The 143,281-nt window shown below is 34.6% G+C and overlaps 11 protein-coding genes across 18 annotated transcripts in view; 9 read left to right on the forward strand and 2 right to left on the reverse strand.

The window, feature by feature from the left end:
* The first annotated feature begins 10,293 nt into the window (after positions 1-10,293).
* On the forward strand, positions 10,294-11,331 carry LOC142635577 (uncharacterized). Its single transcript, XM_075809712.1, has 3 exons — positions 10,294-10,591; positions 10,811-10,950; positions 11,041-11,331. The coding sequence occupies exons 1-3, from the start codon at positions 10,294-10,296 to the stop codon at positions 11,329-11,331; spliced, it is 729 nt and encodes a 242-aa protein (XP_075665827.1).
* A 15,193-nt stretch (positions 11,332-26,524) lies between these two features.
* LOC142633858 (beta-amyrin synthase-like) lies at positions 26,525-38,919 on the forward strand. Of its 3 annotated transcripts, XM_075808108.1 has the most exons (18): positions 26,525-26,704; positions 26,876-27,105; positions 32,029-32,214; positions 32,352-32,441; positions 32,624-32,821; positions 32,967-33,051; positions 33,499-33,665; positions 33,770-33,961; positions 34,050-34,163; positions 34,448-34,567; positions 34,656-34,778; positions 34,871-34,969; positions 35,482-35,538; positions 36,038-36,228; positions 36,326-36,503; positions 38,034-38,114; positions 38,201-38,284; positions 38,654-38,919. In XM_075808108.1, exons 2-18 carry the CDS (start codon positions 26,905-26,907, stop codon positions 38,774-38,776), a joined length of 2,289 nt encoding a protein of 762 aa, XP_075664223.1. In that variant the 5' UTR covers positions 26,525-26,704; positions 26,876-26,904; the 3' UTR covers positions 38,777-38,919. The 3 variants fall into 3 exon arrangements, with proteins under 3 accessions (XP_075664223.1, XP_075664225.1, XP_075664226.1); XM_075808110.1 differs by lacking the exon at positions 35,482-35,538; XM_075808111.1 differs by lacking the exon at positions 32,624-32,821.
* A 26,617-nt stretch (positions 38,920-65,536) lies between these two features.
* Positions 65,537-72,146, forward strand: LOC142634458 (protein ENDOSPERM DEFECTIVE 1). The gene is made up of 6 exons (XM_075808747.1): positions 65,537-66,801; positions 68,300-68,419; positions 70,489-70,602; positions 70,719-70,808; positions 71,228-71,335; positions 71,763-72,146. Exons 1-6 carry the CDS (start codon positions 65,716-65,718, stop codon positions 71,841-71,843), a joined length of 1,599 nt encoding a protein of 532 aa, XP_075664862.1. The 5' UTR covers positions 65,537-65,715; the 3' UTR covers positions 71,844-72,146.
* Positions 72,147-75,515: 3,369 nt separating this feature from the next.
* Positions 75,516-80,555, forward strand: LOC142636484 (uncharacterized). The gene is made up of 3 exons (XM_075810721.1): positions 75,516-75,817; positions 75,907-76,222; positions 79,619-80,555. Exons 1-3 carry the CDS (start codon positions 75,630-75,632, stop codon positions 80,381-80,383), a joined length of 1,269 nt encoding a protein of 422 aa, XP_075666836.1. The 5' UTR covers positions 75,516-75,629; the 3' UTR covers positions 80,384-80,555.
* A 5,220-nt stretch (positions 80,556-85,775) lies between these two features.
* LOC142634431 (aspartyl protease family protein At5g10770-like) lies at positions 85,776-87,433 on the forward strand. The gene is made up of 2 exons (XM_075808721.1): positions 85,776-85,845; positions 86,094-87,433. The coding sequence occupies exons 1-2, from the start codon at positions 85,776-85,778 to the stop codon at positions 87,431-87,433; spliced, it is 1,410 nt and encodes a 469-aa protein (XP_075664836.1).
* Positions 87,434-88,470: 1,037 nt separating this feature from the next.
* On the forward strand, positions 88,471-91,131 carry LOC142634092 (uncharacterized). Its single transcript, XM_075808369.1, has 2 exons — positions 88,471-88,755; positions 89,796-91,131. Exon 2 carries the CDS (start codon positions 89,812-89,814, stop codon positions 90,964-90,966), a length of 1,155 nt encoding a protein of 384 aa, XP_075664484.1. The 5' UTR covers positions 88,471-88,755; positions 89,796-89,811; the 3' UTR covers positions 90,967-91,131.
* A 10,439-nt stretch (positions 91,132-101,570) lies between these two features.
* Positions 101,571-107,045, forward strand: LOC142634049 (uncharacterized protein At3g52155, chloroplastic). 2 transcript variants are annotated; one of them, XM_075808317.1, is made up of 5 exons: positions 101,571-102,141; positions 102,622-102,721; positions 102,852-103,031; positions 104,151-104,268; positions 106,497-106,847. In XM_075808317.1, the coding sequence occupies exons 1-5, from the start codon at positions 101,811-101,813 to the stop codon at positions 106,563-106,565; spliced, it is 798 nt and encodes a 265-aa protein (XP_075664432.1). In that variant the 5' UTR covers positions 101,571-101,810; the 3' UTR covers positions 106,566-106,847. The 2 variants fall into 2 exon arrangements, with proteins under 2 accessions (XP_075664432.1, XP_075664434.1); XM_075808319.1 differs by lacking the exon at positions 106,497-106,847 and adding an exon at positions 106,880-107,045 and having other exon boundaries at positions 101,682-102,141.
* Positions 107,046-113,761: 6,716 nt separating this feature from the next.
* On the forward strand, positions 113,762-122,256 carry LOC142636512 (uncharacterized). Of its 2 annotated transcripts, XM_075810764.1 has the most exons (15): positions 113,762-114,145; positions 114,479-114,566; positions 114,698-114,913; positions 115,270-115,351; positions 115,477-115,580; positions 115,827-115,953; positions 116,029-116,123; positions 116,379-116,502; positions 118,141-118,221; positions 118,437-118,535; positions 118,625-118,810; positions 119,788-119,925; positions 120,027-120,083; positions 120,343-120,480; positions 121,588-122,256. In XM_075810764.1, exons 3-15 carry the CDS (start codon positions 114,852-114,854, stop codon positions 121,786-121,788), a joined length of 1,494 nt encoding a protein of 497 aa, XP_075666879.1. In that variant the 5' UTR covers positions 113,762-114,145; positions 114,479-114,566; positions 114,698-114,851; the 3' UTR covers positions 121,789-122,256. The 2 variants fall into 2 exon arrangements, with proteins under 2 accessions (XP_075666879.1, XP_075666880.1); XM_075810765.1 differs by having other exon boundaries at positions 113,930-114,145; positions 114,479-114,913.
* Positions 122,257-123,946: 1,690 nt separating this feature from the next.
* On the reverse strand, positions 123,947-129,956 carry LOC142636413 (myb family transcription factor PHL7). Of its 3 annotated transcripts, none has more exons than XM_075810629.1 (7): positions 129,619-129,956; positions 126,604-126,831; positions 125,792-125,868; positions 125,583-125,625; positions 125,413-125,470; positions 125,060-125,129; positions 123,947-124,764 (listed from the first exon to the last, which is right to left on the reverse strand). In XM_075810629.1, the coding sequence occupies exons 2-7, from the start codon at positions 126,818-126,820 to the stop codon at positions 124,258-124,260; spliced, it is 972 nt and encodes a 323-aa protein (XP_075666744.1). In that variant the 5' UTR covers positions 126,821-126,831; positions 129,619-129,956; the 3' UTR covers positions 123,947-124,257. The 3 variants fall into 3 exon arrangements, with proteins under 3 accessions (XP_075666744.1, XP_075666745.1, XP_075666746.1); XM_075810630.1 differs by having other exon boundaries at positions 126,604-126,853; XM_075810631.1 differs by having other exon boundaries at positions 125,413-125,461; positions 129,619-129,948.
* A 3,131-nt stretch (positions 129,957-133,087) lies between these two features.
* Positions 133,088-137,903, reverse strand: LOC142636415 (protein PHR1-LIKE 2-like). Its single transcript, XM_075810632.1, has 6 exons — positions 137,433-137,903; positions 135,196-135,272; positions 135,007-135,061; positions 134,297-134,372; positions 134,140-134,209; positions 133,088-133,852 (listed from the first exon to the last, which is right to left on the reverse strand). The coding sequence occupies exons 1-6, from the start codon at positions 137,632-137,634 to the stop codon at positions 133,391-133,393; spliced, it is 942 nt and encodes a 313-aa protein (XP_075666747.1). The 5' UTR covers positions 137,635-137,903; the 3' UTR covers positions 133,088-133,390.
* A 4,827-nt stretch (positions 137,904-142,730) lies between these two features.
* LOC142636183 (snRNA-activating protein complex subunit) overlaps positions 142,731-143,281 on the forward strand; it is a 5,618-nt gene continuing 5,067 nt past the window's right edge. For both annotated transcript variants that reach the window (XM_075810302.1, XM_075810303.1), the window contains exons 1-3: positions 142,731-142,946; positions 143,052-143,110; positions 143,191-143,257. In XM_075810302.1, coding sequence (XP_075666417.1) covers positions 142,800-142,946; positions 143,052-143,110; positions 143,191-143,257 — 273 coding nt within the window. In that variant the 5' untranslated portion in view covers positions 142,731-142,799. The remainder of the gene's footprint in view (positions 142,947-143,051; positions 143,111-143,190; positions 143,258-143,281) is intronic.

The following is a 143,281-nucleotide window of genomic DNA, read 5'->3' on the forward strand; positions in this document are numbered from 1 at the left end:
CCAGAAGCAAAAAAACCACACTCACACGCATACTCTTTTTTGCTCATCAATGATGTCGAAGAAGATGTAACAGTAAAACAGTTTTTAAATTAATGATAACTGACTGATTTTATATGTGTGAAAATATGCACTTTTTAAATTTCTAGAAATTAAATATTTGTTGAAAAATAACTCCTATTACTTTTTTACCAGAAATTCCAATTTATTTTAACGCAATATAGGGAGCATTTTTAATTGGTGATTAAATTCAATAAGGAGTTCAATATATATTAATCCTAAATTCCCAATTAATATTTTTGTCCCTCGTATTTTATTTCAAGCTACAATTAAAAAAAATAGAAATTTATTATGCAACTAGGTTAATTAAAAATTACATGTTTGTGAGTTTATAAAGTTTTTGTATCTCTAATGAATAAGTTTTATCTTATAAGAATTTCATAAGGGAAAATAAAATGTCTCTCCTATTTTAATCTTTTGATTACATGAAAAATTATCTTCCAATTTTGTCAAAAATGGCATATCAAAATAAAGTTGTCAAAAAATGAGGTTTCAAAATAAAACATACTATTAAATTACCCCACCCAAACTATCGAATTATTATTATTATTATTATTATTATTATTATTATTATTATTATTATTATTATTATTATTATTATTGTATGAACTTTGGATACTTATGTTCATTTGCTATTGGGTGGTGGGCTTAGATAGAAAGTTAAACAATCGGTAACTTATATTTGAATAATAAGAACAGAATACAAAAATATCAAAACTAAATTAAAATAAAGAAAACCATGATAAACATAAAGTTGAGATCGTAAATTGATAGGGAATGTTTTCACCATTCAAAAAAAAAATTCTAACACCCTAGAGTTTTAGGTCACCAAAAGCATCATGAGCTCACCAAAAGAGTCTTTGATCGCCAAAAGCAATGTCAGTCACAAAAGGAGTGTGGCACAACTCGCCACACTCCACCCTGACGATCGTCATGTATCAAGGGGTCGTCAGATACCTTCCCTCACACCACACCACACGCTCCACCCTGACGGTTGTCATTTATCAATGGGTTGTCAGGTACATAGGGGTTGTCAAGTGCCTTCCCTGACACCACGCCACACACTCTGCCCTAATAGTAGTCACATATCAATGAGTCATCAAGTACACAGGGGTTTTTAGGTGCCTTCCCTGATACCACGCGACACACTTTGCCCTAACGGTCGTCATGTATCAATGGGTCGTCAGGTACATTGGGGTCGTCAGGTACCTTTCCTGACACCACGCAACACTCATCAAGTACCTTCCTTGACACCACGCGACACGCTCCACCCTGATGGTCGTCACGTATCAAAAGGTCATCATGTACCTTCCCTAACACAACGCAACACACTCTGCCCTGACAGTCGTCATGTATCATGGGGTCATCAAGTACTCTACTCAAGGATATTTCAACTAGGAGAATTTTCTAACTCCTTTTGCCTGTCGGGTTGGCAATGCCCTTCGGGTTCCTTCAACAATTCAGGCTTGAATCACCCTTCGGGCCAAATATACCCTTTGGGATCAATATATCCATCGAGAGAAATATACTCTTCAGGATCAATACACTTGTTGGGAAAAATATACCCTTCAGGATCAATATAACCTTTGGGATTAATACACCTGTTAAGACAAATATACCCTTCAGGATCAATATACTCCCTTTGGGATCAATACACCCCTCGAGACAAATATACCCTTTGGGATCAATACACCCATCGAGACAAATATACCCTTCGGGAACAATACACCCATGGGCCAAAATACCCTTAGGGATCAATATACCCATCAAGGACAAATATAACTTTCAGGATTAATACACCTGTCGGGACAAATATACCTTCGAGATCAATATACTTGTCAGGCCAAATACACCCTTCGAGATCAATACACCCGTCGGGAAGAATATACCCTTCCAATGGGACGCATAGACCAAGAACCTGTTGGGATGAGTTCCCTATTCAAAGTTCTCAACATCCCAACGTTCAATAATCCACTCCTCTCGAACACATGTTGAGCATCTCATGCATGTGCCCAACGGGTGATTTATGCTTCCTCCCTTATTCGCATACCAACGGATGAAGAATCATCCCAATGGATGAGGAGGCATGCTGATGGTTAAGCTACTAGGTCCCACAAGCCTTTACGTATTCTCCACCCACGTGTCCCTACATGAAAATAACTTGCACATCACATCCAAAGATCCTACTACACGTTCATATCTTTCTTATATGGGAAGAGACGCCCTAAGATTTTAGAGCTTTAACTCTGATTTTCTCTACGAGGAAAGCCCATACAATCAAGGGATCTTGGTCAGCTCTACACCACTATTTAAGCACCAAACCTCCTCCTCTTTAGGGTACATGCAATTTCCTAGCTCTTACACTTTTGAGTTATTGGAGATTTTTTTGTCACTGACTTAATCTTCAGAGGATCTTTAGCTGGCACCCCATTAGTGCTCTATGTAGGTTCTTCATCTTCTTTGTTCTTCAGGTACCTAATTCGACACATGTGTGAACAATCAACTCACCGAAGATTTTATGCATCATCATAAATTTTTTTCAAAAGAAAAAGACAATTTTAGGAACCCGTTGCAATGGCGTATATCAACAAAATTATTAAATGCAAATAAATAATAATAGCCATTTCAACTCAATTTCTTTGGGTGTAATAGTAAACTGCTGACTACATATATTAAAAGGCACCCGTTTTAGCTATAATTGTTTGGGTTTTTATCTCACTGATTGAGTTCAACTATATGAAAATGTAAGCATAAAACTTTCAAGTTGATGTTAATTCTTCTGAGCAAGTCAAATTTATTTCAATATGCACAATTAGATGTAATTGATTCGGATATGCTTTGGTGGTAGGGGGTATAACTAAGACATTTCATCGAACATTTTTGGGATGATTGAACTTTATAAACTGAAAATTACCCCATCTCAAACTCATGCACAGAACCTCGTTTGGCTTGCAATTAAGAGGTCAACAAAAAGTCAAATGTTTTTGGATTTATATCATATAGAGAATATAGATAGATTATCTTATTTAGTAAGGTTTAAGATTTTGCAAAAGAATAGTCCCATTCCTTCCTCTTTCTATAAGAAGGCTAGTTGTCCACAAATTCAAACATTCTAGCTTAACCTTGTATTTACATCGTTTGTTTATAAGCTTGATAATTTTGTAATCCATCATGTATATTATAATAGTTCTATTTTGAATGATTCTTTTTATTTCTTTTGAAATCGACAAAGTTACAAAGATTATTTTATGGTTAAGATGTATTTTAAAAAAATTTAAAGATATATGTCGTGATAATTAATGGTTACTGATTTTATATGTGTGTGTGTGTGTGTAAAAACACGCACTTTTGTATTTCTGGTGATTAAATATTTGTTGGAAAATAACTCGCTTTTTTACTAGTACTCAATATATATATAACTGAAACCTCTGAAACTCTCACAATTTTTCACGTTATCACTATTTTTCTTTTTCTTTTTATTTTAGATTCTTTTTATTTTAGGTTTTATATCTTATATATTTATTATTTCTCTTCAAAGTGTAATTATCTTATCAAGTGTTACAAAGTTTAGTTTAAGTAAAACTCTATTAGATATATGTTTCAAGAGCTTGAAAATTCTACTTCAACTAAAATTATGTAACACAAATTTCAACAAATTTACACCTCATTAATAGTTTTAAAAAACCTTTAGGGTTTCTTCCTTTCTTGCATAAGAACCCTATACGGCACCAACACAAACATAAAGCCTGATTTTTTTTTTCTCTCATACAAACCTCCCTTTACAGCACCAACACAAATATTAAACCTCATTAGTATCTTTGCATCCCACTCCTCGGTGAAGGTTGATTTTCCACTCCCTCTTTGTTTCTTGGAATTATTTGTTTAGTATTTCTTGGAATTGATATATAGATTGCTTTTCTTTTCTTTTTTTTTTTGATGAGAATTGCACTTGCAGGAGTGTTCCTATATAGGGTTTTTTTTGTGGTTTTTAGATTGGTGGCAATCAACAAAGAGAGAGAGAGCAAACTAAGTTAAAGAGTAGCATTGTGACTACTCATATTCAACAGTTGGGAACGTTTTATCCAACAAAGCCTAAACATTAGGTTTAGTAGGTTTATTTATTGTATTTTATCCAATACAAATTTCGCACCTGATCTTTTTATTGTTGAACTTTATAATTTAAAATTTAAAAACAAGAAGCATGAAGCAAGAAGATGAACTTCCTAAATTTGGTGGTGACTCACTACTTCTGTTTATGAAATCAATCTTTTGTGTTCATTATGTTGTAGGAAATCATGATTAAAAGTGAACACGTTTATCATCTAAATTTAAAATATTTTATTCCATTTTGTAGAATTCAATATGTGTGTTTGACAGATTGAATTAATCTTAATTAAGTTTTCAATATATTTTCATTATCCTCTCATTATATCAATTTCAAATTTTAATCATGTTTTGACAAATCAAGGAGGTGATACTAAATTCCAATATTGTCACCATATTTATAATCAACTTATTGGTGTTTGCTTTTATGAATAATCATTGATCAGTTATTATTTGTACTATATTGGATGTTTTAAACTAATACTAATTATTTCTACTAGACATTATATTAAATTGTATATTTTTAGAATGACTGAATTATCTTGATTTTCTTTTGTTTTGATATTTGGGTCTCTTTATTTCCTTTCAATTTCTATTTTGTTGGTCCTAACATCTAATTGAAATGTTTGATTTAGCCAAAGGCAATAACAAACTCCAACCAATTCTTTGCTATTTTAAAAGTTTCACTTAATTAGTGGCTAATCGACAAAGAATGAGAAAAACACTGTAGGAAGGTACAAAAACAACATAAGACTACAAGAGAGCTTGGTGGGCTTCAACTTCTAGAGTTTCTACCTCTCTATCGAGGTAAATTGATGTTATTTAGGAATGAAATATCATTTAAGTTATTGAAAGAATAATCATTTTTATTTTTTATTTTGACATCAAAATCAATATAAATTTTACACATTTATGTTAAATAATTGAACGGGTTAGCGACTAGTTCCTATTAATTTTAAAGCAATATAGGGAGGGCCTTTAACTAGTGATTAGTTTCAATAAGGCATTCAATATATATTAATCCCAAATTCCCAATTAATCCCAAATAAGACATTCTATTAAATTACCCTAATCCAAACAATTAAATTATTATTATTATTATTATTATTATTATTATTATTATTATTCAAAAAGGCACACAATCTCTATGTTTTAAAAACCGGACCGGACCGGCCGGTCCGACCGGTTCAACCGGAAAATTCGGTGCAGTCCGGTCCGATTATATGTCTCAAAACCGGTCAAAAACCGGAAATTTTGAAAAAAATGGTTTTATTCCCGGTTCGGTTTTTAAAACCATGCACAATCTTGAGAGGAAAGAACAAAAAATAAAACAAAATAGCTAGAATTTAACAGAGTAAAAGTTACAGAATTGAATTGAGTTTCAAGTAAAGTTAGTGTATATATATGTATATGTATATGTATATGTTTATGATTATGATTATGATTATGAATTATTTATTTAAATATTTTATCAAAAAGTAAGTTTAATTTATCTCTATCTTATTTTGTATATAAATGTAAAACTAGATAATTATGAGATTTATAAATTGATATTTTTTTTTATTGTTTTTGTATATGATATATTAAATATAAATTTAAAAATTATGGAATTTATTATTCTTTTTATATAAAGCTATTAAATATATTTTTATGTTTTTTATGTTTGTGTTTGTTTATTGAACTATCTATTTTATCAATTAATTGAGACTTTAAATATAGAACAGAAATTTAAGTCCAATTGATATATATATATATATATATATATATATATATATATATATATATATTAATTATTGACATGTAAAATTGTGAGCACGTTAAAGCTTATGTGACAAATTTTTTAAGATCAACCAAAAATCAATTATTTTTTATTTTACATATTTATATTATAGATTATAAATTATATTAGCTTATATATAAATTTTTTTATACAAAATGCATTATTTACAATTTGTTAACTTGCCCACAGATCACAATATTCAAATTGTTCTAATAATTTGTTGCAATAAAGTCTACGCTGAAATTCTCCATCAAACTATGGACAACTTTGATAATAATTGGTAATATAATCTGGGTTGTGCATAATAATTCCAACTAATTGCTAATATAATAAGAATCTCTAAGGTCCGCAGGCAAGTTAACAAATAATAAGCAATGCATTTCTACAAGGTGATGTAGAAGAAAGTTTTTTTTTTTTTTTTTTCCTTTTTTGATAGGAAGAAAGTTATATTTTTGAATTCCTTAGTACATATAATCTTGGAATCTAGTTGTCTAGTGGTAATATCGCTTGAATATGGAATTACATAGATCCCTTGTCATTCTTTATTTTTCATAATGGCACTGAATAAAGTTAAAAGGTTAACTGACTAAATTGAACGAAATTAAACTTACAAAATAGAATTAAATTTTTGACAAAGTTAGTGGGTGTAATTTTAATTTAGCCTATAAAAAAAAAAATTTAATGTGTATATATATGAATATGTATATGTATATGTTTATGTTTATGGATTTTTTACTAAATATTGTATCGAAAAAAAATGGTTCTGTTCTTTTTTTTGACAGATATAATTTCAACCTATAACACCTACCAAATAATGATTGTTTTTTAATATCAAGCCAAGACACCAATCGGTTTTGGCGTAAGCGTGATTTAGGATTTTTTTTTTTTTTTAATACAAGATAGAATTTCTACTCTAGCCTAATCTAAGTATATATGTGTGTGAAGCTCCCTTCTAAAGACTTGAACCCCGGCCCTTGCCCCCCACACCTTACAAACACTTATACTTGTGGAGTGACCATCGCACCAAGGGTGTGCGGTAGTGATTTAGGATTTTAAATGATAAATGAAAAGTAAACATGATATGTTGAAATTGATTAAGCATCTTAAAAAAAATTATTGAAAAATAAAATTTCATTGAGCACATATATTAGTTCAATTGTATGTTAAGTTTTTCTTTATGAGGAATCTTGAAGTTGAGGAATTTTGAATTTGGGACATTCAAAATTGTATGATTGTGAAAGGGATATGTCTTTCCCTCAAAATTCGGTTGTGGGGAATTTTTGAAAATCCTAACTTTGGGCCATAGTTGAAAAGAAATTTTGTATTTTGGACCTAATTTTGAAATTTTTGGTATTTTAGAAAACTTTGGATTTTCAGGCTAGAAAATAAAATTCAAGAGACTTCTTCATTTATGAATGATTTTGCGCTTTCAAGCCTTAATTTGAAAAGGACTTATCACTTGAAGAAGGTTCTTGGAATTTTGGGGCCAATCTTTAAAGTAATAAATTATTTGAAAAAGTTCTTTGGGCTCTTAGGCCCAAGGTTTTGATTTTTTTTTTTTTTTGGTGAAAACTTTTCAGGTCTTGGAGTTCAGTATTTAAATGATTTAAACCAAGATTTGATTGTTTGAAAAAACTTTGGGCCTTAAGGTCCAAGAATTAATGTTTCTTGAAAAATGGTTTGTTTTGAAGCTACGCATTGGGCTTAAAATTTTGTTTGATTGTTAGTTTTGAGGGTTGGCTTTGATTGGAGTGCTTATCCTCGAATGTGTTCTTAAATGTGCAGGAATTTTTGTTCACACAAAATTTTTGTATTTGCCATGGGTCTTGCGCTTGAGGATAGAACAAATGGGCGAATGCCCCTAGTGTGAATGTGCTTGAAAACAGACAAGTGAATGTTCCTATGGTTTCATGATGTTTTGTGACTTTTGATTATGGTTGTCAAATCTTTTGAATGATTAGAAAGTCAAATATTTTAATTTTGAGTCTATATTATTCCTAACCTAAGGTGATGTGCATGATTAGGACTAAACCTTTGACAAGCTGCCTATGTACCTCTTTTAGGGGAGGATCACGTCCAAAACTAGTTCGAATGAATAAGGAAAACTTATGACTTAATTCATAGAGCACATGACTTATGACTTAATACATGACTTAATTTATAAAGCGCATGTTGAATTAATTAACCAATTATCTTGAGCCTTGTGGGCCAACGGGATTAGAGCTAGCCTTCTATAAATATATAATTGTAATTCAACGTTAGATATCATTGTAGAATAAACTAGTTGGTTGCTTACTACATTTCCTCTCTCTCTCTCTCTCTCTCTCTCTCTCTCTCTCTCTCTCTCTATGTAGAGTGACTACCTCGAATTAAGTCAATTTTCCTACAATTCCCCCCATCTCCATTAGGAACCACTAGGTTTCTGACATAATATTTTCATATGAGAAAAGAAAAGGTTACTCATATTTCAATATTGTTATTATATGAAAAATTCTCTTCCAACTTTGTCAAAAAATGGCATATCAAAACAAAGTTGTCAAAACGAGGTTTCAAAATAAAACATACTATTAAATTACCCCACCCCAAACTATCAAATTATTATTATTATTATTATTATTATTATTATTATTATTATTATTATTATTATTATTATTATTATTATTATAATAAAAAAAGGACAGTTGAGCTGCTTGTGTTTAGCAAAACGACAGTAACAAGCTTTAAAACGGTAGAGGCTAAAGTTTGGATAGATAAATTTACGCTTCTATCCTTAAAAGCTAGAAATTTGAAGAGTTAAAGAGCATGGGTTGTTTGGTATTTTGGCTCTTGGCTCTATCTTATCTCTTGTTTGACTTTTTGTCAGCCTAATTCCTTTGTTGATAAACACAAACACGGGACACTCCCATCACGAGAGAGAGAGAGAGAGAGGTTCTGTGTTGGCCCGATCCGAACTGCTCGTTTGATCTCCTAATAAAATTTACTGTAGTTAAATTCAAATGGGTGGGATACTACAATGCAATCGCATATGTGGATATGGACATATTCAATCACAAAGGTAGAAAATTTATAATAAGTAGAAAGGGTCTTATTAATGGGTGCTCTTAGAACAATTCTTAAATTTTGGGCAATTTTTGACACAATGTTTATAAGAAATATAAAAAACTATCAAACTAGTTAATTTCTTTTTCTTTTCTTTTTTTGGCCCCATAAAAAGTTTTTAAAATATTTCCTAAATCAATGCACTAAAAGTATCTATTAACTTTTCCCAAAAAATGATGGAAAACCAACTAAGTGGCTATCTTTTTAGGATTAAAAAAACTTGATAACTCTCATTTAAGTAAAAATTTGAAAAAAAAAATAACTTGACAACAAAACAAAATAACGTGAGAGCTTTTCCTATTTAAATTTAACCTTTTTTCTTTGGTTTTTTAGGCATTGAAATTTTTGTTATGGATGTGTATGTTAGGATTACTTTTATAATGCTTCTGTACCTACTGTTATTGTATTAGGTGTTGTATGTTGGTTGTATTAGTACCTATTGTTGTTGTATTGGGTGTTGTATAGTGGTTGTATTAGTTGGGTGTGTTAGTAGATTTAACTATGATTAATAGGTAGTTAGTTAGGCTGAGGTGGTTAGTTGGTTAAGGTACAGAGTGGAAGCAGTTGTGGGGTAGAACAAGGCATTCAATCTTGTATAAAAGGCTAAAGGCTCATGAATAACAACAAGCCAATTGTTACCAAGTCAATATCTTTCTAATTCTCTAATTCCCTTTCTCATTCCCATTCTGTCCTCCAACCCAGCTACCCCTAACTACAACTACCCATAATTTCCTGACAAAGTAGTCCACGACCCTTGCAATTGGTATTAGAGCAGGCTTTCCTTGGCATCCATTGCAAAGACTCGTGCTTCTGCTGCAACCAACAAGGTTATTGCTTCACTTTGGAATACCACTAATCATCACACAAAGGAGTTACAAGAGATGAGAACCATTCAATAGATCCATACGAGAACGTTGAATGAAATGAGTCAACAGTTGACTACAATCTTGCAGAAATTGAGTTCTTTAGACCAGGGTGGATCACTCCAATCTTAGAGAATTGGGGAAAATCACAAACTTAATTTTGCAATGTTGCCTATGTCTCGGCCCATGAAGTTGGAATTTCCCAAATTTTCTGGTGAAGAACCTACGAGTTTGATGTATAAGGCTAATCAGTACTTCAGATACTATAATACCCCTATTGGAGAGAAATTAATGCTTGCTTCATTTCATATGGAGGGAGAAGCACTGATTTGGTTCCAAGAAAGCGAAGAAACTGGGGTGTTTTGTGACTAGGAGTCTTTGGTTCAAGCTATGCAAGTGAGGTTTGGCACAACTGCATATGATGATCCTATGGAAATGTTAACCAAGTGGGGGCAAACATCTTCTGTGGCAATGTATAAAGCTCAATTTGAGGTCTTGTCAAATAGGATCAAAGGGTTATCTCCAACACACAAGTTGAGTTGTTTTCTCGGTGGTTTGAAGGATGAGATAAGGCTCCCTGTTCGTATGCTCAATCCTCAATCATTAAATGAAGCCTTTGGACTGTCCAAGATTGAAGAAGAATACAATTGGAGCTGTAAGAAGTCTTCTAAGGTTCAGATGGAACAAGGTAAGCCGTCAATACTTGGTCCACCCAAAGCTCTTCCTTTGATAGATAGCAAGACTAATAAATTGCCAATTAAAAGAATATCACCTACTCAAATGGAAGAAAGGAAGAAAAAATGATTATGTTATAATTGTGATGGGAAATGGGATCTTGGACATAAGTGCAAAAATGCCATGTTGTTTCTTCTTGACTGTGTGGAGTGTGTGCCTAATGATAGTTTAGGAATAAGAATTGCTAAATTGGAAGAGGGGGGTGAGAATTCTGTTGTTGATTGTTCTTTGAATGGTCAAGAGGGCAGTGTTGAAGAAGCTGGAATCACCCTTTATGCTCTAAGTGGTACTCCTACTTCTGGTACCATGAGGGTGATGGGAAGGATTAAGCATAGATCCTTGGTGATTTTGATAGACTCAAGTAGCACACATAATTTTGTGGATACTTCACTGTTCTCTTAGTTGCACATTCCTGTGGACACTTCTCAAGTTTTGGAAGTGAAGTTGGCTAATGGTGATGTGCTTAGGACTCAAGGGTTGTGTGAGGCAGTTTCTCTTTGTGTTCAAAGGCATCAATTTTTGGTTCAGTTATATGTATTGCCTATGGGAGGGTGCGATCTAGTATTAGGGACCCAATGGTTAAGTACTCTTGGAGTCATTCAATGGGACTTCAAGCTACAGACTATGTGTTTTTCTTATGGACAAAATTTTGTGCTCTTGCATGGGTTGAGGGAAGCAAGTTCTCACATTTAAGAAGGCAACCATTTCTTGAAGGCACCTATGAATAAGGGACTGGTCTTACAAATTGCATGTCCTACTACTGCTTATTCTACAGATTAGGTTGTCCAAGTTCCTGCTCAGGTTGTTGATCTGCTGCTAGAGTTTGAGTCTATTTTTGCTACTCCTTAGGTTTACCTCCCATCAAGGGGCATGAACACCAAATACAGCTTAAGGAGGGCGTTCAAGCAATCTGCCAAAGACCTTACAAGTACCCTTTTTATCAAAAAGATGAAATTGAGAAAATAGTTCAAGAGTTGTTATCTGTTGGTTCAATTAGGCATAGTTTTAGTCCTTTTTCTTCACCTATTCTCTTGGTAAGGAAGGCTGATAGGTCTTGGAGATGTGCATTGACTATAGGGCATTGAATCATGATACTATTAAGGAGAAGTATCCAATCCTTGTCATTGATGAGTTGTTGGATGAGTTGGATGGGGCTTGTGTGTTTTCTAAATTGGATTTGAGGTCTGGTTACCATCAAATTAGAATGAAAGAAGAGGATATTCCCAAAACTGCTTTTAGAACACATGAGGGCCATTATGAGTTCTTGGTGATGCCCTTTGGCTTAACTAATGCTCCCTCTACTTTTCAATCATTAATGAATGACATCTTCAAGCCCTTCTTAAGGAAGTTTGTCCTTATGTTTTTTGATGACATATTGGTGTATAGTAAATCCTTGTTTGATCATCTTGGTCATCTCAGATTAGTCTTGGAGACCTTGGCCAAACACCAGCTATTTGCTAAGAAATCCAAATGTATGTTTGCTTATGGGGAGGTGAAGTACTTAGGTCACCTTATTTCTAGTGAGGGAGTGAGAACTGGCCCAAAAAAGACTGCCGCTATGTAGCAATGGCCTGTCCCTAGAGATGTTAAAGCTTTGAGGGGTTTCCTAGGTCTCACTGGGTACTATAAGAAGTTTGTTTGAAAGACTATGATCAAATTGTTACACGGCTGCACCCTTGACTGCTCTATTGAAGAAGGATTCCTTTGTTTGGACTCTAGAAGCTGCCACTGCATTTCAGAGACTTAAGGAGGCTATCTCAGGTGTATTGGCTTTGCCCAATTTTACAAAGCCTTTCACTGTGGAGTGTGATGCTTCTGGTGTAGGCTTAGGGGCTGTCCTAATGCAAGATCATAGGCCTATTGCCTTTCATAGTCAAGCCCTGAAAGGTAATAAGCTATCACTTTCTACCTATGAGAAGGAATTACTAACTCTAGTGGTGGTAGTTAAGAAGTGGAGAATCTATTTGTTAGGGAGACCATTTGTTATTAAAACAGACCATCAAAGTTTAAAATACCTCTTAGAGCAGAGGGTGGGCACACCAGCATAACCAAGGAGCTTGGTTATGCTTTCATTGTGGAGTACAAGCAAGGTAAAGAAAATGTGGTGGCGGATGCACTCTCCAGAAGGTCAGGTGATGAATTTACTGCTTCTTTCCAATCTGATTTCCTTGTTTCTATTCCAAGTGTATCATCTATTTCTAGTGTTTCACATACTTCAGAAGGAACCCTATGCATTATATAATTTCCTACTCCATCATGGCTGTCTGATCTTAAGTTAAGCTATGCTTCTGATCCTAAGATTCAGTCTATTATGCAGGCTATTTGGTCAAGTTCTTATGCTCCTCCTGGGTTTACCTCTTGTAATGGGTTGCTCTTTTATAAATGAAAACTGTATTTGGGTGAGTCTAATGGTGATTTGAAGTTTGTGGTCTTGCAGCAAGTGCATGACAGCCCCTTAGGGAGCCATTTCGATTACCTCAAAACATTGCAGAGGCTTCAGAGGGATTTTTACTGGTCTGGATTGAGGCAAGACTTAAAGCGATATGTGAAAGAGTGTGATGTTTGCCAGAAGCTTAAACATGAGACTTGCTTTCCAGTTGGGCTACTGCAACCCCTGCCTATTCCAGAAAAACCATGGTTAGATGTGAGCATGGATTTTGTGGAAAGCCTGCCCAAGTCTCATATGCAGTCTATGGTGTTGGTGGTAGTGGACAGGCTTACCAAGTATACACATTTTATGGCTCTCTCTCATCCTTACATTACTGCCAAGGTGGGTAATGTCTACTTACAATCTATGTTCAAATTGCATGGTATGCCCTCCACCATTGTTAGTGATAGAGATCCTGTTTTCACTTCTCATTTTTGAAGGGAATTGATGAGATTGCAAGGGGTAACCTTGAATATGTCTTTTGCTTACCACCCTCAGTCTGATGGCCAAACTGAGGTGGTCAATAAGAGCCTAGAACACTACCTAAAAGCTTTTGCAACTGACAAGCCTACTACCTGGGTTGAGCAGTTGCCCTTGGCAAAGTTTTGGTTTAACACCAATTTCCATTTTACTGCTAAGATGACACCCTTTGAGGCTCTGTATGGTTACCCTCCTCATCGGGTTCTTGATTATGTAGCTGGTACTACAAGGGTTAGGGCAGTGGACTTGTTACTTAAGGGCAGACAACAGCTTTTGTCCTTGCTTAAGCAGAATCTGCTTGCTGCTCAAGAGAGGATGAGATGGTTTGCAAACAAAAAAAGGGTGGAAAGGGTCTTTGTAGTGGGGGATTGGGTGTATCTAAGGTTGCAGCCATATAAACAGTCATCAGTGCACCATTAGAAACTTGGAAAGCTAGCTTCATGGTACTATGGGCCATTTCAAGTCATCCAAAAGATTGGAGAGGTGTCATATAAATTGGACTTGCCTTCTGGCTCCCTCATTCATCCTGTGTTTCATGTGTCTTGTCTCAAGGCTAAGTTGGGAGATAAGGTGGTTCCTAGGCCTACACTACTTGCTGTGAATGCAAATTTAGTGCTTACCCCTGAACCTATGCTGATCTTAGACAGACAATCTATTCAGTTAAGAAGTAGGACTGTGACTCGGGTTCTAGTACAGTGGCAAGGGGAGTGCAAGGAAGATGCTACTTGGGAAATCCTATATGATTTGCAGGCCAAATCTCCTCACCTTGTGGGCAAGGTGCTCTAAAGGAGGGGGTATTGTTAGGATTACTTTTATAATGCTTTTGTACCTACTGTTATTGCATTGGGTGTTGTATGTTGGTTGTATTAGGTGTTGTATAGTGGTTTTATTACTTGGGTGTGTTAGTAGGTTTAACTATGAATAATAGGTAGTTCGTTAGGCTGAGGTGGTTAGTTGGTTAGGGTACAGAGTGGAGGCAGTTTTGGGGTAGAACAGGGCATTCAATCTTGTATAAAGGGCTAAAGGCTCATGAATAACAACAAGCCAATTGTTACCAAGTCAATATCTTTCTAATTCTCTAATTCCCTTTCTCATTTCCATTCTTTCTCTATTTTGGAGGCAGAGCTGTCCTCGAACTCAGCTACCCCCAACTACAACTACCCATAATTTCATTACAATGTAGTCCACGACCCTTGTAGTGTACTTAGTGACTACATTATAGGACTAAGTGGCTACCTTTTATGATTAAAAAGAAAATAAGGCATTTCTCATTAAAAAAAAATTGACAACAAAACAAAATAATTGTGAGCACCTTTCCTTTTTTTTTTTTTTTTTTTTTGCTTTTTTATCCATTTGAAAATTTGTTATGGATGTGTACTTAGGGGTTATATTATAGGACTAAGTGGCTACCTTCTAGGATTTTTTTTTTAATTAAAAATGACAAAATCTAAATGGTCACCATCCAAAAAAAAAAAAAATTACTCCTCAACAAATTTATGCATATTTTCACCTACAGACTAAAAACTAAATTTAACCCACTGTTTACGACCTTAGTGCCAATGTTTAAAAAACATGTAATTAAAAGCATAACCTGCAAAGCTTTTTTTTGGTTTTTGCTTCATGATCACGGAATTCAAGTTTTCACTTGAACTTCCGAATCTACCAAATAATAATTGATTTTTGAACATTGTGACTAAATAGCCATGAGATAAGAATGCATCTATACCCAAGTTAGTATTCTTTGGTTTTATTTTAAATATTAGTATCTCCAAAAATCACAACAGTCCTTAAGATTACAAAGCTACAGACAATTTGATTACTCTAAATATATTTTATGTATATAGTTGAAAATACTTAATTCATAAGAGCCTTTTTAGATCTCACTGAAAACCATTCATTAAATTTATCACAACCACAAAGAATGCACGGGGAGAGATAAAAAGTTTGAGATATAAGTGCCACCATCCAAACTCAACAAAGATTGTACCTGCTACTCATGATTCCTCACACGCACCCAAACCTTCTTAGAAAGGGAAATAACAAAGTCAAATGCAAGCTATCTAAGAAATACTAGCCTCCATGCACGCTCTGAGGCTCTTCTATTTTTTTTTTTTTTTTTGATAAATCTTAATAATTTGCATCCATTATAATTTTAGATTTTTACATTTTTCAATCACAAAAAATCCTAGGGGTATTGAAAAAAATTATTTCAACCACAAACGCATCCCATCACACCCTTAGTTTTTTTTATGATTAGAAAATGTAGTAATCTCAAATCTATATATAGATATATATAATAATAGGTAAAGCAAAGAGAAAATTCAATTAAATTTCAAATTGAAATTCAATTAGAGTTTAGTTTTGCTCCATATGTCTCATCTAATCTAAATTTTATAATTTTGTGCCAAGTGAGTTAATTTAGTGTAAAAATTGAATTTCAATTAGAATTTAATTTTGCGCAACATGTCTCATCTAATCTAAATTTTTAAATTTTTATGCCAAATTAGTTAATTTAGTGTAGAAAATGAGGAGTCCAATATAATAAATCATAAAAAAACCATAATCATATAACTAAAAAAATTCAAATTTATAAGTCATCTATATATATATATATATAGGTGTCATAGATTATGATAACCTAACCTATGGAGATATCTCTAGCACCATTCGAAGTGAAGGAATGAAGATGTGCAGAGATCTCAAAATTCAAAGCCAAGTTAACAAGAACAAAGCCAAGTACGAAATGGGACATTTTTGTACACAGTATGGCTTACCCTCAGTCAAACCTTCCAAGAGGAAATCTAAGCACAGAAGAAAGGAATCCTCTGAGAAACCCCATAGGAAGAAAATAGCCAAGTATTATAGAAAACAGAAGTACAAGACTGATGATTTCTATAAGAAAGGAAAGTCCAAGGAATCCATTCCACAAGCATCAGACAAATGCTACAATTGTGGAAAGAAAGGTCATTCCAAAAGCGAGTGTAAAGCTAAGGCCAAATCTCTTATCAATACCCTCATTAGTGACCAATCCAATAAGCATGAGATCTTTAAGTTGCTAGAACTTGACCACTCTGATAGTGAGTCATTCAGTAGTGCTAGTGACCGTGAACTCAAAGAAATCTATAGGTCATCCTCTGAACCCTCTAGAACCAGTACCTTTAGTGGCCCGGATGAACCCACACCATGCAAGGATGGTTGTTGTGGGAACAAAACCATCAATGTCCTCAACAAGCAAGAAGAGCTCCTTCTAGACCTTATAAAGGCAATAGAAGATCTAGTCATTAAAGCTCAGAAGCTTACCCAATTCCATCAGACCTTAGTAAAGGAAATCAGTAAACCTGAACTAAGGATCCAGCAACCAAAGGTAGATTTAGAGAAAATCAACAATAGGTTTACCCCATCCAAGAAGGAAGTTACGATCAACAACCTTCAGAAAGAAAATAAGGAGACCAAGTCAGAAGTCAGAACCCTAAAGCAAGAACTAACCATTCTCAGGGTTGATTATGATCTCCTTAATCGAAGAGTCCAACAGTTGGAAAACACTGCTCATCAAGACAATGAGGAAGGTCCCTCATTTCAAAACCCTTCTGATGATGAAGCTAATGAAATAGTTAACCCTACAGCTGACCTTATCCAAGAGCCATCCAGAGAATTGTTCTTAGATACCATCAGTAGGATTAACTTCCACAAATGGCATTCCAAAGTCAGGATTGTCATTAACAAAGATTTTGAATTCGAGGTCATAGCCTTAATTGATTCAGGTGCTGATCTTAACTGCATTCAAGAAGGAATCATTCCCTCCAAGTACTTCAAGAAGTCTACGGAACAATTGACATCCGCAAGTGGTGGAAGAATGCAAATTGAATTCAATCTCCCTCGAGCCGAGGTTTGCCAAGATGGCATATCCTTCAAGACAAAATTTGTCCTTGTTAAAAACATTACAAATAGGGTCATCCTAGGAAACCCTTTCTTATGTTTGTTATACCCTTTCACTTCACCACAAACAATGAAGGAATCACAACCTATCCCTTTGGTCAGTCAGTTAAGTTTGAGTTCATTAGGAGCCCCGAACCTTGGGAGGTTAGCACCCTCCAGAATGGTGCATCTTCATTCCTTCACTTCGAATGGTGCTAGAGATGTCTCCATAGGTTAGGTTATCATAATCTATGACACCTAAGGGGCTACAAAGGGTTTCCTTGACTTTCTGGCCAAAGAGTGTTGGTAATCCATCAATGAACTTCTCCTTCCAAAACGGAGAGTTACAATCACTCTTATGCATGACACGGGTAATAAAAACATCTTCATACCACCGGTAGTCTCCTAAAGTTTTACATCTAAGGTTATTTAGCTGCTCGTAAATCCTAGATGTGATGTTGCTAGGTTTTCCTATGAAGTGTTTCATGATTGTATAGATCAGGGTGTTGACACCATCAGGAACTCCTCTATCAACATTATCAAAGATGGGGGTTCCTTCCTCATCTTTTTGCACTGCATGCTTGATGTCTTCTTTAGACATTTCAGTTAGGCAGTTGTTCCACCAATGCAGGAGTTTTCCTGTGAATCCTAAAACCATCATTTCTATGACTTCCTTATCTATATATATATATATATATATATATTAATAGGTAATAACTTAGAGAAAGTTGGATTAGAATTTGAAATTATAATCCAATTTTACACGTGTCTAAATTTATGTGGGGACTACACTATAATTATCTAATTAAGTGTGTGCCATGTGTCTACTTAAGTTTTTTAATATTTGTATCAAGTGAGTTAATGAGTGCAAAATACTAAGAATCTAATATTAATGAACTATATTAAAAAAAAACAATTACATATACTCAATAAAAATCACCACATATTTCTCAAAAAATAAATAAAATAAAAATCACCACACGTTCTATCTTATTAAAAATTAGAGAAAAAAATGATCATATTAAATTTAGGTAAGAATTTTAACATGTCACTAATTATATTTACTTTTAAAAAATAATTTAACTAATTATCTATATTTTATGATAAAACTTGTGTTTAATTTTAAATGTATCATACGTATGCATTCATGCATGTGTTTCATGTTTTTTTTTTAATAATAATAATTTGACTAATTATTTATATTTATAAAATAAAAATTGTTTAATTTTAAATACATCCATGCGTTTGCATGGAGTTAAATGCTAGTTATAATTTGTTAGACATATGTGGTTCACTTGTTAAGAACATATGTCATTCTTTTATATAATTGGCTAATCCTTTGACAAAACGCACTTTGCTTGTATTTAGGTAGATCTAGGATGTTTTTAATACTTCAAGAAATAAGATTTCAAGATCAAGTGTTAAAGCCATGCAAGTCTGTCCAAGATTTAAGCTGAAGAAGTGCATGTCATTAAAGCTCGACAGCTAACATCTATCGAGCTTAAGAAGTTGTTCCAGCCCTGTGGCTCAACAGCTGCTCGACAGCTTCTCGACACCTGCTATCTGTTGAGGTTTAAAAAAAACAGAATTTCAAATCTGTTTTGATTCCAATCCGTGGATATGTCTTTGGGCCTTCTTTTCTCATAACCCTAGACATATAAAAGGATTATTTTAAGGGCCGTATTTGGTGACACAGCTGAGAGCGCAAGTTGCAAAAGTTATTTGTGACTGAAGATAAAATTTTTCCTAATTCATCTTTATTGTGAAGAAGCTACTGTGTTTGTGCACCGTAGGGTTTTGTAACCAAGCATCTTCTTGATCTTCATCGTATGGATGAACTAAAGAACTTTGCAGCCAATATCTTTCTCAAGTTGGTGATTAAAGTCGCGTACTGGGATCCACGTAATTGGTTAGTCACGTACTGGGAGCCGTGCATCAAAAGGAGAGATTGTCACTACAAAACAAGTCCAATTGGGTATTGGGGTAAGGGTTCAACTGTAGGTTGGTAGAAGGTATTAGGATTCCTTTACTTGTAACCGCTTGTTTTGATAATAGTGGATTCTCGGAAGTGGTGACCTTAAAATCACCCGGTGGAATTTTTGCCTTAGAGGTTTTTCTCATTTGTAAACAAATTACCGTATCAATTTATTTTTCACTGCACTTTAGTTTATTGGTGATTTGTTTGTACTACCACGCAGTTGCATGTTAAATTGGTTAATTAATTATACTTGGCTAATTAATAAATTAAACCATTACAAGAGGTCAATACATTTTTGGCCTATCATAATTAATGGATTCAAATTATCAACTTGTACCCCAAAAATAGAAGAGCCTCTAAGCACCCTTTTAATTGGTTTAATCACAAGTCACAACTTTTAATTGTTAGCCAATTGTTAAAAAAAAACATGTTTCATTTCATATTCATCTAACTTATAAATCATAGAATGTATGATAGGTGATTTGAGAATATATATTGTAGATTCCATATTTTTAGGCTGTCAAAATGTGATCAAATATAATCCATTTATAGTGTTTTTAGTGAGTTTTGAGTGTCTTAATGGTGCATTTTATAGTCCAAGACAAAGACCCAAGTTCAACTCAAGAAAAAATCAAGTTCAACGCAAGAAAAATAAAGTTTCTATAATTTCGATTGTAAGCTTGACAACTAGTTCAACCTACTGAGATTCGCAGATCTGCAAAAATCTAAAATGCTGAAAAGCCTATAACTTGCTTGTTTCAAACCCAATTCATGATTTGTTTATTGCACAATTTAAAGGACATCATATATAAGCCATCCCTAAAGAGGATTTTCAGAGAGAGAAATCACCATTTGTGCTGCTAGGCTTTGTGTAACTAAGTTTCTCTCAATTTCACTATACTAGAGACATTCAAAGTAGATTTGAGCCTCCACCTATTCAACCTGTGAGAGTTCAAGAGCATATAGAAAAATCAATATGATGTTACTGTTGCCCTAGTGCAGATCTTGTATGAAGCCATAGAGCAATCCATTCTACAACAGTTTGTACGCAATCAGTTAACCACCGCTACTAATTAAAATCTTTGAGTGGAGATCTTAGAATCACGAACACGTTAGTTTGTGTGCAGCAGTCCATAATAAAAGAGTTCATAGATTTGAAACTAATTGTATTAACAACAATAAATACTACATGAGGTAGCAATATAGATTTAAGGTTAAGTATATTGTACAACTTCAACTCTATTAGTTAATATGTTGCCTTGAGAATTGTTCAGGTTAAATTCTTCTCAGATTTTTAACTATAAAACAATAGTTCTATTGGTTTTCCAAAAGTCATTATTTATGGTGTCTATCTGATCTGTGCTTGTTTGATATGTTACTCAATTTAATCAAGTGCATAATTAATTAATAATTTGGTTATAAGTTAATGAATTTGTGACAACCGAGGCCTAAAACTCAAACATATATTCATACACACTTTTCTTTTCTTTTTATTTTTTGAGAAACCAGACCCAAAAGCTTGCTAGATTGATAAAAAACAGAGATTACAAAACATCACAAGATACAAGAGGAGCTATGTCGTCAGGGACGAATTCAATCCAGACCTGAAGCTCTTTGCCAGACTTAGAATTTCTGGCAAGATTCAGTTAATGCATATGTATAAGATTCATACACACGTATTGCATATGTATAAGATTCATACACACGTATTGCATATGTATAAGATTCAGTTAATCATTCACCCACGAATTTGTATGGCTCCGCTAGTACGTATGTATGTATGTAGTACGTACAACACAAAAAGTCAAAAAGATGCGTGATTCGTCACTACATATCTCGATGACGGAAAATCTCCTTGAATTGTACATGTGTGCCATGTGGTAAGCTGTTTGTCTTTCATATCACCAATTTGTTGTCTGGGGATCTGGACTTGCTTATGTATCTGTTGTAAAGCTCATAGGCGAATCACGCAAAAGATCTGATTTTTCAGTGTCATAAAATCATGCATCTCTGTGTAGATTATAAGAAAGCGAATCACGCAAAAGATCTGACTCATTAGATTATAAGAATGGAAAAGTTCTTTTTTGACCAGCTTATTTAAGTTGTATAAGAAAGCGAATCACGCAAAAGATCTGACTCATTAGATTATAAGAAAATGGAAAAGTTCTTTTTTGACCAGCTTATTTAAGTTGAAAATTCTGTATTAAGGTTACGTTTGGGATTCGTTTATTTTATTAAAATTGAAAATATTTTTTTGAAAATATTATAGATAAAGGTAAAAGTTAGTTGAAATAGTACACTGAGGTCTATAAATAATATTAAAAAGTACAATGGACTTATGAATAGTATCAAAAATATGCTGAATTGTAAAATAAACAGACTTTTTAAACTAGAGCCAAACACACACTAAAAGTACTGTAAATAAATCTAAAAGTTGGATAAAATAGTACAGTGATACTCATGAATAGTATCAAAAAGTGACATAAGACCTATAAATAGTAACAAAAATAAGCTGAATAGTAACAAAACTAAGTTAAATAGTAACAAAAATATGCTAAATAGTAAAATAAGTTGTCTAATATAAGCTATTCCAAACGCAACCTAATAAGTCCAGCACCACACTAAGTGTCTGTTTAGCATGATTAATTTTGCCAACTTATTTTACTATTTAGCTTATTTTTTCTACTATTTATGAGTCTCACTGTACTTTTTGATACTATTCATAAGTCTCACTATACTATTTCAACTAAATTTTACTTTTATTTACAGTACTTTCAACAAATAGTTTTCAATTTTTACAAAATAAGTGAATCCCAAATAGATTCTAATTTTCACAACTTTACCATAACTTGTTATGTGGCGACTTGTAAGCGGTGAAATCATGGACTTACATAAATTCACCGTTTTATTTCCCCTATTTAGTAGTGGCAAAGTTGTGAAAATTGGTACAGTGCAAGACTTACTCTAAATAAAATAAAAAATAAAAAAATCTGACTCATGGAAAACGTTGGCGTTTTTGAAGGGTATTTTCATTTAAAAAAAAAAAAAAGGATTTTGGTTTATTGTTAGTGAAATTGCCAATTTATGGATATTTTAACGTGATGTTTTCTAAAGCGGGCATCATTGTTAGTAATATACCATATTAATGGTATGTTTGGATATTACTTATTTTATTGAAATAGAAAACTTATTGCTAAAATTACTATAGATAAATATAAAAGTTAGTTGAAATAGTACAGTGGAGCCTATAAATAGTACCAAAAAGTGCAGTGAGGTCTATAAATAATTGCAAAAATAAGCTGAATAGTAAAATAATTTAAATTTTTAATCGATTTCCAAGCGCACACCAAATATCAAATATGTCCGTATGACAAGCCTGCGTGTTTCATTTGGCTCAAGATTAAAATAAATAAAAAAAATTGTAAAAATAGGAAATAACAAACAAAAAAGAAAAAACCGATAGAGGGGCTTGGCGGTGACAAAATTTGGGAATGTGGTGGCTTGCAATGGACTTTGCACCAAAATCCAATATGGCCTTGAACAAGGGAGGTTAGATGCATTTGAAGGCCTTAGACAAAAATTGACATGAGGTTTTTTATAGTTTAAAATATGATTTTAAAAAAAGTAAGTATTACTTAAACTCTATTTAAAATGCAAAATTACTAATTAACCACACATACTTTTTTTTTTTTTTGGAGAGAGCCTATCAACACAAAAAATTTGACAAAACTTTTTACATGATGTAGCAAATTGATTGTGGTAAGTAAAAATGTGATGTTAGTGGTAGACTTAGACAAGAATTAGTAAAGTTAACCGACTCAACTTTTGAGAAAAATGTTGTGAAATTTTTGTATATTGCTTTTTTTTTAGAAGTGCTACATTCACAATATTTTCACAATAAATATTAGGTGTTAAGCTGTTACCGGTAATTTGAAACCACTACCAAAATTATTTTTTGTCCACTAATAATAGCCAATAACAATCTAGTACTTATGGTTTGTTGCGAAAAATGTTATGAACGTAATATTTTCCTCATTTTTTGTTCTTGTTTTACATTTAGTAAAAATTTATTTTATTTATTGGCTAATATTTGGACTTAGTTAATACGATTACAATGAAAGAAATAACCCTATTAGTTAAAATTTAGGGGCCTTAGTAATTGCTTCATTTGTCTATACTATAGAGCTGGCCCTAGCCTTTAACCTCTATTGTCTTTGAATCAAAATTTAAACATGTTGTGGAAGCTTAAAGAAATCCTTTCGGGACTTGGTGCCTGTTTGTTTGCACTTTTAGAAGGCAAAAAGCGCTTTTTGAAACCCAAAAAATTATATGATTGGTTAGATTTTAAATGCAGCTTTAGCTAAAAGTTGTGTTTTGAAATTGTGAAGGAAGAGGACATTGGCAGAAAGCAGCGCGAAGGAGCCTTTTGATAAAGCTAATGCGCGTTTTATCAATATTACCGTTGGAGGTAGTGTTAAATTACCAAATTGCCCACTGTGCTGCTCTCCATGCTACTCTGCTACAGAACAAACACAACGACTACAATCACAACAGTCATAACAATAACATATATATATATATAGGACACAGAAGCCATTGACCCATCTGGACTGCGTTGGGAATGAAGATGAGCGACGACACAAAGATGAGAGCTCCCTAGAATGTTCTTGAATGAGGGAGAAAAGGAAAATCTTATTGCAGAGAGAGCTAGTGGATGTTCTGGAATCAAGTAAAAAAAAAAAAGAGACGAGAGCTGGAGAAAAAAAGAGAGAACGAGAGCTCCAAGAAGGTTCTTGAATGAGGGAGAAAGGGAAAATAAAAGAAGGGGGTGATAGAGATAGTGGACACGTGTGTGAAGGATAAAAACAAGAAGAAGAAAAAAAGAAAAAGAAAAAAAAATGAAGTGTGTGGAGGAGAAAAACAAGAAGAAAAAAAAAAGAAATGAAATGTTAGGATGAAAGTGAAATGAAGAAAGGAAAAAGATATAAAAAATAAAAAATGCTCCCACAATATTTTCACAATAAATTTTAAGTAACAAATTGTTATTAGCTAATATTGGTGAGTAAAGATATAATTTCAGTGGTGGTTTCAAATTAGAACTAGTAACAACTTTCCACATAAATTTTGTTGCGAAAATATTGCGAAAAATGTTATGAACATAACACTTCTCATAATAAATTTTACACAATAAGTTGTTATTAGTTCTCATTTGGACCTACTAGTGACATTATTATTTTTTTATCTACCATTAACAACTTGTCATATAGACTTTATTGTGAAATTTTTGTAAAAATGTTGTGTCTATAACTTGCATTAAGAGAGATAATTAAAACAAAGAATTATCTTTTATATATATATATTGTTCTTTTTGGTAATTTACAACTCAAATCTCTACTTTTATAAGTGCTAGCCAAACACTTAACTTTTTCAAAAAGAACTTTTTAACAGTTTTTATCAAACACTTAGCTTTTTCAAGAAGCTTAATTTCATACGGCACTTTTTGAAAACTCCACTTTTTCAAAAAACCTAATTTCAAAAAACTGAACCAAATTCACCCTTGATTCACTCCACCGCTACTATTGCCACATTTTGGATCGTGACATCAAGCCCATGAAGCTCTTTGTCAATGCATGTAACCAATTCATATTACAAGCGGCAAAGGCACTAGCCATCACATTAAGGGCCCATTTGGATTGAAGAGGGAGGGAGAAGAGTGGAGGAGAGCAGAGTGTTGTTAGATGGAAATAAGCTAATTTCTGGTCAACTTTACTCTATTTATCTCTATTTCCCCTCCTGCCCCCTTAATCCAAACAAGTTATAAGAGATTTTATATTTTCTAGTTTGTTTAAACTACACTATCCTTATTAGGGCTGTCCACGGGTTGGGTTGGGTCAATTTTGGACCCAACCTGGACTCGACCCACCGGCGTCGGGTGGAGGGGCAGAAGAACCCGTAACCGACTGCCGAAAAAATCGGTCGAGTCGATTTCGGGTGCGGGTGAGCGTCGGTCGAGCCGGGCGGGTCGCTAGAATAAAGAAAGCATTGAAATATGGAAAAAAAAGCGTCGTCGGAATCTGAAAAAACTCACAGGATTCTAGAAAAACTAGTCGGATTCTGCATTTTCTCGCCGGATTGTACATGTTTTTGCTGAAAATCGCTAGGATTTGGCCGGATTTCCTCGAATCGAAGCTTGATCTCGTCGGATCTCCTCGATTCGAAGCTTGTTATCGCCGGATCTCCTCGAATCTAAGCTTGATCTTACCAAATACGATGGAGTTCTCTTTAGATCTCCTCGTATCTAAGCTTTATCTTGCTAGAGTTGGCCGGATTTAAGCATATTTGAGTGAGGATTTGAGCGGATTTAAGTAAAGAAATGCCAAACGTCGCCGGATCGGAGCTGAGAAACCTAAACGTAGCCGGATTTTAGCTTCTTTTTGAGGTTTTGTCGGGCGGGTCGGGTAGATCAGGTTTTTAAGGGCGAAACCCGTCACTCAACTCGCTGGGGTCGGGTTCTGAAGACTGAGACCTGTCACTGACCCGTCGGAGGTGTCGGTCTGGCCGTGACGGGTCGGTTTCGGTCGGGCTAATCGGGTCCGACGGGTCGTCGGGTACTCTGGACAGTCCTAATCCTTATTGTTGTCGTCTTTGTTGAGTTATTGATGCATTTTGGCTGCTAATGATTGAATTATTTCATTTGTAAAATGTGAAGGGGAAATGTGGGTTGTTTAATTTTTAGTTTCCTTTTCCTTTTTATTCCTTTTTTAATATTTTTTATAATTTGTAGAATGTGTTTTGAGATTTTGGTCAATGCAATTGGTGGTTTGGGAGGTTTGATGGAGGTTAGAAGGCTGGGTACAGTAGCTGTCAAGATGAAGAAAGATTTCATAAAGTTTTATTATTTACGAAAACCCTTTAAGGAATATTTTTTATTATTATTGTTATTTTTTGTTTCTCAAAAAACGGAAACGTGGGTTTGAATCACAATAATAATTAATATTTTATTTGCTTAGCTAGAGAGATAGACAACGAATTAATGTTAATATGTTAATATTTAAACCGAGGGAGAGAGAGTAACAAATGGGTATAGGTTTTTCTTTATAAAGGGGGCTTTCAACATGTCGATCGAAGACCACAAAACTACGCAGGTCTACTTTTGTTCGTCTTGTCTTGCAGGCCAATTCCACATTGGTCTGAAGTTCCAGATACACAACAGACCTGCTTTGAGTGCTACAGCATTGAGAAGTGCAAGACCACAACATCTTGAGGTAGCCTCATATGTATATAATGTAAATGGTCATTTAGAAGTTATTTTTCGAGTATATACATTTATATTAAACGAATATATCTTTGGCATAAAGGGTTATAATTATTTTGTACAATCTTAACTTTGATGTTAAAATTATGAGTGCTGAAAGATTGGTCATAATCACTGTCAGCCGTGCAGTTCTATTGAAGCTAAAACAGAATGTGGAGGCTGAAGATAGGAGAGGGTAGCAATGACCCTTACCTCCTTAGCACAAATAACTTTGCTGGAAGACAAACATGGGTGTTTGACCCTGAAGCTGGTACCCCAGAAGAGCGAGCTGAGGTTGAAGAGGCTCGCCAAAATTTCTACAAGAATAGACGTCAAGTCAGGGCCAGCAGTGATCTTCTATGGCGAATGCAGGTACCCTTCAAGCCTCCTACCCTCCTAGCTCTCCTCTCTCCAATTTATACTGATATGGTTTTCTCCACAGTCCAAGTAGGAATTTTTACTTTTTTAGCTATGAGTTTTTAATTTTGTATTTTGTATAGTCAAATCCTATACATCCTATATATATATATATAGAAGTTCAAACATATTGAAATTTTCACTTATTAATTATTATTATTATTTTTAGTAATAATCGCATCTTTATAGTTATAGATTCTCTTCCTCCGTTCGTTTTTGAAAGTAAGCTAGATCATTTATGTTTCAATTTTTTTTTTCTTCTGAATCAATGTTAATTTACTTGATATATAACTATTACTTTCTACTTCTTTTCATGTTTTCCTTTGTTAATATGAAACCCCGGGGGGGGGGGGGGGGTGAAGTGGATGCAAGAATGAAGCCAGAATTTTAATTGAGGTGGGTCAAAGTTTGAAAATAATTTTTTTTTCCATGAAAATCCAAACTAATATCCACTTTGTATTAACAAATTATTAACAAAGTAATATATAAAATAATTGTTTTTGAATACATTGCAACACAATTTTCTACAATAATGGAACTTAGACTTCTTTTAAAATAAATTAATGAGAGAAGTAGATTGTGGATATAGTCATATATAATCGCAGGAGTAAGAAATTCATAATAAGTAGAGAAAAGAATAATGAATTAATGAGAGCAGTAGGCCAAAAGAATAAATAAGTATTAAATTTAAGACAAAGTTTAACAACAAAATTAGTTGTAATCTAAAACTATAATCTTACTCATTAAAATAAACATTACTACATATTTTAAAGTCTAATCACTAAATTTCAGGTTATTTACTTTTTTAATATACATGTCCAGTTTTGTGTCAATCAGATATTATTTACTATATGATTTATAAGCTTATATTTTATTTATAATTTTAAATTACAAAAATTTTCAATTTAAACAATTTATTGATGATATACCATTGAGCTTTAATTTCTAGGATATAAGAAGGCGATGTAGTCTAATGGTGGATTTGTCAAAATTTCACCTCCAATAAAAATATATTGAGTAAGATTGTAGTCTAAGGCTATATCGAATTTCATAGCTAAACTTTGTCCTTAAGTTTAAATGACATGGCCATCAAAGCAATTTAATGCTTTCGAATTAAACTTAGGTAAAATCCCCAAAATATAGAGTGGTTTTAAATCCATAAACCATTTCACAACTTTGACGTGATACACTATAAGTGATTGTTTATCACTTACATGAACTCGCTATTTTTCTTTTAATGACTCACACTCTGGTACATTGCAGTTGTTGCAAAAAAGTTGTATAATAATTTGTAGTACTAGATATCTTCCAAAACACAATACATTAGGTAGATATAGCAAAACAAGTCAAAATTTGCTAACCCGACTCGAAAATATCTGACTCGTATCCGAATATTTGGACTCAAAACAAAAACGAATTGACCAGTGACCTAACCCAATTTTTTTTTTTTTGCAAGTCAACCCGAATCCAACCCATTTTTTAAACTTTTTTTTTTTGTAAAAAAAATTAAGATATTATTGGTTTAATTTTATGTTGTGAGTTTTACAGCACACAAGTCAAACTCAATTGGCAATATATAATGGAAATTATTATTATTATTATTATTATTATTATTACTTTTTTTAAAAAACGTACATCATTTTTTTTTTACCATATTCGGAAAATGCCATTTAGAAATATATATTTAACATCATTTAGATATAATGACTTTAAGGAAATAATTAAGACCTTTACATAATTGCATGCAAATGAATCGAAAAATGAATAGTTGAGGTATTCTGTAATGAGTAAAGATTTTATATATCAAATAAAAAGTACATGCCAAGATAATCTGGTTACAATAAAGTTAAAACCATATATTTAAAATTATATACATATATATATGAGAAGCATTCAATAGTGTGAAAAGAGTGAAGCCAAAATATATCAATGAAATTAGCATAAATTATGAATGCTTAGTCTTATTTTTTAAAACTTCAAGTACAAAATAAACGGCTTTTCAAAATAAATTTTATTATTTTCTGAAGTGTGTATTGCTTAACAATGACATGGTTTTCATAAAAAAAATAATATATTAATAAGTAAACAATTAAACTTTAATGTATATTCTCAATTTGAAATAGAGTGCCAACTACAATTGATATTAGAATATAAAATTAGCTTTCAATATTGAAATTTTCTTATATGTTTTTATTCTTTGTGAAATTAGTTATCCAATAAGGCATTTGTAATTTTGTTTTATGTTTTGGGATTTTAATATTGTGTAGAATTGAAACTTGTGTTTTTATTTTAATTATTTTTTGTGCTATTTTGTTTTTCTTAGTTACGTTGGAATTTGTATAATTTTAAAATTATTGAATTAGTAATAATTTGTTTAGCTAAACTCATTCTTAATATTAGTGACGAATTCAAAGTAATAAGTTTTACATCAAGTAATTTGCTACATTAATTTCCAAAGAGCAAATACATTTTTTTTTCTTTAAAAAAAATTCATGTGAAAAAATATGGGTCAACCTGACCCACAACTCAAAGGACCTGACCGGTCCCTAGCCCACTTAAAATGACCCATTTTGACCTGCAACCCAGTTGGTTTGGTCCGAACAGCCCATTTGCCACATTTAATCTCCTAATAAAATTTACTTCAGTTAAATTCAAGCAGATGGGATGCTACAATGCAATCACGTGTTTATATGGACATATTCAAGCACAAAAGTAAACAATTTATAACAAGTAGAAAGGGTCTTATCAATGGGTGCTCTTAGGACAATTCTTAAATTTTAGGCAATTTTTGACACAATTTTTATAAGAAATATAAAAACCGACAAAATAGTTAAAAAATTTTTTTTGTCCCCATAAAAGTTTTTTAAAAATAATTCTTAAATCAATGCACTAAAGTATCTATTAACTTTTCCCAAAAAATAATGGAAAACCAACTAATTAATTAAGTGCAAAACACTCATCAAAAGTTCTGTCACCAAGATCCTCAGCACATAAGCCAAAAAAAACATAATAGCATCTAAAAAGTTTTTTTTTTTTTTTAATCTCATAGATACGTTATCACTTCAGACGAAAATATGTCTACCTCCAATATTAATAAATTAATCCCAACTTAAATTTAGTTAGCCATAACTGAACATGCGTCAACTCCATTAGGACCTTTAATTCCATATAGATATTGTTCATTTTATAAAATCAAGAATAAATAAATAAAAATAAATTAACATAAAACCCAATTTAAGAGAAAACCCCCTATTGATTACACCTAAAACTTAAGTAGTCTTAATCATTTGATCATATCATGAAATTAAAACTTTGAACCTGCTACTGGAAACCTTAATTTCATATGTGAACCTTAATTTCATTGGAAGCCACAAATTATTCTAATTCCTAAATCATAAATTCAAAATGTTTTCAATTCATTGATTACTCTCAAATCTATATTAATTTTACCCAATTAAAGTTAGAAAAACCTAATTAAATGTACTGGTTACATATTATGGATTCAATCGTATTTAAAAATTACAAGAACGACCACCACGCACCCTTAGTGCGGTAATCACTCTACAAGTATAAATGCTTATGGGATGTGGGGAGGAGGCAAAAACCGGGGTTCAAGCCTCTAAGAGGGAGTTTTACACACATATACACTTAAGACACATTTGATAAACTGTAATAAATATTGTAATATAATAGATATTCCTATGGCATAACTATTTGGTTGTTTGGTTATGTTATTATTACAATGAATAGTTATTCATTATGAATAGCTATTCTTCAAAATGAGGAATAACTATTCTTCAAAATGAGGAATAACTATTCCTTATCAAAAGTACTGAATATCTATTCCTTCACCTTATGTAGGGAAATTATTGTATACTCCCGGAGTATCATAAATGTGTACTCCCTCCTCTCACATAAATAGTGGGTCCCACTAATTAAATTCATGGTAGGATCTACCATTCATGTGAGAAGGGGGAGTACGCATTTATGGTACTCTGAGAGTACCTAATAATTTTCCCCTTATGTAATAACTTTTTTTAAAAATTTCCTAAAAATCCATTAGTTGCCACATCTTCAAAAGGAAAGAAAATAAATTTTCCTTCTTGTTAATTATTAGCTCTAATTTGAACACCCTAAAATAAGTGTATTTTAAGAAATTTGACTTAAAAATGATTTAATTACACCTTTTTATACTCAACTAAATTGTGAATGCATATTCAAAATTCTATTCCTAAATAGTTACCAAACTAATGAATAGTAATACTTATTACATTCCAACTTAATGTATTTCTTGTAATAATTATTCATATTCCTAGGTAATAATTATTACAGTGTACCAAACGTGCTCTTAGATTAGACTAGAGTATAAATTCTATTTTGTATATAAAAAAAAATTACAAGAGCGAAAAGCCCTAATTTAATATAATAAATATAATAACTAAAGATACAATTAGTTAGATCACCTTAATCCAAACATAATCTAAACTAAGAGTTATGAATTTTAACTAGGATCCTCAGTTTTTTTTTTCCTTAAGCTATCAATTTAATGGTTTAACGTCGAGAACACAAAAATCCCCTACTTATGCATAAAACTTCAAATTTTATAGCCGAAACATAAAAAAGACAGCTTAACCCTAGCGTTGAAATCTCTCAAGTATTCCTATCAAAGCACTAAGAAAAAGTGAGTTGGATTCGTTAAAGGGGAAAAAAGCTAACAAACCTTGGTATCTTTTAGTGTTCAAGTGAATTGGTTAAAGAGTGTCATTGCTCAATGAAATTCTATGGTATTAGTCAGTTTTGCTACTGCTCATACTTCTAAAGCCTTAGAAATTGTTGACACTGACACCATCCTTTCTTTAATTTACAAAATTATTGCAGTTTTTGAGAGAGAAAAACTTCAAACAAACAATTCCACCAATAAAGATAGAGGATGGAGAAGAAATCACAGATGAAAAGGCCACAAATGCATTGAGGAGGGCTGTCCATTTCTTTGCGGCCTTGCAGTCTAGTGATGGTCACTGGCCCGCTGAAAATGCTGGCCCAATGTTTTTCATTCCACCCATTGTGAGTTATATTGTTGTCATTATTGTTCAATGTTGTGATCATCATAGACTATTTAATGACACGCCTGCCACTGAATTATTTTGGTGTTCATCTTCATCTAACTGCTAATTGTCTTTATTAAATCCAAAAATATGCAGGTAATATGTTTCTACATTACAGGACATCTTAATACTATTTTCCCTGCTGAATATCGAAAAGAAATCCTTCGTTACATATACAATCATCAGGTACATATTCTTTGATGTTTTATAGAATAAGTAATTAGAGTTTTTGTGGAATTTGTTACTTTAGTCTTTCATTTCTTCTTCTATTTAATTTTAATTTTTCACAGTTCAAACTTTATGTATAGCAACTATGCAAAAAAATATTCAGCAAAAAGCTATGTTATAAATTTATCATTATTAATTAGAATGAAGATGGTGGCTGGGGATTACACTTAGAAGATCACAGCATCATGTTTAGCACAGTTCTCAATTATATTTGTATGCGAATACTTGGGGAGGGACCTGACGGTGGTCAGGACAATGCTTGTGCAAGAGCACGGAAGTGGATCCTTGATCGTGGTGGTGTTACACACATACCCTCTTGGGGAAAGATCTGGCTTTCCGTATGTCCTTTTCTGCAAAGTTTCATATCAAATTATAGTTATACATGGATAATAATTTGTATTGTAAATTAAAATCTACTTGTATTGCTTTCACCAAGAATGATGAATATTTGCTGGTAATTAATTCTATTATGCAATGTTGTAGATACTTGGCATGTTTGAATGGACTGGATGCAATCCAATGCCACCAGAATTTTGGCTCCTTCCTTCTTTTCTTCCCATTCATCCAGGTTCATACAATATGTACTTATTGCTTCATTACATATATCATATTTTACAATTCTATTTAATTTAGATCCTTATTACATAGTGGAATGTTTTTTTTAACACAGTTAGGATAATGTAGAAATAAGGTTTGCCCCTCTATTAGATGCCTCTGCCACTGTTGAGGATTTACTCTTCTTCGACCATAGAACTTTCTATATTTTTATTTGAAAAATGATATGTCCACAACATTTTTACAACATTTTTACAACAAATCCTAAGTGGCAGGATGTTACTGGTTGTTATTGTTGGGGCAAAAAATTAATCTTAGTGTTAGGTTCAAATTTGAACCAATAACAACTAACCACCTATGATTTGTTGTAAAAATGTTGTAAAAATGTTGTGGACGTAGCACCTCTCTTTTTATTTTAGTTAAAACTATAACAAATTTTTTTTTTGTGCCTAAACTGTAGCCAAAATGTGGATCTATTGTCGGTTGGTGTACATGCCTTTTTCATACTTATACGGGAAAAGATTTGTTGGTCCAATTACACCTCTAATTCTTCAATTAAGGGAGGAGCTCTATACTCAGCCTTACAATGAAATTAAATGGATGAAAGTGCGGCATCTATGCGCAAAGGTGAGTTTACCTAATTTTCTCCTCATGGTTGATATGTGTGCATTCACATATAGGCTCTTAATAATTTCTTCATATGCATTGGTTCTTCAAAACTATTATTACAGGAGGATCTCTACTATCCCCATCCTTGGATACAAGATCTGCTTTGGGATAGTCTATACATATTGACTGAGCCTCTTCTTACTTGTTGGCCCTTAAATAAGTTGGTCAGAGAGAAGGCTCTCCATGTAACAATGGAGCACATTCATTATGAAGATGAGATTAGTCGATATATTACCGTAGGAGTTGTGGAAAAGGTAAGTCGATTCTATAGTCAAGAATAGCAATTAACATGGCTAACTTAGGCTTTATAACATCAATACTAATGCCATTTGCACTTAACAGGCAATATGTATGCTTGCTTGTTGGGTTGAAGATCCAAATGGGGATTATTTCAAGAAACATCTTGCTAGGATGAAAGAATTCATATGGATTGCTGAAGATGGAATCAAGATGCATGTTAGTACACATGTTTCTGTAAAACATTTGTGGAACATTTTACCTATTTCTTGAAGACTTAAATTTGAGTTTATATTGAACAATCAATGATGATATTCTTTAAAATAATTCTTTTATAGAGTTGGTTATGTAATCAGTATATACATTTATATAGATTAATTTATGTCAATCTGAGTATAAGCCCAATTTCAGTATACATAGCTCCGCTTTATATTTTTATCTGTAATAGGACATTGCAAGAAATATAGGAATTGTTGACCTTGATTTATGTCATCTATATGCAGAGTTTTGGTAGTCAATCGTGGGATGCGAGCTTGACTATTCAAGCTCTTCTTGCTAGTGATCTCACTAGTGAAATTGGACCTGTATTGGCAAGAGGGCACAACTTCATAAAAATATCTCAGGTATGATTTTCAATTCTTAAAAAATGTCATTACCTAGTATTGATTCAAATATCTCAGATATGATTTTCAATTCTTAAACATTGCAAAGGTCAGGGACAATCCTTCTGGAGACTTTAGAAGAATGTACCGTCACATTTCTAAAGGATCATGGACTTTCTCTGATCAAGATCAAGGATTACAAGTTTCTGATTGCACTGCAGAAGCTTTGAAGGTAACTAACTTTGTTTAATACTTGATCGAAATCTAGAGTTTCCCTTTACCCATAATCAATTAGTTTGTCACCAATTCTCCTATGCTTTACAGTGCTGCTTGCATTTCTCAATGATGCCACCAGAGATTGTTGGTGAGAAAATGGAACCTGAGCGGTTGTTTGATGCTGTGAATATTTTGCTTTCCTTACAGGTGAAGATTAACTTTCCCTAGTGGTGTATCTTTATGCATGATTATTTTGAATATTTAGGCATGAATAGGTCATTTATGTTACATTATTACAATAATTCTAGGACCATATCTTTTCTCACAATTATTATATGTGACTAACTGTGAGTGGTGGAGAAAAAGTGACGAGTCCTTATAAAAGTGATAGGCAATTAGCCATAGTTTGGCACATAAGATAGTTGTGTTCAATGGTGTGGTAAAGATTGTGGTCCTAGAATAACTCACATAATAATGGATCAACAATTTTTAACAAGAAGAAAATTAATTAACCAAATTGAGAGGGACTTTTATTTCTAAAGCTTCTTCCCCAAAATTATCTTTATTTTTTAGTATTTTCTATTGTTATTAAAAAAAAAAAAAGCCAACTCTTTATGCGTAGTGAAATTCGCTATGAAGGAACTTTGTTAATTTTTCTTAATTAGTTGTTTGTTAATTTCCTCATTAATTATTCTACCATGTTTATGTCAATCATGCAGAGTAAAAATGGTGGTTTAGCAACTTGGGAGCCTGCTGGAGCTGGGCATTGGTTGGATGTTAGTACCTTAACCATATTGGAATGATGTTAAAAAAGTCTATTGGAAATAAATTAAAATTATCTATGTCGTTAAATTAATGCGTAATTATCTTTTCATCAATAAGAGTGGCCCCTATGGATAAATATCACCCTATTGATTAAAAGATGAGAGATAGACACTTTAGATTATTTGGTTATGTTTATAGGAGAGTGATTAGTGCACTAATGAGAAAAAAATGTGTTGATTCAAGTTGAGAGAATAAAAAAAGGGATTGCAATAAAATAATATTAATAGAATTAATTAAAAATAAGACATGCCAATTAAGAAAGTAAAAGAACAAATGAGTCATATGGCTTTAGATAAATATATTTATTGAAAAAAAAAAAATACATGTGGCTGTCACAACTTACTAGTCTATTGAGGATCCATTGTTGATCCTCACAAATTTTGGAACAAAGTCTTGATTGTTGTATCATATATTTGTGAAAAATTAATCATGTATTTTTTTCCCTCTCAGTTGCTTAACCCCATAGAATTCTTGGAGGATATTGTTGTTGAGCATGAGTATGTTGAGTGCACTGCATCGACAATCCAAGCTTTAGTTTTGTTTAAGAAGTTGCACCCAGAGCATAGGAAGAGAGAGATTGACAGCTCCATTAGAAATGCAGTTAGATACATTGAAGACACACAAATGCCTGATGGTTCATGGTATGGTTCACTAAATATGTATTATTATAATTATTATTTTGGCTCTATATAGATGTATTTACTACAGAATAATTTACATGATGAATCTTCCCTACAGGTATGGATTTTGGGGAATTTGTTTTATATATGGTACATGGTTTGCACTAGGTGGATTGGCTGCGACTGGCAAGGCTTACCACAATTGTCCTACTATTTGTAAAGCTGTTGATTTTCTACTTAGAACACAAAAAGATGATGGTGGTTGGGGCGAAAGCTATCTTTCATGCCCAAACAAGGTAGGGTTTCACCAATCTATAAGCATTTTGATTTTTTATCTTTTCATAATTGAAAGTTCGGATTTGTGTGAAACACAAGAGTTTGTTTAGATCCCAATTTTTGAATTATGGCTAGATTGTTTTTACTCTAACTTATCTAAATGTGGAACAAGAGTAAATGAAGTGCAATTACCGGATCTACTCTAGTGCATACACGTGAATAATAAACAATAAAAGTAAAGTACAAGAATAAGGGAAGAAATGTGCAAACACAAGATAACACCAAAACGTGTTATCAAAGAAGAAATCGAAAAACTTGGCGAAAAACCTCTTCGCGACCCTCCAAGCCAAAATCGATCCACAAGTGAATAAGTTGGAGTACACGAATAGCAAAAGACCCTTCAAACCTAGTCTACCCAATGTACTTGAGCCCTCCAAGCTCCTGCTACCAATGGACTTCTTGGAGTCTTGTCTTCACTAGCTTTCTAGATCCCGCATTACACCCGATTGCATCTACCAAGCCTTGTCGGCTTCTTTTGGCAAATCCCTAAACCTTCCCAAGCTCCAAAACATTATCTACACTCTGAAAAGATGTGGGTTGTGTTTGGGTACAAATCTCCTCTCAAGATTTGGCAATGGGAGAGGGAAGGAGAAGAGACTACAATGATATCTCACTTACGATGAGTAGCTCTCTCTCTAGATGATGGGTGTGTTGTGTTGTAGAAACCTATCTAGGGTTTTCTTTCTGAATATAGTCTCTCTTACTTTTGTGGGTAATGAGGGTATATATAGCATAGGTGAAGGGCAAGAAAGTCACACTTAAAATCCTCCAAGTAGAATGTTTCACGAGTACTTCGCGAGATGGTCTGTCTCGTAAAGTACTCACGAAATGCAGCCTGACACTTGACTCTTCAGCTTCCAGTATGTGTTTTTCACGTGTTTTTTTCGCGGGAACCCTTATCGCGAACTTCTTGTGAGCTAGTCGCGAAACTGCTCTAATCTTCAATTCATGCTCGATACTAAACCCAATACAATAAAATCCCACAAAATACAAGGAACAAAATTAATGTAATTATAACACTTTTTGTCATGGAATAAAGCCAACATAAATTATAGCTGTAAATCACAACTTTACAATAATTAATATCTTTCGTTATATATGTTAAAATATAAATAAGAAAGCAAAGAAAAACATATAGATGTAGAAGGGAAAAAAAAGTAAGAAAAGTATTATTATGATTCCTCTGGATGAGCTAAGTTTATAGAGAAAAGCTTTTATATGTTACACCATTAATGTGAAAAAATATTAGAAAATAAAAAAATATTTTAGAAAATAAAAATGAGATACTATCATTAAGACATGAGAAAAATATTTTGTTACAGATGATTGGTACTAATATATTATCCTGCGAATATTTTAGAAATAAATAACATATTATATCTTATTAAAAATTAATTACATATTCTTGTGAATCTCGTGGATATGTGACCAGTTCTATATAATATTTTTGACAAAAAGTTAAATAACAAACTCTATGTTTAATTATATAGGAATATGTACCTTTAGAAGGAAATCGATCAAATTTGGTACAAACTGCATGGGCAATGATGGGACTTATTCATGCTGGACAGGTTAGTTTATAGTTCATTTATTACATTTTGTGGTATCATATGCTTTTCTTGAATAATTCTAATAGATACAATTTTACATGTAATAGGCTAAAATAGATCCGAAACCTTTACATCGCGCAGCAAAGTTGATAATCAATTCTCAAATGGAAGATGGTGATTTCCCTCAACAGGTATCTTCTTATTTGGCAAAGCTTCAAATAACATAAAGAAAGAAAAAGATATTAACAAGGAAAATTGTGTTTTTCCCTTGTCTAGTAAATTTCACAGTAGTTTGCACAGAGACCCAACTTATTGAAGCATGACTTTCTATGTCAAAATTCAAATAGAAAGGGGAGAAAGGAAAATTAAAACATCTAGTTTATTATGCTTTAGTTTTACTTACAATGCTTAGTTTTACTTACAATAATTGCAGTAAGGAAAATTGTTGAAGCATGAGTTTCTATTTCATAATTCAAATAGAAAGGGGAGAAAGGAAAATTAAAATATGTAGTATATTTTGCTTACAATACTTTCTGACCATTTATCACATGTTATGATAGGAAACCACTGGAGTCTTCTTCAAGAACTGCACGTTACACTATGCAGCATTTAGAAACATTTTTCCATTGTGGGCACTTGCAGAATACCGCAAGACTGTTTCATTGCCATCTAGAACTATGTAACTCAAAGATGCATAGTGAATTGTTAGTTCTGTTGGAACCATTTAGTTTTCTGTGTCTTATCCATCAATACCTTCTCTCTCTCTTTTGCAGCAACTGATGACTGTATAGAAGTTTATTAAATGCACCTGAACAAATGGGAATAAGATGTACAATATTATATGAACTACAAAAAAGATTGTTTTTTGCGACAAAAGAGCTAGTTTTTACAACTACAAAAAACCGTCATAAAACTAGCTTTTTTAACGGCAAGTCTCTTTCATCAATGATTACATGTCAAATATTAAAATATATTTGTGATGACAGAATGATTCTGTCGAAAATGCCTATGATTTTTGTAGAAAATATGATTTGTTTTGGAAGGAAGTGTTCCTACCTTACTTTTTTATGATGGCATAAAAATGTTTGTCGCTAATAAAGATAAGATCATCACACACAAGCACAAAATGTGCTGAGAATAGGACAAATAATTATTGTTTCAGAATGAATAACATACAACTAAGGAATGAAATAATTTGATTTACAAGGTAGGGATGGATCTAAATTCTGTGAGAGTTGACCGTTTGATTTAAAAAATGTTACTACTATTTCTTTAGATCTCATTTTTAGTAGTTTTTAGTTACTATATAAATAGTTGATTGTTTAAGAAAACCCACTGAAATTGATCCCTAGATAATAACATGATCAAAATAACCTAAAACCTCCGCCTAAAACCGAGGTACTAAGTAATTGATTCCCTCACCTGTTTATTCTTTCAATAAAATTTAGGAACTAACTACTCTTTTATCACTCCGTTCATCCCATGGCAAATTCCCTCATCATTGCATCTGATAATAATTACTTCTTGCTCTCCATAGGTTCATGCTATTCAAATTTAATTTGCATGGAATCAATTAATTGTGAAATTATTCATTTCTGCAAGAGGAGTCCTTCCTTTCATAACAAATATGAACCCTTATGTGGGACTCACACCTCCTATGAGAAGAGAGAGGTTTCCTTCCATAGGAGTAAATAATTTCTTGTGTCCCATGTGACTTTTAGTCTTAACATATTATATGTTCAATTGACTTCAAAACTTGGGGCTACTTTATACTGAAATTGCACTCCCATGTTTTCCCGTAAGCTAGATCAGTTTTATATCGGTGACATTTTTACAATTAAAAGATAGATGTAGAAGTAATGCGATTTTTTTTTTCTTTTTTGATGAGAAGTAATGAGAAACTTTACTTTTTTTTTCTTACCACTTTGAAAAGCCTATAAGTTTAGTAGAGTGTATGTAACTTTGAAAGGTTCAATAAGCGTATAAAACACCTATGAACATTCAAACCCCTAAACTTAACTGATACAAGATTATACTCAAACAATAAATGTGTGAAATGATAAGTACAAGAAATACTCAAAACAATAAACAACTTTAAACCATAATTAATCATAATACAACAGCAATTAATATGTAAGAGTAAGGGAAGAGAGATGCAAACACAAAGATAACACGGTGATGTGTTATCAAAGAAGAAATCGAAGTACTTGGCGAAAAATCTCTCCACCGCCCTCCAAGCGGTCATATAATCCATTAGAGAATGAAGTTGGGATACATGAATAGCAATAGACCCTTCAAGCCTAATCTACTCAGTGCACCTAAATCTTCAAAGCTTCTTACTTCGACAGGGTTACACTAAACCTTGTCTTCTCTAGTTTACTAGATCCCGCAATAAGCCCATTGTATCAACCAAATGAAATTGGTCCTCTTTTAACTGCTTCCTAAGCACCAAAATACCTCCTCACTGATATGGATATGGTAAGATAATGATTTGACAAATAAACCTCTCAAAGGTATGTCAATGGAGATGGTGAGAGTAGAAGAATTTGGAGAATCAAATGATTAAGATTGTGGATGAGTCAATCTTATTTTTCTCTAGGGTTTCTCTCTCAAAATTCTCTCTAGACCTTTCTACATTTCGTGGGTATAAAGGTATTTATAGAAAGGTACGTGAGGAATGTGAAAAGGCTTTTTTTTTTATCTAAATAGGGCATTTTGGCTAATTGGCCTCGCGACTGGAACTAGTCACGAGTCTGAGTCGCGAGATAATTGTCAGGCCAGACTGTACTTTTTGTCCTGTAGTGTTCCAGCTATCATGACCCTTCGTCTCCCTGCATGTTTCACACGTGTGGCACTTTGACGACATGCCAGTCGCGAGCCAGTCACGAGACTCTTTGGAGTGCACACATCTTGAGTTTTCTTTACACTCTCTCACACATTACCCTTACATAATTTCCACCTAAATACAGCGTATCTAATTGCTAAAATACAAGCAAATTTGGCACAGAATAAAGCCAACACATGATTGAATAACTTCAACCTTACAAAATTATGTTTATAAAAGACAATTTTAATCCTAGTTTCAAATTTTGGACATTGTGAAATGGAAGATTTCATGCGACAATTTTGGTTTGAAAATCATTAGCTAGCTTTTTGGGCTTATGGCTATTATTCAACACTTGTGTTTGAAACTAGTCAAAGACAAAATTATAGTTTCAAAGATTAAGTGGAATACTCCTATACTCTTGGTTTCAAGAATGGTTACCCTTAAGCCCCTTTATGAATTTGATCTTTACGATTTGAACTCCATAACTATGTCTATGATTTAGGGGATGAGATTCTTTCAAGGGGGGAAGAATGTAACACTCCAAGCCTTTTTCTTAAGCAAATTTTACATGTGAATAATATCTCAAGTGAATTTTATTTTTCTTTAAGATGGTTAATTATTTTTGCAAAGGTCTTTTGAATATCTAAAGCATATAATGGCATTTATGTGATTTGTGGTAATGAGCTTGGTGATTATTAAGGAAGTGAAGAAACTTAAGGGTAAAGTGGTAAATGTCTTCTCAAGATATTTGTAGTTAATGGTCCACAATTAGTACCACCCCCTCCTTGGATCCATATGGTTCTCTCCCTCTTCTTGTGTTCTTCTCTAGCTCCTTCTTCTCTTCTTGTTTTCTCCACCTCATGGCAGACCCATTGCAAGCTTCCTCTACTCACAACCACCCATTATCACCACTTAAAGCAACCTGAACCACACCAACACTGCTCCATTTTAATGGAGGCAACAAGTGTTCTCCTTGAGTTGCTGAAACAGTGGTGTAAAGGTGAAATTTTCTTGGATCCACTTCCTTATTGTTTTGGTTATGGTCTAAAGCTTGTGTAGAGTCAATCTCTTGGGTGGGTATAATATTTTGATATGGGTATTTCTTGTTGAGGATTTTTAAAAAGTGGGTAATGCAAGCTTCAAATATGGGTTGTGTGAGATGTTTCTTTTAGTTTTGTACAATTTATGGTTTTGTAAGAGTTTTGCTAAACTTTGTTTTGTGGTCATTTGTTGTGTTAATTTCTTAAAATTCTGGTGTTTATGTATAGTACCAATGATAAAATGGTTTGCTGAGGATGAACATATGATATTTCTCGAAAGGGGATATGAAGTTTGGTGTTCAAAAAGACCATTTGACCATACTTAATACTCAATTTGTTTCTTATAGAAACTCTGCACACATTGTAGTTAAAAGTTCATAATAACTACCATAGATTGAATCTGGAAGCCTAAGATGGCTATAATGAAAGCTAATACACATATCTTTTACTTGATTCAAGTCTCAAAGCATTTGGGCTAGTATAATAATTACAATGAATTTTCTTTTGGGACCCTAAACCTGTCAAGGACAGATATAAGTCAACTACTTTCAGTAAATTCTATTAAATTATAGAAAAATGATTTTGGACTGATTTTTTTGTGGTACATTGTATACATATAAGGGATTACCCCTATTTAATTTCAAGTTAGTCAAATAACTTTTCATGGACCAAACAATATTTACAAAAGGAATGACTTGCTGTGTAACGAATCTGAAAATATGACAAGTATGTTGCGACTTTGTGGAATTTACTTCAAACCTTTGTTGAGTGGATTGGCTTGTAAATTCATGCATTTTCTTCAAGATGTGCCTTACTTAGTTAATTTCTATAATGCTTTGGTTGTGTTATTGTCCTTTGGACCACTTTATGCTTGTTTGATATTCTTTGGGAATAGGTGACTTGGGATAGTCAAGTTAGGCTTTGGGCCCTCGATTTGATTTTAGGGGACCATTTTTGATCTATGGATAAAAGTTCAATGGTACTTTGCGATATGCCTTGTTATTGATAGGCTTGATCATTGTGTTTCTAGGTTTCAAGAATCTTGGTGATGGACCTAGTGATTGGATTGCTTGATTAGGTGGGGCTTGGTTAAGGTAAAATTGGCTGGCTTTACGAGGTAAGTAGCTTTCTAATGGAATTTTTGAAAAATAACTATGTTGCATAAGCTTTGTTTTTGGGTCAAACACATTTTGTAAAATTATATGGATATATGTTTTCATAGAAGTGTTGTGTTGTGACCCTATATATATTATTTTAATTGAAAAGTACATCATATTTTGTATTGTATTTGGGAAAATGCATGAATTCTTGACATGGAAAAATAAGCATCTTTTATTTAATCTTTGATATTGAATTCATGGTTTTTATGGTTTATTAGAAAATTTAAGGATGCTTATCTTGTCTTATTATTTGGGAAATTGATAGAAATTTTTTTTGATAAGAATGAAGTTGAAAACCTTACAAACTTTGGGGAAGTTAGATTATTTGAGATTTTTCTAAAACTACCTAAATATAAACTAGGTATTTGAAAGTAATGGAAACCTATGAGCTTTATGTGTTTTTAACACTATGCCGTGTGTGATTTCCCCGTGATCACCCGATTTGGTTTCCATAGTCTTTGTGACAACGAAATCAGATCCAGGTCAGTGCCCTTTCACTTTGGATGACGCGTTCTTCCCTACTGTTGATGAGGGGAAGAGATTCCTTGATTATGTGTGGGTGAGGCTACTACCCATGGGGCCAAAAGACCACATGCAAAAGAGATCCTATTTGATGTGCTTTCTCTGCTACCCATGGGGGGAGGGAAAAACGTTGAGGGTATGGGTGATGCTGCTGCCCATGGGGCCAAGAGACTGCATACCAAAGAGGACAATATCATGCCAGTTGTGAATGGGTAGATCCCCTGATCGATCTTTGTGGTAGTGTGGTATATTTGTGATAAATTACCTGATGTTAGATTTTATGGCTTTGGAATTATATTGTTAGTGCTCACAGATTATGGTATATAGTTTCAAAGTATTTACTTTAAGAAACTTTGTGTTCCATTATTTAATCATTATTGTCATACTATTATGGAAATGATCTTTCGGTATTCAGTTAGAATTCCCCAAATTAAAACATGATTTGTAAACTGTTTATCATCATGAAACTAGCATTTCCCTCACTCCCATTAATTATGCTACTTATTGGGCTTTAGCTCGTCCCACTCTCCAACAGCTTTTCAGATAAATTTGTTGTACCTTGGGCATAGAGCTTGTTTTATTGGTGGTGATTGGAGTATTATGCTAATTGAGAGATTTATGCTATGATTGGTTGGTGACTCAACTTACTAAATTTATCGAGGTCATAGCTAATTCTATCGGAGGTTGGGCTTTTGAGATTTGTTAGCCTTGGGCATAGTAGGCCTAGATTCTATTGTTGAAGTTGCCTATCTTAGGAACAATTGTGATTATATGTTGATCCATTTGGAGTTTTGGAATTTCATGTATGTTTGGAGGCATCATTTGTTATTTGTATTGTTTGTAAATGTCTCATAGAGTTCTGACTTATATTGTGGAGAGTTCACAATGTTTATTTATCTTTATCAAAAAAAAAATCCCCTACAATATCTTTTTAAGGCTCTGTTTTTCATACTTTGGACCCTTTTGGGTTTGGATCATGACACTTTCAATATAATAGTCAAACTTTGAATATAAGTTTGGTGCATGATAGATGCATGTCGTTGTCTCATATATTGATAAAAACTACCAAATAACCAAAAATAACTACTAAAGCCTCAAATATGATTGAAATACCCCCATCAAAGCTAGGAAATGACCAAAATACTCATAACTTCTAAAGCAACCAAAATACAACCAAAGAACCTATAAAATGACCAAAGTGCCCCTAAAAGCTTCAAAATGATCAAAATACCTTTTACTTTTGAAATGACCAAAAAAGCCCTAAAGTACTTGGAGGGTCTTGAAAGTTAGGAAATGACCGAAATATCCATAAACTTCTAAATTAACCAAAATACAACCCAAGAGTTGACCAAAGTGCCCCTCAAAGCTTCAAAATGATCAAAATACCCTTTTTTTACTTTTGAAATGACCAAAATAGACCTTAAGTACTTGGAGGGTCTTAAAAGAAATTTTTGTGTAGTTTTTAAAATTAAGAAAAAATTCTAGAGTTTTACAATAATATTGAGAAAAATTCACCATTCAAAGAAAATAACCATTTTTTTACAGCCATATGTCTGTTGGAAATCACTTTTATTGTGACGGATTTACCTAATTGTCACTAATACCTTATTTTCTTAAGAAAATTTTAACTATTAATGACGACCAAAACATTCATCGCAAATAACAATGCAATATAAAGTTATGGAAAAAAACCATCAAACACATGAAAAATAAGGGCTTGAATTCCCCCTCTTGAAAAAATTACCAGTGTTGACGGCTTTAGGTCCATCGCAAATATTATTTATTGGGAGGAATCCAATTCCATCACTAATACATTATTTCTTTTAAATCAAATTAACAATTTTCAATGGTCAACATGTTCGTCACAAATACAAACTCAATTAGAAAAAAAAAATTATGATAGATAAACATCGTCACAAATGTGACAAGTAAGGGGGGAATTTTCCCTCCAAAATATTTTACCATTTTTTATGGCTTCATGTTTGTTGCTAATACCTTCTTTTATATTTACGATTGAAGAATGTTTGTTGCAAATACTAACACTATAAAAAGTATATATTTTGTATTTCCTGCGCACAAAAATTGTCATAAGTGTTAATAGTTCCGACAATTTTTCTTTGATTGTTCTCTAGAACTTGCCTTGATTCTCTTTGAGGTCATATTGACACATGCATGCATGAACATGATTAAGGCCTTCTTTGTTATAAGCTACATAAGCCAAATAGCCTACCTTGTAATTAATTTTTCCCTTTGTTAAACCCCTTTGAGCTTTATTGTTTTTTTTTTTACCCTTTATTGTGAACCCACGTTACAAGCTTTAAACCCGAAAAACAATGTCTTTATCAAAGCCGTAGAGCTAGTGGAGCATTGTTCATCACTATGATAAGTATGGGTGTGCAAGAAATAAGTGTGGAGGTGTCTGGATTTGTGGTATGACTATGATTGGTGAAATGGAACATGTCTTCATTCTCAATTTGTGAGTTCCATTGTTGATGTAATTCTGAAAAAAGAAAAAGAAAAAAAAAGAAAAAGAAAAAGAAAAAGAAAGTGACGGAGGAAATTGCTTTTAATATTACAAACTGTCCATGTTCATAATTCCTCCTAAAATTCCAATATGTGATATAAACAAAGGTGGAAGCTGCTGAATTGAGTGATTGATTTTACATGTCTTATATATTCGAGCTTGAGTTGATTCATTTTTGCTCCACTAGTTTCGACGGCTTTTGAGCTACATTCCCAAATATTTCCCACCTTAATCCTAAACTCTGTTACAACCCTTGAAAAGTCCTTATGATTCGTGTTATACATGTGATCCCAGTGGTGGAGAATGAGAAGATATGCAAGCCTATGGTAAATCATTTCCATTGGAATGAATTTGAGCAAAACACATACCCTTCAAACACACGAGAGTCGAGTGTTTATTTTCATGAGGGTCTACATATTTAGTTTACTCCATCTTTAAGTGAAAATGCTTAGTAAGTAATTGTAAGTTGTTTAAGACTGTTTGTTCATGATATGTTATGAGTTTTGAAAAGCTTGGTTGTTCTTTGTTGATGGCATTGCAAGCTTGGTGTTTTTAGGAAAGTGAATTTGAGTTTTGCCCGAGGATGAGCAAAAGTTAAGTGTGGGGGAATTTGATGAGAATGAAAAATGTCATATTTTTCTCCCTTAATGTTTAGTCTTTTATACTTATTTGGTGCCTAAATGTACTCATTATTTTTATATTTTGATTTAGGATTCAAATTGAGGTGTTAAGTGCAAAACGAAGCTAATTGGCCAATTCTGGACAGCTTTGATATCGCTTCGTAATCTGGGCATAACTCTCTCATCAGAGCTCCGATCGAGATGATTCAAGATGCTATGGAACGCCAAGACAAAGTTCTAGAACTTTCATGTTTTGAGTTTTGACTTTTGAGATATACGGGCCGCATCAAGGTTGAAATCGGGCTTGAAGTTGCTGCACCTGCACTGCTGACGTTCTAGAACATTCCTTAGCCTGCAATTCTAATACGCAGATCTTATGCAATTTATTTTTGGAAGCTTCCAGATCTAATGCATGAAAATTCCAGCTGAAAAACACCACTTTCCTAGTTATATTAGGATTTTGTTTTTTTATTTATTTAATAGTTTTCCTTAATTAGTCAGATTTGGATATTATTATTTAAAATATTTTTAGGAGATTTTGCAGGCTTGGGAAATGGGGAATTAACGTGTAAAAGGGGGAGGAGAAATCTGATTGGACACACACATGCCTCTCTCTCCCCTCTTCTCTAATTTTCTCCTTTGAGTTTTCATCATGGCCCGGCTTGGCTAAACTTTTATACTTGGTTCAAGGAAACTGTGAAATCTAATTTATTTTTACTGTTCAATTTTTTGCTTTAAGAATCAGATGTTCTTATGTATCTATTTTCATGATTTTCTCATTTAATTACTAGGAGGCCTACTAGTTTATTATTCGTTGCAATCTACTACTAGGTTAGATATCAAATCCGTAATTGTTTGATCTCTCTAATTTGTGAAGTAACCAAGATTTAATGATTTTCTGCGTCAGAAATTATTAGATCTTAGAAAGAACACTCGACTAAATTAAACACAACTGCTTGTGCTTGTGTTGTTTAGTTTCATCGATCTCTCTAATTCTTAAGGCTGCTACTAGATTAAACCTTTAGCGCTTATCTTGGGTTGTTTAGTAGTTAGGGTTTATTAGATCGCTTGTTTTCTAATTAATTGCGATCAAGGAGAGATAGGAAAATAGTTCCAACGGTGAATATACAAAGTGCGAATTGATATATACTTGCATCAATGATCAGTTGTAAAATTCTGGTGGTGGACGTTGACTTAGACCAAGGTTTGTTCTTTTGATTGATTTCGATATTTTAATTTGAATTGTTCCTTAATTGTTTTCGTTATACTCAACCCCCCTCCCTCCTTGTTCACGTAGTATAAAACTAGGGTAGATACTCTCCGTAGGAACGATCCTTACTCACACTACTACATATATTTTTCAGAGAATATGTTTTATTTTTGGTTGTCTGCAACAGCACACCAAAGGGTTAGTTGTTATATGAACCAAAACCTATAGGGATGTCATGTTGTTTTTAAATATATAATCGGTTTTTGACATTTTTTCCAAATCTAGAAGTTAATTTACCATAAAAATTAGGCTTTCATTTAATTATTTAAGTTCATTGTTCTATAAATAATTACAAACTACATGATTGATCCTGATATTCCAGCTTCATCTAAAATAATTTACAAAATGTGAAAATAAACCAAACAACAAATACAAACTAAATATCAAAATCCAATTTTTTGTGATTTAATTATAATAAATAAATAAAATCTCAAAATCCAAGAAGAATTAAATTAATCAATTTAAAAAATATATTTTTATAAACTGTTGAATATTGATAGCGTGGGTTGGGTCAAGTTGTAAATCTTGTCACCGAACACAATTTATCAACTCATAAAAACCAGTACAAGGTGTCAAGTGGAGTTGGAACGGGTTAAATTGAGTGAGCATTTGGGATTTGCTTAAACTTTCATTGAGATTTGAGGAAAAAAAAAATCAGAAACCCCTTCCAATTTTCATTAATGACTCTTAGCACCCTAAAGTTTTTTTTTTTTTTTTTTATCATATAAAAAATCTAGTTAGTAAGCATTAATGTTTTTCTTAATAAGAATTTAATATGAAAAAATATGTCGGTTGACTCAATTGTAACTGATATAAATGGTTATAGAGAGTTATTTGTTATATGAATCAAAACTTTTTTTTTTTTGGAGAAACACATACACACACACACACATATATATATATATAGGGGAATGGAGATGAGATAAAAGAATACACTCACACGCCAACACCAAGGCAGTTAGTGTCGCGGAGCAAGTGATAAACCCTTTCTCAATATCATACCTTTCTGATGTGGGACGACTCAACAACACTGAGTATCTTTTTTTCGAGAAACACACACAAAACTTTTAGGGATGTCATTTTGTTTATAAAAATATGATTGGTTTTTGACATTTTCCCAAATCTTGAGGTAGATTGTTTTAATTTACCCTTAAAAAGTAGGCCTTCATTTAACTATTTAAGTTCATTACTCTATAAATAATTGCAAATTACAGGATTCATCTTGATATTTCAATTTCATCAAAATAATTTTCAAAATATCAAAATAAACCAAACAATAAATATAAACTAAATCTCAAAATTTTAAAAACCTAAAAAAAATAACTAAATCTCAAAATCCAAGTTTCTATCTTTTAATAATAAATAATTAAATAAAATTTCAAAATCCAAGAAGAATCAAATTAACCAATTTAAAAAATATATTTTCATAAACTAATGAAAATTAATAGCGTGAGTTGGGTCAAGTTGTAAATCTTGTCACCGAACCCAATTCATCAAATCATAAAAACCAATACAAGGTGTCGGGTGGAGTTGGAACAAGTTGAAAATCTTGTCACCACATCAACTCATAAAAGCCAGTTCAAGGTGCCTGGTGGAGTTGGAACGCGTTAAATTGAGTGATTTGCTTTAAAAATTTTCACATTTTGTTTGTTTTATTTGTTTTACTGTCTTTTTTGAAATAAACCAGTTTTTAGTCTTTTATAACATATTTACTATAAAAATTATCAATTTTAGTAGGGTCAGTCAATTCATGAGTAGAATGTGTCGTGTGCTTCGCTCATTTGCTGTCATACGGCTCACTATAGACTGAGAGTCTAAGATCTTGATTTCGGCTGGAGAGGAACCAAATACAAAACACCCATGGAACAGGATTGAGAGGAGACAGAGAGAGAGAGAGAGAGAGAGAGAGAGAGAGGCTTTTGTGAAACCAGAGATGCTTCTGCTAAAGTGGGGAAGGTCAAAGGTGTTAAAACTTAAATGTGTTATGCTGCCTTTTTCAGTTTTTAACAAGAGCACACAACCGCAACGAGTGTTTTTTTTTTCCAACACTGTCATCGACTATTAGTCATTCGTTTTTATCTTTTTGTATAACCCAGTAAACCCACTGTCGCATTGTCAAATTGATAAGGACATTTTTAATTTCTTTCTAAAATATGTTAAGGAAAATTTAGTTTAATTGTACATTTTTAGAGAATAAATTCATATGATTTTTTTTTTAATTGTGCATGCCCTTATTCATATGGTTTCTATGTGTTCAAAAAAAGAGTATCGATACGTTTAAATTATTTTTGTTGTAAAAATATTTTGGATTTTTAAAAGATATTGTCATATTGTACAAACTTGTTTAAATAATTTAAGAATATATTTTTAAAATTTTAAGTCAAGAATATTTTATTTCATTTTTTTTCAAATTAATTAATGATTAAATTTAATTTTGACATCGTTCTCAACAAAAAAAATTAATTTTTACATTATTATAGTTTGACCTTGGTCAATTAAAAACCTTGAACAAAGTTGTCAAAAATGAATTTTCAAGATTCATTGAATAGTTTAGGTTTCAAAACCATGATCAAAACAAAGTTGTCAAAAATTATTTTTTAAAATAAGGCATGCTAATAAACCCCTCCTCCCCAAACTATCCAAAAAAGAAAAAAAAAAAAAATTAAGGCACACTATGTAGAGAGGAAAGAACAATAAATAAAATAAAATAGATAGAATTTAAGGAAATTAAGGTTAAAAAGTTGAGTTAAATTTTGGAAAAATTAGAGTATGTAATTTTAATTTAGCCTATAAAAATTTGTAATGTACCGCCTATACCGAAAACTGATTGGTGTATTGGTCAAATGATAAAAAGTTATCATCAAAAGTGAACATCATAAGTTGAAACTCTCTAAAATATATATATATATATATATATATATATATATATATATATATATATATATATATATATATGTTGATGTTTATATTTATGTTGATGAAATATTTATTTTAATGTTGTATTAAAATTTTGGTTCTATCTCTTTTATTTTGTATATAAATATGAAACTTGATAATTATGATATTTATTAATCGACACTTATCTAGATTGTGTTTTTTATATAAAATAGTAAAAATAAAATTTTGTAAATATGGAATTTATTATTATTGTGTTTTTATATATTTATGATAATTACGCATATATATATATATATATATATATATATATATAATTAATGATAGGCGTTTGTATAACAAAATGCATTACTTACAATTTGTTAAATCACTCTCAATTTGAATGATTTAAACTAGCTCATTTACAAACCATAGCTCGTCAGTAGTCTTTAATTGACTAATCCTTCTTTCACTAGCGTGTATGTTCACTTCACAGAAAACACAATCTGCTTTAGAGCATCTACAATCTGTCCAACTCTACCCATTCTTTATTAAGCTCATCGGCAATTTTTAATTGTCCACTTCTGTCTATTCTTTGTTGAGTTCAAGATTACTTATTTGACTCAATAACTATGGATAACATTGCAATAGTTTTGAAGGAAAAAAATCTTTTAGGTTATATTATTAGTGTTTATCTGATCTATAAAGGTTGAAGAAAGGTTATATTATTCAATTTATTACCATACATAATCTTGGAATCAGGTTAGCTAGTGATATTATTGCTTGAATCGGGAGTGATAGAGTTTTTTTGTCACTTTATTTTTCGTAATGACATTGAATAAATTTAAAAAGTTAAAAGACTAAATTGAGTGAAATTAAAGTTACAAAACTTAATTAAATTTTCAACAAAATTAGAGGGTGTAATTTTTAATTTAGCCAATCAAAAATTTAATGTATATGTATATGTATATGTATAAATTAATGTATATGAAATTTTTATTAAAAAACAAACAATTTTGTTTTTTTTTTTTATATATAGAATTTTAACCTATGGCATTCATTCCATGAAGATTTTTTTTATCATCAAGCTAAGACACCAATCTGTTTTTGGTGTGGCAATATTTAGGATTTTAAATTTGGTAAATTAAAAGTAAACATGATATGTTAAAATTGATTAAGGATCATATGAAAAGTAAAGTTTGGGAGAGTGTCATTCTATGGAAACTTAAATAGAGATTTCTGTAATTTACCCAATCATTTATCATACTTTGTCATCATTTTTTTTTTGTTTTGAAAACCATACTTTGTCATCATTAATTAGGAAAGATAGAGATATAAAGAGGTAGTAGTATGCATAGGTCATGTTGGGTCATGTTTTTTCTTCTCAAATAAAAAAGTTGGGTTAGGTTTGGAGTATTTTTCAACTCAGTCAATTTGGATTGAGAAATTTCTAGCCCAACCCAACCTTTAAGGATTAGGTTGTAGCAATTTTGTTAGGCATTATAAAACCAAACAAGAAAAAAAAAAGTTAGAAAAAAATTAGAAACCCCTTCCAATTTTCAATAATGACACTTAGCCCCCTAAAGTTGTTATTATTTTTTGATGAGGGATGAAGACACTCAGACCGTCCTTGGACGGTCTTCACCTCGGCAGCTGTCCAGGAGTTAGCATCAAGACGGCTAACGCGCAAGGCCGTCCTTGGGTGATAGCAAAGCTACATCCCTCGTCCAAAGGATGTGCGCAGCCCACCCCGAGAGGACTCGTCCACGTAAAGACTCATGGACGAGGCTTTTACACTTAGAACTATTAAGCACATTTTACCATTCCGTAATACACGCATAACCTCCAATGACCGTTGTGTGAGAAAATGCAACGGTCAGGTGGTTATGGGAGTTATCCAAGAACCCCGGACCTCCTGAAGTCCGGGGGAGGTTACAATTTCAATAACTGCCCCCAGGACACTATATAAACAGCCATTCAGACCAACAGAAGGGAGGTTGAACATTTTCCCAAGAAATTGGAACTCAAAAGATATAGAGAGAAAACTGACTTTACCATCGGAGGGTTCTTGGCCGACGATCCCGGTCACCTTTGATCGTTTTCCATTGTTTTTCAGGCCATTAGAGAGCGAGTGGTCCTTTCAAATCCGGAGCATCCAGCCTACTGATTTTCCTTGCATCATCAGTTGGCGCCGTCTGTGGGAAATAAGATAAAGAAAAAAAAAAACAAACGAGCACTGTTCACTGTTCTTTTCATTCGACTGTGTTTTCGTTGTCAAGGATTAGTCTTTCCCAGACAAAAGGCTAAATGGTTCGAACAAGATCAAGGGCTACAAGCCCAGGCCACCAGGAGAGTAGGGATGCTTCTAGCAACCCCCTTCGTGATTGCAGGTCAGTGCTTGTCATGCAACCGCCTTCCATTCAACATATACAATCCATGGCCACCGCTATGGCAGAACTGACACATCAAAACCAGGAGTTGAATAGGGAGATCAATCTCAGGAGGCAGCGCCAAGATGGGCACGTGGATAGACGGGCACCGAGTCAGGAAGGTGGAGGAGAAAACGTCGAGTCCGAAGATCAAACAAGGGGTACCGCTTCAAGAAGGGTACCACACTTGGAAAAAGAGATGGACCAGATGAGAAAAGCCATTGATGAAATGAGGGAAAACATGAGGCGAGCGAACCTAGTGGATGATATGGTTCACCGAACGGACTCCCTTTTCACGGGTTCCATCAGCAGTCACCCCCTACCTCCAAAATTCAAAATGCCTTCTCTGGACTCGTATGATAAAAATCGCGACCCTTGCGATCATATTGCAACTTTCAAGACGACCATGCACCTACAAGGAGTCCCAGACGAGATTATGTGCAGAGCTTTTCCCACCACACTTAAGGGACCAGCGCGAGTGTGGTTCGGTAAGATACCCCCAAACTCGGTGGAATCATTTGAAGAGTTGAGTAAGTTGTTTGTCAACAAATTCATTGGAGGACAGCGTCACAAGCGTTCCTCCTCTAGTCTACTGACCATAGAGCAAGGGAAAAATGAGAGTTTCCAATCCTTTATCACCCGGTTTAATAGGGAGGCCTTGACGGTGGACGAGATGGATGACAAGTTATTACTGGCCGCTTTCCATAATGGGGTCAATTCTGACTTGTTCATTCATAAGCTCTTCGAGCAGGAACCACAGACCATGGCCGATCTCGTCCATTCGGCCCAGAATTTCATGAATGCTGAGGACGCTATCATAGCCAAGAAAGAAAAAATGGCAAAACGCTCGGAAGCGGGTCACCATCGTTATTCGGATCAAGGACCTCGTTCAAAGAAAGCTCGGGCAGACGAGAGGAAAGATAAGGATGGTAGAAGGCCAGTTCCTCCGCGAGGAATCAGCAATACACGCCCCTGACTATGCCACTAGAGCAGGTTCTTATGCAGATCAAGGATGATCCGTCCTTGAAATGGCCGAATAAAATGAAGGGAGACCCCAACAAGCGTAATAGGAGCAAGTACTGCCGCTTTCACAGGGACCATGGGCATGATACGGACGAGTGTTTTGACTTGAAGTAGCAAATAGAAAATCTCATTAGACAAGGAAAAATGAGGAACTTCCTTGGACGAGACTAAAGAGATGAGAAAATGAAGGCCAAGGTGGAAGAATCATCATGTCCCCCACTAGGAGAAATAAGGGTAATTATAGGAGGAAACTCAACAGCGCAGTCATCCAAGTCAAGGAAGACGTACCTGAAGGTGGTGTAGAACATCCAACTGTCTGGACGACCTCCTAGGATGAGGGAAGTAGACCACCAGGCTGTTACGTTCACGGACGAGGAAGCAAGACGACTTCACCACCCACACGATGACGCGATAGTCATCACCCTACTCATCTCTACTACATGACCAGGAGGGTGTTGATAGATAATGGCAGCTCTACAGACATTCTCTACTACCCCGCATTCTAGCAAATGAGGCTAGGACGAGATCAGCTTCGACCAGTGAACTCGCCGTTGGTAGGATTCGGAGGAATGAAGGTGCAACCTGTGGGCACCATCACATTACCAGTGGTCGTTGGAACATATCCACAGCAGATAACCAAGGAGGTAAGTTTCCTCGTTGTTGATTGTGCATCGTCATATAATGCAATTATTGGAAGGCCAACTTTGAATAGCTGGAAGGCGGTAACCTCTACCTACCACTTGTCCATCAAATTTCCAACCGAGCACGGAGTAGGCCAAGTACAAAGAGATCAGCTGGCCGCCAGAGAATGCTACTTAGCTATGCTGGCCATGGACGAGCACATGCAAGCAATGAGTATAGACGGGAGAAGGATCGCGGCGGAGCCCACTGAAGCATTAGAAGACGTCCTTTTGGACGATAACCAGCCTGAGAAGTCTACTAGAATTGGGGCAAGCATGGAAGAGGGGGCAAAGCACGCTTTGATTCAGTTTCTGAAGAAAAGCCTCGATGTCTTTGCATGGAGTCATGAGGACATGCCTGACATTGATCCGAGCGTCATTACCCATAGCCTGAATATGTGTCCCTACTCAAAACCAGTGTGTCAGAAGAAAAGGATTTTCGCTCCTGAGCGAGACAATGCCATTAAGGAAGATGTATAGAAGTTGGTCGCCGAGGAGTTCATCCGAGAGGTTTATTATCCAGATTGGTTGGCAAACGTGGTCATGGTCAAGAAAGCTAACGGCAAGTGGCGAATGTGCGTGGACTTCACTGATTTAAACAAAGCTTGCCCCAAGGATAGTTACCCATTGCCACGCATTGACCAGTTGGTTGACTCGATGGCAGGTCACAGAGTGCTTAGCTTCATAGACACTTTCTCAGGTTACAACCAGATACAGATGGATGAAGTAGATCAGGAGAAGACCTCAATCATTATGAGCCAAGGGTTGTATTGCTACAAGGTAATGCCCTTTGGTTTGAAGAATGCAGGGGCAACTTACCAAAGGCTGGTTAACCTATGTTCCGTCCTCAAATCGGGCGAAATGTGGAGGTTTATGTAGACGACATGCTGGTAAAGAGCCAGGACGAGGGCAAACATCTAGACGACCTTCAAGAGACTTTCGATACATTGCGGCAGTACAACATGAAATTAAATCCAAGCAAGTGCGCTTTCGGAGTTTCGTCAAGAAAATTTTTGGGGTTCATGGTGTCGCACAGAAGAATTGAAGCAAATCCGGACAAAATTCAGGCAATACTGAACATGGAACCACCAAAAAATATCAAGAAAGTCCAGTCTCTTACCGGATGCGTCGCTGCCCTTAACAGGTTTGTCTCGAAAGCTACTAATAAGTGTTTGCCTTTCTTTAAAGTCCTAAGGAAGGCATTTGAATGGACGGACGAGTGTCAAAGGGCCTTCCAAGACTTGAAGACGTATCTCATGACAGCGCCGCTATTGAGTCCATCTGTACCTGGGGAAGTGTTGTATTTGTATTTGGCAGTGTCCCCACACGCAGTAAGTTCAGCGTTGGTCAGAGAAGAATGGAGAATCCAGAAACCGGTTTATTATACGAGCCGTGCAATGAGAGGAGCAGAAGGATGATACCCGATGATGGAGAAGCTAGCCTTTGCACTGATCACGGCTTCCAGGAAGCTGAGGCATTACTTTTAGGCTCACATCATCAACGTCCTAACAGACCATCCCATAAAGAAGGCAATGAACAAGTTGGAAGCTGCTGGACGGCTAGTACAGTGGGCTGTTGAGCTTAGCGAGTTTGATATCAGATACCTCCCGATGAGTGCGATAAAGGCACAGGCATTGGCAGATTTCATCGTAGAGTTCACCCCCAGCCAGGATGAGCTGGACAAGGACGAAAGTGTTGAGAAATGGGTGATCAATGTCGATGGGTCGTCCACACTGTATGCAGGAGGAATTGAGGTTATATTGAAGTCCCCTGAGGGTGACAGGCTAGAGTATGCAGCCCGTCTGTAGTATCAAACTACCAACAACGAGGCTGAATACGAGGCTCTACTCAAGGGATTGGAATTGGCTAAGTCCTTAGGGGCGGAGTCGGTAACAATCAGAGGAGATTCTCAGCTGGTCATTAACCAAGTAAATGGAATGTGTGATACTAAGGAAGATTGAATGAAGAAATACCTCAACAAAGTGAAACGACTTGCACGAAAATTTTCGGCTGTAAGTTTTGTTCAACTACCCAGGGAGGAAAATACGGAAGCGGACGCCTTGGCAAAAGCAGCTTCAGCAGGGGTTACAGAAGAGTACAACCACATCCAATATATGCCGAGCATAGACATCCCTGACATACAGCAGATAGAAGGAGGAGAAAATTGGATGAGTCCAATAATGATTTATCTCAAAGATGGTTGGCTTCCTGAAGACAAGGATAAAGCGAGAAAGTTAAGGGTCAGGGTAGCCAAGTACGTCCTCATAAATGAAGTATTGTACAAGCGAGGTTTTTCCCAATCTTACTTAAGGTGCTTGGCTCCTGACGAGTCAAACTATGTTCTAAGGGAAGTTCATGAAGAAGCATGTGGAAATCATTCAAGAGCAAGGTCGCTGGTCCATAAGATCGTCCGTACCGGCTACTACTGGCCTACAATGTAGGCAGATGCTAAAGCCTATGTCAAGGTATGTGACCAGTGTCAGCGCTACAGCAATGTACCTAGACAGCCGCAGAGTACCAGACCCCAATGATGGCCCCATGGCCCTTTGCACAGTGGGGACTGGATATCTTAGGCCCTTTCCCCATGGGAACCCGACAAATGAAGTTTTTGGTGGTAAGAATCGATTACTTTACCAAGTGGGTAGAAGCCGAGCCTCTTGCAGCAATCACTCAGCAAAACGTGAAAAATTTTGTATGGAAGAATATTCTATGTAGGTTCGGAGTACCCAGGGTATTAGTATCGAACAATGGACGTCAATTCGACAACGCGCCCTTTAGGGACTTTTGCAATCATTTTGGGATCAAGAATCACTATTCCTCACCCTCCCATCCGCAGGCAAATGGACAAGCAGAAGTAGCAAATCGATTCCTGCTGAAAATCATTAAGACTCGGCTCGAGGGGGCAAAAGGGATATAGCCAGACGAGCTACCAGGTGTTCTTTGGGCCTATAGGACGACTGTACGAACTCCGACGGGAGAGACCTCCTTTAAACTAGCCTATGGAAGTGAAGTTGTCATACCGGCGGAAGTTCATATGGCTAGTCACCGAGTGATGGAGTACCAGGAGAAAGAGAATGGGGAACAACTTCGTCTTGACCTCGATCTTATTGACGAGGTAAGAATGGATGCGAAGTAAAGGACAGCAAGGTACAAAAACCTTATGGCCAGACAACATGATGCCATGGTGAAACCCAGACGGTTCAGCGTGGGGGACCTTGTCCTCAAAAGAGTCTCCTTGGCGACCAGGAACCCAGCTCATGGAAAATTAGGACCCAATTGGGAAGGACCCTACATGGTAATCAACTGCAAGAGGCAGGGGTCTTACTACCTGGAAGCTCTGGACGGGCGGAAGTTAGAACATCCCTGGAACGTGGAACATCTGAGGAGGTACTATCAGTGATAAGCAGGGACAAGGGAAGTCAGTGGCAAAGTTACAGCTATGATTTGCGTGTTCGCTTATATTTACTGTTATGTCCTTACTACTATTATGGTGTGTTGTGAATAAAAAGTGCACTAGTTCTCAAACTTTTGCACCGCTTACAGACCAGCTTATGAAAGACGAGGCTATGTATTTCTCTTAAGTATTTTAATAAGGCACTAGCTTATAAGCATGTGCCACGCTTGTGAACAATGTTCATGTAATAATATGGTTTGGATTTCTTATGTATTTGATGCATAGATCTAGTTTCCATAATAATACCCACAGAAGGGGCAAAAGCCTAAGACGAATAGAAATCTTCGGACGCAGAAACACTCGTTCAAAGCATTCCTTGAAACAAGGATAAAGCAAAGAGAAAAAGCTAAGGCATACTCGTCCAAGGCTTTCCTTTAAATAAGGATAAAGCAAAGAGAAATAAGCTAAGGCACACTCGTCCAAGCATTCCTTGAAACAAGGATAAAGTATAGAGAAAAAGTTAAGGCACACTCGTCCAAGCATTCCTTGAAACAAGGATAAAGCAAAGAGAAAAAGCTAAGGCATACTCGTTCAAGGCTTTCTTTTAAATAAGGATAAAGCAAAGAGAAATAAGCTAAGGCACACTCGTCCAAGCATTCTTTGAAACAAGGATAAAGCATAGAGAAAAAGCTAAGACATGCTCGTCCAAGATTTCCTTTTATTGAGTATAAAGCAAAAAGAAAAGGCCAAGGCCTACTCGTCTAAGAAAGAAAGTAGGCATTAAGGCATAGCATTCTAAAGACGAGCAGCTAGTCAAGACGAGTAAAACAAACGTTATGAACTCCTTGCGAGAAGACGAGTAATATTGCCTAAAGGACGAGCAAAAGTAATGCAGTCGTCGTTATCGTCCCAAGTGGGTCGTCCATAAAGAAATCGTGTAGACGATTATTCAACACTTAGAACATTGTTTAAAAAAAAAATAGCATAAATGGTGAAAACAATGTATAATCTCGTCCATGAAACAACGATGACAGATGAAAACAGATATTCATTAAGAATTAAAAAGGGTAGACGACCACCGTCCAAAAACCCTTATAAAATATGCCTTTAAAAGGCAATTGTCAATAAACTCGTCCAGAATACTCTGGACGAAGTAATTGTACTCTAATACATTTCAAGAAAAAAAAAAGAGGTCCGAAAACAGCGGACCAAAAGAAAAACAACATGAACTATGAAAACACTAATTTAAAAATTGTCAAGAAGGGGGAGCGTCAACGTTGGGGTCGTCCTGGGCTGGTTTGGTGGAGGCGTCGTCCTCAATATTAATGTCGTCTGAACCTGTTTGGAGAAGAGAACTTGTAGTAGCGCCAACATTAAGTTTAATGGAGCTAAAGTCAACTCTAGGAAAGTTGTCTATAGCGTCCATCCTAAAATCCTCGAACCCTGCTGCATAGTTAGTGTCCAGCAGGTCAGTGAACTCTTTCGACGCCTTGAACTCCTCCACTGCCTCGTCCTTAGCTTTCTTGAGAAGGATACTTAGCTCTTCATTCTTCTTTTCAAGAAAGTCGAGACGGTCGTCCTTCCTGGCAGCGTCGGATTTCAGCCCTCCCACCAAAGCCTTCAACTCCTCAGCCTCGTCCTTGGCCTTGCTTGCCACCTCGGCCCAAGTCCTGCAGTCGTTTTTTATCTCTTCTATTCTTTTCTCTAGAAAGATCCTCGTCCTGTCCATCTCTGTGGCCTGCCTGGACGCAGCTATGAACTTCGACATTGCCTACATGGAAGATAAGAGGGTTAAAGAGACAAAAATAACGTTGGATAACATGGCCAAACCAAGACAAGGCAAAAATGGTTACCTTAAAAAGATCGTGGACGCCGGAGTGCTCGAACTCCTTCAAAGACATGTCGTAGCACGCAGCCACGTCCTCGCCTTTTACAGCCTCTTGGAATCGCTCCCAAGCCAAATCCTCGTTCTCCAGCAAATTTGTAGAAATCCTTTGAGGAGGCTGGGACGAATCAGGCGCAGGGGACTTGGACGGAGTAACGCTGACAGGCGTGGACGAGTCGATGTCGACGACTGGGACGGACGGCTGGGAAGGAGGGTTAGGCCTAGCAGTTTCGAGCCTGGACGACCCATGCTTGGCCTTCTTTCCCCGACGACTGGGTAGGCTAGCCAAATCCAAATTTTTGGACAAGCTCTTTCTCTTGTCTCCAGAAGCAGGACAAGCTTCAGATTTGGCCACTTCCTCGACCACCTCTTTTCCCTTATTTTCCTTCATGGTTGCCATTCATAAAAATAAAAACAAACAAATGAATTATATATAAAAATATATAAAATAATAAATAAAATAAAATAAAATAAAATACACACGTCTTAAAGAATAAAAACACTCACATCTACGGACGGTAAGTTCGTGTGCGAGAGCTTCGACGGAAGGGTCAGGGCCAAGTCCCCACCTATGTAGACGTCGAAGGGTCACCAACGAGTGAAAATCTCTCTCGGGGTGTAGACGAGCCCTGTGGACGCGATTGTGATGGAGCTTACTCAAAGAAGGACGCCTAGCAGCTGCAAAAAGAAGAGGAAAATTAAGATTAGACCACTGTTTAAAGATAAAACACAACAAAATCAATAAAAAAAAGAGTGAAGGAAAAACACGACATACCTTCTTGACGAAGGTTCCCTAATTCTTTGGTATAAGGAGGGAATGTATCTCTACCAACCTCAATAGGACGCCCCGCCCAGAAACCAGAGACGAAGAAAAATTCTGTCTTCCAGTTTTTGTCAGACGAGGGCAAAGACTTAATCAATCTATAGTCATTGCCCCTAGCTGTAAACTGATAGAAGCCTTGAGATTGACCTATCTCGGAGGGTTTATAGCAATACAGGAACTCGTCCACGGTGATAGGACGGTTCCCATCAAACACCTCCCTCCACAAGACTTGCATAGAGACAATAAGTCTCCACGCATTGGGGTTAAACTGGCAAACCCCTAAGCCCAGTCTGGTAAGCAATTCCCTCATAAAGGCATTTAAAGGAAATCTAAGCCCCCCTAACAGGTAAGCTTCGTAGACTCCTATCCCGAAACGGGGTTGACAACACCATTCCTTTCGGACGGCTAACTTAGGGTTCAGATCATCTGGAATCTGGAACCAACTCCTAAGAGCGTCTAGCCTCTTCTCGTCCGTCTTTGAAGGAATTCCTATGGCACAACTATATACTGTTTCCTCTTCAGGAGAGGACGATGGGATGCTCGTCGAGGTATCAGCCCCAGAGGCTGTCCTCATCCTAATACTCTCTTGAAAGGTTTCTACAGGAACTCCAGGAACACCAGATGTGTATTCCTCAGTTGTGTGACCACTACTACTACTGTCATCGTTGGAGGTACTATAACTAGAGGAGTCGTGATACTCGTCTATGGCCTTGACCACACTGTCGCTAGACGAACAGGAGGCCATTGAGAACGTCCTAGCACTTAAAAAGGAAAGCTTGAGTTAGAGTAAAGAGAGTACCTGGCTCTAGACGAAGGATTCTAAGGACGCTGGGATACTCTTAGACGAAGCGACGGACGAGAGTGTCAAAGCAGAAAATTTGAAAAAGTGAAAGGGGCACGAGAGGGAAACCACTATTTATAGGTAGAAAAGTCTCGGTAATCGCAATGACGGAACCAATGAAAAAGTGACACGTGCCATATGCCTCGAAGAAGTAAACCTACATGACCAACCCCCTATGAATGTGTGACACGTGGAACGCTTCTAAATTTTAAAAAAAAAAAAAAAAAGAAGAGAGGGGGGGAAGAAGAAATTCGTCCTAAAGCCTGTTGATACGCTGCATAACCCCTGGACGAGGGGGCAACTGATGAGGGATGAAGACACTCAGACCGTCCCTAGATAGTCTTCACCTCGGCAGCCGTCCAGGAGTTAGCATCAAGATGGCTAACGCGCAAGGCCGTCCTTGGGTGATAGCAAAGCTACATCCCTCGTCCAAAGGATGCGCGCAGCCCACCCCGAGAGGACTCGTCCACGTAAAGACTCATGGACGAGGCTTTTACACTTGGAACTATTAAGCACATTTTACCATTCCATAATACACGCATAACCTCCAATGACCGTTGTGTGAGAAAATGCAACGGTCAGGTGGTTATGGGAGTTATCCAAGAACCTTGGACCTCCTGAAGTCCGGGGGAGGTTACAATTTCAATAACTGCCCCCAGGACACTATATAAACAACCATTCAGACCAATAGAAGTGAGGTTGAACATTTTCCCAAGAAATTGGAACTCAAAAGATATAGAGAGAAAACTGACTTTACCATCGGAAGGTTCTTGGCCGGCGATCCCGGTCACCTTTGATCGTTTTCCTTTGTTTTTCAGGCCATTAGAGAGCGAGTGGTCATTTCAAATACGGAGCATCCAGCCTACTGATTTTCCTTGCATCATCATTTTTTATTTTGTAAAAATTTAGTTTGTAAACATTAATGTTATTCTAAATAAGAATTTAATATGAAAAATTTGTATGTTGACTCAATTGTAATTGATATAATGGTTATGAAGGGTTAGTTGTTATATGAATCAAAACCTTTAGGGATGTCATGTTGTTTATAAATATATAATTGGTTTTTGAAAATTTTTCCAAAACTCAAAGTTAATTTACCCTAAAAATTAGGCTTTCACTTAATTATTTAAGTTCATTGTTTTATAAATAATTACAAACTACATGATTGATCTTGATATTCCAACTTCATCTAAAATAATTTACAAAATATGAAAATAAAACAAACAACAAATATAAACTAAATATTAAAATCCAAGTAGAATTAAATTAACCAATTTAAAAAATATATTTTTATAAACTATTGAGTATTGATAGCGTGGGTTGGGTCAAGTTGTAATCTTCTCACCGAACGCAATTTATCAACTCATAAAAACCAGTACAAGGTGCTAGGTGGAGTTGGAAAGGGTTAAATTAAGTGAGCATTTGGGATTCACTTAAACCTTCATTGAGGTTTGAGAAAAAAAAATATATAAACCCCTTCCAATTTTCATTAATGACACTTAGCACCCTAAATTTATTATTATTTTTTATCATATAAAAAATCTAGTTAGTAAGCATTAATGTTATTCTAAATAAGAATTTAATATGAAAAAATATGTATGTTGACTCAATTGTAACTAATATAAATGGTTATAGAGGGTTATTTGTTATATGAATCAAAATCCTTTAGGGATGTCGTTTCCTGCAAACAGGTTTGTTGGATCTGCTGCATATAGGGTTAGGTGGCAAAACATTAAAGTGACACATGTTTAGTGGTCTCATGCAACGCACATGACCAATTAATCCATTTGAGATGACAAACAATGTTAACATTTGCCCTCTCTCTCCTTCATCCAAGCCTAGATCCCTTTCTCTCTCTTCTCCTTCTTTGCTCTTCTCAAAACTTAAAAAACCCCAGCCACCTAACCCATATTAACCCACTGTGCCCTGCCATAACCTACCCATATCAAACTTGTAGCCCACCGTGACCCACCCATATCAAACACAGCCTACCACAACCCATTGGTGTCGATAAAGCAATGCACCAGATCAAACCACCCAGCAACCATCAACACAAAACATACTCCATTGATGACAATCCAAGAAGCCAATTTGAACCACCCTTAAGCAAATCTATGGTCCAGTTGCCAATTGAACCAACCCAGGAAGTTCGAATCGAAGCAACCCACAGAGACAAAAACGGTCAGGTGGGTCGGCAGTGAGGGCATGTGGTGGGTGGAGTTATTTTTTGATGGGTTAGATGGGCTGGGGATTCTAATGAGAGGAATAGAGGTGGAACAGAGAAACTGATGATGGGAAGAGATGAGTTTTGAGTCTAATGGGTTTTGCCTAAGCCGTTTGACAGAGAAATGAGAGAAACATTAACGGAGAAATTTCACCCATAGTTGTTCATGTGCCCTGGACACATGTCACTTTAAAATTTTGCCACCAACCCCTGTATGCAGCAGCTCCAGCAAACCTGTTTGCAGCAAATCCTTGTCCTTATAAAAATATGATTGGTTTTTGACGTTTTCCCAAATCTTGAGGTAGATTGTTTTAATTTACCTTAAAAAATTAGGCCTTCATTTAATTATTTAAGTTCATTATTTTATAAATAATTGCAAATTACATGATTGATCTTGATATTTCAACTTCATCAAAAATAATTTTCAAAATATCAAAATAAACCAAACAACAAAACTAAATCTCAAAATTTCCCTAAAATAAATACTAAATCTCAAAATTCAAGTTTCTATCTTTTAATAATAAAAAAATAAAATCTCAAAATCCAAGAAGAATCAAATTAACAAATTTAAAAAATATATTTTTATAAACTATTGAAAATTGATAGCGTGGGTTGGGTCAAGTTGTAAATCTTGTCACCGAGCCCAAAAAAAACCAATACAAGATGACAAGTGGAGTTGGAACAAGTAGAAAATCTTGTCACTGCATCAACTCATAATAACGAGTTCAAGGTGTTAGGTGGAGTTAAAGCATGTTAAATTGAGCGAGCATTTGAGATTGTCTTGAAAAAATTTCACCTTTTTTTTTTTAAAACGTCTTTTTGAAATAAACAAGCTTTTATTCTTTTATAACATATTTACTATAAAAATGATCAAAAAATATATCTGTTCAATAAATAGTATACAAATATACTGCCAAAAATAAACAAAAGCGAAAACAGTCAAATTCATGAGAGGAGTTACCTAGAGAAATACCCCTCTCTAGTGACCAGGAGTGGAAAGATTTCTCCTTTGTGGGACATGTGGGTATTACAAGAAATGGTTACAACTTAGAATATTTTTAGACAGATAGAGAGATTGGTGTGCAATACTTACCCCCTCTCAATTTGAAAAATAGAACCGTTAGGACTTGATCCTCACAGCCAACGGCTAGTTTTTTTTATGTTCCTTTTGAGGACACCGCTACACGGTTCTCTCTCTTTTATCTCTCTCTCACTCTCTCTCTCTCTCTCTCTCTCTCTCTCTCTCTGTGATTTCCCTAATCCGGTAAACACCTCAGACGCCAACTCAGTCATATAGGGTCTTCCATCTGAATCTAAAGTCGTCGCTGAGTTGAATCAAATCTCATTTCAGGTTTTACTTTGCCTTTCCGATCCGATCCGATCCGATCCGATTATTCAATTTATTTACAAGTATATCATATGCCAGCGTGATTTTTGGAGTTTGGATTCTATTCAATTTCGCCCAAACCCTAAACCTGAAAAAAATATGAAAGAATTGATGCAAGACCAACATCAGCCGGAAGTCACCACCACGACAGTGGAGTCGCCTCTTCTTCCTCCTCCTCCGCCTCCTCCGCCGCCAACTCAACGGCGGCCGAGGGTGAGAGAGGTCAGCTCTCGGTTCATGTCTCCTCTCGTTTCATCGCCCATTTCTAAACACCACCAACAACAGCAGCATCAGCAGCCGCAGCGGTCAACCTCGGCGCACAGGCAGCGGCGGCGGCATCTGGACATGGAGCCATTGTACAGTTCCGATGACGAGAACAGGCCTTCTGTCACTGAGTCGATTCAGATCCAAAACTCGGAGCTAGACCCTCAGTGCAAAGCAGCTCAGAGGAAACTACAGCGTTCTGTGGTGAAGCTTTTCAAAGAAAACAGAGGAGGAAACAGAGCCGATCCGCCTTCGAGAACTTGCTCTGGAAAATTCTACACGCCTTCGAGGCCGGACACGCCTACTGTCTCTACAATTGGTACAACAATAGCATCGAGATTCAGACGATCTACCACCAATATGAGCGCCACTGGCACCGCCGCGGCCAAGCTTTTACAATCGAGCGGCTTGTCATTGTCAATATCAGCTCAACCTTCAGATTCTTCCGATGAGACTAATCACAATCTACGCCCAAACTGCACGGCTCGCTCTCTTCCTGATTTCCGGTCTTCCGTGCCCGAGGCAGATAGGCTGATGTCTGAGAAAAATTGCTCTACCAATAGGGGTGTTAACGGAAGCAGTGATTCTTTGAAATTCTCTGCTCCATCGCCTTGTTCTCGTTCGATGAATTTGTCATTATCAAGTGGTGGTGGTAATGGTGGTGAAAAGCAATCAAACTTTGCTCTCCCCAAACCAAACACAAACTCTTTGAAGACTAGTGGAGGCCTCTCTCTGCCTCCAGTTCCGCCACCTGGTGCAAAGTCGTTAGGGGCTGGGAATGATACTAGGAAGGTAAAGAAAGCTTCGACCCAACAGGAAAATGTACATACTCTCAGATTGCTTCACAACCGTTATCTGCAGTGGAGATTTGCCAATGCAAAAGCGGAGGCCTCTATGCAAGCTCAGCAAAGAGAATGCGAGGTTGGTTCAACACATTCATTACCCGATTTCCTAAATTCATTGTTTTTCACTCTAGTTACTAGTTTTCCCGGTGAGCGTAGTGATGTTTAAAGTTTTGACTAGATATAGAACTAGGGAGGTAAATTGATGAATAATTTTGGAGTGAATACACTTACATAAGTATCACTCTAACTAGCGGTGCTGTCGAATTTTTTGCACATTTCACTTGCTGGTGTTAATTGTAAATGCCACATGGAGCTGTAAGTTGTTACAGTATCTTATCATGTTGCAGTGAATTCCAGGCTTGTGACAATAGAAATGCCATTTTCAAGCTAGGCTTGTTATTCCCCAAAATTGAATATATGCTATGATCACGCATAGAGTTCGTAACACATATATTGGATGTATGCAAAGGGCATGCTTAGAGTGCATAACAACCATATAAATCTATTTACAAGGAGAACTGGGTCTTAATTTTAAAAAACAAGGTTGCTGCTACTTGCTTTTCAAATGGAAAGTACAAATAGGATAAAGTTTTTGTTACTAAAACTTGTTTAAGTAAGGACTGGACTTAATTGTCTTTGTTATAAACCCCTTTTCCATGTCTGTCAAATTTTTAATAAAACCCATTGCACATGTTTCTCTTGTCAATATATCCTCTTCAACTTCAAAACCAATGAGGGTTAGTTTATGGTGCTGCGCATACATGCTCTTGTTGACTGTGACACAACCTCTAGGAATTCCCAAAAGAAAGAATATAAATGGTATGTTGTCTAGACCATTAGTAGAGGATACTTATCAGCACAATAATAATTGTTAGAGATTTCATAGTCTCAATACCGCTAGTATCATATGTTCTGTTAGACATTTTAGCTCTCCATCTAGGGCAGCAGGAATCAATATAATTTCCCATTACATTGCTTTGTGAAAATTTAGGAACCAAAGGGCAGACTACTGAGATTGTTAGTGGTAAAGCAACATTGGATATAATTAGAAATGTAAGCGATGGCCAATGATGAGAAGTAAACGCAGCATCAAATGCAAATGAGGGAAACATAGCAGATATGTTTTTGGAAAGAGCAATACAGGGACAAAAGGGACTTAGAGGAAGCCAAAAAGAATGTGGTTAATTGCAGTCAAAAGCATATACGTGAGAAAAATAGGATAGTGAAATGACAAACTTAGCTATATATATATATATATATATATATATATATATATATATCGACATCTAAGTTTGTCATTTCGCTATCCTATTTTTCTCACGTGTATATATATATACATATTACTAAGTATTCTATCTAAATTGACTTTCACTCAAACTGACCTCATTCACACTTGTTATTTTGGAAATTTTGTTGCTCTGATGTATTTGCTCTTTGCATAATCACATCGATTTTACCGTTTACCTCTCTCTACTAAATATGCAATCAAATTTATTCTTCTCCTATCATAATAATATAAATATTTTCTATGCCTTGTGAATACTTTATTAAACAAACTGTTTCTTATCTTGTAGAGAACACTCTATTCCCTTGGGGTCAAGATATCCGAGTTATTTGATTCTGTGAAGAAGAAACGCCTTGAACTTGGGCTTTTGCAAAGAACAAAGACTCTTTCAACAGTTCTTGAAGCTCAAGTAAGGCTGCCTGCCTCATTATTGCTTTCTGCATTATCTTATCTTGTCTGTGCTTAACTTACAATTTCACCGATTAAAAAGAGTTCTTTAGTGGCATGACTTGGTCCTCTCCCTGTTCATGCATCTAACCCATTTCTGGCATATAAAGTATCATTCATGTAATTTATATTTCAGTGGAACAAAGTTGTTCGTAACCTGGCATGATTGGGAAAATATATACACAAATACATTTATACTAGACTTTCCTGTTTTAACTAAAGGAGTAATAATTACCATGTGTGATGTTTATTATAGGAACCAACTCTTATCATTCACGTTTTCTTTCTTCCAACCAAGAAGGAAAAAAAATTCAAAAGAAAAAATTTTCATAACCTGTCTAAACAAATTAATGTTACAATTTTGACCTCTCTCTAGATTTTCATCTCAAATACTAATATCTTTTGCTTAGGGTACCATTCGTTTAAAGTATGACTTCTCTTCATAGGTGCAGTTGCTTATAAGCATTGCAAATGACGGCCCATCTTAATCAACATGATATTGCATTGACAAGTGTTCCTGTTACATTTTAATCAACATTTTCACTTAGGACACCATTCACTTCTTGGCAAAATGACAACCTATCTTGGCCAATGTTTTCATGATATTGCATTGACAAGTGTTTAACATAGTTTGATGTTTAACATAGTTTCAGTTAGGGTCAGTTCTTTTCAGCTCAAAATGGACAATTATCTTCACCGTCAACTAATGTAAAAAAAATTTATGCCTTCCTTTTTATACATACAGTTTTTCTTTTACACAGTTTTTTTTTTTAAGACAAAATAAGCTCATCCAAACGCACTAAGTCATTTTCATCTTAATCCTCATCTTTTGATTTATTCTTACCTTTTTTTTTAACCAGAAAAATTGGACCCCAATGATGAGATCAATGTTTAAAGTTTGATCTAACTGGGGTGAAAATATCTAGGAAGCAAATATATTTTGGGTTGTACAAGAAAATAGTTATTGATCCCAATATCTCTTCTTTTCTTTTCTTTTTTAGCCTATTATTTATAACCCATTTGGTTGACAACCAAATAGAATAAGTAGTGATGTTTTGGTTAACATCTCTCTAATCATTTTCTACAACCTAGATTTTTCATAGAAAAAGAGCCAAAGAAATTAATAAAAGATAAAAAAGAAACCTGTATAGTTTGTATGCCTATGTATTAATACTGAAATTGAATAACTTTAAACAGTTCATAGTAATTATCTGCTATGAATTTAGCTAGTACTTACTGCCTCATAGAAGTACAACTGTACAAACAAGCTTCCATCATCTTTATTTATTTGTTTATAATATTTATACACGGCTATCTCTTAAAGCTAGCATCCCACCGATTCTCACTGGTGCTTATAAAATAGTTGAAAGCAGTTGTTGCTTGACACGGTTTTCAATTGCATGAATACCACAGGCGTGATATTTATACATGTGAAAGCAGAATTTTTATGAAATATAAGGACTTTATTTCAAAGACCATAGGGATTTAGTTTGTGCTTAGCTGTCCAAAGAAATTTTTAACAGAATTTGTCGTGGTGATTTAGCAGGCTTATAAATATACTGCTTTTTGTTTATCAGGATGCTATTACTATATGGAATTTAGCAACAAAACTGAATTCTTTATTTACAATGATTATTTTGATTTGCCTATAGCAATAGAAGAATTTGGACCTTAGAAATTCTTTTCAAATTAAATCATACATTGAAGTCGTGAAACCAAAAAAATAGATGTGGAAGCAACCAATGAGATGTACAAAGGTTGAAAATTTTCTTTGTTTGATGAGATCATGTAACAAATCTGTGAAGTATACAACTTCCTCTCCCCCCCCCCCCCCCTGGCTCTTTGCCATTATATAACTATTGTGAGAATAGATTACTTGGTGCTCTTTACTTGGTGATCATGTAACAGATAGGACTGTTTACTTTTTGTCTTATTTCTTTAAGAAAATATCAATTTGCTTTGTAACATTGGTGCTTATAACATTCATAGTTTAGCCCTATCTAAATGAAACGCTATTGGCCCTGATTTTAGATTCCCTATCTGGAGGAGTGGTCTGCTCTAGAGGAGGATTATTCAGTTTCTTTATCAGAAGCAATTCAAGCTTTGTTGAATGCCTCACTTCAACTTCCAATTGGGAATGTCAGGGTAATTTTTTTTTCTTTTGTCCATTTTAGTTTCCAAGTGGTACTAATGTTTAAAATCTTTGCAACTGTGTTCTTTACGCTGATGATTCTTGACCATGAGAATTATGCATGTTGCAGGCTGATATAAGAGAGGTAGGAGAGGCACTGAACTCAGCAACAAATATGATGGAAATGATAGTTTTTCATCTTCAAAGCTTTATGCCAAAGGTAAAATAAGTGAAAGACATTTTCCTTTACCATTGCTGAGTAGATCTTTTGTTTTCTCCATAGCTATGACAGAGACTATATAGAAACCTCTTCTTGAGCCTATCCCACATTGCTATTTTCACTGGACACAACTCAATCCAAATCCAACTTATTGGATTGCTTTACATGAACTATTTTAAGTTGAACAAAGTTCTTCTGTAGGGAATTTCTCCCATATGCAATAATTTGTTCATGAAAATTTGTATATATTTAATTTAGTCCTTTATGTTTCTATATTAATGATTATTGAATTCAGTGTCTAATATTGTGTATATTTGTAAATATGAGTTATATATGATATGTGTAAATTTATGTAAATAAACCTTTCCTCCTCTTGAAGTTATTTTGAGCGTTTTAGTGATAAAGTTCATCTGACACAGGCAGAAGAAACAGAAATTTTAATTTCCGAACTAGCCAGAGTAACTGGGGGAGAAAAAGCTCTTATTGGAGAATGTGGTGGTCTGTTGTCTAAGACATATGCATCACAGGTTAGCCTCACCACGACTCTGCTTGTAATGTATTATTAGTACTGTCACTAAGTTGCTTTGTGGAAATACCAGCATGCTTAAGTTAACTGTAGTGTATAGTCTTACTTGAGTAGGGGATTGAGATGCGGTGCAATTACAATATGCAATTGTGCACCATGCAATTAACCCCGTTCCCTTCACAAAAATTTTTACAATCTCAACTTTTTACTTCTTTTTAATATTTTTTTATTGAATGGCTGAGATTGAAAGTTTCTTTTTTCAACTTTCAATCTCAACCACTCATTGCAATTGCATCATGTGCACATGATCTCAATCCGTTTTTACCTATAGTAATCCCATGCTGAAGTCACGGAAAGAAAAAACTGTATATAATATAACAAATAAATCAAAGTTATGCCTTGACCTTATGATATTGCTTTCATATCAGGTGGAAGAGTTCAGTTTGAGGGGTCAGCTAATCCAATTGCATCAATGCTCTCATAAAGACAATCTTGTCAAGACTGAGTAGTACTTCATCACTGACATTTTGTTTGTACTATCTACATAGAATCAAGGATTTAGCCCATGATCAGTTGGTGTTGTCTGTGTGGCTTTTCAACAAAATAAACATTTTTATTACTCATAAGAACTCTCAATCACTCTCGCTCTCTTGAAATCAAGGCGGAGGTGAGAAAAGGAAGGGGGGGGGGGGGGGGAAGCTAGGCATGAAAGATAAATTTTGTTGTAAATCTGTCTTGGCCCAGCAATTCTTTTGTATAAAACTTTTGTAAGATCTGTAATCAATAGCTTTACATCACAATTCTTTGATGAACTGGCTTTAAGCTCTCTCGCTAATTTTTTTTGGTTGGAATATACAAGTGTGAGAAAAGAAGGGAAAAGCCAGAAAACTAACCAATAAATGACACCAAAGCTTTTGCTAGATCCTGATTCCAATAATCTTGCCTAACTTTAACATTTAACAACAGTTAACCAGTTTCTCAAAAAAAAAACACACACACACACCCACAACAATCAACCAAAAAATAAGAAAAGTTAACATGCCTAACAGTGCAATGATTGTATTGGATCAAAAAATAGTTTAACCTTTCAATTTTTTACCCTTTACCTTTTCGACTTTTACATCTCAAACAAACACAGAAATTGCATGGTGTAATGATTGTATTGGATCCAAATCCAGCTACAGACCACTAACATCAAGGAATCTGGGATGCGTGAGCTATTGCCGGAATGTCCTGAAAAATCATTCCAATATCCCACAAGAGAAATTGTCATGATTTGTCATAATAGCAGTTGCCTTTGCTGCCAAAAGGTATTGGCTAAAATTTTTGTATTCATTCCCAGCAATCAATTTGTCTAGTACTGATCCCCTCACTAGTATTGCTATGCCCAAGTAGCAGCCCAACCCTTTTTGGTAGAATCATGAGTTGCATCATTATTAGCCTAGAGGCTGCCAATTTGATAAGTTTCTGTGTATTTTTCCAGCTTGAATTTGGCTTTGTCTTTGCTGACTAAAACAATTGTTTGTATTAAAAAATAATCTGCCAATTTGATAAATTATTTTTTTCTATAATTTTTTATATTTCAATTGTTACAAAAAAAGAATGGGGGAGAAGACATTTGAGCCCTAATTTTTATTATAAATAGACCCGTCAATATCACTCTTTTTTTAATCATAATAAGTTAATTAATTTTTTTTTCTTTCATATATTAATAGGATGGAAATATAGGATATTGTTTCAATGAAAAAAAAATTATGATTTAATTTGTTATACTTATTAAAAAAATTTGTTACACTTTGTACTTTAGAGGGATTATGTAAAATTTTCTAATTATGCTGAAGAAGAGAAAACATTTGTCCAATATTTTGAGGTGGATTATAAATTATTAAGTAGAAATTAACTGAAACAGTTTCTCCAAAAAAAAAAAAAAAAAAAACCCACAGACATTATTTTGCTGTGACACAGAGGCAGGGATCGAACCCTGAACAAGAAGCCTCACAAAGGAGGAACGACAGCCTCACAGAGGAGGAACAAATACCAACAGACTATAAGCCGATGGAGAGGACAGGTTTTGTAAAATATTTAATATAATCTATACTATTATTTAAGCAGCTCCTGTTTAAACCCATTTTTTTTTTTGTTCCAAAATACCCCTACACCCCTAAGTTTAAGTAGAGACAAAACTAAAGAATAGTTTGGTAAAAATACATGTCTAACTTGCATTAAAATATTGCCTGCAAAATATGAACACTCTTCCACTGACCTACTTCTTCAAAGTAACTATACATTTATTTTTTTTTTAAATAGAAAAATAAGTTAAACACCCCACATTTATCCAAAAACAAATCTAAACATATATATATAAAACTAAAGGACAATCCAGATTGTTTTTGTTCTAAAATACCCTTACATTTCTATGTTTAAGTAGAAACAAAACTAAAGGACAATCCGGTAAAAATAAAACCCTAACTTACACTAAAATATTGCCTAAAAAATAGGGTCACTTTCCTTTTGATTTTTAAATTTATTTATCCACTTAAAAATTAAATTCTTAAAATAAAAATTATATCTATACTATTATTTAAGGGGCTTCTCCTGTTTGGATTCCACATTTTTTAGTTCAAAAATATCTCTACACCCCTATGTTTAAGTAGAGACAAAACTACAAGATAATTCGGTAAAAATGCAACTCTAACTCCCACTAAAATATTACCTAAAAAATAGGACCGCTCTCATATTAATTTTTAAATTAATTTATTTACTTATAAATTATATTTTCAAAATAAAAATTATATATATATAAAATAAAAAAGATACTGTTTTTTTTCCTACAAAATAGGGCCACTTAAAATACAGTTCTTTTACGCTTTACTTTTTTTGTTGTTTTGTTTTCTCTTTTATTGATTGTTTTGTCTTAGCAAGTCATCATTTCTCATCTAATCGTGGACGAGCACTAAGGGTTCATTTGGATACAGCTGAAAACTAAAAACTGAAAAATACTGTAACAAAATAATCTTTTTAATGGGTAAAAAACACTGTTCACACCAAAAATCACTGTTCATTGACCTAAAATCATTGTTTATGGCCAATGAACAGTGACCATAGCACGTCCACTAAAAAAAAAAAAAAAATTCTAAGGCTGAAACGCAAACGCTGGGCGTTTCAGCCCCACCCAAACGTACACTAAGGGTCCGTTTGAATAGAACTTATTTTGCTGAAACTGAAAACTGAAAACACTGTAGCAAAATAATTTTTAAATGTGTAAATAGTATCGTGAGACCCATTTTTAATGAAAAAATTGTTGAAAAGTGAAGTTTGTGGGACCCGTGAACAGTGCACGGGTGCACTTTTCACTGCTGAAAAGTTAAAACATGCGGCTGAAAAAAAAAAGGAAAGAAACGCAAACGCGGATCCAAACGGATACTAAGAATGTGTTTGGATCCAGCGTTTCCTACGTTTCAGGGTTTGCGTTTTGGACATGGGACCCACGCTACAGTTGCAGGAAGTAAACGCGCAAAAAACTCAGCTTTCCTTCTTTTCTTTTTTTTTTTTCATTCGTTAATGTTGACTTTTCTCGTGAACAGTGCACACTTTTCAGCAACTTTTTCATTAAAAATGGGTTCTACGGCACTATTCACATATTTAAAAATTATTTTACTATAGTATTTTCAGTTTTCAGTTTCGGCAAAATAAGTTCTATCCAAATGGACCCTAAGTCTAAGACAGGGTGAAATCGTAGCGTAAAGCTGGTAAATTTCATAGCAATTTCAGGTAGTTGACTGGTATTCTCTCTGTTTTTCTTATATATTATTAGGTCCTATATATAGAGGTGAGGTGAGGTGGATCATAAATTATTAACTAGAAATTAACTGTTTCTCAAAAAAAAAAAAAAAACTGAAACAGTTTCTCGAAAAAAAGAAAAAACACAGACGATTCTGCTGTGACAAAGGCAGGGATCGTACACTGAACAACCAACAAGCCTCACAAAGGAGGAACGAAAGCCTCACAGAGGAGGAACAAATACCAACAGACTATATAAGCCGATGGACAACTTAGGCGTTGTAAAAGATTTAATATAATATATAATTATCATTCTGGCCTTTTTGTAATTAATGGGCCCAATAGCGACAATATGATGGGCTGGGCTGGGCTGGCTGGGCTAGACTAGCAGTGACCATGGCGGCTGCTAGAATAGGAATATAGAAATTCATCAGAACTCGATTATTGAAGAAGAGCAGAAAAGGATTCAATCGTTGTTGTTGTTGTTGTTGTTTGATCGAAATAGAAGAAGAATAATGGCACTGAAGTTCTTGAACAAGAAGGGATGGCACACGGGTTCTCTTCGGAACATAGAGAACGTGTGGAAAGCGGAGCAGAAGCGCGACGCAGAAGATAAGAAATTGGAAGAACTCCGCAAACAGATCCAGGAGGAAAGGGAGCGCCACGAGTTTCGTCTCCTTCAAGAGCAAGCCGGTCTCGTTCCGTACGTGTCCCCATCATTTTTCTATATTTGCTAGGGTTAGGGTTTGAATTTTGAGTTTTTTTTTTTCTGATACTAACAATTCTATACAGTAAGCAGGAGAGATTGGATTTTCTGTACGATTCGGGATTGGCTGTAGGGAAGGGAAGCAGTTCCGATGGAGGAGGATTTAAAGCGCTTGAAGCGAAAACTGCCGATACTGGCAAGGCTACCGAGGCGGCGGCGGCGGCGGCGGCAGCTTCATCGTCGGCTGTGCCTGGAGCTTTGTTCGAAGACAAGCCTCAGTCTGCGAATGACGCTTGGAGGAAACTCCATTCGGATCCTTTGCTTATGATTCGGCAGCGCGAGCAAGAAGCCCTTGCTCGCATCAAGAACAACCCTGTCCAGATGGCCATGATTCGCAAATCCGTATGTTCTTCTTCTTCATCAAATTTTTTTATTTATTTTTAATTAATGTCAACTATGGGTGCATTTGTATTAGCTGCTTTGAGTTTAAAGCTATGGGGAGTTGTGATTGCCAAACAGAGTTTTGAGTTTTAAAAACCACTCTTGTAAAAGCTCTTAAAACGCCTAACCAATACTATAACATATAGTATGAGTTTAGCATTGCCTTTCTTATGTTATGTGTATAACTTACTAAAAACAAAAGACTTGTGAACGAGGGATGTCACAGAGAGTTTGAGTTGGCAAACCAAAGTTTTGGTAATAAGGCTTTGTTTTGGTAATAGGACTACATTATATTTGATTTAGATCATTGGAATTTTCTAGAATTGGATTTTATTTTCTTGTTTTGAGTAGTTTTAGGAGTATTTTAGTCAAATAGAGTCATTATATAGGATTCGTTATCTAAATCTTCGTAAGTTCATTATCAATAAAAAGTTTGGCTTTTCTCTATTTCTTATGTGGTGGATACCAAATCTATTCCTTGTGGATGTGCACAGTGTTGCATGGTTTAGGCATGTACTAATCCTCTCCACATTATTAGTTATTGTGCCATGTCAGGTGGTATTAGAGCATTGATTCGATTGATCTAGGGGGCCAAACAATGAAACTGACTACAACCACCCTGTTGATGATGATTAAGGGGTGTAGCCATCTAGGTTCCATTCGAATGAGAGTTTAGAAGGCGGTGTTACAATCCATATGAAAACAAAATGTGCTTGTTGATCCAAGAATTTAAACCAATAAGAATTGTTGAAGCATTAGCAATAGGAGAATTTGTACTAGAGATCTAACTCGTGGCCAACCTATTCATAGACACATTCCTAGATGCAACAAAATTTCGTTTTTGATGAAATAATTCGTAAATGGGATTTCATTGATTGGATTCTTGATTTGAAGTATTAAGTTTTTCTTGAATTGAATTAAGGATTTCTTTTTAGACTGTTCTTTTATTTGGTATGCAACTTGAATTGCATCGACCATGGCATAAAGTCTACTTGCTGCCAAACCCAAAATGTATTAGGATTCAATTCTTGGCATTACATGGAATGCATTACATCTTCCTTTCATGGTAATCGCAATCTCATGGCCTAGCTGTAGAATTTTTGGTGTACTCTTCAATAAAATAGCTCCTTTGCAACAACTGTGTATTGCAAGTGAGCTTGTTGCTTGCAATTAGGTGGTGCAAAGTTACAAGTCATAGCAATTCTCATGCCCTCCCAAGATCTAATCTAATGACTACATAAGGATTTTGTTGATAATTTTTCCCGCCAAATTTTAGCTATCCCTTTGAGTTTTGCTGTGAAAAAAAAAATTCACTCTTCACTTCAGCTGTACCATCCTAAAATACTTTTCAAACTATGCAACCAATCGAGTAGCACCTCCAAATTGCTTCCTCTTTAAAAAAACTCTTAACTTCTAGTTTAACACCTCTATCTGCATCAACCAATGTAGGCTTTTTTTAAGATCCATTTAATGGTGGATGATTAGGCTGATTTCCTTCCATAAAGACAGCACCTTGGTGCATGAACCCAATATTAGATTGTTTTTGCTGTGGGGGTACCTGACTAGTTCTTGGTCTGTAGGAATTTATGGGAGAAAAGGTATTGAGCTTGAAGGGCACATATGGGCTGATAAATGACTGTTTCAGCAGCAATTTTGCCGATAACAATGGCTGACGGGCTATTCAAAGTTTCTTTATAGTGGATAATTTTACGAGCTTCGCTTTCATTGAATTCACCTTCTCATTCATAGCCTTTTTTGTTCCTTTATAATCTTGAGGAAAAACCTTAAACTTGGAATCTAATTCTGCGTTAGCAACTATTATATTGAATGAGAAATTTTGTTGAGTGGTTGGCAGAAGAAATATCAGAAAAGAACTTGTGGTAGAATTTTTGGCTTTGATACCGAATTGGCATTGGGAAAATTATAGAATTTGTATACACTATACATGTACTTGGGGTAGGTTAAGGTTTAGGGGTATTTGTGGATCTTGGGTTTAGAACATTTTAAAAGAAAGGTTAGGGTTCAAGAATGAGTAGTGATTTATAGGTAAGAGAGAAGATTTGGATTCGGATTGATACAATATAAGAAATGGAAACTGAATTTGTCCACTATGTTTGAACAATGCGTGTGAGCAATGCACATGAACACTTGAACAGTGACATCATATCAGAGAGAGAAAGTAATAACTAATAAGGCAAACACTCATATTGATCAACTCCTCCTTGTTTTAGTACAATAACACAAATCTTCCTAACCTAAGCCCACTACAACCACACGTAAACAAAGTCCTATGTCAAAATCCTCCCTTCTTTGCACAATACATTCAACAAAGTTGCTGCAAGTACTGCTATTAAACCTACCTCTCCTCAACTGGCACCTCCTCCCCTTGTAAAGTAAGGTGGAGGGTGAAGCAAATATAATTAGGTTTAGCAGGATCATGGCGGCTGAAACGTGTACACTCTTTAATCTAATTGGCCATGAAAAAGCATTCTGAATATTCAACTGTGCCTGCACAAAACAATTGAGAGATCAACACAATTGGTGGTTGGCTGGAGTTAGTGCGATCTTGTGGTATCTGTCATAAGTTTTCAAAAAAAAAAATTGATTGTGTGGTTTCCAATGTAAATTAATAAAATTTGTGAATTAAGACGATAAAGTGTTCCAAGTTAGTCTTATCTTTTAGTTATTGTCATAAATTAATATTATTACTTTGATAAGTAGTCATAGTCATAAATTATCAGTGTTATCTTTTTAAAATTAGCCTGAAGTTTCTGTTTTCGTGGTCCTTATGCACTTGGGGGCAGTGCATATACATCCTCTGATATTTTATCTTTTATTGATGATTTGAATTTTCAAGATTAAATCTGTATTTTTTTTTTCTTTCTTTTCCTTCTCTTTTTTCTTTGTTGGGTGTCCTTTATACACATGCTCTATACTTGGGTTGTGCCACTTTTTGCGATCTTTAATGAAATGATTTTACTCATAAATAAATTCTGTTGCTTGAGTGGCCCCATGCTTTTTTAAAGTTACAATAGTACTGGTGTTTAAATATTTGACTCTTTTAGTATCATCAAGGGTATTCATGCAATTCCACTGTCCATTGATCAACTTGGTGAATTCAGTTTATGGAGTTCCTTCTTTAATTTATAGCATAAATTATGAGTTGCCCAAAGAAAAAAAAATCGACTGAAATGATGTGGAAAATTTTCCATTGGAATATGCATGAGTTGCAATGTCTAAATTCTTTGAAAAAAAATGCGATAAATAAATGTTATGCTTGAGTTTATCTTTTTTTAAATTAAAGCTGCTGATCATGCCTCAGTGCTTAATTAATTGATTATTTTTATTATTTCTTAGGTCGTAGAAAAGGTGCCCAAGAAGAAAGATCATGATAAAAAGGAATCCCGGAAGAAACACCGTCATAGTAGTTCAAAGTATCAAAAGCATTCATCATCCAGACAACAGTCAGATTCAGAAGATGTCACTGCTGAAGGGGAGAAAAGGAAGACTCATAGACACAAGATTTCAAACTATGATGAGCATTCAAGTTCAGAAGATGAATCTAGTAAAATGGAAAGCCAACACAGGAAGGATCACTACAAGAGCTCTAAGTATAGAGAGCAGTCACCCAGGGGCCTGTCTAGCCGGAATACTGCAAAAAATAATGGTCAAGATTGTGTGAAGGGAAATCATAGCATGTCAGAACGGGAAACATTTTCTTCAAAAGGTCGGGCAGATCATGATGTAGAAAAGGAAAGGGAAAGCAGAAAAGTTCGTGAAGCAAGCCGTTACCATGGGCAGGAGTCACACTCTAAGCGCCGCAATGTTGCTTCTAAACTTTCAGAAGAGGAGCGGGCTGCTAGGTTACGAGAGATGCAAGTGGATGCTGAGTTGCATGAAGAGCAAAGATGGAAACGTTTGAAAAAGGCTGAGGAGGATGATGTGCGAGAAGCTACCCAGGATAGCAAAACTCGTGGCAAGAATTTCTTGGATGCCACTCAGAGAAGTGTCTATGGTGCTGAGAAAGGTGGAAGCTTAACTATTGAGGAGAGTGTCCGTCGCCGAACACATTATTCACAGGGCAGGTCTGAAGCACGTGAAGGCAATGCTTTTCGGCGGTGATGAAGTTGTTTATTGCCTATTGTAATAACTCCAGCTCATAAAAGTGTGCTTCTCCAGATCTGTGCCTTGTATGTTTGTGAATTATGAATTTTTCTTGTAGTATGCTGTACCTGGTAAAGTGATTGACATCATTCATCCACAATTCACATCTCCTTTTCAAGGTTATGAGGTACCTGGTTGATCTCTTCTTGTTTGAAAGGTTGTTTTAGAGAGGTTAGAAGTTAGAACCCAAACATTTTAAGAGACACTGTTGACTGACTCCATCGAAAGTGAGGGGTGAAGGGAGGGTGTATCTATGGTTTGGTTAGGAGGGAGGGTTGAAGCCTAAAATCGAAAAACCTGAGGCATGGATTGCATGGAAGTTGCTGTCATATAACTTCATCAATTGTCTTAGACAATAACTTCTAGTAATACATGACTCAGACTGGGGAGCTCATTGAATTCTCCAGCGTATATGAAGCTTTGGCATGTACGTGTTTTGTGTGTGGTATGACATGTATGAATTAAGGATGACAATGAGAATTCAAGCTTTGGCCTGTACTCATTATGAAATTGATTGTTGAGTGGGTATGTAACTATGTACATTCAAGGGAAACCCCCATGGAGAATTATTTTTCCTTTTGCCCTGTTGAGTATTTGGAAGAGCAGGAACAGGTATGTTTTCAATAGGAAAAATCAAAATTCAAAGTTGTCAATAGAGATTGGAAATCAAGCCTTGGAAATTATGTGTTGTGTGTCTTCTCCTAGCAACCCAATACGTAACACTGTCAGAAGTATCCGGTGGGAGAGGACTTCAGCAGGGTGGTCCAATTAATAAAACTGAGTTGGATTCAATCACCAAATTAACAACTAGTAAGACTTTATTTATGCCTCCTGTATCAGTTGGCAGATAGCACCAACTATGGTACCTTCAATTTATGTCAAAGTATGTTGTATTAGAATCAAAAGGTTGTTCTTGATCGAATTATAATTATAAAAGGGCGGGGGGCTCTCTAATTTAAGATATGTAAAGAAAAAATGTATAAGTTTCGCACGATTAGATCATGCGAAACTCTTTTTCTTCTCATTAGAGATATTATGAGAATGAACCTACTACTGAATCTAATGAGGTCAAATCAAATTAAAGTCTATACGGTTACCAACCCCAAAAGTGGGGCATATTGGACTTGCTTTATAATGAGCCAATCCACCATCACCATGTGTCCAAGGCATAGCAAGCATGTAGCCATTAGTTGCAGTCCACGTGTCCAAGGTAGTGGATGAAAGTGATAGCAAGATCAGTCATGGACCATCACAATTGCATGCTACAGGTTTTGGGGATATTACAGTAGAAGGCCAACTTGTTGAGGAAGCATTATTATTGTGTGTAGTACAAGTGCACATTTGTCAAAGAAGTACCAAATGCATGTGGTCCCATTTTGTCAAGACTCTACTGTGTTATTTTCCAATGGGAATGTGACACTTTACCCATTAGGAAAGTGACACTTTACCCATTTCTATCATTATTAAAGAATGATAAAGGACTCAATGACAAGAAGATAAACACAAGAAGATAGATCTCTCTTATCTTCACTGTTTTTCTTCTCTTTTTCTCCATTGTAACACAATACCTCCATTGTAACCATTTTGTGCAAATAGTGGAATATTCGACTAGCTTGTGCTTGTCGTTTTCTCCCTCTCCCAATATAGAGGTTTCCACGTTAAAAAAACCTGTGTATATTTCTCTCACAACTTTACTCTCATGTTCTTCATTTTTATACAAACACAAAGACACCTTTTTGACAAAATTGATGTTTAAATGTACTATTAAGGTTTTAGAGATCTATATAAGATAATCTCCAAAATCTAAACCTGTACGTACAAAGTCAAATCAAATTAAAGTAAAAAAGAAAAGGGAAAGTAATAAAGTAAAGTTAAAGTAAAAAAAGGGAGATTCTAGTATAATATAAGGTCATTCTTTGTTCGAAAATACACAATGTATTCGATACAATAATAAAAAAAAGATCAAAATAAAAATAGAAATGATTTTCCAATTTTAAAGCGATTCAATTTAATTTTTTGAATGAAGTTACACAACAGAGTTTTTTATTATTTCTAATTTTGATTATTAATTATAATATATAATATTAGTTTTTAAGATGAATCTGTTGATTGGGAATTAGGGGATGCTCAGATATCACAGATGATGAATTGATTTCTTACCTATGTCACTCCCATTTTTTTTTTTTTTTATTATTACTGTTTAGAAGGATTGATGAATCAAAAACTTTCAATTGAAAGAATAAGTGGAATTGGTCTTTTTGCTTATTCTTGTTTGTATCTTTCAAAATTTTGAATTTAGGGAAGACTTCAGGGTTGACTGACTCCAAGTAGTATTAGAGGTGTGTTGTATTGTATCAGTTGTAGGTAAAGTTGCAATTGGTTCTAAAATTCCATGCTTATCACCTTTCTCATAAATTATTTGAGGGGTCACTTTTTGAAAAACAAGGTAGCCTATAAAAAATAAAAATAAATAAATAGATAAATAAAAAGCGAACTCGCTGCCGACACATTTTTGCCATTACAGTAATAACAAGGAGCATGCATATGCAACATGTTTTCACTAATGTCATATCAGTGTTAGCCGTGCTCTAGTTTTTTTTAATGCATGCCTTGGCCCTCCCAAAAAGGAAAAGCAAAAATAGCCTGTTAGAACTGATTCATCGGGCATATGAATTTGCCTGCTGCTACTATATATTACGAAATTGCAACCTCAAATACTATTTGTTTCCTCAAGCACTCGTGTGACTTGATATTTAACATCTTCACTTTGGGTTATTGTGCCCCTTTTAGATGTGCAAAAGTTTAATACCTTTGTCTTATCTGCAAATAATGACCTCACAATTGATTAGTGTTAGCATAATTTTAAATTCGTTGGATCAAAAAAAGAAAAAAAAACATAATTTTGAATTCTGCCGCTTTAAACTACAAGCCAACTGAATATTGTAGTTAGAGCCCTATTCATTTGAAGGTTAAAAGGAAATCTGAAATGGCTACCTTGAAAGTTTGTTTGTTTGTTTTTGTTTTATCAGTTGTCCCAATGTATTAAGATTTAGAATTGGCTACGAAATCTAATTAACTCAATTAGTAAAGTCTGTTGTAAACTTATCGTCGAGTAAGAGATCTAGGAGTTTAAACCCCCACCTACACCAAAAACCAATTGGGGTCTTAACAGGAAAATAAAAAACTCGTTTGAGATTTAGCAAAGATGAGTTGACAAAGGTTAGAAAACTAAGTCAACAATTTGGACTAGATCAGAAACATGTTGGATACAAGTATCAATACTATTGAAAAATACTAAAACTAACGACAAGAAACCAAATGAAAAACTAAAACTAGGAGAGTGGTGTACAGAGAGCACTCATGCACCGCACTCTAAAGATGTTACATTTCACTTTCACCCATCTACTGTGATATTGTTAAAATTCAAAGACTATGGAGTATGGATCTTTGAGAATCAGATCTCTTGCCTCTTGGACCATTCTACATTTTAGACACATTTTTTTTAGACTTTTATCCAATAAGTTCATTTTTTTCGGGTTATATAAATATAGTCTCATTGTTTGAATGAAGAGCTGCTTTTTTTAAATAAATAAATAAAAATGAAGAGCAGACAAGGCAGCAAAAGATAAAATTAAAAGTAATTGAACTTGTGGGTTTCAATTAAATCAATTGATAATATAATTAAGTGGACTTCATGCTACAAAATTGGAATTATGACCTTGACTGCAACATCCTTTACTGCAGGCAGGCCAATGAATACAGTTTTAGACCAAACTTCTCGGTAGCTCATTGCCACGGTTTCATATCCACTTGTGTTACAGCATCACTCTCCTACCTACTCTAAAGTAATATATGTGTATGTGTGTATATATATATATATATATATATATATATATATATATATATATATTTAAAAGAAAAACAAATCTCTTGTATCTATAATTTTTTTTTTTAAATAAAAATCTTACACATACGAAAGGGTCAACTAGCTAAATTTATAAAATCCTAAATCTCAATTAAATATTATATTTTAAAGGCATATAATTTTTATAATATTAAGTATAAGGTTATTTATGTATTATTACTGTTGATTTTGTGCCTATCTAGTGCCTAAAATGTTTGTTGTCTAAACATATCTTAAAACTATTAAATCTTTCTTTTAATATTTACACAAATTTTAAATTTTAATAACTATTTTCTTTTGTAGTATATATAGATCATTTTTTTATTCAGCCTCCAATAACAAATTCCTAGCTCCGCATTTTTTTTTAAGTACCAAACACAGCAATTGATATTCAATTAGGGTGTTATTGAATATTGAGGTCTAATAGCATAGTGAAAAATCTTTAATGCTCAAGAAATCATTAGACCGTCCCTTGGAATTTACTTATTTAATGTGCACTTCTAATCTTATTCTACCTTTCCTTTGTACTGTAAATGATGTAGGATTTAGCATGATTTAAGAATAATTCTAATGACATACCATTTTTTAAACTTTGATCACAACTCTATGAGGGTAAGTTATGAGTGCTGGACAATAAAATTTGAATCAATGATAGAACCTTGTGAAACATTTTTTTTTCCCCAATAATGTGAAACTTAATGTTTTTTTTTTTTTAATACAAGATAAAATTCTACTCTAGCCTAATCTATGTATATATGTGTGTGAAGCTCCCTTCTAGAGACTTGAACCCCAGCCTTTGCCACCCACACCCCACAAGTATTTATACTTCTGGAGTGACCATCGCACCAAAGGTGTGTGGTGGTAAAACTTAATGTTTACTAAATCAAAGGTTTGTGAAAAATTTTATTACTAACAAAGTGATGTCAATGGCTCATCAAAAAAAAAAAAAAGTGATGTCAATGGGATATAACATCAATTGAGTTGTGATAATTCCATGGCTTAATTGCTCTCTCTTATCAACTTGAAATTGTGTTGAGTATGATAAATATTGCACATTAATTAGTAATTGTAATTGAAAAGTGGGATTGAGATTTGTATTAATTTTAGTTTTTATAACATTCTTTATAAAGTAAATCAAGGAGAACGTGTAATCACTACTTAACAAAAAAAAGAGCATTCATTTATTATGTTATTAAAATCTACTGATCACATTCAATACCATGTGAATTTGTAACCTTAATCTAACTTGTTTCATTTATCTCCCAACTTATAGAAGGCCGTTATCTAAGTTATAATTTACAAGCCTCCCAAAAAGTCCCCCTCTCCTTTATAAGTTATCATGCCACAGGGCAATGTTAGACCAAGTTTTTGCATTTCTGGTGTGAACTTCTCAAAAAGGAGAGAACTGCTCCATTAAATTTATACAGTGTGCCTGAGGTATATATTATGGGGACAATTTGGTTTCCAGTTTTGTATTATCTGTTAGCAACAACATCTTCACTTGCTGAACTTCAAGGCATGTATGCAATTCTCTGTTATGTTAAGCAGTTCCTACAACAGAAGGGATCTTTCTGTCTTTATAAATGCTACCAAAGAAACGTTATTCATTGTTTAAAATGTAGTAACAACCTTATCAAGAAGGTCTGCTTCTAAGTAATTTTCTCTCTCTCTGGGCATAATTGCATGCATAAATCAACTTCTATATGTTTTTTTTTTTTTTGGTGGTATGAATAACATATAAATTTCATTAATAAAATTTTGCAGAAACTCATCTGTTGCTGCACAAGCAGTCTAGCATTCGCCTTGACATATATCATGCTCATGGACCAGCTACCTCTCACAACCTCACATCCAAACATAAAACTCCTATATTCTTCTCTGATGTACTCTTACGCAATGAAGAACGTGTCAAGGCTCTCCATTCCAGACTAGTAAACAAGTCCTCCTCCTCTTCCTTAGTAGCCTCAAAGAAAGCAGGAGTACCAACAAAATTAAAATCCATTAGCATCCCATTGAATCCAGCTTTATCCATTGGCTCAGGCAATTACTATATGAAGATAGGCCTTGGCACCCCCACCAAATATTATACCATGATTTTGGACACTGGCAGCTCCTTCTGTTGGCTCCAGTGCCGACCTTGTATTTCCTGTCACACACAAGTAGACCCTCTTTTTGATCCCTCCAAATCCAAGACATACAAAACCTTGTCATGTCACACTTCCCAATGCTCTTCAGTCAAGGATGCCACATTTAACAATCCCTTATGTGATGCTAAATCTTCTAATGCTTGTGAGTACACAGCAAGCTATGGCGATAATTCTCAATCACAAGGCTATTTAAGCCAAGATTTACTGACCTTAGCCCCATTTCAGACGCTGCCTGGTTTTGTATACGGGTGTGGAAAGAGAAACCTAGGTATGTTTGGCACAAGTGATGGTATTGTAGGCCTTGCTCGGCACCAGCTCTCCATGTTGTCCCAGCTGTCCCCCAAATATGGCTTTGCCTTCTCTTACTGCCTCCCTACAGTTTCTCCAGGAAGAGGAGGTTTCTTGTCCATTGGAAACTTGTCTTTGGCCGTGCCTAATTTTAGTACAGCCTACAAGTTCACCCCCATGCTTTCGGATTCTGCCACCCCCAACTTATACTTCCTGAGGTTAACTGCTATAACTGTGGCAGGTAGGCGGCTGGAAGTGAGTCCTGCCAGCTACAGAGTCCCTACAGTCATGGATACTGGAACTATTATAACACGCCTGCCTGAGTCTGTGTATACAGCACTGAGAAAAGCCTTTGTGAATGTCATGTCCAAAAGATATGCACAAGCCCCAGCTTATTCCATACTTGATGCTTGTTTCAAGGGGAGTCTGCACAACATGCCTGTGGTGCCTGAAATTCAAATGATTTTTCAAGGGGCAGCTAATCTCACACTTAAAACTCCCAATGTACTCATAGATGGTGTTAAGGGTATTACATGCCTGGCTTTTGCAAGCAGTGAGAGCACAACTAACCAAATTGCCATTATTGGAAATCATCAACAGCAGACTTTTAGTGTAGCCTATGATGTGTCCAATTCCAGAATTGGTTTTGCTGCTGGTGGCTGCCATTGATTAGTATTTAGTAGTGACTTTGTTTGATGACTCTATGGACATAAGATGTTTCTGCATACATATGAGGAGAGAAGAATTATTTGTACCATTAAGTCTAAATTGTTGGCTAATGAAAGCTTGGCTTGCATGTATGGCTTGCATATTACTCTGTCACATGTGAAAGATAATTGAATGGTCTTTTGAATTTGAATTTCAATGCACTTTCTCTTACAATCTGAAATTTCTGTTTCTCATTTGCAAACTATATTTTGCAATGCAGATGGAAAATTTTAAACGGTCTTTGAACACTGCTACAACAGACAATGAATTCCAAAACACATAAAAATTTCAATCTACAGGTTTAGTCTGTTCACTATTTGAATCGAAAAAAATTGTAGAAAGGTAAAGAGTGAGTAACAAGGGTTAAATTTATAATATATGATTTGAATGAAAAAGGAGCTAGTCATCATATTATGGCCTGTGGATAGATCTAATTATAATCTAATTACTATATTTAGTTTAAGGCAAGCCTGAAAGAAGAAAGACGAATTCTTCAAGCATCTTTTGAGACTGCCTAGCCTAGAGGATCTTGTCATTCTCTACATGCTTGCACAATTGGTCTTTGCTTCAATTTTTAAAATTAAGATTTCCCATTTAACTTCACTAGAATTAAGAGCAAGTATTTATAGCGTGGTTCAATTGGTGATGAATAATAAAATTTGATCAATTGCAACATTTTCTTCTTGGCCAAGGAGTGCAGGCACGCACACATTGACTTTTCAGACATGAAAATATATACTTTAGAAAATCCAAGTCCAAGGCGTATTTAACAGTTTCATTTGAATTCTGTAGCTAATGAAATTCTGCATGCAGGGACCAATCATTTACTTGGATGGATACAGCTGTGACTTTTACTTTTCCCCATTTTTGTATTGAAGATGGGACAAAAAACTCATGGGTAGCATGTGAAGATAACCTTAACATATATAAGTATTATTTAATTAGTCAATTGGGTTTTAGATGAGCGATTTTAAAGTTTTGAACTTTGAATCCTTTCTGGGGTTAGATATCTTTCAAAAAATAATTCAATAATCTGCTATAGCCTCCTTTGACTAACCTGCATCTCCAACCTCAGAATCTCGAAGCTAGAGGCCATTTGAGACTGTCTCCATTTTTCTTTTAAAGTCAGCTTACACTAATACCCACAGGTCCTGAAATATATTCAGTGATACATGAAGGAGTCAGAATTCTCAACATATATATATATGTTTCACATCAAAATAGAGTTGGCCAAACTTTGCAGAAGAAAGAAATTTTGAGACGAGTTGGAGCAGAAGTTGGAGGTAAGCAAGAAAAAATTTAGCTACAACAAGTTGAGCTTTAATAACGCAGACAATTTCATATTTTGGAATTTTAGCAAATTTGGTGACAACATAGTTATGATAGTTTTCCATCTAATTTAACAGGTATGTGGGTCATCTTTGGGAAATTTTAACTTCAATTATTGTGTCACTATTATTTTTCTGTTTTCACACTTTTCCCTCTAGGCCACATTGTATATGGGTTAGAATTAACTTACTCGGTGCAACATTACACTACTTAATATAATAAGATAGATATATATATTTATATATATATATATACACACACACAGATATATACAGGATCCTTAAAATCTGGGATGTAGGTGGAGGTTCCAGCAGCATCGAGCACTGAGCCAGGCCTAATTAGACAAGAAGAAGCCAAACCTCTTTTTGGTGTGCGTGTCTCCCAAATCCCAACTCATAGACAGAACCAAAGTTTAAACACTAAAATTAACTATTCGCATAGCTTCCATTCCATTTGTCTTATGGAATACGCTGCCACTTTTAAATCTAACAGAAGAACAGCAATTCTAAGAAACTACTGTTGAGAATCAAAGACAAGTGGAAAACGGTCTTTTGCTTATTTCTTGAAGCTTTCTAGTTGTTCTGTTTCTGGAGTTCATTCTTTTCTTTTTACATGATTAGTATATATGGTCATCTTTGATTCCCATTACATACCTTAAGTCTTTTGAACTTATCAATTATTCTGTTCCACGAAAACAAAAATGATGTTTTAAGTGCAATCTTCCACCATAGTGAACATTACCCATGTCCATAGAATTCATAGTAATAGCTTCGGTCATCTTCACCTTCCATTGTGCATATCCATTGACACTAAAAAAATTGGTTCCCCAAACAGGAAAGTCTATATTCCAGGTACCTTAGGAAATTTACTATATGAATCATGTCTGTGAATTTAAAAGTGTGATATATATGTTTCCTGTTTTCCACATTTTTAAGTATGCCTAAGCACTGAATCCTTCTTTTTCTGCATTTTTCTGATGCCCATCTCTTTCCAGGGTTCAGCCTTTTAAGATGGGATGCATATCTTCGAAATTCATTTCCAGATCAATCAGTTTTCATGAGGGGAAAAGCCAGAACTTGCACAGGACATCCAATGACATTTCTGTGCTGGACAAACTAATCGTGTCCGGTAATGGGAGTGACCATAGCCTTGCTCTTGTTTGCACTGATAACATGGTAATCAACACACTCCAGTCTTGGGATTTCAATTCAAACACATGCCCCAAGGCAGCTATTGAACCTGTTAATTCTGAGATTAACACATCGAAGTTGATGGCAAGTCTAGATCAAGGAGAGGTAAAACAAGCACAACCAACACCAGAACAAGTGGGATCCATTGATGCTCATCTTACTAGGCGGTCTAAAAGTTGTCATTGGTTTGAAGAGCATGAGCTATCCTCGTTTGCCCTCGAGATTTCTGATGGGATTAGAGCAGATAAACCTTATTGGAGTCACAAGTGTAGGATACGCAATAGGAGTTTCCACACAGTTGAGGAATATGACTCAATGTTAGAAAAGATATCGTCTAGTGTGCTGCAAAGAGGGTTTGATGGCAAGGATTACAGTTCAGGAACCAAGGATCATCTCCTTGGCTCCGAATCTTCGTCAAATATCTCTCATCATGCCAAGGATAAAGAGACTGGTTTGCAGGAAACAAAGCAATCATGCTTACATGGTAATGCTTTAGTACAGGAGGACACTATGCTTAAGGAAACAGAAACAAAGGAGGTAACGCCAAGTCCTAACAACCACAGCTCAAGTTCAGATCAAGAAAACCAACAAGTGACACCAATTCCTCGTGCTGCTCAAGTTGGAAACAACATTGAGAAAGGATTTAAAAGAAAGGCCATGGCCAAGGGGCTAGAATCACTGAGAATTCCCCCTTCCATTGAATTCCCAACAATTTCAAGTCTTAGGGAATGGCTTCATGCTGGGGGTCAAGTATACTCTCCTGGGTCCTATGTCACCCCAAAGTTTGGTAGCTATGCTTTGCCAATTCGAAGGAGTGTAGATGAAAGCAGTGAGGACTACATCTTCAATCCAGAATTGGTAGCTGCCTTTGAACAATGTATGCATGAACTTGAAGCAGAAGAAGAGAACATTCTCAAGCAAATTGTGGAGAATTTAGAGAAAGACTGTAGTGAAGATAAGCAAGCCAAGGAATAGATCCTATCCTACATAGAAGACTAGAGTGTGTATTCCACAATCACCCCATTAGGAGAAACTGAGAAGTATGCCAACCAGAGTGTGTACTCAAGTATTTCATCTAAATTTTGAAATTTTTGTGTTTTTTAGTATTTTTTTTGAGTTAAAATGCACACAAATTGTCAAGTTTTTTTTCCTCCTGGTAAAATGTGGTGCATTTGATTTGGCCCTAAAATGGATGTTCTAATGTTCATAGGAAGTAGTTGGCAGCTGGTGGATTATTTTCAAGCAGTTTTACAAGTAATGTACAGCTAAAAATTTATGTAAATGAATAATAACAATAGCAAAGTTATTTTGTCTTTAAAATTTTGATTACCTTTCATTAAGCTTCACATCTAACCTAAAAAGAATTCAAGCTCACGAACATTTTGAACTAGAAATCCCCACTATGTTATTAAAGAGACAAGTAGGAACTAAAAGATCATTTTGTTCATATATGCAAACTGTCAATGAGAGTGTCAAACCTCAAAGGGAGTGTCATTATGTTTATCTATTTTGGATCTTGTTTTTTTTCTTGAAAAATTGACATATTAGTTTAGAAGTCACAATGCGAGAAGGCATAGACTTCTAATAGATTATCACATATATTGGATATATCTATCATGTAATATGATGGGTACTTAAATTTTACAAGATATATACAAATCCTGGCAAACATACACAGTGACGGACCCAGGGGGCCCCAGGCGCAAAGAAAAATAGAAGAAAAAAATTCAGGCCCCCCACCCAAAGAAAAAAAAAAGAATTTTTTTTATATTGATTATATATATATATATATATATATTTTTTTTTTTTTGCTAGAGTTGCGCCTCCCTCCTCCAAAAACTTAGACCCCTCTTAAATTAACCTAACCCAACTAGCAACTACTCAACTCAAAAACTTAACAAAAATAAAATTTGCAAATAAAAAATCCTAGTCAGCCCATGTGATGCCCCAATTTGATTGATTGTGTGATGTGTGTCGGTGTGTGATGAGTCTCACATCGGGTATTTACTGGGTTGAACTGGGCTTTATTAACAATTGCAAGGAGCCTCAATTGTGACTAGTCCTTTTGAGGTATAGCACAGATGTTGCTAGTGCTTTTCCTTGAGTGGTTACAGCCCAGTATTAAAGTACTAGTATTAAGTATTTTAAATGTTAAATATTTAGTATTTAGAACACCAACTACCAAAAACACATTTCAAATGCAATATTAAATTAGCAAAATTAATTTTTTATTTGTGAAATAAATTTTTTTGCAATAGCTTATGCTCTTAAGAAACAATATTATTTTGCGTTTTTTTTTGTCGTTGGTGGTAGATAATTGTATCTTAATGTATTAAGAAACAACGATTTTATGTATTTACTTTGGTTGATACTTGATAGTCTTTTTTTTTTTTTTTTTATTGAAAATGCAGAAAAAGGCTAGACCTAGTTGGAGACACAAACCGACTCAAAACTTTAATTTTCTATAAAACCCAAATGAGGACTAAAAGCCTTATTTTTTCTTTTTTTGAGACAGTCTGTTAATACTATATGGATACCTTTTTTTTTCTTATACTTCAGGCCTTCTAGCTTGAAATCCTAGATCTGCCCCTAAACATACTGTACGGGGTACGAGCTTGGGCCCATTGAACTTCGGGCCATGGCCCCATGGCCCAACACACAATCTCAGGCCATTGGGCCTTTAACCTCGATCAGAACACATCTTCGGGCCCAATTAGAGTCCAAATACCAAAACAGGCTCGTCTCCCCCTCTAAACGTTTCAGAGATGAGCTCATGCAGATCACATTACACCTTAATCGAGAAGAGTGCATGCTGAGAACGTCGTGCATTCTCAGCTGCCTGGTATTGCCTTAGGGAACATCATTGCCAAACAGTCTTTTGAAAGTGGAACCAATTCCAATGCAATTACCACCATTCCCAACAAAACATCCACTTAGAGACGATGGAATTGGACCACCATTTGCACTAGTAAGATCTAAATGCAATCATAACACCTCAACTTGTCTGAGGCTATAAATAGGAGAATAGAGTGAGAAGTGGGGGTTGGCAAGTGAAGGGAGAAAATAGAACAAAAAAAGGGCGATAGTATCAGTGGGGAGGAGAGCAACCTAAAGAGAGAGGAGAGTTCAACAAAACTAAGGGGTACCATTGGGTCGCCCGGCAAAGAACCACCCATAGTAGGAAACTTTTAAGCCCACCATATAAATAAGTTGTGAGTCCAAATATCGGCCCATCTTGATTAAAGCCTATTTGGGTACACACACATACATAATCGAAAATATAAAGCAATACTCCTAATACCTAATTCCAACCCATCAAGTCCTGTTGTTTATCTTAGTTAAAAATAATAATAAATAAATAAAAGAGAAGAAGAAGATTAAATTCTATCATGTCCTTCCCATCAAAAAAAAAATCTCTCATGTCCTGTACCATAAAAAAAAAGAAAATTTCTGGTGTTACAACAAAATGCACAACTTTGACCACAATTTGCCCATATGGCAAGTTGTGGTTGGTGGGGAGTGATGGTGGATCCATGTGGGGACACCCCTCCACCAACCACAACTTGCCACATGAACAAGTTGTTGCCAAAATTGTGTATTTTGGTGTGATACAAGAATTACTCTTAAAAAAAATATCCTAGATTAAAAAGGAAATGTGACAATTAGTTGAAGTCTACAAGACTACAAACACCGCATAGAAGAGAAGACTATAAGCACTGCATGAAAGTATGAAACACGCTAACAGACCCTTCAAAATTGCTCTATATAAACGTAGAACACATTTCAAACTCAGAGAGAGCAATTTTTCTTAACTGAGAGAGAGAGAGAGAGAGATCAAAATGTCTTCGACTAGTAAGTTTTTTTTTTTTATTGTTCTGTTCCTTAATTCTTTCATTGGATTGGCTAATTTTAGTCACATTGCTTTGTTTCTACTTTGTTAGCTTTATTCATTTATGTTTTGTTTTTGTTAATTATGGTTTGTTTGCAATGTTATGTGTGAGGTATTTGCTTGGTCATTTTCATTTTGTTTCTTGTATTCATTTATGTTTTGTTTTTATTAATTATAGTTTGTTTGCTATGTTATATGGGAGGTATTTGGTTATTAGAGATCTTAAGTGGGGTATTTGTAGTATGAGCTAGTATCTCATACGCTAGGTGCATGACACCAACCTCTAACATTTTGGTATTCATGTGTGGGGTAATTTTTTATCCTGTGTGTTGCCTGAAGTTGTTTGCCTTTTTTTTAAAAAAAAAATTTGAAAATCAAACGAAGAGAATGTTTTTGGTTTTCTGTTGAGGGAGGTGATTTCATTTATTAATATTTTTATCTATAATTTTTTTTTAAAAAATTTATATATAATAATTTAAAAAAATTTATTTGTCTACCATTTGTTCAGGGGCCTTTTTTGGTTGCTCGGCCACGTGTTATCCACTAGATTAGTGACTTTGCTAGGCCCGTGTTCTTTTTGGAGAGTTGCATCCCAGAACTCAACATTATGTCACGTGGTCCAACGGCTAACGGTGTATTTTTTAAGCCTACTAAACCATTAAAGCCAAAGTCTAAGAATCACGATACTGGTTGAATAAATATGTAATATGTGCTTGATATGATAGCTTTGATTAGTAGTTGAAATAAAGTAGTATTTATTTAGAACTAAGTAACTATGTGCTCAATGATGTAAATTTAAAGATTAGGAAGCAAAATCACTTATCTTCATATGGTTTGTAGCCCAGCTGTGTAGCATCAGTGAGCTGATAAGATTCCAGCAGAATGCCAGTGGTAAAGGCTAGTTAAGCTTGTCCCTTTTATCGTGCATTTAAATGAGTTTAAGCCTTAGTTAATAGTTGTAATAGTAGTTGGAATAAAGTAATATGTATTTAAATGTGAAGTAATCATGTACTCAATAATATAAATTTAAAGATAAGAAAGTAAAGTCATTTATCTTTGTATGGTTTGTAGCCCAGCTGTATAGCTTCTATGAGCTGATAATATTTCAGCAGAGTGACCCCAGCGGTAAAGAGGTAGTTTGCCATGATAACTTCAAGATTGAGAGGGAAAAATGGGTGCAACTGGAGGGAGAGAGAGTGTGCCCAACAGTGTGTAGAGGCTGGTTAAGCTTGCCCCTCTTATCATGCACTTAAATGAGTTTTCCCCTTGACAATGCTCTTTTAATTGTTGTGAAGTTATGAATAGTGTTGTCTTCCATGAGAAGGGCTTTTGTATGGAGTATTTGTGCCTTCTAAGAGAAAGGCTTTATGTAAGATGGATTTGTGCACTCCATGAGAAGGACTTTAATGTGAGATCTTGGTGCCTTCTAGGAGAAGAGCTTTAGTTATAAAAGTTTATGCCTTCCATGAGAATGCCTTTTATAAGAGAGATAGAGAAGAGTATTGATATGTGTTTATGAGCAGTAAAACAGTAGAACTTCAGAGTGAGAAAGTATGAGAGTGGAGTTTAGATGAGTGTAGTGTGTTATATGTAATGGTGTAGTAAATGTGTATTAGATTGTGTAAAAGAAGTGGAAAAAGAGATGTTTTGTGGGATGTAGTATTTGTAATATGTATGATGTATAGAAGTATGAGAGATATGGTAGTTAAAGATAGTAAAAATATGAGATTACAATCGTTGGAGGAGTTGTAGCGATTGTTTTCCAAGAGGAAAAATTTTGTAAGAGAAGAATATGGAGATGTGTTTAAGTATTTGGAGATGGGAGCAGTAAGATAGGTGTAGTTTTTGAATATAAAGAGTGAGAGAATGAGTATATGAGGGGTAATAGTACTGCAATGTGTTTAGATGTTGCTGGAATTTACTGCTAGGCTTTTCTGCTGGTATGTACTGCTGGGATTTTCTGCAGGTATGTACTGTTGAAATTTTTTGCTGTAAGGCGTATAAAGGCTTATGAATGGCATTTGTGAGCTAAGAGTTGAAGAGTTTAGTTCCTCATTTTGAAACTAAAAACTCAAACCTTCATTAAGAGCTTAGGGAGAGAGAATAGAGAGGTTTGTGAAAGAGTTCCTCTCCCTTCATTTTGTTGTCCTCCCTAGAGGTGTTGATGGGGGGTCTTATTTAGCTAAGATTAAAGAAGTATTTTAGCAAAGAATCTCAGCCAAAATCTGTCCCAAATAGTAATGAATTTTCAGAAAATCCAACTTAAGATTTGAGCAAAAATGGTATGTTTAAATTCAAGATGTTCTTGCTATTTCGGGTAAGAGTTGCTGGGGAAAAAGCAACAGAAAAGGAATGTATTTCAACAAGAGAAATATCGTTACTTAGTTGGTTTTGGTTTTAGCCAAATGAGGGGAAAAAAAAAAGTAATGTCCAGGCTGCTGGGTCAACTGTCACAGCTGTCACGAAAAGCTGTGATAACTTTCATGAGACAGTTGTCACAGCTGTCATGAGATAGTTGTTGTTTTGGGCAGAAGCAAAAGAGGTTAGCATGGTGATTTCAGAGTGTTGGAGAGGTCATTCAACATTTATTTTATGGATTTAGCTGAAAATGGTAAGATCTCTTTCAAGGGAATCTTGCTATTTTGGGTATAGCAGCTGGCAGCTGGGATTTCAGCATTAAATGACTACTGATATCACTCTCAGCCAGGTGTCAAATGCTGAATACATTGCTGGGGTTCTGCTAGAAATGTTTCCCTTTTTGGGTGCTTGTGTTTTTAGTGCAAGGTTCCATTACAACACATTTCTTGTAAGTAATAGAAGGATCGGTTGAAAGTTAATGAAACTTTAGAGATCTAGTCAATACCTCATTATGTTGTGACATAATCTTGGTGAGCAAAAAAAGTATTTAATGTTCTGCTCTGACAGCTGGCAAAGAAATATATGGTCTGATTGTGGCAAACAGTAACTGTGTATGAAAAATATCATGAATGTTTTGTATATAGTTGGAGATTGAAGATAGCTAATTAGATTAGGTCATGTGTTTGAGTTGGATTTTACCTGAAAGCAGTGATAAGATTTATGTAAAATAATATAATGAAGTTTCTAAATTTGTATAGCAACAGCTGGGGATTGAATGAACAGTTTTTTCCCAGCAGTTAGATGACTGGAGATATTGAGTATTTATCACACGATGAATATTAAGTTTTAGGAAAAGAGTAATGGGGAATTTTATCATCTAAAGTACTATGTGATAAGAGATGCTTATCATATGTTACCCGCTACACACAGGCTCGTCAGAGTTTAGGGAGTTGAAGAAGACACGCCAAGCAACATGTTTCTTTTATCAACTTTAAACCACTGGAGTTTTACTGAACATACCTTTTGACTCTCCAAACCACGACTCCCAAAGTTTCCCCAAAAAGACTTATGAGCTTGGATCATAAGCCGAAGATGAGATGACATACCTCGGATTTTGTTGTCATTTTGTGTAAATATGGGCTCTTGTTGAAGAAGCCATTTGCCATAAGTGTATGAGAGGTAATATGGGTCGTGAGTTTTGATTCATTGCTTAAGCTTGATCCATATGTTGATGTTGATGATGTCATGGGATTATGATCCCAATTGATGAAGAGGAAATGTGAACCATGAATCCGCCTCTTGAAGTAAGGATCTCGCCGGCCATGTGAGCCCAATCTTTGTAATTGAATGAAATATGAGCTTATTTTGGATTTTAAATAGATTTACCCAAAAAATCAATAATATGTTGATGTGGCATGGGTTGCCAATGAAGTAATGCCATGTGGGCCGAAAAAAGAGTCATCAACACCCTTCAAAAAAAATTTGGGAACACCCTCAGTTTTTTTATGCCAATAAAATTAAACTCTGCTCTATAATTTGTTTTATATTAAGTGGATGAATGATTGTTTGGTTGTGTACATTGAAAGAGATGTAGCTTGTAGCACTGATAATGAGACTATCGTGCAACGATTTCAAAATATGAAAACTCGTAGAAGGAAATTGTAAACTTTATATATTTACGTGTTTTTTTATTGTTGTTGTTGTCAATATATGAATTTATCTTTTTATTAGATTGTATAATCTACACTTCCTAAGAGACACTCTAAGAAAAATTCCTAGAGCCACCACTTACTCCAAATGATAAATTCTTCTTCTTCTTCTTCTTCTTTTTTTTTTTTTGAGAACTCCAAATGATAAGTTCTAATATATATGATAAGATTAAAGTTACAATATATGAAATAATACTATGCTAACTAAATTGATTGATCCTTGACTCTTAAAAAAATAAATAAAAATTGCTTGATCCTTAGAATTGAGTTGGACAAGTTACTTATTCAGCCATGTGTATCAAAAGTCATCTTTAGTTTACAATCACTCATTTTGTTTTGTAGTAAATAGTCTTATGACTTTTAGCAAAATTAAGGTGAACATTGATGTTGTGCACTTGACAGGCTTTGTAGTTGTACCTTTTCTAATTCTGCTAACTATTGCGGGATGTGTTGGAAGACCATGGCTTCAGCTTTTCTAATTGTGTTCCTGATTGAGTAAATGTTTTGTGCAGACATACTATGATATTACTTCAGATAGCTATCTTGATTTCATGAAGAACTTTGCGGTCGGGATTATATTGGACCTTCGAAGGATACAATTATTACTAAAAAAAACAATTATTTGAATTAAGTTACCGATCTTGTTGCCAAGGCACATGCTCGTGGCCTGCAGGTGCATATATTTTCTTCGTTAGGGAACATGATGCCTAAGGTTTGTTAGGGAACATATTAAGCATTATTGATAATAAGTTCTTTCTTCTCATTTCAGGTGCACCCATATACATTCCGAAATGACAATTCTTTCCGACATTTCGAGTTCCACCAAGATCCATATATTGAATATGAATACTGGATAAATAAGACGGGAATTGATGGACTCTTCACAGATTTCACAGGGAGCTTCCATAATTTCCAAGAATTGACATCTCCTCTATCTCCTAAAAATTAAGATAGTAAATTGCAGTTATTGTGTGAGATTCATCTATTATTGTCTCCCCAAATAAGACACATATGTGCTTTCTTTCATACTCCCTCCCCTTTCTCTTTAGTGTTTTTTTTTCTTTAAAAAGGGTTTCACGCATGTGATCATTGACCCGGCCCACTTAAATCTGCTATTGATGGCATGGGGCACTCTTAGGTACGTTTGGGTTATCTGCATCGTGGCACAACATTTTTGCGAAGTACACAACTTGAACCCAACAACTCCTAAACTCACAGGTGTAATCAGGTCCAGGACTCCTACCAATGCGCTGCACTCGGCAATTTCTCTTTAGTATCTTAGTTTAGTGTGCTTTTAATAAAATTATGTTTTAGCATCTTAATTGCTTTCGATAAGTTATGTTGAACATGTTATGGAGAAGAACAAATCTTTAAATCGTAATTTCAGACTTTCTTCATTATTTTTTTTTTTTTGTTTTATTTCTCTTCATTTTTATCCTTTATATTCATATCAATTAGGAAATTGGTCCGAAAGTAGCATAAATAAAGTTACCACTCTTGTTTATTGCGGTGGGTAGCTAGTAGCTACTGGCTACTGCCTCGTTCAATATATTAGTTCCTTGGTGAAATTTCAAACACTCACAATTGAGGACTCATTTTATATGTATGTATATCTTGATGAGAACAAAACTATAACCGTTATCCGGTGGGAATATGAAGAATGCTTTTGAAAATTTTTTGATCTAATGATATTAGACTTTTGGCTAAAAAATTCACTTTAACCTTTAACTTTTATTTTAAATATTAAATTAATCCCTACGGTAACAAGGATTAATTTTTGTCAAAAGTCTCTTGCAATGTTAAAATAAATCAATCTTTTGTCTAAATTTGTTAACAAATGATACCATTTAAAGTAGAGGTATGCAGCCAACTCGTCAAAATTGACCCAACCCAACCTAACCCGTTAGGTTGGATTAGTTTTTAGGGCTTGGTGGGTTGGGTTTGGTTAAAAAAAAATGATAGCGGGTCGAGTTGGGTTCGGGTCATAAAATTTCAAATCCGCCAAACCCAACCCGACCCACCCATATATTTAAAATATATTATATAATTAATAATTTTTTTAAATAACTACCTTTTTTTATTCTATATAAATTACTATTAGTTCACACAAACCTTAGTAAATTACTTTTATTATTTAGTCATTAGTGTTGTTTACCTTTAAAGAGTTACATTGATACTAATTTTTGGGTTTTTTTAATATATTTATATTTATACTTTTTTCTACTCAATTTAATAATAATAATAGTAAAAAAAAAATATTGTCCAACCCATTGGTTCAACCCGACCTAACATAATTCATGTGAGTTGAGTTGGGTTAGGTTGGACTTATGTGATAGATTGGGTTGAGTTGAATTTTTTTTAACTCACCATGGTGGATTTGGTTAAAAAATCTCTTTAACTTGACCCATGCACACCCCTAATTTAAAGCATTCATTTTTAGAAAAACTTTTTTTAAATAAATAAGATTATACTATAAACTAATATATATGTGTAAAATTTCCTCCTTGAAAACTTGAACCTTATGGCATGTTTGGAAGTTAAAAAAAGGAGGGGGAGTAGAGTAAAGGGAGGGAGAATAATTCAATTACCTTGATTGGAAGTTTTTTAAGGAATGAGGGGAAGGGGTTTGGAGGAGTTTCAACTACTTCTAACCTCTCATTTCTAATTCCCCCAAATTGGAGAGATTTGGAGGGGGAGTAGAGTAGATAAATTATTGATCAAATGAATTCTCCAATTTACCCTTTTTAAATTGACAAAATTACAAACTGATTATATAAATAATCTTTGATTATTTAAAAGGAAATTCTTTAATATTTGACAGGATATTTTCTTAGCAGTAATTAATGAAGTCAAAACCATTGTGTTGGAAAGAGTCCAAGCCTGAAGAAGGAACTGTGGTAATCGAAGGAGTTTGAACACCAAAAGCCATTGTTAAAAGCTTTGAAACCATGCAAAAATTCACTAACACTTTCAATCTCTCACTCCCATGGAAGAATCTCTCTAAATAGAAGAGCAAATGTTTTATTAAATGTGCAAAAATGAATAAAATGCATTGATGCTCTACTTTTATACGTACAAACAGACTAGTTGCAGAACGAAGAAGAAATAGCAATAAAGATAAATTAACTAACTAAGCTAAATTTATTTTTATTTTTATTATAATTTTTTTTGAGGTAATAAAAATTATTTTATAATAGTTAATGGTATAGTTTTATACTTTTATTAGTGGTATTTGATAGAATGAGAATGTTGATTAAATAATTATTTAATCTAACAAATTAATCATAGACTAATGTTGCAAGTCCATTTTTAAATAGGGGTAAATTTGTCTATTTCAATCATTTCCTCTCATTTCCATCCTAATTTTTAAAACATCCAAACAAGAGAAATGACTAATTACTTCATTCTCCATTACTAATTTTAAAAACTTCCAAACAAGACAGAGGATAATCATTCCCCTCTACTCTCCTCCCTCTCTCTCTCTCCCTAAACTTCCAAACAGACCATTAGTCTTTGCAGAAGTTTTGATAAATATTAATTATTCGATAGATATTATTATTCTTTTTCACTTTAACAAAAAAGATTATATATTTCTCAGTAGGCACGTGCGAGTAGAGGGGTGTACATATAAAAGAAAGAGAAGGAAAGATTAGAGGACAGAAGTGTGGGAAGTACAAGTGAAGCATAGGATGATGATGATGTTGGCGAATCAAATTCAATCTTTCAATCTATAAATCAAATCATACATACTTCCTTAGTTCTGTCCGAAGTCTTTAACGTTGTCTATTGTTGTTGTTGTTGTTGTTTAGTTACTTGTGTGAGCTCCAAAAATTTTGAAGTCCAAAATAAGGAAAAAAGCAGTAATGAATGCAGTAACAGTGTCAGTGAGTAATATAACGCTATTAGTCCTCGAACCCATTTCCATTTTCAGACCTCCTCAAGTTTCAGCTTGCTTTCCCAACAATAAGAGCTTAATCAGTGTCAAATCCAGCACTAGTAGAAGAAGAATAAGAAGGAACCCTATGCGTTTGGTCCCTCTCACTCGTTCATCATCATTATCATCTTCATCTTCATCTCTAACAATTGAGACTGTGGAAGGCCAAGCTCCCTCTGAATCTGAATCTGAACCAGTTACTCGTCGCCTCATTCTTCTTCGCCATGCCATGAGTTCCTGGGAAGACACTTCACTCCGAGGTATTGACTTTCATTATCTTTTTCCTTTATTTTTTAGAATAATGGGTGGATTTCATTATCATTATTATTATAATAATAAGCAGATTGTGTGTGTGTTATAAAACTAGGACTCTTGTCATGGACCAGTTTGTTAATGTAGAATGACTTTTCTTCACGTTCAATCACAATCACAAACTTACTATGTTTATGTCAAGTCCAAATTTTTGTTTCAGTTTTTAAGCATTCTCCTTCTATAATGTTAGAATAATGGTTAAAAGTTTAAACTTTTACTATTTCTTAACAGCTTAAGCTTTTTGGGAAAATCAGTAATTTTATCATGGGATTAGAGCATGTGGTATGAGTTCAAACCCTGCCTCTGCTCCAGTTCCTGTTTAAAACAGCTTTAAGTTTTTGGGTTAATTGGTAATTTATTAGATAATTGGCATAATCTCTTTGTCTTTATGTTTGTAGTGGTTTTAATTTTTTTTCTTTTTTTCATAGATCATGACCGCCCTCTAAGTAAAGCAGGGCAAGTCGATGCTGCAAGAGTTTCTCACAAACTCCAACAGTTGGGTTGGATCCCTGAACTCATTCTATCTAGGTTAGGATTTCTTCATTTTCAACAATGCTTCTCTAACATTCATATAAAATCAATTTTCTGAGTTCAATTTTCTAGTTTTAATGAAACAATTTACATGCTTCGAAATGCTTACTTTATGAATTGGTGCCAGCAATGCATTTCGAACGAGGGAGACACTTAAGATAATGCAAGGACAAGTCCGAGGCTTTCTGGAAGCTGAGGTGCATTTCTTTTCAAGCTTTTATTCCATTGCTGCAATGGATGGACAGACTGCTGACCATATTCAGCAAGTTATCTGTAAATATACAAGGGATGAGATACTTACAGTAATGTGAGTTTTACTCGCTCCAATTTGCTTTATCATTGTCACAATTTATGCATGAGGTATTTTATATTTAATAATAGTAGACACCCCAGGAAAATGGAATCATTTGTTTATTTTAACACCATGTTTAGAAATCAGAATCATTTCATTATCCATAACATTCATACTGACTAGTGAGTATTTTCGAGTTTGCATATGGCAAAAGCTATGCTGAGGTATCTTTATAATGATCCCAAATGCCAATGTGCACTTCAAGCTGTTAATTAGAGAATTGTATGAGGGCTCTATAACCAAATTCAATGGAAGAAATTAGAGGACCCTATAACCAACTTCAAGCCCAAATGCCAATGTGGTACTTAAAATTTTACTACTTAACTTGAACTTTTGTGTCCCAAATCACAACAAACTAATTTAAACATTTATTTATTATGTGTAATGATACTACATGATGGAAATGCATTTGCACAGTTTTATCTGCTTAAAACCCTTCATTCTAATGGAGATTTTGCGGAAAGGTGTTTGACAACACCCCGCTGGTAGTCCTGCTCTTTGTAAATCAGAGTTTAGAAGCAGTGTTGATTCAAGTTTTTGGTGATGGCTCCATTATAGATGCTGGATTGTTGTCTTCAGGTTCCATTAAAGACATAAGATTTCAATTTAAATTCATTTTCAATATGTTAAGACATCTTTGGAATGGTTAATGCACACTTAAGACATATCCAGTCTTTGCGTTTAATGTTGGCTAAAATTTTTCCCACTCATTTGTTTGGTAATCTGATTTAAAGAAAACATGTACTATATATATGGCTTTTCTTCCTGACTTCTGTTTTATGATATGTTTCTGGGCATTTTGTATTGCTCTTCCTCCACTCCCTTTCCATTTTTGGATAAGTAATATAATCTCCTTAATGAGGAAAAGAATTTAAGATAGAAAAATGTTCAGAAATATGGTTTTTGACATTTATCCTTGTTGAATCTTATTAGAAACCATCTAGCCCAAAAGCTTAAGACTAACAATGTATGTCAAGCTTATGAATACTGACTCTGAAAAATCTCAAATACCTCATGCTACTTTGTCATTTTCCAGAAAATAATTTGATATTTGATTATTTAGTAATTATATAGGTGTATGGGACATAATAGAGGATGGGAGGAGGCAGCCTCAATGTTGACAGGTGCCTCAGTAGAATTGAAGACATGCAATGCTGCTTTGCTCGAAGCTACTGGGAAATCTTGGGAAGAGGTTTGGCTTCTTTTCTCAAATGAATATATTTTTGAAGAATGTCCTGTTTTGTTGGTATCATTATTTGTGTTATAGGTTCAGTAATCATTTGTATGTTATGACATACAATGAGCTATTATTCCACTGAAAACTATATGTTTTATATCTTGACATTAGGAGATAAATAGAAATCAATTGAAAATGCCTTATTTTGGAAAATTTACCATTAATGGATATACATCATTAGGTAAAATTTATTGATAAGTCACTCATCCATCCCATAGGTCTTGAATCCATGACCTTACACTTCATCCCATTATGGAGGGAGCCATTTGAACTAGAGTTCATTGGCATCATCAGCTAACATGTATTGGAAATTTTGTTAATATTAGTACTTTTAAATTGTTTGACTACATTTCCATTTGCATAGTTGGTTTTTTTTTTAAATAAATACTCCCTCTCTTAATTTCTCTGGCTGCAGTGGAAAGGTATACTAAAAAAGGATTACATCCTGATTTTAGGGTGTTTTCTATCCTTCATTTGTGGAATGGTCTGGAGCTAGTGGGGAGATAAAAAACACTCTTAAGGAGGCAATCAAAAGGCTTAACAGAGAATATGTTGTTGGAATAGAATGTAAGAGGTAAAGATATTACAATAGGATGGAAGATAAGAAAGGGGAGCTCAGAGAAAAAAAAAAAAACTATTGGTAACTTACACATGCATCTAGTGAGACAGGTATGGGTAGGAGGGGGAGATAGAATCCATATGTTTGGTAGGAGGGAAAATGGAGAAGGGAAAGGGTGGGAGGGAGAGGTAGAATCCATATGTTTGATATGGGGAAAAAGGAGATAGAGTGGGAACAGAGGGGAATCAATAACCCTCTAGACCATCAAATCAATCCTATCCAAAAGTGGGCAGATTGGTGGGGAGATGGAGTTGGAAGGAGAAGGGAGGGGTTGTTTAGAAAGAAGAGTAGAAACTCACTTTTATCCCCTCTTCAAATTATTTTTGAAATATTGTGTAGCTGCAACTTATAATCTTTACTGCATTGCCCGCTTTTCACTTTTCCTCTTTTTTCCACCAAACAACATGATGGAGAGGTGGAATTCTCTTACTTTCACCTCCTTTTGCTTATCACCTCCCCTCTCATTCCTCCTATTTTCTATCCCTCCAACCAAACATTTACGTAGTCTAAATTTTTATTTTTATTCTTCTTTTTCTTTGTTCTTTTGGGTGTCTTAAGTAAGCAATAAAATCACCAAATTTCTTAACCACGTAGGACCGACTAAGCCACATTGAGTGAAATCTGGTAATTGAATGAGTGGTTAGGCTTAGGATTTCTTTTTGGTTGGTGAGTGAGGAAAGATTCATGGGTGTGTGGGGAAGGTATCAGCTTACTATGTAGGACCTGAAAAAAGGAGTGTACCCATGTACTAGGTGTAAAAGACAGTGGTGACTAAAAGTTTAGCAGTTCAATTTTTTTAGGAAGAGGATTTTATAGTTTTTCATGACATAGTCCTTTCAGTGCGGGCTCTAACTGCTTTAATTTGGCCTTTCTCAGGAAATATGGGGTTATGGTTAAGATGCAGGTTTGTGTGTGGCAAATGAATTCTATACTGAAGGTGAAGTGGCCTTTAAATGTCCACTCTGAAGGAGAAAAGTAACATTTTTGCAAAGTTTCATCCTAGTACATTAGCAGTGCCAATAAGAAATGGGTTAAATAGCTGGGTTCTTATGAATTGATGTCAGTTCTCCCTAACCCTAAGGTCATCATTCCTTTGCATGTGACCTTCATTCTTGGAGGACAGATTTTTTAGAATGTTTTTATAGGTAATGCATTCTTGACTATAGAAAGAAAAGTCTATAGTATCTCTAATTGGGAATTGGAGAGTGAAAAAGATGCTTTTTTATGAGGTAAAATAGAAATTAACATCTATGTTGCCGTCTTCAGGAATTTATTTATAATTCACTTTTTCCATCTATATTGCAGGATTCATGAATTTATTTATTGTTTGCTTTATCCCTAATTGGATATCTCCAAAAACACAACATATCATGTACCTTTATTTCCCCCTGACCCTGAGTTCGTTAAATCAGATGTCTCTAAATAAATGGGGTTTCTGTACAAGTTAATTTTAATTATAGACTCCATGTTATCGGATTTTCTTTGGCCATAATCTGGGATATACCAAACAAGTTTCCTTTCCCATATTCGTCAATCTTTCTTTAACCATGTTTGGTATACACAGGCATTTGCTTTGGCAGGACTTGGTGGGTGGAAGCTTCAGGGAATAGTGAAACCAAGTAGCAGCCAGTAGAATCTCGTGAAGTTTTGAATACTAGCAATAACACCCTACATCAATATCAACCCTTCCCCACCCCCTTATTTGCTTTGTCTAGCTGTTGACTTTAGATGTCAGTTCAAGTAAAAAAAAAAAATTCCAATAAAAAAAATTAGATATTAGTACTTTGGTGCTGCTCTTGTATACTCCCCGTGTACTAGGGCTTTGCCTTTCTTTCTTTTTTAATAGAATCTGTATTACTTATGTATATATCTTAAAAAATAAAAAAAAAGGTTGTTGTTTGTGTTGTTCTTCTATAAATTATCTTATTCCCTTTCCTGTGTTTGAAGTCTTCCATAAGTGAAGGTTTTGATAAAAGTTAGGTGGGACATCATCTGATTTCTGAGAAGCTTTCTGCAAAGTTCAGAATATTGGAAACCAATGCTCAGTCATTAAAGATACATTTGTTGTAATAAATTTGAGGTCTTGTTCAAGGCCTTACAAGTTGCAAGTCCATGGCCAACATCAAAGAGATGGAACTTTCTTTATGTGCTGGCCAGGTATGATGTTTTATTTTTATAGACTCTACAAAGCAATGACACAGGGACTGCCAATTGAAGAACCAAGTTAAATTACTCCACTCCTCTGTTTCCCATGGAAGAAGATATCATTACCTGCAATTCTTTCAACTGGTACCATCTCCCGCAATTCAGTGTGTATAAGGTTGTAACTTGTAATCAATATTGCCAATGTTATTTTTTTGGGACCTGAAGATTACACTGGAAAAAAAAAATCAAAATCATATGGTAATTTTGAAAAACAACGAAAATTGAACTTAAAGCTCAAATGCAATCTGGAATATAATTACGATTTTTAGGACTAAAGTGGGTGGGAATTTAGGATGGATAAGTGAAGAAAGAGAAAAAATGAAAAAGTAAAATTTTTTTTAATGGGTAAAAAAACCAAGGTACAAAAAAAAAAATGCATATCACTACCATCCTATTAGGGCGGTGCACAATAAGACGTGAGCTTAAAAACACTATCCTATTTACCTCATCACTACTAGAGTTGATGGATGAGAAATGACTCGGTAAAGTCAGTTACTAGCTAGACTTTAGAGAGTTCGAGTACAGTGGAGTTATGAGCTTGTAGGTTTCATAGTATACCTTTGTACTGTAACTATCTTAGGTTTGCCACCCTGGCTTTGGGTTTTCCTCTTCCTAGACTCTTCCTTGTGTTTAGTTTTGGTTTGGTTTCATTTACCTTATTTTCATATTGCTATTTATATGCTTTGGTTATAGTAGCTTTACTTTTGTTATATGGAAATTGGTTAATATCTTACATGTGGTACATTTGTTGTTTTTGACTAAGAGTAATTTTCTAAATATATGCTAGGGTAATAATAGCAATTTTCAATTACTCTTTACAATTTCTCCTCCATCCATACAACTCAAGTTGTCCTGTTCTTATGTAAATTGATCTACCCAATATAATCGGTCACACTGACATTTGTTGCAAGAGAAATGTTACTATCGACAACATTTTCAGTTTTTCACAACACTTTCATATTAAATCTTAAGTGGCAGGTTGTTATTGGTTATTATGAGTAGGTAAAAAAACAATTTAAGTTGTGAATTTAAATTAGAATCAATAATAACTTACCACCTATAATTTGTAGTGTAATTTGTTGTGAAAATTTTGTGAAAGTAACAACTTTCTTTATTTTAACTCAACTTATATATATATATAGAGAGAGAGAGAGAGAGAGAGAGAGAGAGAGAGAGAGATATTAATATCCTCATCTTCTGCATAATTTCACTTCTAGCCCAGTCGTCTAAAACCCATTTACACACTAGAAGAATACAGATTTTCACCAAGGGTTGAAGAGCAAAAATGTTGTTGCATGTATGTGTAGTATTGTTTTTATTTGTGAAAGCTAGCCATTGGGAGATGCTATGGAGGGGAATTAAAAGGATAGTGATGGCTTTGCTTCGCAGTGATTGTATAGTATTGGATTTGTTGGTGGGTGCAGTGATAAACAGGGTGTGTGCACAAATGCTTTGGGAATTCTGTAGTAGATTCCTGCCTGAGCTTGTCCTTGCTTTTGATGATCCCGACATATTCTTTCTAAAGCATTTTTTTTCTGGTTTTGTATTTGGCGGATTTGGCTCTTCCTACTTCAGGCAGTTAAGGTTCTGGGTTTTTAATATTGGTGTAACCAATGGAAAATATGATTGGGATTCTGTTCTTGAGCGAGAAAAGTTCAAGTTCTTTTCATTTACTTGAGAGATCTAGATAATATAATCTAATAAAGTTTAAGGTATAATAGATTTGCAGTATACTCATCAAGTTCATATACTCTTCCAAGTTCCAAGAACAACATTTTACTGGCTTTTGAATATGTATTAAGAGTTCTAATGCAAACCCCATTTACTTTGCTTCATCTTCAGCTTCTATTATTATGTTTTTGTTTTGTTTGAAGGAAAATTTAAATACTGATTGATCTTGTGCGCCTTGGACTCTAATAAGTAATAATGACTCTTTCCCGCGCGCGCACACAAATCCTGTGGTCATTTGAGGATTACTATTATTATGACTTTCACGAGGGAAGTATGGCTCTCTCTTTTTGAATTCTTTAGTTGCAGTCCAGCTATGAAATGATTTTCAAACAAGATAAAATTTGGTGAAACTTAGCTAAAAATTTTCAAACATCATAGAATGTGGATGATGCAAAGCAAAGTATAATGTCAGTCCTTCAAAAGGAGTCTAACATTAGCATTAGCTAAAAAAAAAAAACTGTCATTTTGCAAATCAGAATCATGATCACGTAAGGATCATTATTTCATGTCTGTTTCGGATGGAACTATAACAGGAGAGTTCTTTCAATTTTTATTAGGAAGGGCCGCCATCAATGCTTAAATGCTAAGGCCTTCTCGAGTTATAAGATTTTTTTTTTTTTTCCTTTTTTTAGAAGAACGGTTCATCAAAAATAAAAAATGTAGTAAGATAATGGAGAATAGATGACTATTAAGAAGAAGAGAGATCAAAGTAACCATCACCATATTGTTCATGCACATCATAAAGAGCAAGTGGTTTACCTTTTCTCATGACTTTTGTATTTTTTTTTTTTGGGGGAGGGTGGGGGGTAAGAATGAAATCTTATTAATGAGGGTCAAAAGAGACGGAGGCTTAGGGGTAACCAACCCATCATTAAAGACCCAAGAGGGAGGGATGAGACGAGTAGGGGTTTCCAAGCCATTCAAAGAGAGGCCCAATAGGTAGCATCATGGGTAAGCCCATTACAATATTTTGGAACGTAAAAAAAGGTAAATTGATAAAAATGCCGAGAAGTGATAAAGTTTTTATTGATTCTAATTTAAACCTACCACAGTACCACTTAAATAAGAATCAATAAAAACTTTCACAACAAATCATAGGTGGTAAGTTTTTATTAGCTCTAATTTAAATCTACTACTTAAATTACTTTTTTACCTACCAATAATAACTTGTAATAACCTACCACCTATAATTTGCTAAGAAAACGTTGTAAACATAGCATTTCTATGAAGTCATCTAAAATGGGCTCATTTCCTAGCTTGGAGATAAGGATGGGTTGTTAATGCACTCAACAATCAACTTTGCATCCCCTTAAAAAAATGAAGAGATTGCACCCAATATCTTTTGTTGTATTTACAGCAAGGAGGGCTGCTTTAGCTTCAGCCCATGCCAGAGAATTTGTTGATTCACTAGTTGTAATGATGGAGGTGATGGTGCCACTGGAGTCTCTATTGACAGAGGCAATGAAGGAGCCTTTGCTAGGAGAAGCCAAATCGAAATTGAACTTTAGCCAACCTATTGAGGGTGGATTCCAAATTGTTTGCTTTGTGAGATTGGTAAAGTTGAAAGAAATACGGGTAAGGGGGTTGAAAGAAGTATTCTCAAATATAGGTTTGTTCCTAATCCACCATAACCGATCATGAGAAATTGCCACCAAGAGGGAGAACTGCTTTTCAATATTTTTCTCAAGACCAAGTAGCCAGGCTGGATATAGAATTATATGGATCCAATTTGGAGCAGAGTTTGCAAGGATGGCAACAAGTTTTGATGGCCATTTTGCTCTTTTCCAATGGTAGTAACAAATTTGCCTTATTAAGTTGAACCATCAAATATTATATAAGTGATTTAAGATGATATAAGTTTTTTTCTTTTTTGACAAATGAGGGTGTGCAAACCTTTTTGAGTGTTTGACTATTCTCTCAGGTGTATGCCCCTGTCCCATAAACACCAGATTATTACAATGAAGAATCTCATAGGGATGTCCCAAAATGCTGGCAAGAAGTTTCAAATCCAAATTTTCATGGATATCATCATGAGGCCAAAAGAGTCCACTAAGCCAACCTCTTAAGGTTAAGATAATATAAATTTGATCTCTTGAAAATAATCGTTTTTAATGGCTATATATATTTTTTCTCTATTTATGTTTGAAGAACAAGTTTAGGGACAATTTGTTAGCCACTTTTTTCCATAACTAGTAAGTTTCGCAATGCACGGATAATGTTGTAACAGTTTATGTAATTTTTTTTTTTGAGAATATTGTACATATTTATAGCATATTTATTATAAAACTTTGTTAATAATGAGTTTATCATAAGAAGCAATAATTATAAATTGCACACAAAAATCCATTATAAATATTTTATTCAAGTAATGAGCAATAAAAAAACAACTTTAGAGCGATGTTATATAATAAAAGATGATAGAAGCATGTTAATTCATTCAATATTATTGATCTTTATTATGTGATGTAATAAAGAGTTTCATTGTGAAATCTTTCTTTTTTTTTTGCTTCTTCAATGCTTTGTTTTTGCAGTATGGCAATGCTTGTGAATCTTGTTGAGGGGTATTTATCATCATCTATTTCTTTGTCTTTAACTATTGAAGTATGGTCTATCCTTGTTTGTTCAATTTTGAAATTTTATCACTTTTTTTCTTTTTGTTGCATCATTTGTGTTAATCACTAACGAATTGGCATTAGAAGACTCTTGACTAGATCTTACAAAGTTTTGACATGTGAATTTCTTGTTACTAAGATTTTGTGTAGGTATACGCATTCTTATTAAATTTTAGTGATGTGACAATTTTTTTCAAATGATTTCATATTGTTTTGTTATTTTATAAGGAATAGTGTAACAAAAGAATTAATATAGCATATTGGATTGTGTATTTTTTTTTTCTTCCATACCTTTTTGTCATGTGAAGGAACATAAAAAATCTTAAAAACTATGTAATTTTCAAAACCATCCTTTAGATAGAATTCATTCAAATGAAATAGGAAAATGTATTTTTTTCTTAAAATTTTCTTCAGATAATATGAGATTCCTTCTCCAATATCAATCTGCATATGAGTAATAAATTTAATACATACTATGATAAAAAATTTTACAATAATTTAATAATTTAAATAAGTTGTACCTCAATTTATTTTTCAGCAAGATCTCTTGCAGATTTATTTAGGATTTTCTCAGCATTTCAATCAAATATCACAAAAGTTGTTTTGTTAATTACATTCAAAACTTCAATTTGAATCATGTATCTGAAGTAGTTTGCAATTGTATATATAGTATTTATAGTGAGATGAATATATTATAAATATTTGGAGAGTATGTAGTTAAGGTGAGTGCCGTTAACTTTGGGATAGAAAAATTTGTTTTTATTTCACATTTTGCATACCAAAATGATCCTGATTGTGATTTGACCTTCATTCCATAAGCACACATGAAATATAATACCAACCTGTTGTCGTATCAGTGTTTGTTGTCGCAATACCGTAGCAGTTCACATCCTGCAATGAACTTTGAAGTTAATTTTGAATTTTTTTTTAATGAAAATAGTATAATGTATTATTATTTTTTCATGTAATGATGAGTATAATTTTAAATGATTAATAAACATGTTTGGTAGAATTCCATTCAATGCATTTGATCTCTTCTGTTGTCTTCGTATTCTTTAAAGATAAATTCTCCTATAAAAATTGTTTTGCATGTATTTTTGTTATTTCTTGTATAGAATCATGTTTTGACCATTCCTATCATTAAATTTTTTTTAAAAGAAAATATTATGTAAATATTATTTGGTGAGATAGTATATGCTATTTATCAAAAAAAATTGTTATTAATAATTTTACAAATATGCATATGCCAATTATTTCAACAACCTCGAAAATCTCAATATTTATATATATTTTTGTTGCATTGGTCGATGACAAAGAGAATTTGCCTACATAAATTGTGTAGAACATTATTAGTAAAAAAAAAATGATTGAATTGAAATTGAGAAAAAGGAAGATGTGCTTTCATGGGCATGAGAATTTCTAGAAGTATCATTTGCACGTGGGACTGTGGGAGAGGCGAAAAAGAATTTGTAAGTGAGTAAGAGTTTTGGCTTTGATCTACACAGAAAAAGGGTAAGACCTGTGTTATAACATGTAAAATAAGAATTGGGCTTGAAATTTTCATAAGGTTTAGTTTGTTTTCAAAAAGTAGTCAATTTTGTAGAAAATAACATTTGAGCTAATTATTAAGAGTAGCTCATATTTTATATAATACTAAAAAGAAGTTACTATAATCTATTGGGTAACTAAAAAAAAAAAAAACTTAATAAAAAGATGTTAAAAAGGCTGAATGAAAAATTATAACAATATATATATATATATATATATATATGTATGTATGTATGTATGTATGTATATATAGATCTGTTGACAGGCAGTGAGAAGTGGAAATAAAGATAGAATTAGTGTGTATTTGCGTACTGCAGCGTTTGTGTTTGGCGGGTCTTTTGGCACTATTCATGAACTAGTCAAGTTGCACAAAACGCGTGAATAATGTTTTAGTTGTTTAAAAAATATTTTGTTACAATATTTTTAGTAATAAATTTTCAGCTTTCAACAAATAAACAGCATCTAAAACAGCCTAGTAATAGATGAAAATGAAAGTGATCGTTTACCGTCTTAGATATAAAATATAATTAAAAAAACACGAATTAAATTGTGTCCAGGGGATTTATATTTTTGTAAAGGTGTTAAGGTAAGAAAATAGAGAATTGCCTACACCAAAGATGATTTAACACATTAAAATAAAAGTTGGTTTTTATTTTCTTTTTCTTTTTTGTCTTTTCCGTACTCTCTTTCTCCTCAGGGTTTTGTTGTTTCTGTGAGAAGAATAGTTCTTTGAAAAAAAAAAAAAAAAAACACACACACACACAGACAAAGAAAGAGAGAAAAGGAAAGGAAAGGAAAGGGAGAGGAGGGAAAAGAAAGGAAAGGAAAGGAAAGTCCATCTGAGCTGTCCCAGCGACCTCCTCGACCTCATCCTTCATTCATTTTTCATACCTTCCCATTTCCCAATTTTCCAATTCCCACACTATTGTTTTGTTTTGTTAGTACATACAATTTTCATGTATTTTAGTATGTCTTGTTGACAGCTTTTTCCTTTTCGGAAACCAAAGAAAGTTGCTTTATTTTTTTTAGCTCACAACCTTGGACTTAGAAATTCCTATAATCCCTTCTTTAAAAAAAAGATTGTCTTTTCTTTCTTTTTTTTCCTCATTCGTTTAAGGTAATTTCCCATTTCCCATGTTTTATTTTATTTTTTTGTTGGGTTACAATAATTAATAATGAGACCATGAATGCACTGAAAATTTTGGCTTCTAAGATTGATGGCTAGCTAGTTTTTCTGGGTTTGAGATCTGTAAATGGTGAAGGGTCAAGTTGGGTTTTCTTTCATGAAGTTTTCCATTCTTCTTTAACAAAGTTTTGATTTTTTTTTTTTTTTGGGTTTTTGATAATGTTGGTAGCTGGGACCACTTTTAGAGAGTTAGAGTTTAGGGTTTGCTCTTTTATTTTTATTTTTATTTTTTTGGGAACTAAAAATTGTATCTTGAATTTCCAGCTGCACTTTCTTTCCAGCATTGGATCTGGGAATACTTTGAAAAGTCTTCCTCTTTCACTCTCGATATTCATATATGAAGGAGTATTAGGTAATAGCTTAGCTCACTCTGTGCCTTCCATCAAGTTGAAGTTGAAGCTCTTGGTTTTTTGGTGCTTTTTTAGTATACTTTTTGGAAAAAAGCTGAAATCTTTGCTATTAATTTGGTCTGAGAAATTCAAGTGGGGTTAGCTTCTGGGGAATTACAAGTGGAAATAAAGATGGGTACCTATAAGAATGGAAGGCCAAAACCTTGGTGAAGATTTGGTTTTGATTTGAGAATTGAGATTCTCACTTCTCAGAACAGTTGGATTTTCTCTTATGAGGGGCTTTGTTTATGCCTATGTTTAGGATCAACATGATTGATCAATTCATCAATTTTGTCATACGCCCTCCCAGGTATTAATAAATAATAATATGTATCTGCTTTCCTTTTCTAAAGTTAGTTATAGTTTACTAAGAACGCTATTTTAGCTATATATATATATATATATATATATATTTTTTTTTTTTTTCAAATTGGTTGCTTTCCTTTTCTATAGCTAATTAGTTTACCAAAAACACTGTTTTAGTTAAATATTAGTTGCTATCCTTTTCTATAGCTAATTAGTAGTTTTCTAAAAACACTTTGTTGACTGGTATTGTGATATCATGTTGTGCTAGCTGTATATTGTTGTTCCTACTCAAGTTGTTGATCTTTCTATAAAAGATTTAATTTTCTCTGCATCTAATATGCTGCTGGATATGATATACAGGGCTGAGTATAACCCTGATCAGTATCTTTGGGAAAAGGACTTCACTCTTGCAGGAAGAAGTTACAAAAGAGAAGATTTGGAGGCAAGTATGGACATCAGTTACCACACTGTTGTTGTCTATAATTTTCTTCCCTAATTTGCAACAATCTTTGTCCATTTTGTTATGGGTTCTGACCTGCTACATTATTTATTTCTCAACATTTACAGCTTAAGAATGCAAGGGGCCATACGTTGCTGTGTAGTCATTATCTACCTTCACCGATACCGGAAGATACACCTCTTCCTTGTGTTATATACTGCCATGGAAACAGGTCAGCAGGGACAGTTCTGTTGCAAGGAAATAAAGTTCTAATACAGTTCTGTATATTTTGGTAATATGTATGGATTGTTAAAATGATAAAGAAGCCTTTTCTTTAATATTCTGGTTAAATATTTAGTGGGATATTCATGTTAATATTGCATGATCAGTATCTGGAAGAATTTTTAATAACTGAAAAGTGCTTTATGTGCTAAGAGGTCAAAATTTACTGATATTTCTCATGTGGGCTACGATGCAGTGGATGCAGGGCGGATGCAAATGAGGCTGCTGTAATTCTTCTTCCATCGTATATAACAGTTTTAACTCTTGATTTTTCGGGCTCAGGCTTATCTGATGGTGACTATGTCAGCCTTGGTTGGCATGAGGTATGTTGCCTCTTTATCATCATTTATTACTTGACTTCCTGCATATAAAGCGTATAAATTTGTTTCATGTGTCAGAGAGATGACCTCAAGGTTGTGGTGTCATATTTAAGAAGCAACAAAAATATATCACGGATAGGTCTTTGGGGACGTTCTATGGGTGCTGTCACTAGGTACTTGTCTTTTCCTGACTTATTATGAGTTAGATCCTTAAGGTTTTCTGCATTTTCAAGAGTTCAAGTCTTTACAGTCACTAGGTTTTCTTGACTTACTGTCAAGTTGTAAATTTTTATGAGCTGAATGGTCTGAGATGAGTTGAATTTTTCATCTTTTGGAAAATCCACGAGATCGTAAAAGCTGTTGTTTTAAATAAGTTTATATAAACTCTTGAAATAAATAACCATCAGCTTTATTATAACGTTATGCAGCCTTCTTTATGGAGCGGAAGACCCTTCTATAGCTGGAATGGTGTTGGATAGTGCCTTTTCAAACTTATATAATCTAATGATGGAGCTTGTGGATGTGTATAAAATTCGGCTTCCTAAATTCACTGTAAAGTCTCTCTCTCTCTCTCTCTCTCTGCACATAGACATACAAAGACATATCATACCTTCTAAATGCTACTTCCCATTTGCATATGTAAATTTGTTTTTAATCAACGTTTGATTCTCATTTGACTTCTGGCTTATGGATCCAAAGAGTGATTTACTTTTAATCTTTTAGCGAATAGCAATTCTTAAAATAAATAAAAAATTGTTTCTCCTGATTTGGATATGAACTTCTACTCCAGCCCTACCCAAGTGCATTAAATCTTATCCATCTGGAATTGAGAACCAAAATTGCAAGGCATTCTTGGGGGCTTTTCCCTCCTCATTTTTCGAGATTATACTTATTTTAAGGACCCATAGCCGACCCAAAAATTTTGGGACTAGGGCGTAGTTGTTGTTACCAATCAGCTGATGCTTGGTGCATATCATATGCTAGGGACTTGGAAGATATGACTTAACTATGCTGTCATGCAATGGTTCCAAAGCCACCATCAATTATATGCCTCTAATCAAGTCTAACAAACAAAATTAGGACAACAATCTTATTCCCACCTGCCTAATGTGTAGGCTTGTGAGATGATTCCTTTTATATCTGGCCCAAAGATTGGAAAATTTTGTAGCAGTCTGATTTGCGCAGTTTTAGGGGATGAGCTCAAGTGCCATTTGTTCAAGTGGGAAGATATTTGTTGTTTGCTCACACTAAGCAGACAGCAAATATATTTGATACCAACATTAAAATATTATGGACTTACCATATTAGTGTTGACACAACACCAATTCAAATATTAAGTTATAAAAAGATTTGGGGGCATTTGTGCATAGTTTTGTTTTTTGATAGGTAAGTAAAATTTATTAAACATAAAGGAAAATATACAGAAATTAGTACACAGGTCGTCTACTAGTAACGTAACAGGATTTCATAAAAGTACAGGCCTCCATAAAATCTAGTAAACTAGGGAATAAATGACTACTCAAAGACCATCCACTCATATAAGGTGCTTAAGAAAACCAACTTCACTGCCATCATAGATTGTTCAATGCCTTCAAATGTCCGGCAATTTCTCTCCTTCCAAAAGATCCACCTCACACAAAGAGGAATTGCATATTTCTTTAAAATGACTTTTATTGAATGCGTAGGCCCCTCTTGTTTAAGATTCCAATGCTACATAATAACTTCACATTCATTGCAGACTTCCATGTACTAAGAAATTATTAAACTAATTAATATTGATGAATATATCAAAATATCAGAAACTCCTTCATGAACTTAAAATTGAGGTCTTAAGTTTTCAAATTTGTAGAATTTTCTCTATGCACACATTTACTTATATGGTGGTCATCTAGGATTTTGCTCTGAAAAGCTCATACTGTATTTGTGTCAATAGCCATATCTGCTTTTAGCATTTTTCAACTATTCCAGTGGATGAAGGTTACTAGCTTGTTCAGTTTGATTGTTTGTCTTTTTCTTTTGGTTACTTTTTGCTTTTCAATGGGAATTTTATTAACCTCATAACTGTTGAGCACATGTAATGTAGGATGTAGCTAGACTTATTATGTGGTTTCTGCTTTTAGAAGTTGATTTTGAGATGTTTCTATATCTTGTTTATACATTGAGACTTTTCCCCCTGTTCTCTCCAATCAGGTTAAGATGGCAGTACAGTACATGCGACGGGTAATTGAAAAGAAGGCAAAGTTTGATATCATGGATCTTAATTGCTTACAGGTGCTTCTAAGCTTTCTTACTGTGTTGAGTTGAAATTTTTAAGATAGCCTAATTAAATATTTAGCTTGGTATGTTGTTTTGTTTGTCAATATGCTAGTTTTGACTGTGAACTCAGAACAACTAATTATGGTTTTTTCCCTTTCCCAGCACGATATGTAATAACAAGCTAATTATGTGCAGTTATTTATTGTGTTAATGGTCTGGAATACTTGCAGGTTGCACCCAAAACATATATCCCTGCTTTATTTGGGCATGCTAGCGATGATAGATTCATTCAATCCCACCACTCAGACCTTATTTTTAAGTCCTATGCGGTATTTTCTTATTCCAGAGACATTTTGCTTTTGTTGAAAGTAAAAATTTTCAATTTTTCACATTTGACCATATCCCTGATTCTTTGCAGGGGGACAAAAATATTATAAAATTTGATGGTGATCACAACTCTTCTCGACCCCAGTTCTATTATGATTCTGTTTCCATTTTCTTTTACAATGTCCTTCATCCTCCTCAAATTTCTACTGCTCATTCAAGTAAACTTGAGAAATATTATGATTTGGGGGATTTGAAGGTTGGTGCTGGTATGGATGAGGTAATTTCAATTTTATATAGCCACTTATAAAACTTTAATAGAGTATTATCCTTCTATATTCAATTGTTAGCATCGGTACTTGACAAGTCAAAAGGACAATTCTATCTGTTTTGTGTTAGTATCGCACATGTAAGTGCACCACTACTCATGCCAATAAGGCTTTGTAGCTTAATTTGTAGCCATAGTGCATCCTACTGATTTCAAATGAAGACTCTGGAAGTTTGTTATAAAACTGAAGCTTCAATTTTTATAGTTTTTGTATGGTTGGATGGCTTCTACTTGTCTTTCCTTTTCTAATTCGTTGGGGTTGCTGACCTCTTAGTGGTCAGAAGTTAGATTCATTTTAGGTTTATTGTTTTTGTACTTCCCAGGTACTAGGATTGCGCCCTTTGTGCACATTTTTTAACACATTTTATATGTGTGTGTATATATATATATATAATAAAATAAAAAGCTGTTTTTTTTTTTTGTATAGAAGGAATAGGAAATCACATTTTATAGTTGTGGTCATAGATCTAAAATTACATATTAGGCCAGGAGCCTTGCAGCTTAGTGGCATTGCTTGCTCCTTTATTAGAAGAACCAGGGTTCAAGTTCCCCCTCCCATACCATTGAATTTATATATATATATATATTAGGGTATCTTAGGGCCTCCTCTGTATGTAAAACTGACAGTAGTGTTACATTTGATCATTCAGTGATGAGATCAATGGAAGATCAAATATATGTGTCAATGTGGCTTCTGAATCATGTTTGATGTTATACGCATTTTGTGCTGAACCATGTTATTATTTTGTATTGTGATTGATTCATATCATGCGAGTATAGCATTACCATCAGTATTTCCTCATAACAACTATATGGGGTTTGCTATGTCATCATGTTGTAATGGTAATTTGCGGTGTATTTTTTCCACCGCCATTGTGACGTATCTGCCATAGAGATTAATATGAAATTGTGCCCCCTTTTCCTTTCAGAGTCTCTTATATGAGATATTCACCGGTCTTCATTCTGCGCGCACTGATGCTGCAAGTTCATCATCTGTTCCTCCTAGTGTTTCAACCGCAAAATCTGTGGATGAACTTCTTTCTGAAATTGCACCAGTGACTACCGTTGTATGAATCTCTTTTGTAGTTTTGGCAAGCTTTTCACTTCATCTTTCTTCTTTTTGTGTTATAGCATTTTGTTCATTATTTATTTATTAATCATCATGCAGGATTCCATGCAAAATGAAAATAATACACCTGACAGTCTTGAGACATCACACTTACAGGTGATTTTGTTTGGTGCCGTAAATGAAATTTGGAAATTTTGACCTATCAATAGCATACTGTGCTAAGTTCCAACACATGAGCATGGGTCTTACCAATACTTTTAACTTTAAGGATACTCGCCCCCCTCCAGTATGGATTTTTCTTGTCCTGGCAATGGCTGGGACCCCAAGAAGCCCATGCGAGGTGTCTGACTGTTACTTGTAGGTTTTCCGATTTCACTATATAGTTTCACTGGAACTCTGCTGTGCGGTTTTACAGGATAAGCCCAATAGCCAGAATGAAGAGTGTTGCTCATATACAAGCTCAAATAGAGAAAGTTGGGGAAGGTGCTCATCTTTAGGAGGCAGTGATGAGGAATCCTCTGCAGACTGCACAGCTGCTGATAATGGCCATCAGGTCTCTCTCTCTCTCTCTCATAAATGAATTAGCATGCATTTGGCTTGACAGGCTTTTACTTTTTTCTGAGTATACAACTTCAAGTTGCATCATCTTGTGGCCTTTCTAGCCAACTTTTTGTAAAATTTTGGGTTGCTGGACAAACAAAAGATGTTTTGCCAGTATGTCATATTATGTATGGACCAAAGCCTCCATGTTGACACCCATCAGGTTGGGTAACTTGGGTTCCTGGAACGGGTAAAATTAATTCTAGATTATAGGGGTACGGTATGCACTTGCATCAGGATCACGTTAATGTCTGGACCTGGAATAGTCGCGGTAATTCTCTGCTTCATCTTTAATGTTAGGCTGCACAGATGGAATGAGAAAAATGGGAAAACAAAATCGTTAATCTTGTATCCCCTTCTGTAATTTCAATCATATAAATAAATAGTCTTCACTGTGGTATTGCCGCCAGTGGACGTTCTATTAGAATGCCAAGGTAAAGGAGCCGTGTAAGTACTAACTTAGACAGCAAGCTTTGTTGGGGTTGTAGTGCAGAAGTCTCTTCTTGAGCTTGAACACAATTAGCACATATTTTTATTTTGAAAAACATAAATAACACTGCTAGAAGGGCGACTAATTGATTGATATGTTCTTGTTCACTGATTTAATCTTTTGGCATAAGTATTGAAAAAAGACGGGAGTCTGCAAAAATGTATGTATGTATGTGTTATATATATTAACAGTTTTTCTCCACCAAAAAATTTATATTAAAAACAAAATCTTTCTCCAAAAATGTAGTTTCTTTGATGAAAAGCTTTCCATATTATTATTGTAAATTTTTCTATATTATTTTTATACTTTTTTTTAACTTTAAGGGCTCTGCTGGTTAGTGGATCCCACCTAGCAATTATGCATGAAAAGTTTCTCAATGAGAAAGAGAAATGCTGTAGAGTATTTAAAAAGATAATTACAGAGACTCTAGGGTAATTTACCCTGCATTCTTCACTCGTCTATATAATAGATGTGCTCAAATATTAATGTTTCTGTCCTTTTTTTAAAAGATGTTTTTGTCTTCTTGTGAAGTGTTAACAAACAAGTCTTTTTTTTATATATATGTTTTAGAATACTCTCAAGGGGTTTGCAACACCTCTTCGGAGCATGAAGAAAAAATCCTCGGAGCCATTAAAAGAGGACAAGAAGAAAACTACACCAGTTCCAAAGAAACCTAAAAGTGAGAAGTTTGAAAAGTTAGAGGCCCTTAGCAAACGGCTACGGCATTGCTTTCTGAGGAGGGTAAACCATCGGAGACAACGCTCTTCATGACTCCTGTAGTATAAGTTGGTGTTTATAATTGTAACCTAGGTGGTATCCTTTTTAGCTTCTTCTGTAAAGGCATTGAGGCATGAGTGTTGCTGTTCTTTTTAGGTGCCATTTCATCTAACGTGGGGTTTTCAGGGGATATGTTTTCTTAAACCTCTCTCTCTCTCTCTCTCATATGCACACTATGTTTTATAAATCATGTGGCAAACTTTCATGCAGCATGGAAGTGTTGTGGATGTTAGATAGGAAGGATTTCTTAGGATTCAGAGTTTGTCATTGTGAAAAGAAGCTGGAAACTGGACATCATTTTGGATAATCCACTCCTGTGTCATGTCGTAAATCATGTCAGGTGTCATTGTGTCATTGACTGCAAATGTGCCAAAGTGTCCTCGTGTTGGAATGCAAGTAGCTGAATGGCTGGTCAAGGAAACAACTGAATGCACTTCGGCTGCACACAAAGTGCTTATTTTACTTCCATTGTGCTCGAATTGCTCTCAACCTCATCATATATCCGATAGGCATGTCACAAGCCAACCTCCATTGTCATAACGGTTGTACACAGATTGTGAAATCACAAATATGTCATAAGAGCATCAACAGCAGATGTGCTAAATGCCAAATATTTGGCATATTTAGCACACCAAACACTAAAAAACTCCATTTATCAAATATGCTAAATGTGTCAAATTTTTGCAATATGCAACAGTACCCTCACAATTTGGCACAGTACGGATAAACAATGACAAAATATATATTGTTATTTTATTCTTGTTTTCTCTCTCCTCATCACAGATATCTCTCTCTCCGTCTTCTCTCTCATCTCTGTCTTCTCTCTCATCTCTGTCTTCTCTATTTGTCTTTCACAGCACGCCGATCACCAAAGGCCACCACTTGATGCCGCCGACTATCTATCTTCTTTATTCCACTTCGGGTTCTCTTCTTTTTCCTTTTTTCTTTTTTTTGTTCCCGTTTTTTGGTTGTGGTTTGATGGGTGGGTTTGGATGGGCAGATCAATGGTGGGTGGGTTGTGTTTCATCGATTGTGGGTTATGGCGGTGGGTGGGTTGAGATGGTGATGGGCAGATCAGTGGTGGTGGGTGGGTCGGCTGGTGATGGGCAAATCAGTGATGGCGAATCAGTGGTGGATTTAGCGGCGGTTGTGGGTTGATTATGGTAGTTGTGTGTGTGTATTTTTTTTTTTTTTTGGTGATTGTGGCCGCAACAATTTTTCTGGTTGTTATTATAGTTGCTGTTGTTGGTGATGTTGATGATAATGATGGAGGAGGAATTTAATATATTATTTTAATGTGTTGTAAATATTATTTTAATATATAAAATTGAAGAATAAAACATCTGATAAAGCGTATTGTAGTAAAATAATGTCGTAAAATAATAAAGTGAGCTTTTGGTGTGTCAAAATGGCTTTTTTTTTTTTTTTGCAACATCTGCTGCTGATGCTCTATTAGTACTATTTCAAGTTGGAAATTAGGGACTAACTTCGAGCTTCAAGGAAAGGCAAAATTTTAAGCTTGTTCTGAGTTGGTACCTCTTTCGATTCCTAAGTTGTTTTTTTTTTTTTTGGGGGGGGTGACGAATGAGTTATTTTCGTTTCTAAAAGCAAAAAGGTGTACAATCAGTACAAGCACAACGATGTTACAAGCAGAACTAGACTCAGTTATCAGAAACACTGAAATTCTCCACCGATAAAGAACTCTATTTTGAGTGGCGTTCTGACTTATGAGCTCTCTTGCATACACCTGCTCGAACATATTCACATCTTAAATCAAAATTAGCAGTCGCCGTTATTATTTGTCCAGCATGAACCCCCAGCATTTCTTTGCAACCACACATGATGAACTGCAGAAGCAAAAGCAAGCTGGAGTATAATAACTCTTAAACGGGTATCTTGATATTTGGGAGTTTTTATATAATCAAAATACCAAGTCTGAAGACAAATGAAATCATTCATCACAGAACAGAATAACAATTTTGGGAGGCGTACAAGCTCGAGTATAGCCAACTCTTCCACCAAGTTGTTTATGATTAAAAGTACGCCAAGAGCCTTTTGGTTTAGAGCACAACGTTTTTGCCACAGCTGCCATTCTTTTCGCTATGCATTGTCCTTAACACCACAATTTTCGTTTGACTAGAGAGGGATCAGATAATCAGAAATCTGGGTATCTCCAAGTTCACATCAATGCAATAGTTGTAGGGTTCTATGGTATGAATATCACATGATAATAGGACCAAATCCCCCCACACTCCTGTTTACAACAATTATCTAAATTTAATGATACATCATGCCTCTACGGAAGTGCTTTGACACCAAAACTTAATTATAACAGAACATTTATCGTGACTTTTGTTTGGCCTAAGTCTAACTAGAGATACATCCTCTGAAGAAACTACAAATACAAGACAAATTGTTATAGCCTGCGCAGAATCACAGACCACCACCTTTTCCATGTGATCTTCATTCCTGATTGATATTCCCTGATGGGGGTTCAAACTGCTCTCTAGACAGGAAAACAGAATGAGGTTGCTGGTAAGAGGAGCTTAAGCTCGACTCAAGTATCTGATGTGGAAGCACCATTTCTGATTTAGCATACACTCCACCCATGCTGACTCTTTGCTTCTTCATTGACCTTTCACCTCTAGGACTCTCAGTTGGGGAACCAGCATGGCAACCAGAATCTGGAGTCAATGGTTCATGGTGAGATGAGAAAGATTCATCAATAGAAAGGCTGGCCGGGGCACCTTCCTTAGCAGCCTTGTCTAGTAGGGGCGCCTCAGAGGTTGGGGCAGGTGTTGCTGGGTCAGTCTTGTTGTCAGAATCCAGGCAATTGTCACCTGATGCTGGACCTGGGACCCCTGAATCTGTTGTTTCTGAAAGAACTCCGCTAAGTCGTTGCTGCTCCTCGATTATCTTCTTCAAGTACTTGCCCTGGGCTTCTATCCGTAACTGCAACTGTCTCTGGACCTGTCGTAATTTAAATAGGCAGAAATTACATGCTTGCTAAGCATTCAGCCAATTTAAACCAATAATACCTATTACACAAGGGCACCACAAATTACAATGAAAAGGACTAATGGCAGCTCTGTGCTATTTTCCTACTCAAATTTAAATTAAGTAGGGTAATTCTCTCTCTCTCTCTCTCTCTCTCTCTCTCTTAAAAAAATCAAAACAACAGCATGCTAACGAAGATAATGATGAAAGAAAAACCAAATAATTATGCAATGCTTAATTCGATACTGATAGTGAAAAGAAACCATGCCTCTAATTGTTCATGCAGCCGCTTCTGCACCTCCATCTGCAACTTGAGTGCTTCAGTAATTTGCATCCCACTGCAATAAGGAAACATTCATTCTTGTATCAAATAGCCCACCAACAATCCAATTTAACAGTCAGATGTTTTGTAACATGAACATATTTCACAAATTTATGTTTCTACACAGATATTGTACAGAAAAGAAAAATACTATACTAATTAATGTAATTTGCAGGCATAATGAGGAAGCTATCACTGGTTATTCACCTAATGCATGTTTACTTATATATTATGGCATGAATTCAATTAATCTACATGAAACTGGAATAAAAAACAGTGAAATTGGCAGCTCTACTTACGATGAACCATCCAAATTTGTAATCATATCCCCTGTTTCTTTCTTATCAGCTTTTTTTCCTTGCATTAAATTTAAATAAGGATCAGTAACAACAATTTTGAGGGAGCTCTGATCAACATCTATCATGTTGATGTAAAATGAACACTGAACAACGGAAATCGATTAACTTACCATCTGATGAGGAGTCAGGAAGGTATTTTGCAAGTCGGTATTTCTAAATGCATCACAAAAGCAGAGTTAACATAAATAACATATGTGAATAATGAATTTTAAAGTAGGAATTCCCCAAACCCATCCATCAACCTCCCACATAAACAAAAAGTATTAGAGAGGAATAGATGAAGGAAGTTTTGCATAGGATAGAATCAACTGTAATGTACCTGTAAATGACTTTTGACATGGTATATTGTTAGACCTTGAACACCCATTACTCTGAGGACACCTTTAGGTGTTGCACCTGGAAAAAGAATACACAAAATAAATAAATAAATATATAAATATATATATATATATTAAAAAAAAGTAAAAGGAAGAAAAAAAAAAACTTTTACAACACTTCCAGTTACAAAGGAGTTGATGAATTTCTTCATTGAAATTCTGGTACTCCCTCGACAGTAAGTGTAGGAGCATTTTATTTAGATTTTGATGCAGTTCACACATTCTACTTCTCAATTGAGTAACATCTTATGTAAATAAGCTTGCTACAGGTCCCAGCAATGACTTATAAAGAATCATCTCCCTCATTATCAAGTTGTACACAGGATTATATATGTAAGAAACCATTCTGAGTCCAGTCTTTTTATCTATTAGAAAGAGAGAGGGAAAAAGTAGGGGCTACTGCAGCCCTTCCTCAGTGCATGATGAGTTTAAGTCATACAGCATTACCAAAACACCAAAAACTTTTATTCCTTGTTTCTCCTATCCTCATGTCACCTTTAACTTACAAAAACAGTCTGAAAATTTTCCACTTTCTCATGTTATTATCTATGACACAAGGGACTGGGAAAAAATTTGTACAATATGTGTGTGTGCACGTGTGTACAAGAAGTGTTAGTTCCTATAAGTAATGAAGAAAAACATCTCTAATCTACTAGATGAACGCTGCATCTTGCCAAATAAACAGCACAGTTCAAATTAGGAGAAATAGAACAGCAAAAACCTAATTAACCAGATAGAGGTTGAGGAAACTCACGGTCTGGCCCACCAAGTTGTGCCACAGCATCAACAAAACGTTCATGAAGCTCATGTGTCCAACGCAACCGTTGCTTCGAGGCAAGACTAGCATTGTTGAGGTTGTTACCTCCATTGATTGGGTCCATCGTGCTGGCAACACAATCTAAATGTTGACCATGAACTAATGAGTTGTTTCCAACTAAGCTTGAACTATGAACGCTCTTTTGCTGATACATTTGTCATTTATCTAAACAGAAGAAACCAAGGAGCTGTCAAGAGGATAAAGGGGAAAAATCAAGACATTCCATATCTAACGACAACATGAACTGAGAAATATGAGTGCTTCAAAAAAAAACAGGGGGGGGGGGGGGGGGGGGATCTTATCAATGAGGTAATTATCAAAGCCAGTATAAAAACTGGCGTTGATTCCCCCCTTTCTGAAGCGGAAGGGGTGCCTTAAGTATTTCAGATAAAATCTCCCTGATCTAGCCACCCATCCAAAAGCTTGTAAACTAAACTTCTGAATCCAACCTTCTCAGTAAAGGGGATCATTTCCTGTTCTAGCCACAGTCATACACCGCATTCAACCCAACCCAACGAGGAAAATTATAATCTCCTCTAGCCAATGTCAATTCAATAACAACCAAGTCAACAAAGCCTCATCACCCAGCTTCTCCAGTTTTACCCACAACTCAACAAGTCCTGAATCTTGACTTGTGCTCCATAATTTATGTAACAATCTAGAATCTTAACCACTTGGGTCAGCAAAACCAAATTAACCAATCTTGCTTTGCCATTCAGCTCTCTCTAGAGTCACACATTCTATTTTCTTTTTTGTAAAACATAGAATCCTAAATCCCACAAAACCCATCCAATAGTTGGCCCCACAGTAACCAACTCCATATCCCCACTTAGATCCTTGACTATCATTTTTATTTTCACCACCTCAATCATTCTGTTCTTGGAATTCCTTTACTCCTTTTGGTGCCTTCAACTTATTTTCACCCCATATGGGAATAGAAATTATACAGAATTGATCATGACTAATCCATCTTAAATATATCAATTGAACCTATCCACCCTGAACTATGAGGGCATTTGCAATGTGCATCCTACACTACAGAATTTTTGCAATCAATATCCTAATTTGAAATTAATTTGCAATGTCACTTATAAAAAAAAAATTTAATTTGCAATGTCTACTCACCATCCAAATTAGTACTTAAATTAATAGATTAGCATGAAAATTAATCTAAAATTAGTAATCATATAGCATACTTTTTGTAATTTACATTGTATATTGCAATTGCCCCAATACTTTAAGGTTAATAGCTCCTCACTACTCTATTAGTTTAAACACGTTTGGATAATGGGTTAAACGCTTCGAGTTAATGTCATAAAGGGATGTCATTGCAAACACTTCAATTACCCCCATACTGAATATACCTACCATTAAGGAAGAAATTTATAATTTAAAAATTAAAACATTAAAGCTATTAACTCTATTTAAGAAAAGCATCTATATTTCATTTAGCAATTACTTGCAATCCCCAAGTTGACTAATTGGTCAAACAAATTAATGTTGGATGGGATGGACTAAAAAATGAGCAAGAATAGACCAGATTGAATGGAAACTAGCAGGGCCCTGCCACACGGGGGGCAATAAGGAAAAGAAAAGAAAGAAACACCAGCACAGTATTATACTAGTGGACAAGGGGTGTCTCCTTATTGTGTTGTTGAGAAGAGTCTTATATTTTCTCTAGGGTGAGACACAAGCAAGGAAGGCACAGTCCAAACTCCAAAGATCTCTATGAAAATTCCTCTCATCCTAATTAGAAACTTTTAATTATGAAGGCCATACTACTCAGTCATGCACAATGCATGAAAATAATGCTCTGTTCAGTTAGCAAAATTCAAAGCTCGACACTTAAATGTAAAATAATAATAATAAAGAACATGGCTTACATGATAATAGACAAGGAAAAATAAGTTTCCAGTACACAGAAGATTCTCAAAAAATATAAATCACAATAATGCATACGTCTTTATCATTGATTGGTAGTATTTTCACCAATACCACCTCTCAAAGGGGAAAGGTATGATCTTTCTTCAATACATCAAATTCTCGAAATGATATAATTAACTGACAACTTGGGAAGGTTAATAATACAGGGCCATACTAAGAAGCCAGCAAATCATAATTTTACAATACTTATACTTGGAATACTACAGGACATACACATGGATTTTGATCACCTAAATAGTTTACGTCTTTTGGAGATAAATGTGTTATTTAATTCCAACATACAAAAAACAATACAATGCCAAAGAAGACTGCTGCACCGTTTCTACACATATATAACAAACATCTTTAACGACCGCATAACAACAAAAATCACAAAAGCACTGAGGTACGGAAATACTGTGCAATATATATGAAACCAAACTACCTCACAATCTATGTTGTGTCAGATATACGACATAAACAAAGAAATGAGCTAGAAACTGTTCAAAATAAGATTTTTTACTTAAGAACTCCGTTACTCAAAGTAACCAAAAACAGTCAGAGACACCAAGTTATGAACATCACAAGTCCTTTTTTTCTTTTTTTGATTTTGATTTCTAAAAGCCATTTAAGGAATACTCAGCTTTGTTTATCTAATTAGCCTTGATATGAATATTCTGTATGTATGTGAAGCAGCTAGCTCACTGTTTCTAGTGAGTAATTGTACATAATAGGCACAACAAAATCTAGCAAAAAAACAAATTTGAATATTGTTGGCAGAGAAACGCAGAGAAACCCAAGCATTTGAGATTTGACATGGAATAAAGGGAAATTAAGAGCAAAGCAACAAGACCCATTTCACAAAAACAACAATCAAAGCACCCAGAGCAAAGACAATTAGGGTTTGAGACACAAATTAAATTCAGACATCAAGATAATTGGACATAGAAGAATGTGAATTTTCACATCAAAAACAAAAAAGTCAAAAGTAAATGAACAATTAATATATGGAGAAGAGAAGAGACATACCCAGATCTACAATTCAAACACACACCATCCCTGCCTTTTGTTTTTGGTCTCTGTCTCAGTGTCTGAATTTCAAGAAAAATTGAAAATTTGGGAGAATATGATATGACTTGTTGTCTCTTGTCTCTCTGGGTGTCTCTGTTTTTAAGAATAATAGGATCTCTCTTCAGACGCAAAAGGGTACTCTTAAAAAGGACCTGAGAAACTCAGAAACGTGACTTAGACCAGACCACCCAGAGTCCTCCCTTCCCTATGTTTGATTTTTCCTTTTTTTTCCCCTTTGTTTTTTCTCTGTTTTGTTTTTGTTTCCTCTGTTTCTGTTCGTATTTGTGTAATTCTGTGCTCTATTCTCTCTCTTTCTATAATATAACCTCTTTCTTTTTTTTTAAAGTAAGTGACATTTTTACGATATTCTTAAAAAAGTAATGCTAGACACTTTTTTTACCGATTATTATTGTGACAATTTTTTTTAATTTTTATTTGGGCTCATTATTAATATTATTATTTTTAATTATAGTAATAATTGCTTAATAATAGTAATAATTAATAATCACTTACTTTATTAGTAGTTTGTAAAATAGTTTATAAATAGATAAATTACATATTTTATTTTTATTCTTTACACAACCGAAGATCAATTTAGTTTTTGCCGTTATTTTTTTTTATATAAATTGCTGGTATGATTAACGGTCAAAATAAAAAATTAGTCAATAATATGCCTATTATTTAACTGATTTAAGCTGAGTTTCAAAAATATCATTTGAAACAACTTTATTTAAACAAAATGATAAATTTTTAGTTGTTAGGTTATGTATATCACTATATGGCTTACAGTTTTTTTTTTTTTTTAATTTCATATAGCTTACATTGTTGGGTGAATTTATCACAAAGTATATTCATTTCTAAGTGGGGACAATAATTCGAAATTAGGTTTTGAAAAACCTAGGCACTACCTTATTCATTTCATATATTTTTAGTGTTATTCTCATTCTTGGATCTTGATTAAGTATCTTTAAAAAATATATATTATCTACTAACGTAATAAAAGTTTTAGTATCTTAATATCCTAATTTTTACTAAGGGAATTTTTAAAAAAAAAAAAGGTTTTTTCTTTTTAATAACTAGTTATAAAAACTGTACTGGATGTTGACTCGGCTTAAGAATTGATTTACTAGTTTATCAGTTCAATCAGTTGTTCATTGGTTGAATTGTAAGTTTATTAATTAATTAAATAATATATTTTATCATTATAAAAAGTAATTAAAATAAAATAAAAATATATCATTTAGGTAAATTAATAAATTATAACAATAACAAATTACATCATATGACATAAAGTTAGAGAATAAAAAAAAAACACATAAAATTAGGATATTATCATTCATATAAACAAATTACATCATTCACATAAAATCACCCAATAACCAAGTTATATAGTTCAAAAGTCTTGAAACAACATATTTCATAAAAATTCAAAATAAATTTTTAGCTTAATCATTAAACCCTAGAGGTTACATATTTGTGAGATGTTGGAGCTGGCTGTAAGATTACTTTCTAACTATCTCTTAATGTCTTTATCTCAACTCTCATCTCATGACACAACTCTTACTTTATCTCTTTAGTCTTTTAGTCTTTAATTTTTATAATTTTATACTTTTATTAGGTCATCTTTTCAATCTTCAGTAGTTTAGTAAATACACATGGTATTTTTTTGGTTTTATCCACAGGTTAAAAAGATTAACCTATACAATCCGTAAGTTTACCTAAGTTGACAATGAGTCATTGTATATTCAGTATTTTACACTGAACTATTCTGGATAATGCTTTGGTTCACGGTTTTCACAATGGTTTGGTACACTTTTTATAACTATACTTGTAGTTGAATTATTGTTAATTTCTTTGTATGCTTTAAGTTTTTTTAATACTATATTATACTTTAAAATAAAATTTTAAATTTGAAAAAAAAAACAATTTTTTTGGGATATAGTTTTATCTAAACTACTAATATCAATTTCACACCAAAAATTAATAGAAAATATAAAAATTGATACTAAATTTAACAAATATCTAAAAGAATAGTAGTAGAAAAGAAAAGGCAGTCCCATCAAAGCAGGAGAAGTAGCAGGTGATGTAATGTTTGTGGGTGTGGACGATACTAACGTTAGAATATTTTTGGAGTTCATATTTTTGGACAGAGGTGATATGATCTTTAAATCTTTGTTTTAAGTTTTAACATTACTTGATGTCCGGCTTTGACAGAATCTGCTCTGTAATATTCCTTCCCTTCTCCAAACACTGCACTATGTTTACAATTCTTCCGGCTATTTCGTCTTTTTCCTTTTTCCTCGTTTTGAAAATTACGTTTTTTGGACCTAATTGAATGCTACTTTCTTCTTCTTTTTTTTTTTTTTTCCCTCCCTTTTTCTATTCATAATTTTGAAATTAGTGGACCTAAAAATTTTAGGATAACTACATTGTAAAACATATATAAAATTCTATCCATCCATTTATAAAATTTTGGTCTAGTTTCAGGTTAAAACTCAAGTCAGTATTTTTTTTTATTAGATATGAGTTTTGATAAATTCATCGTTGAATTACATTCTATTCTTATATCTTTTATGCTTGCAGAATTTTTAAAAAATAAAAAATTAATAGACATGTCATCAATTAAATGTCTTCATTTAAATCTCTTACCCAATTTTAAAACTTATTTTTTAAAGGATTAAAGGTACAGCTTTTCAAAACAGATAAGCTGTACCAAAGTTCTTATTGGCTTGCAAATGTTAATTTTATTGAATCAAAGTAAACCCTGCTAAACAACTGGTATTGGCCCAGCTGATCAACTTATCTAGTGTGACAACTACCATTTAACAAGTTTCTTGGGCTATAATATATTCATGACCATGTACAATTGGACATGGAGAATTCCAAGCGTAGAATTGGCCTCTTTTCTTGATACCAAACCCAATAGCAGTCTAAGCATTGCAATCAAAGTCACCGGAAATGAGCCCCCTATAATACGGAAAGCCAGCATTTCCACAACCTCACCTACTCGACAACTGTATTTAAGTATCAACATCATAGGTCTATTAGAGTTTTGTTTATTATTTTCCCCATGACATAGACAGAAGAGCTGTCTATGAGAGTTTCAAAATAATATCAATGCACTACTTTGAGATTCTCAGGAAAAATTATCTTATGAATTATGAGACAGGCATAATTATCTAATGACTTATGAGACTGGAATGTGGAGCACTCCTCTCACGTGTATGGAATCCACATGTTGTGATGGGGGCGTTCCTTTTAACCGGTCACATGAGATACTTTATCCTTCCTTAATTAACATTTGTCATACAAAGATTATGACAACACTACCAGCTCACATACCTTTGCGTACATCAGAACTATGACTTCTTCCATTGATGAGACTACCTGTGAATGAGACATTAACAAGGCCTGTAGAAGCAATCAATGATCTTAAGCATGCAAGAACTGATTAGACAGCTCTATAATTTGGAATTAGGCCAACCTCAACGGATTTACAGAATACATGATTTAGCATAATCATGGACAAATAGTTTTAAATCTCAAAGGCACTGGTATTTTGAATTTACAGATTGGACAAGCTGTTTTTGCCTCAGTTCCTGGCGACTTTACGGACAAGAACAGATGGAAATTTTACAATTATGTTCCGCTTACGAATGTAATGCCAGGAGTGAAAATATGAATCTCACTCAGTGATAGCATGATGAAACATTGAGCTGAGTTTTCAGTGCTACATGCCATACCCAGTGATTGCATGGGCATTAACTTGTGCTACATTGATGTCTTGGGACTTCATCTTGGCTTCCCAAAGCAAAGATGCAGTATTTGAGTCCATGTTTAGCATCCTTCTCTTCCCTCCACAAGGAGATCCTTCCAGAGTCAATCCTCCAGGACTCTCATGTGAGGTTAGGCAGCTTTCAGTGGAACAGTCAGCCCTCTGGGCATGGAGGCTAGGTGCAACTTCTTCTTCTGAACCATGTACTCCAGCCACCTCAGGAGAATGTAAGCAGTAGAAGCCAAGTGGATCTATGGAGGAATTTCTTGGTGTCTTACTCACCAATCCTTGACCATTGCTGTCTGTGTCAATAACTGAACCTCCAATAAATTGATCTGCAAGCATCTTACAAGCTCTTTCAAGCATAGCCATATATCTACGCTCTGCATCCTGTCGGATCTGCAAGTGTTTCTCAGCCTACACAACAATGGTAGGAAGATCAGCAAGCTAGATCTTGGACCCAGATCTCTACTCTAATGAATTCTTACTCTCAGTTTAACATATTTGTGTGCACAAGGAAGTTCTTTGAGCTTTGTCCAAGGCAATAGATACCAAACAAGGCAATAAAATACATAAAAGTCAGAGTTATCAATTATGCCTTCCATATTCAAAGAATATCCGTAGGTTACCTAACCAAATCCACCACCAATTACTCACAACTAAGGTCTGCTCTTCATTAAAATAACCCACAAAAGGAATTGTACCTCGACTTGCAGATGTAATTTGCTTTGCACTTCCATCTGTGCTCTCAAGGCCTCCTTGACTTCATAACCTCTGAACATGACATTAATTCCATTTAGTAATCTGATAATTTTCAGGTACCATAAGAGTTATGAAGAAAGGATGAAAATACTATCTTACTCATTATCAGAAGTTGGCAAATTCGGGGAAGAATTACCAGTTCCAGGACTTTCTAAAAGGTAAGCAGATGACATCCCTTCAATAAGTGGCAAAAGAAATCAGTTTAATCATTGAGATTCTAATGGTGTGATTCAACAGATATGTATTCAAATATAATACGGACAAAATTTAGCTACAAAATTGGTTGTAGCTTTAACATTACTACATATTTTGAAGATCTAACCGTTGAATTGTATGTTCTTTACGCTCTTAATACACGTATCAAATTTTGTATCCATCGGATATTATTTTCTATATGATCTATAAGTTTATATCTTATGAATAATTTTAAACTATAAAAATTTGCAATTTAAACAACTTATTGATAGCATAGCTATTGATATTTAATTTTTAAAAAATTTTGCAAGCATGAAGAATATAAGAAGAAGATGTAATCCAATGGTGAATTTATCAAAATTCACCTAAGGCTATAACTAATTTTGTAACTAAACTTTGTCCATATAATATTTCTCTTTTTCTTCCCTCCCTCCCTCCTGGGAAGTTCAAATATGATAAGTTGGTAGGGTATAATTCAATATCTATTGACTATACAGGTCAAATTTCCAGATTTAACCTATTTGCGTGTGCACACATATATATGCAGAGGGAGCACCTGCAGCATTCTTAAAAAGAAACTGCAGAAAGAGAGAGAGAGTTACAGCAAAACCCACCATCTCTGGATGCCTCACCCATCTCCTTCCCTGATTGCTTACCTAGCCTGTATTTCTGCAGCACAGCAAGAAGCATCATACATCAATTATAAGTCCACAAAAATTTCATTTCACCACAAGCTCATCCTGCTCAGTTTTGCAACATCACAAGTCACAAGAATATTAATTATTAAAATAGCAAAAACCAACCTGGAGATGACTCTTTAAATGGAAGAGTGTCAGTCCCTTCACATTCATTGTCCGCATGATGGCCTTTGGCGTAGCTTCTGAAAATATTATTTATGCTCCATTAGGATACTCTTTTTTTGATAGTTCAATAGTTAGGGTGGGGGGATATGAACCCTAGATGTCTCCATTGGAAACACCAGGAGGTACCAACCAGTTGAGCTACAAAGCTCTTGGCATGCTCCATTAGGATACTATAAATGATAAACAAAACATACAAGATTCCCAACTAATCAACTATGACAGAATGTAGTTCTTCATAAGCTGGTCACCAAAAAAGCAACTTGTCAGCAACTGAAATTTGGCTCTTTAATGAGCTTTGTCAATATCATACACAAGCCTAACCATACTGAGTCCAAGTCTTAATTATCTCAAATCTCCTATTAAGTTAGCCCTTTAGTTGCAAACTCAGGTAACATGCTGATGGGTAAAATTTACTTAATCAAACCCCATAAACTGTAAGGACCCTGACATATAACCCTGAAATACTATATAATTTAAAAGTGTGTTAACTATCTACTACTGATATGAGGAATAAGCGTATTAATGAACATAAAGGAGAATGAGAGCTCCTTGAGAATATTCATAATCTGAAGAAAGAAGAAATCCAACATATGGGAATTGCAAAATATATATATATATATATATATATTTTTTTAAATCATGAATTAGTGCACCTCAATTGGCTAAATCTGCCTAAGTCATTGGATACATGAGTAGCAGTAGCAAGGTTGATAACCTTGCTTATGACATGAGTATAATTCTCCCAGACAACAAGAAACGACCAATGTCCTAAACCCTACAACTCAAAAAACAGGCGAAAAGCCCATCTCTAAAGCGTCAATTGTTACCCAAAGAAGCCATACTTCCAATGAAAAAGTAATAGAAACTCTACGACCTTTACGAGGACCATCTATCGTAACCAATGTTCAGCCATCAAACTGCAGTAAACTTCCTCTGTGAAGAGGAACCTAAGGACTAAGCCTCACCAAGAACTAAACAATATTACAAAAGCTTTTAACACCAAAAACAATCTCACCTCTTTTAATAAGTAATAAATTTTAATGAAATGCATGAAAAAAAGAAAGGGTGCAATAAAGGAACATGGAACTACAATAAAGTGCAGCAAAATCAAAAGGCACAACACAGTATATAGAAGTACAAATGAAAGAACCCCACAAACCACTGAAAATTTATCTTTTACAGTTTGCCACATACAACATGTCTACGAAGCTAAGAGGCATGCCGATTCCTCTTGAAGATCTAAAAAACAAGAGCTTCAGTTAATGTAGCACAAAGTTACTTCCCTTGTACTCCTAAATCCTGATAGACAATGTGAGGACAATAAAAAATAAACTACGTCAAGAAGGAAAGAAACCTGACTTAAAACCTATGGCATAAATTAGTAATCTAGTGCATACTATTCAAGAAATGGATTCCAAATGAATCTAGTTTGTGCCAAACTTCCCCAATCTAATGTCTCCAAGACTAGCTATTTTGGGAGTCTTTTTTTTTTTTTTTTTTTCAAAAGAATTCAATCATTAACCCAATCCAGCAAACCTTAGTTGACTAGTTGAACTTGTTATGCAGAAGTCATGATCAAAAGTACAGGTATTGGGTTACAAATGACAGCCTAATCATAGTGGCGTTCTTTGCGGTGTTCCATGTTTATGTTTCAAATCCAACCTCCCCACTTTCCCACTATCTACCCATCCAAAACAAAGATCAAAAGTGCAGGTACCGCGGATTCAAACCACACCTTTTGAAACTTCCACTTTCTTCTTTAAGTACAGTGTTTTTTTCAAACAACCACACAACATCTTCAAAAAGCTGTACCAAACGGGCACAAAAAGTTGGACTCTTTGTGAATGTATTCTGAATTAGAGATTCAAACAAACATCATGTATGCAATAATGCAATACACCGAAATTTCTGAAATCTACAAGAGAATCAACAAATTTGACATCCTTAAATAGCTTAGTAACAAGCACAATGTTTTTAAAAATGGGTGCATTCAGCAAAAAACGAAAAACCCACCGAAAAAAAGAAGACAAATTTGGGTTTTGGGGACATTAATGTTACAATAAAGATTATAACTTTGAAGAAAAAGGAAAGCAATTAATAATAATAATAATAAATTATACAAATTCAAGTACTTCTTACACAAATAGGGAAGTGAGAAAGTAAAAGAAAATACTAACTAGAGGCACCACCAAGCTGAGTAACAGCATCAACAAAGCGTTCATGGAGCTCAGCAGTCCATCTGAGACGAGGTTTGGGATCCGAAGTCAAAACAAGACATGGGTCTCCTCTATGATTGGACCCACCACCATTCTGTATTGCTATCTCTTCCTGACCAACAACTATTCCTTCATGGTGGGGTTGAATCATTCTTGGATACATTTTCTTCTTCTTCTTCTTCTTCTTCTTCTAAATTTTCCCACAAAGAGAAAGAAGAAGAAGGGCAAAAAAAAAACCCAGACCAGAGAACAGTAAAAAAAAAAAAAAAGTAAAGAAGAAGAGCTAGGGTATAGTGGTATACTATAGAATATACAGATTCCAATAAAAATGAAAGGGAAAGAACTCTTTTTAACGGTGAAAAGGGAAAAATGGACTATTGGGTGTCCCAAGGAGGAGGTGAAAAAGAATAACACCGTACCAGTACCGCTGGCATTGGCTTTTGGTGACACAAGCTTTTTTATTTTTTTTATTCTTATTTTTTTGTCTCTTTCTCTCTGCTTATCTTCTTCTACCCTAAGATAATCAACTTTGTCATTTTGTTGAAAGGCAATAGGCCCATTTAGACTTTCGAGGGTTGGAGTCATTGCCCACACCCACTTTATTTCTTTTCTCATTTTAACTATCACAACTAATTTTATAGGGATTAAAGGTGATTTTTTTTGCTTTTTGTTATTAATACTACCTTTTAAGAAGAGGGACTTTGAAAACGATATAATGAGGACAAATGTAGTGGACTTAGGTCATTCCGCGTAAATTTAGAAGTGTATGAATGGTCAAGAGCATTGTATCCCCCAACTATCAAATATCAAAAAAAGAAAAAAACACACACATACCCTAAGAATATGATAGGTTAATGAACCGTTGACACATAACTAGCTGTTTGCAGTGGGTTTCACTTAACTCAGCTGGTAAAAATTTTTATGGTTGTATAAGAGATTTGGGGTTCAATCCCCGCCTACACCAAAAACTAATTGGTATCTTGATCTGATAATAAAGAGCAATTATCAAGAGCGAACGCCATAGGTTGAAACTCTCTCAAAAAAAAAAAGTAACTGCTTGCAATGTGTTTATAAGGAGAAAAATAGTTGAAAGTACCATTTATGTGGTTTTGGCTTAATGGCTTCGATGCCTAAGTTATTGGAGGTGTTTCTGACTATGCTTTTTCTAGGATGTTGTGAGTTAGAGTTGGATACCTTCATCAAATTTGAGACTTTCATTTTATAGCCTTATTGGAGGGTTGTTTTCATTGATTATAGTCACTTTTTGGCTGTAGACACAATTATCTCTCAATAATTGTTGCCATTATAGGTGGGATTAACAAGTTTGGCATTTACATAGGGGAGATTCTAGGTTTACAATTGCATATTTAACATAAATGTAAATAATGATTTTCGAATATTATGCTCAAATTTCTAGATTAGACCTCTTCCTTCTTAGTCAAGCATGCCCCTAAATCTTGGTGTAGGCTTATCCTTGATTGGTTGACTATTCCCCATTCCTTATTAATCAAGAATCCAAGTCATCTAGAGGGAGGCAACTCATCTCTATTTGCAATGACATGGTAGATTTACTGCTTACATTTTGCAATTTGACAACATTGTCGGTATTAAGATGCATTTGTGTTTTAGCCTTTGAGACCTAATTTCTATTACTTGTAACACAAATAATATCAAATTTATTAGAATATAATATCATGTTCATTCACTTAATATTGTCCACATATTTCTTAGTTCGTCTACACTGCTCATCCAACTTAAAGATAGAAGAGATAAAAACTGATGATGACAAGATGAATTTTGGACGACTTAACCCCACTTAAGAAAACTAAATTATTGGAGCACTTGGGTAACGTTTACGCCATGTTATGTTCAAACATGGATGCATGATATCGAGGCATCCAGTCTAATTTTTTGCAAAAACGTGCTCCACTACCCCAATCATGGGATAAGACATAAATCAAGGGAAAAACGATAAAATCACTATATAAACCCTAGACCTTGCAAATGCAAAATATTGCATCATTGTGGGTGCTGAATTAAGCACCAGAAAGACTTTATCTGATATCACACTAATGCCAAATTTGAGTTATGTGCCATCTTTTGTTTGGTTGATTTTTAGCATCATTAATGAACAACACATTTACATGTAATAGGAACATCAATACCCATAGAATAAAAGGTGTCTTGATGCTAATGTTATCCACTCTTATACACATGTTTTGGGGGGGAAAAAGGAAGATATAATGGCTCTTGCTTTGTGGCCCAAAAAGAGAGAAGAAAAATAAGTGGGTTGGATGCAAATCATAAAAGTAGGGAGATACCTACAAACCCACCCGGCCCATAAATGTGAAAGAGGAGAGTTATTAAATACCCCCAAAAACACACACACACCCTATGAATATGATATGTTAATGAATCTGTTGTCACATAACTAACTACTTGATAGTCTGTTTACAAAGAGAAAAATAGTTGAAAGTAGCATTTATGTGGTTTTGGCTTAATGGCTTTGATGCCTAAGTTATTGGAGGTGTTTCTGACTATGCTTTTACAAGAATGTTGTGAGTTATAATTAGATACCTTCATCAAATTTGAAACTTTCATTTTATAGCCTTATGGGAGGGATGTTTTCATTAATTAGTCATTTTTTTGGTTGTAGACACAATTATCTCTTGGAGTGTGTTTATTTGGACGTGAAATAGGGCAGATGGAAAACTTTGGAGAGAAAATGAGAATGAAAACTTTTTTGGAGTGCGTTTGGCTGGGTGAGGAGGAAAAAAAATTAATGGTGGGACTCGGATGTTCTTTTCTCGGGCCCACCAAAAAGTTTTCTCCCCAAAATGGAGAAAAAAATGAAGGGAGAAAATAAGTTGCTTAATGGACAAAAATGCCCTTGTGCATTTGCACATGGGCTTTATCTGTACATTACTCTTCTTCATTTTTTTCCCTTCCTTCTAGACGTTGCCTTGTTTTTTTTCCCTCCTGGATGTTGCCTCCTCTTCTTCTTCATCATCTTCTTCTTTTTCTTTTTTTATTCCCTCATTGCCTCTTCTTTCCTTTTTTTTTCTTTTTTCTTTTTTCTTTTGATGTAAGTATTCGTTGCACATATTCTTTTTTTTTTCTTTTACTTTCTTTTATGTTTTTTATTTGTTGTTTGTTACTTTTTAGTTTTAATTGGGCATCATTTTTAACAAGGGTACATGAATAAATTTATATAGACTCATTTTTTCCATTCCTCCACTTTTTCATTCCCAATCGAACAAAAATGTGGGAAATTAAATTTTTTTTCAATTCTCCCACTTTTTCACCTCTCCAACCAAACAGTTCCTTAATAAGAGGGGTGTAACTATTGCCATTATAGGTGGGATTAACAAGTTTGGCATTTACATAGGGGAGATTCTAGGTTTACAATCACATATTTCCATAAATGTAATAATGATTTTCAAATATTATGCTCAAACTTCTAGATTAGATCTCTTCATTCTTGGTGAAGCTTGTCTATTGTGCTTATGCTCCTAAATCTCGGTGCAAGCTCATCCTTGATTGGTTGACTACTCCTCATTCCTTATTAATCAAGAATCCAAGTTGTGTAGAGGGAGGCAACTCATCCCTATTTGCAATGACATGGTACCTTATTCGATTTTATGCTTACATTTCGCAATTTGACAACATTGTTGGTATTAAGATGCATTAGTGTTTTAGCATTTGAGACCTAATTTCTATTACTTGTAACACTAATAATATCAAATTTTATAGAATATAATATCATGTTCATTCACTTAATATTGTCCACATATCTCTCAGTTCGTCTACATTGCTCATCCAACTTAAAGATAGAAGAGATAAAGAATAATAATGATATGATGAATTTTGTACGACTTAACCCCACTTGGGAAAGTTAAATTATTGGAGCACATAGGCAATGTTTACACCATGTCATGTTCAAACATGGATGCATGATCTCGAGGCATTCGGTCTAATTTTTTGCACAAACGTGCTCCACTATCCCAATCATGGGATAAGACATAAATCAATGGGAAAATGATAAAATCACTGTATAAACCCTAGACCTTGCATATGCAGAATATCACATCATTGTGGGTACAAAATATCGCATCATTATGGGTGCTGAATTAAGCACCAGAAAGACTTTATCTGATATCACACAAATGCCAACTTTGAGTTATGTGCCATCTTTTGTTTGGTTGATTTTTAGCATAATTAATGAACAACACAATTACATGTAATAGGAACATCAACAACATAGAATAAAAGGCGTCTTATACTAATTTTATCCACTCTTATACACATATTTTTGGGGAAATAAGGAGGAAGATTTAATGGCTTTTGCTTTGTGGCCCAAAAAAGAGAGAAGAAAAATAAGTGGGCTGGGTGCAAAATATAAAAGTAGGGAGATACCCACAAACACAAACCCACCCGGTCCGTGAATGCGAAAGCGAAAGGGGAGAGTGATTATAAAGAGTTTAAAGAGTCAGGATCTGGCGTAAACCCAAGTGCCACATCATTATTTTACCAACAAAATATGAATGCAACTCAAACACAATAACTACTTACAACATCATATTCAAAACAAAACCAAAACTCAACCCTCCTCCTCACGTTCAAACCAAACCTCCATAGCCCCACCACACATGCCGCCACTCCACTGAGCATAATTTACAAAAAAAAAAAAAAAAGCCATAAGACCCATCTCATTTCTAGTGCTCATCTCAAAGAAGTAACCAAACCCAAAAATCTATAAACACCAATATCAATAACAGAAGAAAAACCCTTCAGCTTGTTTAAACCAAAATGATAAAATTTGTAAATTAAAACAAAAATGATGAGGAAGATGGCCATGGTGCTGGGTGCTTTGTTTAGGATCCGATGGATGCAGCGTTTTTTTTTCAGGCCACCTTATAGACCCTTACTAGGCATCTGATGAGTGAGAGTTTAAGGTTATGGGTTTGATCATTTTGAATGATTTCAAAGAGAGAGACGAGATGATTTTGGGTTTGAGAGTCACTGTTTGTGGCTCAGGTGATGGCGTAGTAATAAAGCTCCACCACGAATTTCGATTCATGGTGATACTGATGGTTTCTGAGGCAAAGTGGAGTGGAGTAGAGATCTGGTTTGGACGGGAGAGGAGGACTGGATTGTGTGTAAATGTTTGTATTCATCTTTTAATAAAATGCTAACGTGTCACTGTCTTATTGGAGGCGTAAACTCTTGGACCAAATGTAAACTCTATTATAAATTAGAAGAAGGCAGGGTTGCCGCCTTTCGCAGAGTTTGTATACAAAGAAGAAGAAGAAGAAGAAGAAGGCGTTGATGGAGGAGGAGATTGAGAATGAGACCGAGGGAAGAGGCGAGCCGTGTCATTCAATTCCAAGGGGCGGACCCATTTACGTACCCAATCTGGTGGGTCCCCTCTCTTCTGTCCCCAACTTCGAGTCTTCTCTTCTCCTTCAACTTCAGGTACTCTCTCTCTCTCTCCCCAAAATTACTCATAATAAAGAAACCATTTTTTTTTTCTTTTGTTTTTGCTGATTGGTTATATATATATATATCTCATCTATGCAGAATCTAGAGGCAGAACTATGTACTTCGGATTCATCTCAACCACTTGATGAAGATATTTCGTATGTTCTTTTTTTTCCCCCCCCTCTATCTAATACTTAATCCCTTATTATTTAGTTAATTGATTAATTAATTAATGTAGGGTTGATGAGCTTAAAATTTTGAGTGAAGGAGAATTAGTGGATATGGCTATGAAGGAAGCATTACAGGTGTCCTTCTAAAGCTTTAATCTT

Source organism: Castanea sativa, chromosome 5 (genome assembly GCF_040712315.1).
Source record: "Castanea sativa cultivar Marrone di Chiusa Pesio chromosome 5, ASM4071231v1".
NCBI classification, from domain to species: Eukaryota; Viridiplantae; Streptophyta; class Magnoliopsida; order Fagales; family Fagaceae; genus Castanea; species Castanea sativa.

What these genes read in the sequence shown, in the direction of transcription:
- LOC142635577 (XM_075809712.1), top strand. Translation starts at nt 10,294, where the DNA reads ATGCAAGTGAGGTTTGGCACAACTGCATATGATGATCCTATGGAAATG. An exon ending in TAAGGTTCAGATGGAACAAG is followed by an intron (nt 10,592 to 10,810) that starts GTAAGCCGTCAA and finishes ATGATAGTTTAG; the next exon opens with GAATAAGAATTGCTAAATTG. An exon ending in CTACTTCTGGTACCATGAGG is followed by an intron (nt 10,951 to 11,040) that starts GTGATGGGAAGG and finishes CTGTTCTCTTAG; the next exon opens with TTGCACATTCCTGTGGACAC.
- LOC142633858 (XM_075808108.1), top strand. Translation starts at nt 26,905, where the DNA reads ATGTGGAGGCTGAAGATAGGAGAGGGTAGCAATGACCCTTACCTCCTT. An exon ending in GTTACATATACAATCATCAG is followed by an intron (nt 32,442 to 32,623) that starts GTACATATTCTT and finishes ATTATTAATTAG; the next exon opens with AATGAAGATGGTGGCTGGGG. An exon ending in ACTTCATAAAAATATCTCAG is followed by an intron (nt 34,568 to 34,655) that starts GTATGATTTTCA and finishes AACATTGCAAAG; the next exon opens with GTCAGGGACAATCCTTCTGG.
- LOC142634458 (XM_075808747.1), top strand. Translation starts at nt 65,716, where the DNA reads ATGAAAGAATTGATGCAAGACCAACATCAGCCGGAAGTCACCACCACG. An exon ending in CTCAGCAAAGAGAATGCGAG is followed by an intron (nt 66,802 to 68,299) that starts GTTGGTTCAACA and finishes CTTATCTTGTAG; the next exon opens with AGAACACTCTATTCCCTTGG. An exon ending in TTCAAAGCTTTATGCCAAAG is followed by an intron (nt 70,809 to 71,227) that starts GTAAAATAAGTG and finishes CATCTGACACAG; the next exon opens with GCAGAAGAAACAGAAATTTT.
- LOC142636484 (XM_075810721.1), top strand. Translation starts at nt 75,630, where the DNA reads ATGGCACTGAAGTTCTTGAACAAGAAGGGATGGCACACGGGTTCTCTT. An exon ending in GAGCAAGCCGGTCTCGTTCC is followed by an intron (nt 75,818 to 75,906) that starts GTACGTGTCCCC and finishes AATTCTATACAG; the next exon opens with TAAGCAGGAGAGATTGGATT. An exon ending in TGGCCATGATTCGCAAATCC is followed by an intron (nt 76,223 to 79,618) that starts GTATGTTCTTCT and finishes ATTATTTCTTAG; the next exon opens with GTCGTAGAAAAGGTGCCCAA.
- LOC142634431 (XM_075808721.1), top strand. Translation starts at nt 85,776, where the DNA reads ATGGGGACAATTTGGTTTCCAGTTTTGTATTATCTGTTAGCAACAACA. An exon ending in TTCACTTGCTGAACTTCAAG is followed by an intron (nt 85,846 to 86,093) that starts GCATGTATGCAA and finishes AAAATTTTGCAG; the next exon opens with AAACTCATCTGTTGCTGCAC.
- LOC142634092 (XM_075808369.1), top strand. Translation starts at nt 89,812, where the DNA reads ATGGGATGCATATCTTCGAAATTCATTTCCAGATCAATCAGTTTTCAT.
- LOC142634049 (XM_075808317.1), top strand. Translation starts at nt 101,811, where the DNA reads ATGAATGCAGTAACAGTGTCAGTGAGTAATATAACGCTATTAGTCCTC. An exon ending in CCTGAACTCATTCTATCTAG is followed by an intron (nt 102,722 to 102,851) that starts GTTAGGATTTCT and finishes AATTGGTGCCAG; the next exon opens with CAATGCATTTCGAACGAGGG. An exon ending in GATGAGATACTTACAGTAAT is followed by an intron (nt 103,032 to 104,150) that starts GTGAGTTTTACT and finishes GTAATTATATAG; the next exon opens with GTGTATGGGACATAATAGAG.
- LOC142636512 (XM_075810764.1), top strand. Translation starts at nt 114,852, where the DNA reads ATGCCTATGTTTAGGATCAACATGATTGATCAATTCATCAATTTTGTC. An exon ending in TCAGCCTTGGTTGGCATGAG is followed by an intron (nt 115,954 to 116,028) that starts GTATGTTGCCTC and finishes TTCATGTGTCAG; the next exon opens with AGAGATGACCTCAAGGTTGT. An exon ending in TGGATCTTAATTGCTTACAG is followed by an intron (nt 118,222 to 118,436) that starts GTGCTTCTAAGC and finishes GAATACTTGCAG; the next exon opens with GTTGCACCCAAAACATATAT.
- LOC142636413 (XM_075810629.1), bottom strand. Translation starts at nt 126,820, where the DNA reads ATGTATCAGCAAAAGAGCGTTCATAGTTCAAGCTTAGTTGGAAACAAC. An exon ending in ACAAATTTGGATGGTTCATC is followed by an intron (nt 125,130 to 125,412) that starts GTAAGTAGAGCT and finishes TCCTTATTGCAG; the next exon opens with TGGGATGCAAATTACTGAAG. An exon ending in GGCTGCATGAACAATTAGAG is followed by an intron (nt 124,765 to 125,059) that starts GCATGGTTTCTT and finishes AAATTACGACAG; the next exon opens with GTCCAGAGACAGTTGCAGTT.
- LOC142636415 (XM_075810632.1), bottom strand. Translation starts at nt 137,634, where the DNA reads ATGTATCCAAGAATGATTCAACCCCACCATGAAGGAATAGTTGTTGGT. An exon ending in ATTTAAAGAGTCATCTCCAG is followed by an intron (nt 135,062 to 135,195) that starts GTTGGTTTTTGC and finishes GCTGTGCTGCAG; the next exon opens with AAATACAGGCTAGGTAAGCA. An exon ending in TTGCCAACTTCTGATAATGA is followed by an intron (nt 134,210 to 134,296) that starts GTAAGATAGTAT and finishes TGTCATGTTCAG; the next exon opens with AGGTTATGAAGTCAAGGAGG.